Genomic DNA, 113,320 nt, shown 5'->3' on the forward strand with positions numbered 1-113,320 from the left:
TGTTAGCAATGGATTTCAGGTGTACAGCAAATTGTATTATGTCTTTTGTATTTGCCTCACAGGGTTCTGCAGGGTTCTGATTTATTTACAGTATGTAAATGCTGAGAGGATTAAAAACTGTTTCTATCTCGTGGGAATCCCTCCTGCAATCTGGTGTATAGAAGGAGCTGTGACTATCATGGGTAGCTTAAGATGAATAACGCAATGAGTTTAACAAAACAACAAGCCTGACATCTGCTTGAAACATCTCTTGAAGTTACAGAGAATTGAACATAGCTTTTGAAGAAATCTGATTTAATACCTGACTGCTAACTCTGCCTCAAAATCTTCTGTGTAACAGACAGGAGTGCAAGCCAGCTTTACGTCAGTGTTCTGCTTCCTAGTTTGTGGGCAAGTACTACTCATAGTCTACCAAAGTACTGCAAGAAATACTTGGTGGCCATCACTGCATCCAGGACTGCCGTTCTGCCAGTCTTGTCACTCAGCAGCACTGCTCCTTCCACTCTTCATGCCAGCAGCATTATTCTCCTGTGGGAACACCACAAAATTCTGCCCTATCTGCCTCACAGATTGAATATCACAACTGAGAAAGGGCAATAGTTACTCCATCGCTTATTAGGCTGTAATTATGTGCTCTGAAACTGGAATTGCCATTAACCTTAAAATGAGTTTCCACATGAAGCAGAGAGAGAGTCACAAGAGCCCTGAATTACAGTTTATAACTAAAAGGAGATTTTAACATAAAAAGAAGTAATGAACACTAAAAGAAAGAGTTGATCTAGATGATCAGATAGAAGTATAGAGTTCTTGGAGCTACTAAAACTCCACGTATTTCAGGAAAATGATGTCTCCATTATTCCCTTTCCAAAAGAAAAGCTGAAACAGAAATATTACCCTTTATCAGACATCAGAAAATAAACGAGAGCACAAATCCTTACAAGAATGGGCCTCGTTAGCGCTGCTGCTCACAAGTACTCATTTTCTTCATTATTGCTTAACAAAGAGATATGCATAGTTAGTGTATTTTCACATCTCTACTCAATATCAGTCCTTCAGCCTTCTGAAATCCCTAACTCAGTTATGTATTCTAGTTCCCTTGCAAAATTAGACTGAAACACAGCATTGAAAATAGCAATCTGCATCTGGACATTTACATATTTGCTGCATAAATGATGCATCTCAGATCTGATGCCATTTTATATCCTAAATTCTGCTCACTGGCAGTGTCAACAGCCCAAAGGCAGTTTAAAATTCAGGTGCTCCCATAAGCGTCCCTAGCTCTGTGATCCTATTAGTCAGAGTTACAGGAAACCCCGAGCTGGAAGGGACCTGCAACGATCATGGAGTGCAACCCCTGGCTCCACACAGCACCACCCAAGGTCCAGACCCTATGGCTGAAAGCACTGTCCAAACACTTCTTGAACTCTGGTGGCCCTGGGGAGTCTGTTCTAGTGCTTGAGTCTTCCACATTCAATGTGAAACTCATATTACCTAATACTTCATGATAATATTAATTATCTAAGCATATTGTATACATTATTACAGCTCTCAGTATCATTCTTTCACCTGAAAGACCAAGGAGCTAAGGATGTGAAGGCAGGTGGCTTTCCTTTGCTGCTGACAGCCCAGAGGTGGAACAGAATTCAGAACGTTGACATTCCCAGTCCCATATGCAGATACTAGTTTTTCCTTCCAAGAACTGTTAGGGAATTCACCTAAAGCAAGAAAAGATTCCTTTCACTGTGGTACCATCAGTGGAGCTACCAGAGGAGAATTTTGTTCCAGGGACTTCTTTAGAAGGAATTTGTTTTAACGTGGAAACAATATACCCATGAACCTTGCAGGGAACACTGAAACAGCTCATTTATCCAACCATTTCCTCACTTTTTATCTCAAACAAACTTTTTTGCCCTGGTATTCATTAGGAAATTGTTCTCTTTGAAGGGTAGAGCTGCTAAAACAAATACAGGAAACTCAGCTCCACAATCCGCCGATCCCTGCTCGATTCTCGTTCTTCTTCAGCTGTTTGCAGCTGATGGGTTTTGTGACCTGCTCCAGCACCAAGAAACTTCCTCGCCAAGAGTCACTGCATGATCCGTAAGATTGTCTTCCAATGATCTGATCATTAAAAGCCAAACACATGGAGGCTGAAGTGTAGAAAACTCAACCAATCTGAATCAAAAGCAATCTCCAAATGAAAGGTTATATTAAATACAAAGTTATATCAAATCAGAATAACTGAGCTCAGATGTAGGTTCGTGTACTACTCCAGACAGCTCCGAAAGCCTGCCCATAAACTGTAACATGAGTGCCTGCTGCTCAGTGTTTGCAGCCATGTGGGAGCCCTACGTTTATTTTCTAATCGCAAGAGCAGATGTTCAGCTGGTGTGAATCAGCAAACCTCCCCTGCAGCCAGAGGAACTACCTTTAATTTGTACCATCTGGGGATGTTTGCAGGCTCTCTTTCTGAAGGAGAAGAATGCAGTGTGTTATCTTCGAACGAATCTCACAGTAGCTTCAAAAAAAAGAAAAAAGGAAAATATTTAAAACTCTTTAACTAGAAAAAACTCCTCATTATATGGTGTTTTAAATTCAAATAGGCCACGTGGGAGGACATCCCCTGGACGTTTATAATACTTGGGCTCTAAGTCAGCACAGGAAAGAAAGCCTGGTGAAGGACAGTGTTAAACGAGTGAGAGCACTAAAACCAATTTGGCATAGTGACATCAACAGGCCTTTGGATTTATTAGCATCTGATATGGGCCGGCACTGAAACCAAGCTCAAGAACGGCTCTCAGTAATTTCAGTGCATTGTGCAACATGAGTGCAGCGTTATAAATGGAAAGGTGTTGAATCCCACTCAGTTTTGGACAGTTTAGGACATGTTATGATGATTTTCATTTTCAGTTCTGTGCACTTCATTGCTCTGAATATTTGTGTTGCTAGAAAGCAGGTTTCTAAGCACTACTTCAGCTAAAGGGTAGTTTTCATAAGTATAAATACATTCCAGTTTTCCTCTTCGTACAGCAAAGCTAAAACACAATGGAACCAATGATTCTACTTGTAAAATGGACACTGAAAAACAAAGGGGACTCATGAACCGGAACTCTTCAGCTTTTGAATGTGACAGAAGTGTCCCATTGCATGAGAGAATGACTCCACGTGAGAATGAATTTAGCCCAAAGATAGGAGAGCTGTGTGCAGAAAAGTGCCGAGAAGCGATTTCTGTTCGTGCACTACAGCAGCACCTGGCATTGATTAGATGGGCTGTATCAGCTTTCAAAGCAGGGTAAATCATTTCTCTCCTGGTCCTGGCCACGGAGCAGCACTGCCATGTCTTACTGTCTGTTAATTGCAAGGCCTGAAATGAACAAAGACACTTGCCAGGGGTAGGTGCATTTCAAAACGTTACACTACTGTACCTCATATTATGCAGTCAAGAGCTGGTGGTCCACAGATTTTGCTGCTGCCATGCAAAGGACTTCAGCCTGCTTCCAACAAAAAGCAGCTTTGAACAGCAGAGTAACAATTTTAAAAGCACACTGAAAAAAAGTGAGGGGAGAATCAGTATTAATGTATTTCTAGCTCAAAAGGGGTGACATGCATCCACACCAGGTGATTCTTCAACGCACAGTCCATCATACTGCTGTTTCAACATGCCTTTAGACAACAGTAAAAAGTAAGGCCACGACAGCGGAGTCAGCAATGGCAGCAGGAGCTCTAGAGGATTTGCTGTGGGTGCTGCAGATACAGAACGTACAGCCTTCCACTGCAGACTGACTTACAACTGGAGCAAAGCAAATCTGAGCAGCTAACAAAGAACCAGCTGACAAAGCAAGAGGTCAGAGGACTTCAAGTTTGTGTGAATATTTAGCCATCCTAAAAAGAGACATCCGAAACATAGTAGCTGGTGATGGCAGACACAACAGCACAATTCTAACACAGTGATGTCGAGAAGAACTAAACACAAAAGCAGCACTCATGGAGTAGAAACAATTTTTTCTCTTAGATTTAATCTTAAAAGTTGTGCTGTCGTTTGCAGAAGCACAACTACGAATTAGTTCCCCTAAAGCAGCTGGTGGCTGTTTGGTGGGGGGAGGCCAGAAATACGAGCATAGCATTTGCTGCTCACATCCTGGTGCTTCATGGTGTAGGGTCTGCACAAGCTCACGCCGAGGGCTCTGTGCTGACTTGTTTCTGGCACCATTATGCCTCCACCTGCCCTCTCATTCAGCAGAAAAAGTCTGTCAGCACCTCCATCTCTCTCTAGAAAAAGCTTTTGATGTTAAGGAGCTACAGCAAAGCACTTCGGAGAGAAAACAAGTGCAAAAGAACCTGAGCTGCTTCACAGAGCCTGAGCAAACCATAGCGTTTTACATGACTGGGTCTTTCTCAGTCTGATGTGGTTATTTTTTGTAATGACATCCCTTTAAGATAAAGTCCCATTTTGTGAAGCCCCAAAAAAAAAAAAATCAACTATTTTTTAATGTCTTTTTCAATGGGTGCAATACCCACAGCTGATTCCAGTTCAAGTTCAGGCATTGCTTGATATGGCTGTTTAACATCCAGCAAGAGCAGTTGGACTCCAGACTTGGAAATGCTGCTTGTAAAATGAAAATATAGCTGTGTGTACATACCAAGTAAAAGCTTATCAGAAAATATCCTACCAGCAGACTAATATCTACTTTTTTGTTAATACTAGCTATTCCATTTTGAGTCTGAAAAGGCAGATAAACCCCAGGATTAATGAAAATTCCTCTATGTTCAAAACAAATCTTCTCAGCTTTACATAATATTTTCTTTCTTAGAAAAAGACTACAGAGATAGGTTTACTGGCTACAAAAAACCATTTGCAGCATCTCGTTTTACTTAAATGAACCAAACTTTCTGCTTTTTGTTAAAAAAAAAAACAAACCAAAAACAGACCAATGTCACAAGATCAAGAATTCAGAACCATTCTTCAAATCTTCCACATGCACAGTAGATTTGAGGTAAAACCAAACCAATACAAAAATAACTTGGTAATTGTTCCTCTGAGAGCTAAACGGATTAATTAGACTACAGTTAAACAAAATGCACTTGATTAATCTCTGATTATGTCTTCACTTAAGACAGATGGTAAATTATTCTTCAGATGACACCAGATCAGAAATACAGATCAAAGACGGCTGAAGGAAAGTCTTCCTCCGAACATACATAATTTAATAGCAGTGAAGCACTCTCTGGAATTTTATATGAAGGTACACAGTGAGAGAACTACACATATCAGCACGGCATGTCAGATCTGTGATTTTAAGACAGGTGTCAGTTTGAAGAAAGATTCTCAGTGGTTCCCAGTTATTTTCAAATGGTTACTCATGAGATGACATGAGTATTGCTCAGTTCCTCACTTCAGTCCATCTTTTTCCAAGAACCAAGAGGTAATGCTACGAGGGAGATGATTTGATGGAAAGGTCATTGTTACTAGTTGGGGCACTGAGTCAGTTTTGGTCGCTAGAGAATGTGCTGGCTTTTCAATTCTACCTTTCCCAAACTACATGCTGTGTAATCAGTCGGTGCTAAGCGTGGCAATGGTGGGAGGAGGCAGAGGTGATAACTCAGTCTGTTTAGGTTAGCAAAGACAAGGAAAGAGTAAGTAGAAAAATAGCAGCAATGGGATAAAACTTGGTCTTCTTTTCATAAACTTCTGGGTTAGCACTTCGACACTGTATATTTCAGCTTCATTGCCTGAGTACTTGTCATCTTAAGGCATGATGAGAAGTTGAAGCACCAGAGTCCAATTTTGTTATTAGTGACCACATACTACAGAAACAGAGCCTCAACCGTGCCTTAATGCACTGATTAGCAAAGAAAACTTTGTGAGGATGCAACATTTTAGAAACCACGCTGCAAAAATATTTCCCTGCAACGTTATTACAGTTGCACCCCTAAGGAAGGGACATCACAACTAACCAGCAAACCCCTGACAGAGCCCTAAAGCACCTTGACACCTCTTGAGACCAATGATTTCATGTCATTCTGTAACTTCTCAGTGTTTTTATTTATACAAAGCTCCAAAGCAGCTTCACTTTTGGAAAGTCCTGTATTTCCTTCTGTGCGCTATTTCCCCAGAAGGAGCTGAACTTCAACTGTACAAAGAGATGAACCAGTGAGAACAAGAGATTCCAAGTGCTTCACCTCAAATTTTCACTTAAAAAAATATTTACTAGTTAAACTTCTGTTGTTTTTAGGTATTCCTTTCTGGATTTACTTAGTGTGTAAAAAAAGCCACGGTTCAGCAAAGACATTAGATCACAGTTGGCAGCATAGCATTATTTCCATCACATTAACTGCGTGATTGCAATAGCTATGCTCAGCTAGGGCAATTTCAAAGATGACAGAGGACGGAGAAAACACAGGATTCTGCATCTCTGTGAAACATACAGTACAACCCTCAGCCACAAGAGGAGGCAGCTTCAAAGCATGCCCGAAAATTAAATCAGAAGTAGAGGAGTTTCATTTCAGCTAATTCAAACCGTTCAGATGTAAAGGCAGAGCTACAAAATAAGCTCAGTGCAGCAAAAGCCAAAGCAAATGTAAGAGATTTCCAACTGGGTAACACAAAATATTTGACCTGCACATCCTTTCCTTAAAATAAAGCATTACTTTTATTTAAAAGATGAATAGTCACATAAAGAAAATATCTATCTTGTATTCTTCTATTTCTCCAGTGTGTAGGAGCTGCTGTTGCTAGCTTCAGTTTACATACTGGGAGCTGACAAAGTATGGCCATATATTTAAGGGAGACTGAAGTAATAGGTGCTACTCTGAGCATGTTTTCATCAGAATTTACAGTTGTATCCAAATGTTGTGTACATTACTGAGTAAGCCTTGAAAAGAAGAGGAAAAAACACTGGGTATTTTGCGAAGAAAACACTTTTTCTTCTTTCTTTTAGTCCTTGTTGTCTGCCTGCCCAGAATTTGTGTGCGTTGTGGTCAGCTGTGTCACAGCAAAGCTACAGAAGTGGAATATTTCTTCTGGATTTCTGCAAGAGTCACTGTCAAGAAGGAATAGTTCATCAGACCTGAGTTTCCAGTAAATAACGGTTTTATACTCAAGGTTTAGCAAAATAAGGACACAGGCTGAGAACCTCAAGCACAGTGCCTCAGCTGTGCTGAAACAAAACGCCTAGCTGTTATTTCCACGCAGTTCCCTTTGCTGGGATGCTCAACACGGCCTCAGGAGGGACTCGGTGCGGCCGTTACGCACACTGCTCGCACACAGGGAACGTTAGCGCTCAACTGTGCCGGAATCGTTGCGTGCAGCAGCGCTGTCAGGAGAGGCAGCGGCCTCAGGTTCTGCCACAGGAGGTTTACGCTGGGAACTGGGAAACACTTCTTCTCCGTGGAGAAGATTGGCGGTGCACTGCATAGCAGCACAGCGGGATGAGCGGGATAAAAACGTTTAATCGGCCTTTTTGGTGCGGTTTTTTTTTTTTCTTTTCTGTTTTTTAAGTCTGGCACTTTCAAGCAACGTCGGCGCTCCCCTCACGGCCACGAGCGCCCGCCCCGCGCTCCTCCCCTCAGCCCCGACCCACCACCCAAAATGGCGGCGGCGAAGCGCCTGGAAGCGCCCCGTCCCTCCCCTCCCCTCCCCCCCCCCCCCCACTCCACCCCGCCCTCCGTCACAGAGCGCGTCACGGCGCCGCGCAGCTCCCTCCCTCTCCCTCCCCTCTCCCATTGGCCGCCGGGCGCGGGCTCCTCGGCCAATCAGCGTGTGCGGCCGGGCGGCCCATAGCGAGGCTGCCCCTCTTTCCCCTCCCCCCCCGCTCCCGCCGTCCCTGGCTCCCGGCACGTTCGGCGTCCGGCAGTGGGGCAGCGCCGCCCCGAGCAGGCCGGCAGCGGCGCGGCGAGAGAGCTCGGCCGCTGCGGAGAGCGGCCCCCGGTGGGTTCGAGCTACAGGGCCACGGGTCCGGGAGGAGAAAAAGGAGGAGGAGGCGGAGGAGCAGCAGCCGCGCTCCCTCCCACCTTCCCCCCCGCCATGGCCGACAACGAGAAACTGGACAACCAGCGGCTGAAGAACTTCAAGAACAAAGGCCGCGACCTGGAGGTAGCGCCCGGCGGGAGGGGCCGCCCGGCCATGGCGGCGGGAGGGGGCCGCCGTGTGGCGTCTTTCCTAATCCGCCGGCGTGGGGCCCGCGGCGGGGCCGAGGCCTGCGCTGCCCGCCCAGCGAGGGAGGGCCGGGAGGAAGGGGAAGGGAGAGGCCGCGCTGCGCGGCCGTAGGGCTCCGCGGTGGGGGCGGAGGCGCTGAGGGACAGCGCGGGGCTCCATCGGCCGCGCGGGGCGGGCCGGGCCCGGGGCCGGGATGTCCCCGCGGGGCGGTGCGCGCTGAGGCGGTTGGGGCCGGGCGGTGTGCGGGGCGACCCCGGAAAGCCTGAGTCAGGGCAGGGCCTGACTGCGTCCCGCCGGGCCGCTCCCGCGGGTGAAGCGGTCTTGGTAACCGCATTAAGCTAAACGTCGTTATAAAGCGTTTCTTGTTGTTTCTTTTCTTTACTGGGGCGTATATCGCTCTTCTAGCGGAGCGTGGAAGGAGCCGTGGTCGCGGCGTGCTGCTGGTGAACTTGTGGAGGATGGGTTGCTCCATCCTTCTCTGGTTGTGCTGCTGCCCCGGCACGCCAGGACTGAATTAATGGAGGGTTTCTGCGGCAGATATTCAGATCCGTACGCTGGGTATCAGCCTTGCCCATCGTACCGGGACCTGGGGAAGGCTCTGCGTTGTGATGGCAGCGTGAGGCTGTGGTCGAGCATTGGGCTTCGCCCTTCATGTTCTGTTTCTATTTGGCCCTCGCTGTGTGTCCCTATGGTTACCGTGACACGAGATCCTGGGCATTCTTATGCATTGCTGAGTACCCTATTCATACATGTGAAAACTAAAGGGGGCGTTTATGTTGCTAACGCTCATGAAACCATCACCCACGTTTCCCACTTTAGGTATTACCGACCCCTGGATTCCCCAATAACTTTGATCAAACCGATTATTATTTAGTTATGATGTCTGGTGGTGCCCAAAGGAGGTGAGAGTGGGAATAATTGCCACAGAGACTGCTGTGTTGGTAAACTGAGAGATGGGTCCTCGGCTTTGTTGGTAACTGCTTGTCTTAGAGGCTGGTTTGTGTATAATTGGTTATTGCTGAATAGAAAACTGTATAAGAAGCCAAAGTTTGGGAGAGTGCACAGGGAAATATGTGCTAATATTAAAAATGAAAGCAACTGGGGAGGGGTGGGGGAAATAAACAGGAATTCATCAGTGTTTTTTGGCCTTTGGTGCCTGCAGACTGAGGGTTAAGGTAAGGCAGCTCAGTGCCCAGAAGGAGCATGTACAATAAAACAGTCTGTGGATCAAGAAGCAGGCAGTCTCTAGTACTTTTCTGAAATTGCTGATGCATTTCAACGGCCTGCACAGTGCAAGAAGCACTCTTAGGCCGTATTAAATTTTAGATACTGACATCTGTCCAACAAATCTTGGAACTTACACTCGCTGCCTAAAATAACCGGTGTGGATGGTTATTTTTCACACAATAGCTCAGGCTCATGGCTGTGATTCTTATTTTTTTTAAACTGCTTACATGTTGCATTTTGCATTAAAGGGTGAGATATGGGTAAGGTCCACTCAGAGCCAAGTATCCTGTGGTAGCAACAGTTGCTAGTGAGTATATTCAGCTAGTTCATAGCACCTGTGTTCCTGAACTGCTTTTAGCAGGAAAATGTCTATTTACTTCACATAGGCAGGCAGTGTTTGATCTTTATCTCTTCTCCTCCTCTTGACTCCTTCATTCCTCCCCTGTTTAACCTCTGCTGCGCTCATGCTTTTACTCATCAGTTTTTTTATTCAGCACTGGTGATCTTCCTTTTCTACCCCCGTTTGCCTCCATTTGCCTTATCAGACAAGCTGTAAATCATCCTACATATTAGTTTTGGGGAATGCAGAGTTACTAGGTAATTCTGGAGGCATGTTGCAAATACAAACTTGAGAAGAGAGGAAAAAAAAAGGATATGTGCTTACAATCAATGGGCTGACTATTGTAAGGTGTTAAATAGGATGCTGCTGCTGTCACTGTGTTACCATGCCTTACAGGTCGCAGGGGTTTTCCAGCTTTTTCAGAGCTGCTGAGGGCTTGTTCAGCTTTTTGGATTCTTAGTACTGGTTTTATTTTCACTTTCCAGCCTTTTTCAGTGGGCTTCTAAAAGTATAAGGGCTGGCCTTGGAAAAAGAAACAGAAGAGCACACGTTTTACATAATATTTAGCATAATTCTGTAATGTATTGGGTAAACATGCGTGCATGGACATGTTGTATTGTAAACAATTGCTGCCACATGTTTTAAGATGACAGATCGGTGACAACAGTAGGAATAGAGGGATTCATTGTGAAGAGAAATACAGAATGTTTGCTTGTTCCTCTTCCTTATTTATAGTGCTGAATAAAGGAATATTAAAGGTCGATTATATTCAGTATCTGAACAGCCTGTGGCAGGAGAAGAGCAACCTGCAGCTGCCACAAAGGCAGGATCACTGCATAGTGTTGGAGATATCCACTTTGCAGGGTGCTGGTCAGCTCATCCAGGACCTTTCTGTCAGGGCTGGAAGGGCAGAATTGCACTCTGATGGCACAGAGGAGCTGCCCCTACAGAACGATGGGAATGGGCGCTTCTTACATCAAAAACCTGAACCGTGCTTGAATGAGTGCTTAGCAAATGTTGCAACTGTTAATTACTTGGAAAGCTAGCTAAAGTAGCTTTTACTTTTTTTCCACAGTTCTTCAGTGAAGAACAAGTTTTGCTTGGCTCTGATTTTATTCTTTTCCCTTGAATAAAAGCGGATGAGTTGGGTTTCTCTCTGTTTATTGTGATACCAAATTTTATTTTCCAATTTGTAGTTGTTGCTGAACAAACCTTGTAATCAAATCTTAGGTCTTTCCTATACAGAGAATAAGTGAAAGCTCTTCGTGGTGTCTGCAGTAGGCATGGATTTGTGAATGAGTTAGTTTGCAGTAATTGCTGGAGGGGCTCTCGAGTACAGCCTTGCTCCTGGAAGGGAGCTCTGGGGTTTGTGCCTTGTTTTATCAGGTAATTAAGTATCTTATTGTCTGTTGATCAACGCGTACTGCAGTGTTTAAGTTTGATTGATGTTTAGGTTTTTCAGAAAAAGATGTACTTTATGCATGTTATCTCTTTGCATGTGCTGGAGGAAGCTGGTGGGTATGTTGACCTTTTCTTCCCTGACTTGCCTGTGTGGTTCAGTGAGATAGCTTTAATAGTGCCAACACAGGAGAAGTGTCAAACGTTTCTATTCTGTAACTGAGAGGAGTGTGGTAAAAAATGATAATGATGTTGTGATGCAGGGTACTTCAAAACAAATGGTGGAGTCGCTGTTGAATCTGAATGTTTCCCATCTGCAGGGTCAGGACTTGTAACGGTTGCAGGTGGAGGTCACTGGGCTTGTAGCACTAACAGTGTGTTTGCAAACACCAAGGAAGCTTCAGAGCACTGAAAGAAACAGTCTGACATGTGCTGTCTCCCCCAGGTAGGGGGGAGTTCTTGGACCTTTTCCGTAACTCACACGAGATAGTTTATGTGAGATTCCAAGGGGGAACTAAAGGAGAGCAGGAATCTCGCTCCCTGGGAGCTAGTTAAAAATAGTTTTTGTTAAGCTGACTTGCAGTTCTGTGAGGAAGCTCAGACCCTTTATTGTTTAACAGAGTCATACTGAGATACTTGTTTGTATAAGACATTTCAGTTGGAGTACACAGCTTCTCCAGGAAAAAGCCGGAACGGCAGCATGAGCAGTGTCATTGGGTTTTATTTTTTTATTGCTTTTAATTTTTTGGACTGAGAGTTCCCATTATAACTCTAAAGTGGAAAGAGACTAGATGTGTTTTTCTGGTGGGACCTCATAGAGATGGTGTGCTTTAAAACCCCGCAGCGTATTTTTTGGTGATCTTGAGAGCAGACCTTACTGCTGCAGTCTTCAGGTGAATCAGGATTAGTGTAGGAGGGAACTAATGGATAAAGGAGGCCTTCAAGGCAAGGCTGGATGTGGCTCTGGGCTGCCAGCTCTAGTGGTTGGCGACCCTGCCCACAGCAAGGGGGGGTTGGAACTAAATGATCTTTGAGGTCCTCTTCAACCCAGGCCATCCTATGAAAGGAGAGCCTAACTCAGTATTCTGGATTTTTTACCAAACCCAGATGTGAGCTTACATACATTTCCGAAGAGTTCATCCTTTCAGCAGTTCAGTGCCTTTTGTATCTGCGAAGCTCCTTTGTCATTGCTGTGCTGTGGGTGTGGAGCAGCCTTAGCTGCTCTGCAGGCTGGCTGCTTCTGAGCAGCAGGGGGCTGCAGGTGACCGGTAGTGTCTCCTTCCCTCCTTTTCCCCCACACATTTGTGCTTTCTATGTTTCAAGTTGCAGAGCAAGCTTGTGGTAGTGGAGAGTAGCAGCTTTCCTGCTGGGCTGATGGCTCTGAGCTGTCCCTGAGTGTGGGGCACAGAACACTTCTGTGTTGGACACGTCTCAGCATCCTGCAGCTCACACAGGAGTGTAATGATAAGCTGAAGGGCTCAGTAGTGATCAGTGGTCAGAAAGTAGCCTGTGTTATACAGATTTGAAGGGCTAAATATACTGGCAAAGGGGGAAAATAGGGAGAGCAGCAATGGGTCGATGACAGTAGGTTTGATTACTTGATTTCTGATGTAGCAAATGAAGAGCAGGATCCATTGAGTGAGAGGTCGGAATGAGTTCATCCTGAAGTGATGTGGAGCAGTGGCTGAGGGCCGTTCTGAAATCTGTTTCTAGAAGCTTGTAAATTGAGACTGCTCGCTAATGGCTGTGATAGTGCAAGGTGAGACTGCTTCAGAGAAGTTCAGCAATCAACTCAAGTCTTCCAGAGCTGAAGGTGACACTGGAGAATGCAGCTTTGTGATGTCATCTACCAAGAAAGCAGTGCACCCTGATCTCTTCTAGACGCTTTCTGAAGAACAGCACACGTCTGTCTCGAGCGCTGCTGTTGTTTTAGTGTTGCAGAGCAGTCTGTTCCGTTTCCAGCTGTGATGGTAATGCTGTGGAGCTCCTTCACTTCATCTCTTCCTTCTCATGCGTTTTTCTTTCCTGGAAGGCAGAACAGTGGCAGGGTTAAGCAGCAGCAGTTCATCAACCAAGTACTGCTCACATGGAAAATGACTTGAGGGAGCCATACTTTGAGGAGTGACTTCAGTGGTGGTTTGGCCTTTGTGCAGAGGCTTCTGTGAGTCCATGGCATTCAGGTGCTCTTCAGAACCAGGGAGGAACTGAAGCCAAGGGCCTGGCAGTGTTCTGTTAGTTTTGTTTGGGGTTTGTTTTTCTGGTAGGTTTTGTTTTCTGGAGGGAGAACCCTTTTGCTTTTCCAGCAGTGCTAATGGGTTCACGGATTTTGAAGCCTGATGAATACGTGTTCTTTTTCCTCCCAGATGAAGTAACTTGGTAAAAGGTGTGATTTCTGTTACATGTGTGCACATGTGCTTGTCCTGAATGAGGATGTACCGCCCGAGTCGTAACACTGTTAGTTGTGACTGCATTGCTTTTTTAAAACCTTTATAGTTTCACTTCCCTTTACAGTTGGTTTCCCAGCAATGCAGTTTTCCACTCCTTGAAACAGTATAGTCAATCTTGTTCTTGGTTAGCAACAGTTTTTCCCCTGCAGGACAGAAACCTCAAACAGGAGGTTTTGGTTGGTTGTTAAGCAGCAGCACTTAGAGGCAGTGGGGCCCTGGGCAGCCTGAGCTGCTGGGACTGCCAGCCCATGACCACCTGTGCAGAGCCCATCGCAGGGAAATGAAGCTTATCTGCAGGCTGGGAGTGCTAACTGCTGACCTTGTGTTGTTGACATGACTTTTTCTAGGTGTAAAGTTGACGAGGCCATGCTTCTAAGCAGCATTAAACTCTATTAGTTGTGATTTTGATTGACCCATTGAACTAACATCCTTCAAAATACACACGTTTCCTGACTGCTGGCTTTGGTGCTTTTTAGTGTGGGACAGTTTGTGCTTGGTAGTGACTCTTCCCTGGCAGGTCTAGGCGCTGCAGCTGCATTAGGTGTGCCCCTTTGATGCAGCAGGAAGCTGATGTCTTGCAGGTGTTCCCCACTTCTGACTTCTGCCTGTTTGTCTCATGACAAAATTCATTTTTGGCGCTCCAGTGATGAAAGGTTCTGCCTGCAAAGCAGTGTAAGGCCATACTTCATTTTCCACTCACATCCCTTCTTGCACTCTTTTCCTTTTAACTCCTTCCTTGGAGAAGGTAAAGTGCCTTACCCGGAGCTGCAAACTTGATTTTGATGTACTGCCCATTCCTTTCAACACAAATACTTGTATTCCTGAAAGCTGTGGTTTTCATCCTTCTGAGCTGTTCCTTATTGCTGTTCTGGAACTGTCCTCACTGCTTTTTCCCTCACGTTCAGTGTTAAAGCAGTCCCTCGTGCTCTGAAATTCCAGACTTTCTCTGGAAATGTTTCAGTCACAGTGAAAGTGCAGTTTTGCTTTAACTCCACTGCACTCATTCAGATTTTGAAGCAAAGGATGGAATTAATGTGGGCTAATTTAACTGCTTTTTCTTTTTGTTTATACCTTGCACAAGTAAGCTGATTTGTGTATTTGCTTTTCTTTTGGATACTGCAGATGGGAGACAAGGAAAATACATTTGTTCTTACATTACCAAGGACTTCATGTAGATTTTGTTGAACCTTATTTTGGTTTTGCACGTGACAGTTCCATTTTGCTTCTTGGGTCTCTTAATTTGAACTTTTTAAGAAATGCAGTACCCAGGGCAGGGAAATAGCTTTTATGGTTGAGACTTTATGGCTTTCATGTCCCTCCTGTGCCTGGAGGGAGGTCAGTGCTGTGTACTGAAGTGGCAACTGCTGTCTCAGAGTTTTGTCCTTGTGTGCTCCAGTGGTGTGGATATGCTTTCAGTGGGGGGAAAGCAACAAGCAATCTCAAATTGAGAAAGCGTTATGAATATCAGGCAAACCCAGCATGCTTTCTGTTGGTTTGCCTTGGCACTGTTCTGTTTGATGTTGCCCTTCAAGGTGCTTGCTTGTTTCCCACTTCGGTGTACTTTTTTCTTTTTTCAAAATGAGAACCTATGAGAGACTGTTCTGTTAAGCAGTAAGACAGACAAAAGTAATTACTTCATCTCCTGTTGCATTTCTGCTTCCATAGGGTAAATGAAATCTGGTGCACATAAGTACTGTTCAAACTGCATGAAGTTGAAAATAGTTGGGCAAAAACTATTTTGCCAGAACATAATATACTTTTGTTCTGATTCTTTTCAGACTATGAGAAGACAAAGGAATGAAGTTGTCGTGGAGTTGAGAAAGGTGAGATGAACTGCCATTATTTTTACTCAGTGGGATATGGTGATGTTGGTTACTTTTAAGTAAATAAAATGGTCGTGTGTTCCTCTGCAGCCTGCAGGGAGCACCATCCTTATGCTGTTAATCTCCACCAATTCTGTGGAGGTATCTTGGGTTTAGAAGGAAGCTCCAAAGTTACCATTCCCAGTACTAGGAATCTTGCGTTTAAAATGCAGTTTTATTTGTAGTCTTAGGAGAAGAATAATTCCTGTTCCTGCAGCAAGGTTTTTAATTTTGAAGGTTTTGAAAGGCTTACCCTTTTTCCTTTCAAAGTCTGTAGGCACAAAGCTCTTTTCTTTCTCAGAGCAGCAGTTTAATGCACAAGTGAAACAGTGCAGGGATGTGTGTGAAGATGCAGCTGTTCAGAGTTGTTGGAAATGTGATTACTTTTCTCTCAGATTATAGCTTCAGAAAACTAGCTTCAGGGAATGGCCTGTTTTGTTACAAACACTAACAGATAAGTTGCAGTGGCAGCACTGGTGGATGTGTACATGTGAAACTTCCAGAAGTGCAGTTACTGCTGTAACTAGAACTGGATGGTATTTTTACTAATAAAAAGTCATTTCCAATGTGTCCTTCCCTCTACAGCAGTTACCAACTTCTTGAATGTTGGAATTTTCAGTACTGTCAGTGAAGATGTGCTGAGGGTGCTGGTTTAAAAAAAGTTTTTCTTCACACTCCACACATGCCCTAAATAAGTTCCTTATTAATGTGTTTTTAAGAACAAAAGAGATGAACATCTTCTGAAGAGGAGAAATGTACCCCATGAGGATATCTGTGAAGATTCTGATATAGACGGCGACTTCAGAGTGGTAAGAATTAACTGTAAACCACATCTTTTCTTTTTTCTTCAGAGACTGCTAATTTCTAACTTCTTTTGTATCCTTTTTTTTTTTTTCCAGCAAAACACTTCTTTGGAAGCAATAGTACAGGTAAAAAAACAACAACAACAACATTGTTTTCACATTATTTATATTGTGTAGGCAAATGTGAAAAATCTGAATGTTCTGTTTTTTTTCAGAATGCTTCAAGTGACAACCAGAATATACAGTTGAGTGCTGTGCAGGCTGCAAGGTAAGAAGACATTGCTCTCAGAGGTACTGCTTTTTTTCTTAGTTTACCATGCACTTGAATCCGGACTGCATATTCTAGCTTAACTAAGAAGACTATGTTATTTACTGATATAAAAAAAACCAAACTAATCCTTAATAAGTGAAATTTAGGAAAAAAACAAAACAACAAAAAGCTGTCAGCTTCAAAGGTCTGGGTATTTCAAAATTGTTATGTTCAAATACTGGGTTTTGTTGTAGCACAGTGCCCTAAGGTGCAGTAAAACATGGCTAGCAGGACTGTAAATACAGAAAGAACTGGCACAGTCCTTGTTGCTGGTTTTGTTGTGGAGATGGCTGCCATGAACACCTCTTGTTTTAAGAGGAATTCTCTGTTGTTGTGCACGTTGAAAATTAATTTAAAGTCATATGAGGACAGTTTTTACGAAGATTTTAAGTCTTTTCAGGGAAGAAAACAAATGCTTTTCAGCCTTTATCTGTACCACCCTTTAGACTGGAATAGGGAGGAGGGAAGAAACAACTCTTCCCAAAACCTGTAGCTTTAATCAGTTCTTGGAATAAAAGTTCTCTTCCAGTTTGAGCAGGTGGCTTGTGAATAATCTGTATTAGGACTGAACAAGAAGAATAAACATGCTTCTGCTGTTCTCTTCAAAGCAGCCAGGATCTCCTTATCTCCCTTGTTGGGTGAGGGGGGAAGAAGCTGCGGGAGAGTGTGACTGAATAATTCAGATTATCTTTATTTTCCTGACTGACTAATTTTGAAGTGTATTACCAAAGAAAATGTGGTCACTAAAGTAGGTAATGAATGTAATAGCTCCAGTTTTCCAGTAGCTCAGTAATTTTGAGGCTTAAGTTATTTGTTGAAAATAGTCCTGTTTTGTGTTTGAGGTAGACACTGGGGAAGACAGTTTCTGCCAGAAGATAGCACAAAGCTGGAACAGTTTGTCCAGAAGAGTTGTTGAATCTCCCTGCTGAGAGGCTTCCAAAACTCAGCTGCACAGAGCCCCAGCTGACCTGATGCACTGTTAGCAGTGATTGTACTTTGAGCAGCATGGTGGACTAAACAACCTTCAGTGATCTTTTCTAGTCCTCATTTCTCATTCTGTGATTGCTGAGTTTTGTATTTTCTCATTTGCTTCAACAGAAAACTGCTTTCCAGTGATCGCAATCCACCAATTGATGATCTAATAAAATCAGGAATATTACCTATTTTAGTGCACTGTCTTGAAAGAGATGACAAGTAAGTATTTCTACCAGTCAAGGTATTTAGTTGTTGTGGGAATTCCTTGTGTTTAGCTAGTGTGCCTGTATGTTCTGATTGCAAACTCATGTTACAATATTTTTTTTATTTCTGTAGTCCTTCTTTACAGTTTGAAGCTGCATGGGCTTTGACAAACATTGCATCTGGAACCTCTGAACAAACACAGGCCGTAGTTCAATCTAGTAAGTCCACTGCTGTTTGATTGTTGATAAAGCATGCACCATAGCTTCCACAAAAACAAGATCTAAATGATAGTGTTAAGAGCATCGCATCCACACTCCTGTTTCTCTGTACCTCAAGCATGTTCACCAGTCCACGTGTGGTAGGGTTGGTCCTTTCATGCGATAGCCAGGTTGGTTGAAATTGAGTTGTCAATCACAGGCCCGTCGCTGAAGGACCTGTCCATGAAGTCTCCTGCCAGAAGTTCTACTTCTTCTCTGGCAAGCAGCATCAGTTGAAGTGCACACCTGCTTTTGTTCTTCATTTTCTCAGATTTTTAAATTCAATTGGGTTTCCTGATGGTGAGTAATCTCTTCTGGGAACTCACACTATTTTAGCAGAGTTGGTATCTGCTGGTTTTCAGTTTTCAAACATAATTAAGGAAGAAAAAAGTCTCCCATGGGGGGATTTCCCATCCATTGCCAAGAGACAAGAAAAGTGTGAACCAAGTCTAGAGAATACTTCTCGTGAAACTTCCTAAACTGAGTTGAAGGAAAACCACTAGCTTTTGTTTTTTGAGGAACCTGAAGTTAGGGAAGGAATTTGTTTTGTACTCAGAATCTGAGTTGCAAAGCAAACTGTCTTCTGTACTTTAAATATGTCTGAAATTCTTTTTTTATAAAGAAAAAGCTAAATAGAAGTGTCTGCAGAGCTTCCTGAGACCCTGAAAGAGTCTAACATACAGTTAACAAGAACTTTGCCTGACATTCAAGGAAGAAATCTGCAGGAATTGCAGTACTTGGAATGCTATTATCTCTAATGGGTAGAAACAGCGTCGTATTGCAGTGCAGGCTGCTGATACCATTAAGTATACTATGTTTCCAAAAGCAAAAAGACAGGGCTATACTTGATTTTGTTTTCCCCAACATTACAATCATATATTGACTTCTCCAGTACTACTTGGAACTTTATTCGTTGTAGTAAGTACGCAGCTTTTCAAATGTGGTTTCAACAATGAAATACCAATGTTTTGTATCTTCCGTGGCTGACTGTTTTACTTCAGTGATTGAAGTAGACTTTTTTCATATTTTTTTTTAGTGCTAAGCGTTTACAGGCTTCTCACAACTTGTATGTTACTTGCTTTATATTTAAAAATTATATGTATACACACTTGTTCCTTAGTTCTTAGCACCATCTTGACTGTTAGGTGTCTGGGTGGATTTCTAGATGAGCAACTGATGCATACATCACTACTATTAGTGATGTGTTGGGAGGACAGCGTGTAAGTCAGTAAGACTGCAGCAGATCAAATCCGTGTCCATCCCCCTTACTACGTTGCTTGTCAATAATCTGTTGATTCAAGCTGCCTAACTTGAATGGGTGAGGTTGGTTGTACAGTCACTACATCTGTAATTGGTTCTGATAGGAAAGGTAGTGCTGGATTTCTATATGTTATGAGTGTAACTCGAAGTTCTGACAAGCTAAGGTAAATTTGAGTCTTAAAGCAAATTTAAGTGTCAAATTATTTTAAGAGTTGCAAGCTCAATGAGAGCAAGCAGTAAAGGATGAATTGTTACAGAGTGTTTTATTTCAGAGTTTGTGAAGCTGGTAGAGCTTTGACCAATACTCAGCCAGGGGAAAAATGTCTCATGACGTGCTGAAACTTTAAGTACTTTTGTCAGATATATATTCCTTAACAATTGCATGGTGTTTGTTTGTATTTTTCAGATGCTGTACCACTTTTCCTGAGACTGCTGCATTCACCTCACCAAAATGTTTGTGAACAAGCTGTGTGGGCTTTAGGCAATATCATAGGTTTGTGTTGCTCCTGCCACTAAAAAATTGTAGAGTTCCTTCTGAAATAAGAGTGAATAAGCTTGGTAGCATTTTGTGTGAGAACTTTGAGATGTTCAGCTGCAAGACAGTACTCAGCTTTTATTGGCAGTCACTCTGTTCTTAACTCTTTCCTGTTTTCTCTGTCGTGCATCCAGGGTGTATGCCCCAAAGTATCTGCGTACGTGCTTTCTTTGCAGGTACAGGAAAAGAAGTTATTGTCAGTCAGGCATGGAAATGGTTAAAATGAAAACCATTCTGCATTGGGTTTTGAAATGTAGCCTGAGCTGTCAAGTTATATTGACTTACCTGTAAGTTGTGATCGTTCAGTCTGCAATTTGACTGTGCGTGTGCAGGCTTCAGCCAGTGCTTCATTTTTAATTGCTTGAGTTTTAAATGTAAAGAAGTTAGACTGACTGCCTCATAAGCGTGGATGATGAGGACTGACTCGATCCAATATTGCTTAGCCATTATGAATCAAATTTAGCTGTTTCTTTTTGGATGTATGCAGAACCAGGTGGCACAGATTTGTCTTCCAAACAACAGGACATAAAACTTGCTCCATAGGCTGTTCTTGACCACTCATAGAGAATCCTGATGTTATCATTATGGATTTGCAATGTGTTTTTGAATTAAGGTGACTGTTTTGTGGTATTATTTTCTGTGAACTGAATGGATGACCTTTGTTTTCCTACTGCTTTGATATTTTTAACAGGTGACGGACCCCAGTGTAGAGATTACGTTATTAGTCTTGGAGTAGTGAAACCACTGCTGTCCTTCATCAGTCCATCTATTCCCATAACTTTCTTAAGAAATGTTACTTGGGTCATGGTCAACTTGTGCCGCCACAAAGATCCTCCTCCGCCCATGGAAACCATTCAGGAGGTGACTGAGTTACTCACTGCTCACTGTAACTAAAGTGAAGCTGAGTATCTGAATGCCTTAAAAATAACGGTGCAATGATTCTTTTTCTCTTCAGATCCTTCCAGCCCTCTGTGTTTTAATTCACCACACAGATGTAAATGTAAGTAGTGCCACTTAGTTTTGTGCTCTGGTATAGATTGTAGTCGAAGCATAAAGCTTGTCATACTTACACAACTTGCTTCTTTTAAATGAATAAATCTACCATGTTGTGGTAAGCTTATTTTCATGTTTGATTTTTAAGCAGCAATTATGATTTTTTACCTGGTATTCTCTGCCTGTCTAAGTATTTACTTGAGCGTATGTCAAGAGCATCAGCTTTTCTCTATTGCATCCTGATATTAAATAAAATTTCATTTGATGTTCTGTAAGCATTCGTTAACACAAATGTAGGGGGTTTTTTGGCTACCACTTAAGCTTGAAACTAGAACAAAACTGTGTAAATGAGAAGAAAATGTGTCAGCTGCATGAGTAAAATATTAGAATCCCTTGTTAGCAAGTATTACTGTTGGATCAGAGGATAGGTACAAACGTGAGTTGTTTCAGTAGTAAAATAAGTGGTGACTTTGCTAAAATTGTCACCTTTTTGCCTAAACAGAAATCAGAGTTGTTTAAGAATGGTTCTTCCCTTTAGTGAAGTTGTAGCTCAGTTGTTAAAGTTAATGGCAACAGAGCTTTGCCAAAATGTTTAAACATATTTGAACTATTTCAGACTTTGGTAGAGTGGGAAAACGTTAAGTTTGTCAAACAAAGTGAGTTATGGACAAGAATCTGCTGTGTGACATCAGTTCTTTATTTTTAATGATGATACCTCTGTGCTAATTACAGATAAATGTTTTTTATATTAGATATTGGTAGATACAGTCTGGGCGCTCTCATATCTAACGGATGCTGGCAATGAACAGATCCAGATGGTGATAGACTCCGGAATAGTCCCTCATTTGGTTCCTCTTCTCAGTCATCAAGAAGTGAAAGTGCAAGTGAGTTCAGATCACTTTCTTAAAGCACTGCTCAAAATGCAGCACTAGAGAAAGCCAATTTCTTATTACAGCCCATGATGAGCTTTAAAGAGTACTTCTTCCTATCTGATACATCATTTACATAACATACTTTGCCTTTTTAACTGTTTGAAGCTGTAACATATGCTCAGTGAGAAAAATATTTGCTCTTTCTGTTGAAAGTTAAATTTTTGCTTGCAAGAACTGAGAGTGCTTTGTTTCAGACTGCGGCGCTGAGAGCTGTAGGAAACATTGTCACTGGCACCGATGAGCAGACACAGGTAGTTCTGAATTGTGAAGCTCTTTCACATTTTCCAGCACTTCTGACACATCCCAAAGAAAAAATTAATAAGGTATGTAATTGTGCAGTTTGCATTTGATTGATAAATCCCTTATATTTGACTTAGCTGTTTTGGAGTCCGCGTTATGTAGTGTGGTAGAGCTTTGAGTAATGACTAATTACAAAATGCCAGCTTACAGCAAGATGGATGATGGCTTTTTCTCCTCTTCAAGTTAACAACGATAGAAAAAATCTCCAAGGAACATTCTTTTAAATGAATTCCTATGAAATGAATGCTTCATCTTGTGATTTTGGCGATTGACATAGAAGTTAGTTATCAATATGTGAAATGTCATCTAAATTATACTGACTCTCTTGGAAGTGATGAAATAGAGATAATTGGATGTCTCTTTGAATGGAGTGTGGGTGAGGAATAGAGTCAAATGGGGTGGGAGGTTGGGGAGTGTGTGTGTGTGTGTGTGCTTGTATAGAAAAGGCTTTAATGGGGGCACTGATAATGAGGTGCTGATTCCGGAGTGCATCTGAGGCATGTTGTTAAATTCTGGGGTCCTGCTTATCAACATTGCCAATGATTAAAGCCCAAGACAAGCTCACCAAGACAAGCCTAGGCATCTTAAATCTCTAACAGGTTCATTAATGAAAATGATCCTGTGATCTGATCCAAGAGATTCGGTTGAATGAATAAGTACGGAAGTCAGGGAATTTTTGAATCTCATTTAAAAAGAAAAATTTGTCCACAAAGTCGTGCTAGATAAGCTGAGAGAAGAGTTGAGAGACTGACAGCAGGTTTCTGGGAAAGAAGAAATGTATCAGCTGTACGGTGACAATGAGGAGATTCTCTAAACATTCTCTGAATGTGCTTGAGAACTGTATTTCTTGATTCAAGCATAGTCTGCCCATTATAATAGAATGGGGATGGAGAGGGACAAGTGAGGGGCTCTTGTTTGGCAAGGGAATGCATATGTAGTCCTTGGCTTAGTTCAGCATTTAAACTGTTGAATGCTGGGAGGGCATACTCCTAAGGGAGGAGAAGCCCTTTGTTTTGGGCACTTTTCTAGGCACCTGTGTTGTACTGCTGAAGGGAGGGTGTCCTGGGCCAAGCCGGATGGGGCTGTGAGCAACCTGGTCTAGAGGGAGGTGACCCTGTCTATAGCAGGGGTTTGGATCTAGATGATCTTAAATCACAGAGTTGTAGGGGTTTGAAGGGACCTCTGGAGATCATTGAGTCCAACCCCCCTGCCAGAGCAGCTCCCTAGACCAGGTTGCACAGGTAGACGTCCAGACGGGGTCCCTTCCAACTCAAACCATTCTATGGTTATGGTTCTGTGAATGTAAAATCTTTTTGATGGAAATAAAATACAGAATACTGTTTGGATTAATTTCTCGAAACCTTTTATTTTGCAGGAAGCAGTGTGGTTTCTATCTAACATCACTGCAGGAAATCAGCAGCAAGTTCAGGCAGTAATAGATGCAAACCTTGTTCCAATGATAATACATCTTCTAGATAAGGTCAGATAACAAGAAGGATTTAACAGTTCATTTCATTAAGTGGGGAAAATGACACTGAGTTCCTTCATCTTTTACATCATACTGTAAACTTGGGGGTGGGGAAGAGAGGGTGATAAACCCTAACTTTAAGCACTTCTAATATATTGCAAGATATATGTTACTGTTTTGGATAGTATTTTGTGGAAAACTGCACAGATGCATGTCAGATGTGTTGGGGGGAAGAAACAGATCCACCCTTCTCAGTTCCTTTTTAGTCTTGTTAATTTTTTACCTCTTTGTGAAGGCTGAGGGCAGAAATCTTTGACTGTCTATAAAATGAATAGGTGTGGATGGAGAACTGAGTTTTACCCCGGAAATGGCAACACACTGTGTGCAGGTGTGCTGCTTTTCAGCAGTAGAAGCCAGAAATACCAGCCTTGTTTGTAGTCAAGACAAAGATGGAATATCTTTGAGTAGGGCTTGGGGTTAAGACTGAAGAAATACTTTTTTCATCTAAGTAAAAAATGTCCGTTTACAAATAGTTAGAACTGATCACGTATTGGTCATTGAGAGAAGAGTTTGAGACCTTTGTTGCTTTGCAAACTTAATAAGAAAACTTGCTGACTAACTTCAGAGGCAGCCAGCTATATGTAGCACATAGTGCATGTAGAACATTTATCAATGCAAGCACTCACCAGTTATCTCTCACTGTAACATGGCAGCTATTGATAAAGAATGTGAGAGGAGAGTGCTTCAGTGCAGGCAAGTTTCTAGTGAAAGACCAGGTTGCAGGGCTGGGATGAAAGCGTGGCAAGCAGACTCAAACATCTACAGGATTTGTTAGTTATCCTGTCCTTAGTAACTACAGGTATGATGTTACCATGCAGAATAGAGAGTAGCAAGTTGAAGCTTTGACTAGAAGATAATAATTCCAGTTCTCACCTGATGTAAATTCTGTTTGCTGTTGTATTTTTAGGGTGACTTTGGTACTCAGAAAGAAGCTGCTTGGGCAATAAGCAATTTAACAATCAGCGGAAGAAAAGACCAGGTAAGTCAAACCTTATGAGCAGACATAAATCCTGTGGCAGGATTATAACTGCTTGCATGCTCAGTCATTCAGCATTAGTATCTTTTTAACTTTTTTGGATAAAAATGTTAACTATTTATAATAGTTTCCTGTCAACTCAGAATGTTGAATTGTGTGTCATTATTTGGACTTAAAGTTCCAACTCTTTACTAATTCTGAGAGATTACTGTTGGTTTAAGTAATCTTCCTTTATGAATTAAGTTAAAAATACAGTTCAAAAGTTTACTTTTCTATGCTTTAAATAATAAAGTGCTGTAGTTTGCACTGTAGACTGCTCTTATCCCGTTGGGTAGCTGAATGTTTTGACTTCCTTGCATTTGTGTTTGTGCTTCAGTCCTTTGTCTCTATTGCACTGTTGAGATCACTTTTTTTCTTCCTTAGGTGGCATACTTAATTCAGCAAAGCGTAATTCCTCCCTTTTGCAATTTGCTAACAGTAAAAGATGCACAGGTTGTGCAAGTGGTTCTGGATGGACTAAGTAATATATTAAAAATGGCTGAAGATGAAGCAGAAACCATAGCCAATCTTATTGAAGAGTGTGGAGGTATGAAGTTTGGTTGTTTTTATGCTGTTTTGAAGACATCACTTAGCTTCCTGCCACATGTATATGTCGTGGGCTCTACGTTGGCACAGATGTTTTAAGCAAATCGATTTTTTTTGTAAGAGCTGAGAAATATATGTATGTTTTCCTGCCTAAGTTCATGATCACGTGAAATGTGGAGGAATTGGATCATGGCAGTCAAGTTTACTAGGCATCAGTTTTTCTACTAACACGGTGTACTTGTACAGATGATCTGTGAATGTATGGATCATTTGCTTCCTTTGATCATACATGTGTCCAGGTGTTTTTTTAGAGGGCAAAGAAAATAAGGCACACAAGTTGCAGAAATACAGCTTTAATTTCTTAATGTCTTAATTTTCTTTCTGTATGCTGGCTGCTATTTAAATTGTCTAAAAATCTTCCAAAAGAACAGCGATGCGAAGTTTGGGCATGAGTGAAAACTGAGATTTCATTAACGTGAAGTGAATCTTAAGCCTTCTCCCTCTTTTAAGATTTTGTGTTTTAACTCAGCAGTAATGGCAGGAGGGAGAAGAGATGCATGCCTAAAGCTCTGCCCGTCAGATGTTCAAAACATTGATGCATGCTTTGCTCGTGTCTGCCAAAAATTTGTGTACTGGAGCTGTTTGCTGTATAGTTAAGCTACAGATCAGTAAGCAGTGGCATGTGTGCCACCAAGAGCATACGGATAAGGATTTGGATTTGGAATGACACAGGCCATAGCTACAGCTGTGAATTGAGGGTACAAGCTACTGCTTAGTGCCCCCATTTCCCCCTGCCCTTGCTTCTGAAGATTGGCCTAACCCATCCTAGTGGGAAGAGAAAGGATCACTGTAATTGTTGGAACTGGCCTCCTATTTTTGACCTCTTTTGTTTTTTGCTATTTGTATTCCAAAACCTCTATACTTTTTGTTCAGTCTCTACAACTTCTATTCTTAAGCATGCCAAGTGGGTTTAACAGCATCTGGTTGAGTTTTACTTTATCTGGGTTTGTTTTTAATGATTGTGTCTGATGGGACCTTAAGGAGTGAGGGATGCTGTTTTACTTCAAGTTTTAATTTGACTGCATCTTTTGTGTAGGCCTGGAGAAAATTGAACAGCTACAGAATCATGAAAATGAAGACATCTACAAACTGGCTTATGAGATCATTGATCAGTTCTTCTCTTCAGATGATGTAAGTGTGTGATAGTTCTGACACCTGTTTTTGTAATCATTTTACTTTATTTGTAAATGTGAGTCAAGAAGGAGACAGCAGCTCTGAAGTCAAGGAGACAGCAGTTTTTTTCCAGCAGAATTTTTTTAGCCTGTCCAATTCACTGATGTGCATTTGGAGCACTGTTGCACCATTTGTAAGCCTAATTTGCAGAATTATTTTGGGCTCACTATTCTGTGCTGACAGAATATAAATAATTTTAAACATGATTAATAATATTGCATTACTGAGCTCATGGAATTTTAACTTGGTGCCACAGCCTTTCTAAATAGTTGATGGTAGAGGTTTCCAGCTCTTGAAGCACTTCATCTGTTTAATACTATAGGCCTTGTCCTGATCTGTACTCCTGCGTGGTGCACTTGCGTAGATTGTGGAAATAACCACTGCACTTGAGCTGCTCTGGCCTTAAGCTGGACTGTTGTGTGAAAGGTTGGTTCAGTTGTGTAGATCCTGGGCAGGTTTTTCAGAACTCATGATTGTAAGGCATGTGTGCACTCTTGAGTGAGAGAAGCATGGAGTTGTCCTCTGGCACCTAAAACATCATAGCACTGTATTAGTCATAGTGCCAGTAGCAGGAACTAGTAGATTCTGATTATCAGGAAAAAAAAATGTTTTGAGTATTCTGGTAATTTCAAAGGTAGGTACACGGGCATCAAACGAAAACAAAAACTAGAACTTGCAACCGTCTACACCTGAAGTTCCTTTTCTATGCTGGAGTCTGTTTTTTTTAATGTAAACAATAGGTCCTTTTTAGGAGCTCAGGTTCTGTGTACGTAGCAAGACTCTGAATTGAGTACAGTGCCAACTTAGCGACCTGCATGCTACCTGCTTGAGCTGAAACTGCAATTTCAACTTGCCCTTTAGTTTAAGTAGTACTGGTCTCTTTCTAGGAGCAGTGACACTTCATGAGCTGGCAAATGAGTACAATATGTGACCGATAGAGTACTTCCCAGTATTCTGCAGAGTGGGAACTTTTAAAATGAGAGTACCAGGTGCCCTGTATCTACTGAATGTAAAGCATTTCAGGCTGAATTACTGCATCATAATAGCAGTCCTAGGTTGGGGGAGAAGACTGGAAAGAAAACTTGATGCAGTGAAGTGGATAAAGCTTATCACTTTAGCGAGTCTCTTTCTGTTCCTCCTTATTATGTTCTTGTTCTTTTCCAGATTGATGAAGATCCTAGCCTTGTACCAGAAGCAATACAAGGCGGAACATTTGGTTTCAATTCATCTGCCAATGTACCAGCAGAAGGGTTCCAGTTTTAGAGTGGTATTTTGGAAGTTAGGTACAATGCAGCACTGAATAAAAAAAAAAAAGGTTTGATCCATCAATCTTGGCTCATGGGATCCGCTGCTGCATTAAATCGGGAAAGAAAATGTGAAGATTTCATTTGGAATCACAGAAAAGCCCAAATGAAGTCAAGATGGCGAGTGGGTGCGAGTGAGAATGAGTGGCAAAATGTAATGAAAAACTTCACACTGAATGCTTATTTAGATTGTTCAAAGAAAAAGGGCTACAGGTCAAAGATCTTCAGTGCCTGAGAAGGAACAATGACTTACTAGAGCAATTGGGGGGAAATGCAGTACTACCATCATCAAGCCTTGTAAGCATAAGAGAATAGGATGCCCATATAAGTCCAAGGAGAATGAGCCCAGGCCTTGCTATGAAGCACCGTGTGAATGGACAACATTGAATGAATGTCTGGACTCGATGCTGTGGAGCCAGACTGACGTTTCAAATACGGGGCTCTTCAGTCATGAAGCAGACTCCTAGTCCTGGAGTGGCGTGTGTACGAGAGTATGGTTGTGATGCTGTATGTGAACGCATGCAAGCTTGATTCGCCTTCAGGGGGCTGATAATAAAACCTAGTAAATCATCAAAATGAGTTCATAAGTGTTAACTTACACTGGACACAAAACCAAGACCGGTTTAGCAGCAGACTCTGGTTTACTCCTGCAGCCTGTGTTTCTTTTTTCTTTTTTTTTTTTCCCTCTTATTTTTCTTTCAGTTATTTTTAAGTTCTTTCCTGTATGGCTTATTAGTTGTTTGTAAAGTCAGAATTTCAGGAAGGCTTCCCTGTGCATTTGCACCAGATGAATGTTTGATGTTATGAAAAGCTTTCCATATCATCAAAACTAATTTGTAGATTTTTGCATGAAAAAGATCATACATTTCCCTTCAAATAGACTGTGTTGCAGTACACAAGTTACCATTATAGTAGAAAGCAGTAAAATGTGGTAATAAAATCTCATCCTTTTCATTTTCAAAGATAACATGAAGACCTTTGCATGTGGTAATCTACGGCATAGTTCATTTTTAGATTTTGTTGAGTCCTGTAACCAAATGTTTCCGTTGTGGTAGGATACCGTGCTGTGTTTCAATGTTACTTGTTTTCAAACTTTGTTTTCTATGAAAATGATATGGAAACTTCTAAAAATGGAATTTGGTGCATATGTACTGCCGAATAAAGACCGAAAAAGAGGTGTGAATAGATGTACAAATCAAGTCATGGTTTGAACACCTTTAATATGCCTAATCCAATTGTTTTAGACTCTTTTTATCTTAGATGTAGGCAGCCATGAACAATCTATTTTGAGCCACTTTAGAGAGAACTTTGTATTTTTAAGACTTGCACAAAAGCGATGCAAGTGGTTTTTATAATTGGAGTAATGCCTCAGTTTTGAGGTTCTGCACACTAAATTAAAGGTGACGTTACAAATTTGTACAAAATGAACTCTTTATAAGGTGGCTCATTGTAGGAAATGCTGTGCCTTCCCCTTTGAGCACAAGTGTTGCATGAACAACAGTTTGCTATAATAAAACATACCAGATTAGCCACCATTAGCATCTATATCTACCTTGTGTTTTAAAATCAACTGGTAATTCTGAAACACTGTAGAATGGATAAAGATTATTTTGTGATCATAACTCTTTGTTGGACTAGAGTATTTTTGCAGCATTCCTTGTCATCAGAAACATGGTTAAAGTTTAAAACTAGAAGCAGCGGAAACTAGCTTGTGAAATTTATCCAAGTAGAGTGCAGGCTAGGCTGTCTTGGGGAAATAAACATTAAATCTTGCAACAGTATTGTACTGAGCGTGTCTTTTTGTGTGTACACTCCACTGTTCACCAGAGGGTGCTGATCAGTGCTGTGTTACAGCCTCTACTCCTCCACCTCCTTTACGTGCTGTGTATCAGCACGTGGTGCAGCATGTTGTGTAGGCCTGGTGCTGCTGGTTTTGGTGTGAATTGCTACTTTACCTGATTATGTAGTGTGTGCTCCCTGCAGTGAGCGTGCTTCTGTGTCAAACCAAGCTCCTTTAGAGGAGACAGCATCGTTAGCTCTGTGTGTGTGTTTGTTTGGAGAAGCTGTCAGTGAAGTGGCTCTTCTTACTCACATTACTCTGGAAATGTTTGTGGCAGATGTGCTGGAGGAGGTTGTGGTGGTGTTGGTAGAGGTGAGAAGCAAGTAGATATTTGTAGCATTTTGTATTTCTGAAGCAGGAAGAAAGCAAAACAACACTGTGGTGAGGTCCTACAGCACTGCTGCTGCCTCCTCCCGGTGTTACATATTCGCACAGACATAACCCGGTGCTCTTCTACCTTCAGCCCATGCTGTTTTACACGGAGTTGTTACCATGTTTTGTTTTAAAAGCCCGAAATCTAAACAAAGTGGGACGTTTTCTTCACCTCCTGCTCTGTGCTGTCCCTGCCACTAGAGCACCGAGATATGGGAAGGTTACAAGCCAGCGTCCACTGGGGGGCAGCAGCCAGAGTTCTGTGGGACCAAGGCTGGAGTGGATTTGCTTGGCTAAAGCCCCAAAAGCTTCAGGTTAAGGTAATTGTGTTCTTGGGGAAAGAGGGGATGTGTGGGATATGAGGAAGAAACCTGAAGGTTTACTTCTCAAGCTGTCCAGTAGCAGAGCACTACTCTGTGATATTTAGCTTGTCATGATGCAGTTGGTGGCTCCTTAGTCCCTGCTCAGCTCTAATAAAATAACCAAACATGTAGAGTGGGGTTGAACATAACCCGCTTGTTCAGCATGTCCACGTACAAAACAAGCTGTTAAGCCGTATTTAATATAGTAGAGGTTTAATAAATAAACAAAAGGTCAAAAGTTAATTTCTAGTGCAAGCTGTTCCAGGTAGGGTTTTAATTCCAAGAAGCAGCGTTGTAAGATGGATAGCTGCCCCAGGGTTTCAGGGCTGGTGTTGGCTGACAAGCATGAGGAGCAGTTCTGTGCAGTGAGGAATGTTAGGCTTCACCTGAAGGAATGGCTCAAAAGAAGTTGGCACTATTTCTTCCTCTCCCGTTCCTGGATGTGGAATAGCCCCTGATGGTGCAAAGCCTTTCAGCCTGGGAGAATCACTCGCTGGATGCATGAAGCTTTCATGGGGTTTTTTGTGCAGCTGATGGATCACGAGCAGTCTTGGTAAGTTGTCTGTTTCTGCTGTTTTGGTAGTGGGATGAGTTGGTCTTGCTGCTTCAAAAACAAAAAGTAACTTCTGTTTGGTGTGTTAAACTGCCCAGTGGTTCTCCAGGAGTTCAGACAAAATTAAATCGCAGCTCAGGTAACTCAGTCCTGAGCAGAGAACCTGATCGCTTCTGCTCAGTGAGGGATCCGCTTTTACACTACCTCAAAAGACTCACGGAGAGAACAAAAAACACTGTGGGTGTGCAAGGAAGAAAGAGGAGTGGCATTTCCTAACTGAAAGCGAGGAGATCTGTGTGTAACATCTCCCATCGTCTCGTTCACTGCTTAAATCACTGAATGACTTCTGCTGTTCTAAAATTAAGAACGTCTTCGTGTTAATAGTTGCAGTCTTTGCCACTTTCAACTGTAAATGTTTCCTCAGCTCTGCATGTCACCAAGTTCCTGGCAGGAATGCTGGTCACAGGGCTGGAAGCAATTACAGAAGTCACACATCTGGATCAAATAGACTTTATGAAAGGGGACTTAGTAGCAGAAAATGCGTCGAGTTTACAAACTCTTGGTAATAGCAAGTTCTAGCCACTGCCAGAATGAAACTCAGAAGGTACATGGATTCCTGAAGGGGTTAACATTGCTTTAGTGCCTATAGAAGAGTGACTGGAAACTTAATTTCTGTAAAGAAATTCAGTTATTACTTGTAAATCCCTCAGAACAGGGATTCATTCTGCTGCTTTGGTGTGCTCTTGCTGGGTTAACGCATCCAGGAAGAGAGTGAGGGGACGTGCTGTGCGCATGGTCCCTCACAGTGACATTTTTCACCATCCCAAGCAGCTCCAGGCGCTTCACTAAAGCAGCTCTACCGCCCCTCCCAAAGCGCGCACCTTCGCGCCATTGTCGGCCGCCGCGCGGCCCTGCCCGCCCCGCCCCTCGGCCGTTTACTTTTGAACGGCGCGGCCGTTGGCGCTGCTGCGCATGCGCAGCTCGGCGCGCTGAGGAGAGCGGGAAGGCGGCGGTGAGGGGCGGCCGGAGCGCTGAGGTGAGCGGGGCGGGAGGCGCGGGCTGCCCGCAGCCCATGTTCGCGGAGCGGAGTGGAGCGGTCGGCGGTCGCGAGAGGTGCAGGTGGGGCCGGGCTGCCCGCGGGGCTCTGTCGCTGTGCGCTGCGGGGCCGTCCTGGTCGGCGGCCGCCGGTTCCCCTCCCCCCCCCCCCCCCCCCCCCCCCCCTCCTCCCGCCCGCTTGTCTTGCTGTTTAGGGTGTATTTATGTAGGGTTAAAGCGCGGCCGTTTAGGAACTGCTTCTGAGTAATGTCGTGGAGTGGTTGCTTGTTTACCTGCACAGCTGCGTTCCGGGTGAGCGTCTGTTTAATGGATGAGGAGAGCGGCGGCCGGCTCTCTGCGTCGGGAACACGGCGCTGTCAGGGAATGGACTCTGTTCCTTTTAAATGGAAGCTTGGCTTCCACAGCACTGGAGGGGACCTCCAGAGATCATGGAGTCCAACTCCTGCACAGCAGCTCCCAGCCCAGGTTGCACAGCTCGGCGTCCAGGTGGGTCCGGAAGGTCTCCAGAGGAGGAGATCCACCAGCTCTGTGTGCAGCTCCAGTGCTCCATCACTGCACTGGGAAGAAGTTCCCACGCACATTGGTGCAGAACTTCCTATGCTTCAGTTTGTGGCCATTTTCCCTCGTCCTGTCACCACACACTGCTGAGTCCGGCCTCATCTCTTTGCCTCCTGCTCCTCGGATATTTATAGACGTGGATCAGATCCCCTCTGAGTCTCCTTTCCTCAAGGCTGAACAGCCCCAGCTCTTTCAGCCTTTCCTCACAAGGGAGGTGGTCCACGCCCTTTATCATCCCTGTAGCCCTCCGCTGGACCCTTTCCAAAAACAAATAAAGGAGAGCTTTGACATCTGTCCCAAGAATGTCGGACTAATGAATTTTAAAAGGTAGCTGTGACAGGTGTGCTGTGTGATGTGCTTTTATCTCATCCCCCACGCGGCTAATTACAAGCTGCTCCGTGTGCCTGTGAGCACTCAAGCTGTGTGACACCCAGCATGCCCCCGGCACAGTGGTGCTTGGAGTCCTGAAGTGTCTTCCAGTCCATAATTTACTTACACTGAGTACCACTCCTGCATGAGTACGTGCATACATTTCCTACCAAAGCTCCGGGCAGGAAAACGTTTCCCAGCTTCCACCTGCCTGCTTTTTTTTTTTTGTTTTGTTTTGTTTTCCCCCTGGGAAGCCCTTTTTCTTGTTCCTTGCTGAACTGCTTCTAGGTATGGGTCTCCCTCTCTGTTTCCTGTCTTCATTCAGAATGAACTGTGCTTCATTCTCTGCTGCAGCTCATTTAACTCTCCCAGAGCCGGGGCTGGCTGCGAGCTGTCCCCGTGGCCGAGCTGCAGGCCTGGCTCTCAGGCTTGGGGCTGCAGCTGTGCTGGGCAGCCTTTGTCAGCAGTGCTCTGACAACTTGTTCTCACAGCGTAACAGAGTCTGCCTACGCAACGGATGAGAACTGATGTAAGGGACAGGAAAACATGCCCAAAAGTGACATCACTGCTACTTCTACCTTGTTCCGTTTCGGTGGGCTGGTTTGTTGTTGCTTTCTGTTTCGTAGAAGTAGACGTGCTTCAGCTGAAAATACAGCCGCTGAAATAACTGCTGTTTGTGACCTTACAGTGTGATTTCACAAAGCTAACAGAGAGAAACAAGGCAAGATTGCAAAAGATGATAAGGCAATAAAACAGAAGTCAGGTTTTTTATTTTCGTGCTTAAAGCAACTCTGGAATAACACCACGAGGAGTTCATACACAGCAGTGCTGCACTGAGGACCTTTGGGGTAGACTTCTATTTGTGCCAGAACCAAAGCACAACTGTTACTGGATTCCACTGATCAGTACTGCAATGAGCATTTGTTTGACAAAGGAATATTTGAGAAAAGTTAGGAGAAAAACATTAGTTTCTGTACTTATTGTCCTGATCTTATGGGGAAAGGGTTTGTTACAGTCAGAGTGTTTTCTCTCTTGGGTTATTTGGAAACCAGTTCTTTGATCGCTCCTCTACTGTTTCCTGCTGTAAAGAAATGTGTGTATGTGTGTGTGTATGTACAGATGTTTATATGAAAAACACAATCTCTTCTGTATTTATATGGATATGCAGTATGGATTCTGTATGTATGTATACTTCTGTCTTTTAAGGCAGACGTTGGAAGTATGTGAGCAGTGTTCAGTCCGTTCTGTGCAGATGAGAATTTTATTGTCTGAACCACTGATGGTTCTCCGGTCTTTTTTTCCCTTAGCAATGAAAGCATCAATATAGGTGAGGTTTGTTAGTGAATGTCAGGTTTCACATTGAGGCCTTCAGGTGAATGAGGCAAATTTAAAAAACGGTGAACAGCAAATGAGATTTCCTTCTTCTTTTGCAGGACATGCATCAGTTTGAGGAGGAGTTAACGTGCTTCATTTGCTACAGCCTGTTTGAGGACCCGCGCGTTCTCCCCTGCTCCCATACCTTTTGCAGGAGCTGTCTGGAAGGCGTGATTCAGCTGTCGAGCAACTTTTCCATTTGGAGACCCCTGAGAGTTCCTCTGAAGTGCCCCAACTGCAGGAGCGTGGTGGAGATTCCTGCCTCCGGCACCGAGGTGCTGCCCATCAACTTTGCCCTGAAGGCCATTATTGAGAAGTACCGCCTGGAGGATCGCGCCGACGACGTGGCGACCTGCAGCGAGCACTACAGGCAGCCCCTGAACGTGTACTGCCTGCTGGATAAAAAGCTGGTGTGTGGCCACTGCCTCACAATAGGAAAACACAATGGTCATCCCATAGATGACCTCCACAGTGCCTACCTAAAAGAGAAGGAGTCTTCTGGGAAAATCCTCGAGCAGTTAACTGATAAACACTGGTCGAATGTCTGCTTGCTGATTGAAAAGCTGAAAGAGCAGAAGTCCCAGTGCGAAAGCGTTGTTCAAGATGATAAAAAGGTCGTGGTACAGTACTTCAAGAAACTCAGTGAGACGCTGGAGCACAAAAAGCAAGTTCTGCTGGCTGCACTGGATGAAATCAACAGACAGATTTTGGAAGAATATGAACCTCACATTGAGAAGCTGAAAAAAATAAGGGAGGAGCAGCTTGAATTAATGTCGCTGAATACATCCATTCAGAAGGAAGAGTCTCCACTTGTTTTTCTGGAGAAGGTGGACAACGTGCACCAACGTATAAAGGCTCTGAAGGAGAAGGAGCTGCCGGATGTTAAAGCTGTTGAGATTTACCCCAGGATTGGGCACCTGCTCAAGGACGTGTGGTCCAAAACTGAAATTGGCCAGATCAACAAGATCCCGACTCCGAAAATAAAGCTGATTCCAAAAAGGAAACTGCACAGCAAGAGCAGTGAAAAAGAAAGAGGAAAATCTAAGGAACTTCTCCAGGCTGCGAGTTCTGTAGCGCTCACCCTTATTTTTATAGTAATAGCAGTGATAGCCATGCTTTCATTTCACAAACCAATATTATTGGCTGCTGTTGAATCCGTTCCCAATTACATTTCAGATTTCCTGCTCTTGGTTTATCAAGATTTCTGCACCTGTTGGCAGAGCACAGTGGATGCAGTGTGCCATCAGTTTCATGTCCTGGCAGAGCTTTTAGGGGGAATTGTTCCTTTCTGACCGTGTCAGTGATAGATTTGAAGTTAACCTCAGAAACCCAACGATGTCTTTAAAGCTTCGATTTAAAAGCTGAGTAGTTGGAACGATGCTTGCTCTTTCTTTTCCAATATCCTTCCTGGGCTGGAGAGCTGCTTTGCAGGGGGTTTGGAGTTGATCTTTAGAGGTCCCTTCCAACCCCTACAGTTCTGCAGTTCCTGTTTCAGTGCGGATTTCCTCTTGGTTAAGTTGGGCAGATGAGAACGTTGACAGCAGAAAGGTGTTCCCATCTGCTGACGCCGCCAGCTCGGTGAGTAGGGGCTTGAACTGGAAGCTGCACAGAAACTGTGTCAGAAACACACAGTTACAAACTGATGTGGAAAAGAGAAAAGAGCAATCTCTGGTGTGTAAAAACTTCTTCAGTATCTACTTAAAAAAAAAAAAGGTAACATAAATTGAAATATATTTCTTACTAAAAGCACTACAACGTTCAAGGTTTAAAAGTGCAGCTGAGTGCTCAGTGGCTGCCCCTGGCCAGTCAGCCACTCGGGTTGTGCATTTTATTGCTCTTTTTAATTGGTGTAGCTGTAGTCTTTAAGTCTTAATGCATTGAACGGACCCGGTTTCCATTTTGTGTGCTCTTGGTAGTGACGTGGTCCTGTTTACAGGGCTGCACCTGTGGTAAAACACCACACTCAGGTTTCGTGCCAGCTGTGCTCGCTGCAGTGTTGGTTCTAGCAGGGAGTTCTCACCACTCTGAACGAACCTCAGCTCTTCTGAAAGGCGTTGTACGTAGCAAAGACAGATACGTACAGCAGTGAGTAGCAGAACTCCCTCCAGAATCAGCAGCGTGAGGATTTCTGATGTTAAAGAGCCCTTAAACAACTTGAAAATGAGTGCGGATTAATTTCCAGCCTTATCAGCACAGCGATGGAGCTCTTTAGCTTTGTGTAGAATTAAAACCGTAGCATTATGTTCTGCAAATGACCAGCAACGTGCTTTGCTTCCCGTGACGGGGCACCGAGCTGCACGTGGTAGAAGAGCTCCCCATGAAAGCAGGCTTTGAGCTTCAGTTGGAGCACATTGATTACAGGCTGGGAAAGCTGTTAACTGTCTCAGTCAGAGCAGCAGAACGTGGGTTTACCAAAACGAATACGTGTCTAATTTTGACTTACTCCAAATAATAGTATATTCTGGGATAGCAGCATTCCTTGGGTGCTTCTCGGATGGTGTGAGGTGTTGGGGCAGCTGGGGTGGGCTGTCACCGGGCACGTCACAGCCTGCTGCTCAGCCGTGTCCACTGCCACACACATCTGCTTTTTCTGATCTTTTTTATTTCCAGGACTTTTAACAAATATTATGGAGAGTTTATAATGCGATTTTATTTTTCCAGATGCCGTGAATTTATAAGATGTCTTTATCATTACTGCCAAACTTTTAGTACTTGTACTTCTCAGTGTACTATATATTTTAATAAATTTGGTTATTTGTTCTTTAGAGCTGCCTGACACCTTGACTTCCTTACTCATCAGTCTCCCTCCGATCCCAAACAGCTGGAGGTGCCTGGGGCTGACAGAGCAGCAGGGCTCGCTGGAGCAAGGATGTGCCAGAGGATGCAAGAGGAAGCGGGGACAAAATGCTACAGAGAAGGTCATGGGTCAGGGCAGGGGCAGGGAGAGCACTCAGCAGTTCTCGTGGCCAAAACGGTTCACCTCGAGGGAGGGTAAAGTTGCTGCTTAATAACGAAGTAGGGTCGAGAGAACTGAGCGCTGAAGTAGGGTCGAGAGAACTGAGCGCTGTAGCTGCCGTCTTTGCCCTCGCACTGTGTCAGGGCTTTTGAGCTCCGTCATGCGGTGGTGTTGGTGACGTTAGGGTGGGGCAGAGGGGGGCTTTGCATTCTGTCTCTCGACTGTTGGTTTTCACTGCTGCTGTTTTCTGCAGACGATCTGAATGTGAGTGGGATTGCTTTCTGGGCCTGTTACAGAGATTTCACTCTGTTCACTCTGACGTTAAACTCGGGACTTCCTTCCTCCCTCTGCAGCCAGTTCAGTATGTCCCCAGCAGTTTTCCAGAGCAGCACTGTGCCCGTGCTGCCTCGCACTGCTCCTGGGGCTCAGGCGTGCTCACATGGGAGGCACCACCTGCGGTTGCAGGGAGGCTGTGCTGGGTCAGCGTGCTCTGCCACGCAGGACTGTGACAACAGAAAGTGTAATAAACTGCTCCGGGCTTTAGGATTGCTTAATAGGAGAGCAGGGAGAGATGGGAATGCAGACAAGGACAAACAGCGCCGTTGTGGAACTGTGTGCAGGAAGCTTTGCTGCTCGTAGCCGCCTTCCAGGGGAAGCACAGCACTATTTCTGTCTAAGGAAATAGATGCACAGCTGCTGCTGACAGCTAGCAGAAGCTGGTGTAACTCAGACCCATACAGACTGTATGCTGAAGAATGGAATTTATTTGGATTCCTTTTTTATTAACAGAATAAAGACAAGCTAAAGAGCTTCAAAACTAAAGAGAAAGATCTCAAAATACAAAAGTACAAAGCAGCAACGAGAGGTTGATTGACAGGAAGTTTTTGTTTCATTCATTCTGGTTCTGAGCTGCACTGTGCGCAGCAACGCCGAGCTCGGACAGTCCTTTCATGGCAATAACTTTGGGGTTTATTGTCACGCTTTTTGTGGTGTTGTGAGTCTTGTATATCCCAATCAGTCTGTCTGCGATCTCAAACATGTTGTTCCGCAGGGAGATGATGATGAACTGCGCGTTTTTGGTTTGCTCCTGAAACAGAAGGCGTTCGTGTTAGCTCTCCGCATTTCAGGACGCGCTGTGTGAGCTCTGCCTGCAGCGCACACTGCTGCTGCATCACCGTCACCACTCAGTGCACCGCATAACCCAGCAGCTCTGCAGGTGCTGAGCTCAGAACCGGTGTGGTTTGGCTGAGTCCTGCCCTGCCGTTCAGCACTAAGCATTCCTGCTGACACAGGTGTGAGCTTTCCCTTTCTTTTCCCCTTTACGTGACCCGTTTGAGTGAATGCAACTAAATAAAAGAATACATAATTTTTTGCAGGATTTCAGTTTGCCAAGGTGTGAATGTGAATTCCACTAGGGTTACTGAAGGTGTCCTGCCGCACCTGGGTTGCTCTGACAAGGACTCCTTCAGGAGTGAAAAGAAACCCATTTCCATGCACTGAGAACAAACCCTTTGCTGAAGGTAACAAACTATCTCCATTGGGTGGGGCTTCCAAAACGAAACCACCCTCTCTCCCTAAACTCAGGAGTAACACTGTAAGGTCACAGGTGTGAAAGTGCAAGTGTTGTGGAGGAGAACATTCAAGTCACATTTGCGGACAAATATCTTTTGAGTGCTTCCCCGGCTATAAGCAGATCAATCTTTGGCTCTTCCAGGCTGTTCCCAAAAGGGGTGGTCATACCTGGAATAATTCTGACAACTTCAAGTTTAAATTACCAGCGAGAACTGCAACGATGTAAATGTTTGCTTGGCGTGAAGATGGTGGAAGAAAAAGCACTGAGAATTCTGTCATCGTGCTCCCAGAAAAGACATACAAAAACAAAGCCACCCAGTGAAGCTCGAGAGAGCGAAAGGCCAGTGAAAGCCCAGGGAGCCTGGCTGCACCTCAGCGTGAAGGCATGAGCCTGCACATGTGAACGCCCAACCAAGAGCACCTCAGCTGCCTGGGGCTGATAACCTGAGTGAAAGTACTGGAGAGAGCAGCAGCACGGCTGTGCTGAGCTACAGCACTGCTGCCCAAGCCCTCGCTCCTTGAGAAAATCTCACTTCTGGCAGAGGAGAAAAAGTCCCACCACAACAGGCACCCGTACTCACGTATATGTAAGACGCTACGATAGAAACGTTTTTGAAGTCAAGTGCTGCATCAATCTCATCCATGAAGTAAAGAGGTGTTGGTTTGTAATGATGGAGTGCAAAAACCAGAGCCAGCGAACTAAGAGTCTTCTCTCCTCCTGATAAGTTAAATATCTTCTTCCAGCTTTTCTTTGGAGGCCGAACACTGAAACAAAGCGAAGAGTTTGTAAATTACTTCCGTTTGTGAATAAAAAGAAGTAGGTCGTGGTGAGAAGCAGGTCACGGGACAGGAGGGTTGGCAGAGCAGCAGTGTGCTCAGCTGATGTTTGCCTGAACTGGCGCTACTGTAACACCCATCTGTTCTCTGGGAACAGCAGCACTGCAGAACGACTGTTACATTGCATTGCAAGAGGGTTACTCTGTTCTTAAAGTCACGAACATACTTCTAGGACGCTTTATGACAGAACCATGTCCACTTTCCACTGTGACTTGACACAGCTCCTTGGGCAGAGTGCACTGGTGTGGGAAACAAGAAACCTGACAAATCACTTCCGAATGAAAGCTTCCTAACTGCTGCCTGTTAGTTATGTGTTTCTGGAGCTGAAATGAAACCCTTCATTCCTCAGTGCTAAAAAGTTGTGGCTTCTGAATCTTGCTGGTGACTGCCAAGCAGTGGGAGTACCTTGGTGAGCTGACATCTCTGACAGGTTATTGTAAAAGAGGATTTAAAATGAAACCAAACCAAAACAGCAGTGAGCGATGAGGCACTGCAGCAGCAGCACCGAGTGCTCCCACGTACCTAAACATGATTCCCTCAGAGAAGGGATCCAGGCTGTCTACGAGTTCTAATTCAGCATCTCCTCCCAGAGTAAGCATCTGGTAGTTCTCCTTCAGTTTGTTTGTTATCACGTTAAATCCTGCCATAAATTCATTTAGCCTTTGCTTCCTGAGGTCTTCAAAAGCTTGTCTAAATCTGTCTCTCCCGTTGGTAATGTCATCCAATTCAGCCACGTGTTTTAAGTAGAGCTCTTCCTGTAACGAACAGTGAAACACAACAAAAGCAAAGTGCAGTTGAAGAAGCTGTCTCTGTTTTAAATCGGATGCCACTTCTCTTTACTATTTGAAAGCTTTTTCCCTGAATGACCAATGGTTTCAACAGCCTTGAAATGAAAGGATCAAGAACAAAATTCCCTTTTTCGGATTCTCACTTCTAACATGCACTCCCACAGTCATTTAATTAACTTGAAATTGTTGTTAAACAATTAACACATTTCAGTAGCTCTGTGCTTCAGGTGATCTTACAGCTGTGTGTGTTGGTGCAGAGCATCGCTCAAAGGTCCCTGAGGAGCACTGCAGCACTGGCTCTGCTCTTCAGGCAGCCCCTGTGTATCTCATCAACCCCACAACAGCTACAGCTGATGGTGCTCGGTACTATTTAACAGCACAGATAGAGCTGTCTGTGTTCACAGGTCAGCCATCTGTGTGCGTAGTTTTCCTTCCTCCTTCCCCTGGGATGAGGCGGTACTCAGCACAAGAACATGAATAAAGTGATGCTTGAAGAGCTGAATGCTCTGGACGGGGCAGAGCCCTGCTGTGCTGGCACACAGTGCACCACCAGAGCAGTGCACTCACTGCCACGCGGCAGCAGCCAGGCTTTACCTTCCTCCTGTACTCTGCAATAGCACCAAAGTTGGGTTTCATTTCGTGGCACTGCGCTTCTAAGAGTGCTATCTGATTCGTGATAACGTCCGGGTCCTTGATAGCCTCCAGCTCTTCTTGACTGAGCACTGGCAGCTCTTCGGGTGGCTTATCTTCTATGGGATTCAATGATAGTTTTGATATCTAGAAATCAAAATCGGTTACTAGAAACCTAAAGGTGATGTTATAACATAACATGATTTCAAAATAAACATCCTGTATTAGTAGGTCCTCAACCTTTCAAACATTCAGAGCTTCACGCTCAATTAACCTTCCTTTAAAGATGCACACAAGACAATAAAGGTACCGTGTCCTGTTATTTTAGAACGGGACGTTTCTCTGGATGTGGAGCAGCAGCAGGTAACATGGGTATCATCTCTACTTTCCTTAAAGTTCCTTTTACAGCATCAATAATTATGTACGTAATACCTCACGTTTGCAAGATTGAAAACCTTCTGAATACCTTCAGCTGCTCGAGCTGTCCTCAGAGAACAGGGGCGCAAGGGGCACAGCGTGACATCTGCATCGTGCCCGGCCTTTTGTCTCCCTGTGCACAGCAGGACTTAGCTCTTTCCATAGACCATGGAAAACAAAGCACAGCCAGCTCCTGCTGCTGCCTCGTGCTGGCTGTGCCTCAGCGAGCCCACGGGCCGAAGCAGCCGGGGTTCTGTGCAGAATCGCTTCCAGAAGAACTAAACACCTCTGCCAGGAGCTGATCCACAACACTGCTGGTGGAATTCACTTTGCTTTACAGAACACCTTAGTGGATACGGCACTTTATGAACTGACAAGAATTCCTCACCTCCTTTTGCCAGTATTTGATCTTGGACTGATGCGTAGAAATATGGCTATCAATCTGCTCAATTTTAAACTTAATGTTGAGAGCTTCCTTGCGCAGCTCGTGTTTGTCGTCCTGGACAGCCCTCATGTCCTGCAGCACGCTGCGGTGCTCCTCCTGCACGGCCGGCAGCGCCTCCTGCACAGGTACACACACACGGCACTGCTCAGTTGCCTGGGAAAGGTTCTCCATTCCCCACCTCATATCAGACTGCTTTCTCTGTAGTCACAAGCATGGATGGAAGCAAGCCCCACGCAAATGTTGTCAGTGATTTTTTGTATCAGTGCTGTGAAGTCAGAGGGTCAGACTGCAAGGCAGCTTTCTGAACCAAGCTATTGCTAATGAACCCACCTCTGTATTTCTAGGCCTGAGAAAGGTAACACAGCACTGCTGGTACAGCCAGTCCCACGTGCCATTCATTTCAGGCCACGTCCTCTATGAAGAGCACCAAACTAACATCACACTTACTTCAGCTTGCCTGCAGTCGTTCAGAACCTCGGTAGCTTTGTCTTCTAGCACGGTCAGCTCTTCTGTTAAGTCTTTAATCTCCTTCTCGTTGTCTCCAATTTCCTTCTCAGTGCGCACAACAGAATCTTCAGACTTTTTCAGGTTTCTGAATGGATACCAAGACATGCACATACTTCACAAGTGAAATACAACACGACAGAATCCAGCAGCACAACCTTACTTACAAAGATAGTCCCACAGATCCCGACAGCAAACAGGAAGTGCCTGTGCATGCACGAGCCCTCCCACACCCGGGAAGCGCCAGTAAGACAAAGCTGTCTTCCAGAAACACCAACGTCAAGTTCATTGTTCTGCAGTTGTGACACTGGCTCCAAGCACTCACTACGTATCGCTGAGTGAAGATAAAAACACAGCCCGTTTTCCCTCCTGACTTTCAGCTGTGGCACCCACTTAAAACACACAGAAGTGTGATAGATTCTGATGGCTACAGACACAGCTCTTTGAACACTGACATGACTCTCCTTGATCCAGGGCTACTAAGCTTTCTATGTCTCTGATGCTCTGCCTGTAAAACTCACTAATTAACGAAGACTGCTTAATTAATTAACCAAATCTTAATTAAGAGCCGATTTCAGTTTGAGGTGTCTGTTTAGAGCAAATGGCCGTGATCTTCTCCCTTTCGTTTTCCTCTAGCCATAAGGAAATGAGAGCACATCTCCAGCCTGACACATCCCCCTGCACACACAGCCCTGCAGGGGCAGCCTGAGCCCCAGCAGCTCACACACCCATGTGTGCTGTACCTGTGGGAAATCTTGATTGCCACTTGGGCTTTAGTAATAGCTGAGGCACATTCATCAATTTTGTGGTTGATCTTATCGACTTTGTCTTGCTGTGTTTTAAGTTTACGATTATTGAAATCAATTATGAGGTTGTGTAACCTTTTAACTTCACTTTCCATTTTGCCAGCTTGCTCGGAAACACGTTCATAATCTGTTGAGAGACAGAACAGCGTTAAGGACATCGTGTGGTCCCGAGGAACACTCAACTGCTGCAATGCACCGTCACCTAAGTCATTAAGGCAAAGTAATAACACACTGAGAAATGTTCGTATCTCAGCGTACCATTTTTTTGAGGTGGCAGAATGAAACATGCCACCCCTGGCACCTGTGTATTTTAAGGCCAAAACTTAATTAAGAACAATTAAATCCCCACACTAGGTCTGCAAGAGAATTTCCCCTGAGGAAAAGAAGGGGAAAGTGGAGACTCGAGAGGTGGGAGGCAGTCACAGTTTTGTCTCTCCACTGTATGGCAGAAACATTCAAGGAGATTTTTATAACCTCAGACTTTGGTGTGAGTGAAAAAGCAAAGCACCCTATGCTGCCGATGCTGTATTGCTCAGAAGAGGAATGCAGGGCACACGAAGCAGTCTGAATGCTTTCTCAAAATGCTACAGAAACGATATGGTGAGTACAGCACTGGTGAGATGGAAGAACAAAGCCTCAGCGCTCCCTCCTGCGTTAGTCAATGAACAGGGTACAGTTTCTACCTGCAATCCCTCTCTCCACAAGAAGTACCTTTTTTATAACCACTGAGGACTTTCTCCAATTCGTTCTGTTTGGCTTTGTCTGGAGCAGCAGCGGTCACGTTTGCTTCAAGTTCCTTAACTTGGCCTCTTAGATGAATTTCTTGGTCAGAAAAACTCTACAGAAAACAGAACAGTGTCAGAATGCCATAAACTGACAAAGATGACATGAACTTGAGGCTTTAGAAGTCAGATGTTGCCCCAGTGACAAACCTGCTCACCTGGATGCTCGCTGTGTATTTCTCTAAAGTGTTTCTCATTTCCCGAACTCTTTTCTGCGTTTCTGTTATGTCGTCTTCAAGTTGTGATTTTTCCTCTTCATATTGTACCACTCTTTGGGAATCCTTCTGCAGTTCAGATTCCAGTCTGTTGACCTATGAAAATGAAACCCAACGCTCACGTAGTGTCACTGCTACAAAACACAGCGAGTGCTCACTCACACCAGACAGTGTAGTCTCTTAAAGCACAAAAAGCGGTGCAACAACTCGATGCTTCTCCACAGCTGGGCAGAGCACAGAGACTGCTGCACATCAATGCCTAGTGACCAACAAGAGGAGCAAGCACAAGGAAAATTAGGACCCAGAATCCCTGTCAGAATACCTAGCAATGGAGAGCTGCTTCAAGGAAGTACAGGGAGATGAAGCTTGGAAGTCTAAAAAAGTTAAGCAGGGGCTAGATGCGATTTCTGTGTCACTGATAAGATGCTGTGCTTGTTGGATTTTGTGGTCATCTGATGGTAGGAAGGCAGGCTTCTGCATGTAGTAACTGATTAAGGGACCAAGTCTTAAAATTCACCTTCCAGAGCAGGAGTAAAGACACACCTCAGACCTCAGCCAGTTTTCTGTTTCTACAAATAGAAAACTATCTGATAGGCACAGCCACAAACAGACCTGTCAGGTAGGAGCTGCCCACAGTTGCACAGCAGAACTGACAGCAGAGAAATCAAGTGATAGCTACAGATGTTCATTGAGTGCCACTTATGTCTCATGGACCAAACAGAGAACTACTGAGATAAGCATGTATATCTTAGAGAGGACTAACCATGGATTAATGTAAGGTCTGAAGACAAGAAATAGCAATGTTCCCTATTACTAAGACAGAACATGAGCTGGCTTATGTATTCAGTGATCCTTTTCAAGACTGGGACAATACCAGTTTGTCTATGAGTTCACTGATCAGTTCAGCACACACTCAACACTATATGTGCAGCCCCAACAAAAGCTGCCACATCAAACTCTCTGGTGTTCACAGAATTATAACTTCTCTCAGCTAATGGAATCCTATTTTCCAAGCTAAATGGAGGGGAAAATAAATAGATACCTTTTTTAACCTCCCAGTGATAAAACCAAAATAGTGCTGAAACATGAGCGAGGACAGCAAGAGTGGTGACAGGATTATCTCCTCCAGCAGAGAAACCTTCACGTTGAGCTGGAACTCGGAGCTCTCCAATGTGAAACAGCGTTCACACAGAAATACTAACCACTGCTTCTGTGTTGTCAGGGGTAAGCGGGTGTTCAGCCCTCCTGTTGGCTGCCAGCTCTCATTCCTAAAGATCAGGAAGTTCGTTCTCTGTCTGCTGGGGAGGACTGAGCTCAGGAGCCACTGTCTGATAGTTGCCTGGGGCAGCTTGCCTTCCTGCAGAGCTAGTAATGCTGTGGTTTGATCTTAGGTTGTGAGCGGACACTGTGCAATAAGGACACAGTCCACAAATAAAAGTACAGAGTCAAACCAAAATAATTCAGATGGGAAGGAAGTGTCTGGATTCTTCTCAATATCACTGACAAAAAGGTTGAAGGAAGACATTGCCAGGCCCTGAGAAATCCTACAGTGACACAGATCAATGGACAAAATCTTTCTGTTCCTGCTGCTGAGTTTGCACACACTGCTCTGCAGCAGTGGTTCCTAAGAGTCAATCTCGTCCACATTCTCATACCTTCAAATTGGCTTCCAAGCTATGAAAGGCAGCACGAAGGGACCACAGCTCAGAAGCAGGCACGTGTTGGCATGAAGTATCTCACATCTCATTAACTACTCACACGTATTTAAAAAGGACATCGTACCAGTGGGTAGGAACTGTGAACCTATAACGAGCTTTAAAGAAATTCCACTTTTAACCGAGATTGTGCACTCACCTCTTCCAGTGAAACATCACTGACAACTGAGGAGCCCATTCTGCCCTTCATTACTTTACTCCCACCACCGGTCATTGTTCCTGAAGGAGAAGCAGAGGAAGAGCAGTCAGCGTGCTTCACTGTGCTTAGACAGCATCTGTGACATGCTGAACATACAAAGCAGGTTTGCACTTAAATACCTGACTGCTCAATGACTTCTCCTTTCAGCGTTACAACCCTCCACCTCTTATCACTTTGGAATGCTATCCTGGTGGCATCTTCCAGGTCCTTAACCACCAGGGTATCACGTAACGCAAAGTAGAAGGCCGTGCTGAAGTTCTTGTCCTTCACTTTCACCAGGTCAATCAACCGGGGCACGTTCTCTGGGGTTGGGATCTTCCCAAGGTTTTTCTCCCATACGGCCATCTGCATTCAAGAGGCAGAAGTGAGCGAATGAACGCTGATCAGCAGCGTGAGATCAACAATGTGATTTCTTTTGCCACAGCACCACTGCTTACTTTGTCCAGGGCTATGAACGTGGCAGCTCCGATTCCTGTTCTCTTTAAGAATTCCACACATTCCTGCGCCGTATCGATTGTGTCAACCACGATGTAGTCCAAGGCAGCACAGGAGGATGAAATAGCAACATCGTACTCCTCGTCGATGGCCCCCAAGTCTCCCTAAGATTTGAGGGCGGAGCAGAGGGGGGGAAGGCAGAAAAACCCTCTTTAGCAAAGCACCAGCACTGTGTCTCGGTGCTGAGATACGACAAGAACTTTCCATGGAATGAAATGAGATGAAGACAAATTACAAAACCTTTTTTTTTTGCCAAATAAGTTAAACCTCAGTTAAATTTTGTGGCTGAATATCACTCCTGATTTCTGCTCACTGCTATTTATGCATTTCTCCTCGCTCAGTTCTGTAACAGAACATGAATTCATACACTCAGAATATCAAAAGCAGTAATTGTGACACAGCAACGTGGTTGCTGTGAACTTCCCAGAAACTCCCAGCAAGAACAAAGGAGCCAACAACTCGACTGCAGCAGCACGATGTCAGCCGTGCACCTCTTCTCCCTTTCCGCCATTCACAGAAAACCCACTCGAATCCCATGAGGTTTGGGACAAAACCTGTGGGGCCTTTGAAATTTACCAGTCTTCCGTAAATCCCAGCAATACCTCCCGACCTCTTCTGCTCAAGCAGAGCCTCGAGCACTTTTCCTCGATTGCGGTGCTGCGCTAAAGAGCTTTTGGCTTCCTCCATTTTTTGACGCAGATTTCGAACTCCATCCCGAGCACTCACTTCTTCCTCCTTCAGCTTCTCAAGCTTGTTCTCTTTCTAACGGGTACAAGACAGATGTCAGCCACCAGAAACCTTCAGTATTCTGGCACACACATTCCTGGTAGTGTAAGCAATGAAACCACCACTGAAAAGCTGAGGTAGCAGAACATTCACCAGAACAGTGGCTGTTAGTTGTACACTTGGAAACAGATACAACAGCTTGTGCACGTGTGAATCAGGCTCACACCAAGGCAGCAGGATCCTTTTTCTACAGGGACTGAGAGGGGAGCATGAAGCGAAACTCAAACAGCTCAGGAATATAGCTGTTTATTTATTTTACCATGCCTAACTGTTAAATTCAAACTGATCTCCCTGTCGAGATGCATGGGATTTAATTCCCTGTGCTCGACGTTCCTATTTTCGTAAACCAAAATAAGTCTGAGATCAGATACTTAGCTTCAGTGGTTAATTAAGTATCTGAATGTAGTTGTTAAATCCCGTGTAGGAAAGCTAGGTCTCACCTCCTTTAATTCCAGTTCAGCTTTAGGTAACTGTGTCTGTAAATCTTTAATAGCAGCCTTCCTTTTGCTAAGAGTTTCAGAAGTAGTCATCAGAGCCTCCTTTGCCTCATTTAGCTGTGACACAGCACTGTTGTAGCGGGTGAGGTAGATGTCCAGTTCTACCTGGGCCACATCCATCTTCGAACGCGTGTCATTCACCGTCTTAGAGAACTCCATCAGCTCTTTCTCTTTGCCCTGCAGAAATGGGTGGTACAGAGCAAAACACAGCTGTGGCATTTACTGCATCGATCACGCAGTGTGAAAGGCAACAAGGAAATGAGCATGCTCTTCTACTGGCAGACAGCAGATGGAAACTGCTGCACAGAAGAACGAGAATATCTGACGCCGTTAACGTATTCTTTATGGAAGGTTTTTTTTCATAGCTATAACACTGTGGAATTACCTTCCATACAAGTGTTGTATCAACTTCGTATCGTGAAGTTGCAGAGAACACTCCCAGTTAAATTAACACTAAATCTGCACTGAATTGCAGATCAGAATGCGTTCAGTACAGGAAACAGATCCCAGCCTTTACAGAACGCATTTTCAGTCTCCTCATTTTTGATGATGGGGCAGCTAATATCAGCAACACTAAGAGCTGCAGCAGTTGTACACGCATTCAAAGACAGCAGAGCTGTGGGGAAGGCTCAGAACACAGCGTTTGTAAATCGGATTACGTTCATTACTGAAAGTAACGACACGTTGAACATTTTGATGGGAGAAAATTCAAGCACATCCCAGGAATGGAAGCGTAGATTTATTTAACATATATGTATCAACGATATGCTTAATAACTTATCACTACAAAAAAGCAAAGAACATCGTGAGAATGATTTGGCTCCTTGTAAATTCTCAAAATGAACTTCCCACTTAGCCTCCATCAAACTGACACAGGGCACCCTAACACACAGATCCCACTCTCCAGCCACCCCATGATCCTTTCGTTCCTAACCCCAAAAGCTGCAGAGCGTGCAAGACAACAAACCTCTTTTTCTTTCTGCATTTCCCGTGTTTCTTCTTTAAGACTGCTTATGACCTCCTTGAGTTTCTCCTCTTCTTCATCTTTTGCCTTCTCAAGAAGCTCTTTCTTGGATGTTGCATCGCTGATGATTTTCTCACTATTGCAGGATGTGTTCTTCAGTTCTTCTACCTACAGAAGGAAAAGATTAACTCCCTCTCCAACTGAAACAGAACCATTTGGCTGCAGCTTTAAACCACATCTTTCAAATTTGAAGTCATTAGCAAACAAAAACTCAGCTGACAAACGACAAAATATCCGAGTGAAAAAAAATTAAAACATTTTTAAACCTTCTTTGTTGCACAAAGTAGAACTGGTGCCCTTTGTTCCTCTTCCCCAGCTGCACGGAAGTGTCCATATCTAGAGCAACCAAGCACCTTCCTTTATGTAAAGCAAGCTGCACTTCACTCTACCTTTTCTTTGTCCTTTTGAAGTTGCTTCTCCAGTTTTTTAGCCTTGCTTTTAGCATGCTTCAGTTTCTCCCTTACTTTAATGTCCTGCAAATCCAACTGAGTAAATTTCTTTTTGTTTTCTTCTATTGACACTGTAATTTTATCAATTTTCCTAGAAGGAAATGAAGAAAGAATTATCCATTCCATATCATAAAAAAGAATAATGCCAATAGAACTCTGCTGACTGAGTGAGCATGCAGATTTCAGACAGCACTGCCACGTTTTGTGAGAAGCAGCATCTCACGCTCTGTGTTCATAGGATTTTCCCCAGGGCACTGCTGTCTCATCAGAAAAGATAAACCAGTGACAATGCAGTTAAACCCATTTCCAGAACCTATTTTTTTTTTGCTTTGATAACGTTTGTAATTGATAACTCTCACAAGTCATTAGGATCTCAGAGCATGAGAAGGGCTCTGAAGCCATACAGATCAGGCATTAACGGTGGCTGCTACACAGATTTCTCCAAGGGATTCACTCGCAGAACACCAAATAAATCCAATGAAAACATTTTTAAATTTATTTACTTGAAAATATCATGTGATTTGTGCCAGGAATTGTTCACATGTCCTATAAGAGACTCTGCTCATCAGATAATTGAAGCTGTTGGTGGAAGGACTACTGAAAAACCCAGCTGTGCTCCCTCTGTTTGACCACCAACCCATGCATCCATTTCAGACTTCTGCTATCTCAGATTGTTTCCCTTCTGTTCCTTTGTTTCTCATGAAATTCAGCTACTACAGCCTTTTCATAACGTCCAACTGCTGGGAAAATCTGAGGTTTCTTTCTGAAAATCCATGCCATCTCAACAATCAATATGCAGAGCACATCAAACACAGCACTCTCAGCTGATGGGTCTACTCCTACAGCACTTACTGCTCAAGTTCTTTTAAAGCTTTACTCTTGCTTTTCATTTCATCTGCAAGTTTACTACTCTTCTCATTAATATCATTTGTTTCTTTCTGTATTTTTTCTTTCTGTGCTTCCAAATCATTTATTCGCTTCTGTAGGTCGTAGCTAAAAAAAATCAACAAAACAGTATTAAAAAAAGCGTTTTTTTCCATAAGATAAACATTTTAAATGAGTATTCCCAGCAATCTGAAGGATAAGAAAACAATAATGCTGAGTACTATATCCCAACACTCACTACTGAGTGACCCTGCCACTTTTGTACAGAACAGCAAGGAAATCCAATGCTTTTTGGCACTTGAGATAAACAACCAAACAAGTAGATCGCTTGAAGCTTCTAAGCATGAAGCTGTAAGAGGTGCTATTCGTAGAGGAAGATGAATATGATCTATTATTATAGGAATAACATGTTTAACTTAATAACTTGAACAAATCACCATCACTGGCCACATGCCATGCGACTGATTTTGAATGTCCAGAAAAATAAGACAATTCTAATTACATATATGGAAACACCACCACCACGTGAAAGCCACATCAAAAGTTCAGGGAGTCACTTACATATAGTACTGACAGATATGATTTTTCTCTTTAAACATTTTGTTTTCCAAGCAAAGAAATTCAATGGCTTTGTTCTTGTCCGCTTCCAAGGCATCCTTTTCTTTTTCCACCATTTTAACTCTGTTTAACTAGACAAGACAGACAGCCTTTAGTGCTAGCAGCATAGAAGAACAAACTGTGAGCACAGAGAGCCCCGGAACCTTCACAGGTGCTAAAGAAGGGCAACTGATGTCAACTCCCCATTTCTTCTATAAGTGAGGGAAACAGCAGATGCCAGAAAGGTAACACTAAAGTTCTCTGTACTTCTACTTGCATAGAGCACTAAATGTCCAAAGAATAAATCCTTATGTTAACCCCTTTTCTAAGAGCTCGAGTGAGACGCTGCAAGTTTATCGAGTCAATGCATCATTCAACCCAAACTTTCCAGCACTTACCTTTTCTGCCCTCTGTTCATTTAAAGTCTCTACTCTGCGACAAAGAGTTTGAATAGGATCTCTCAGTCGTGCAGACCCTATCAAATCTTCCAAGTATTCCAGCATGCCTTCGTCATGTTCAGTTTGGCCTTTGGGTTTCATCATTGCAATCTGTTCAACTTCCCCCTTAGAAAGAAAAGGTTTAATGTTTTCTTCTTTATTTTTTTTTCCTGAGGGACAAGTGATAGCATTTTGAAAGTGTACAAAAGGGATGCAGGTGTACGAATATCATCTAGCATCATGCAAGAACAAAACAGTACAGCAGTCAAAACTGACTCATCACAGCAGCAACGTATCTGGGGAAACAGATCAAAATTAACAGGAATTTCCTCCACGGAGTACACAGTGCTGATGCACATGGGAAACAGTGACTGACTCCTCTGAAGCTCACAGTCAGGTCTAAAATTTGGTCTGTTTCTGTAAAGATTCAAAATGTTTTCCCCCGACCTAACAAAAGAAGGAAAGAAGGAAGCACGGCCTCTAGGTTGCGTAGCTCCCAAGAGCCTGAAGTTACGTGAATCAGGATTTAAGTCCTCGAAGATTCCCTTTAGAGAACAGAAGGTCCATAAATCTTGTCTGATGGTGAACTGGGCCTGTAACTCACACAACCAAGATTGCTTGTTGGGAGAGAAACAAAGTGTTAGATTCAGTTTGTCTTCCTGTATACACAGCATCAGCTTTCAATTATTAAGCTTGGCAATAATTTGATTTCTTACAAAGTAAGAATTAAAGATTAAACCGAGACAGTGACAAGGACATCTGTTTCACTGATTCTATCGTTACTCAATTAAAAGATATAATTGCTATCAATATCCTGTGCTTAGGACAGAGCAGCATTAAGTCTTTCAATAAGGACTGTAATTCGAATACGCTATATATCAGAAGGTGAAGACAAGAACTCAAATCTACATGTAATTAAAATGAGTAAATAAAGACGTGGATGCCAGAATTAAACAGGGGGAACACTGAGTACACTCTTCACCTCTCACAAACCCAGATGCTCATTAGGCGCACAAGAGACATCAGTAAAACACAGAAACACTACTGCAGAGCACTGGCACTGCACAGGTTTTTGGGCAGGATTTCAAACCTATGAAATAACAAGCTCTATTACAACTGAAATTTCATGTTAGGACGGATAAAATGTAAAAACAAGTCTGTAAAAAATCACCTGAAGTCTATGTAAGGGGACCAAAACGTACTCCAGAACTGCCCCTGTTTGCTTCCTGCTGAGCTGAAGACAAGCCTGTGCTAAAGGATGGCCAAGGAACCAATTCTTAAGATATAAAGAGATGGAGGGATGAATGAGCCCATGGGAAAACCAAAAGGGACCGTCACTGAAGGCAGCAACATGGAGCATTCCCACTCTGCAACCCTTCATTCCACTTCCTCAGCACACAATGACACCTAGTGGCACTGTGCTTCTCTTCCAATTAATAAATATCATTTGGTTGAGTAGAAGGGAAAATGGGAAGTACTATTTAAGTTATGGAGTCTCTCTGAAACATAAGAAATCCCCACACTAGGGTAAAACAGAAACACTGTGGGGTTTTTTTGGTTGGTTGGTTTGGCTTTGTTGTTTTGTCATGTAAAAATTGCTATTATTTTTTGACAATTACTGTTCAGTCTCACCAGGTTTGAAAAAATAATCTCTCTCTTTACTTCTTATGGATATCAAAAAGCAATTTGTTTTTTAATGGAAGAATGCACAATTCCAGTTACAGATTTGCTCCTTTGCAACAGAAGCATTTCTCTACCACCACCCCTGCAGCGACGCGCTGCTCGTGGGTACACCATCTTCATGACCTCAGAATTTTCTGTGCAATTATCATTAATCTCCATTTTGTTTCTTCTTGTGTTAAAGCACATCCTGCTTTACACCCAAGGAAAAGCCATCACTGAAAAGATCTTTGTTACGCACCGTGAAGGTGGGTGCTTCCCCCTCATTCCCTCTGCCTTCCCACCACCCCCTCCCTGTTGCTTTCCTACAGCCAGGTTCAACCCACACAACCACGCTGCATTTAACATGAGCACAGACACTGCCATTCACCCTGAGTGGACGAGGAAGGGATGCAAGTCAGCACTTTGTCACGACCCAGCTCAGTACAGTTAGCCCTCTGTAAATCATGACCATTTCAGTATTTGTGAGCTCACCAACATCAAGAATATAACTGCAATATTGTAAATGATGTAGCACGTTCCTATGAAGCTTGGTTCTTTAACTCTACCATTGGTTGTCTATGTGGTAAAATAATATATCACCACAGAACCAGGAACACAATCTTACCAGTGAGGAAGGTTTATGCAACACACACAACATTTCTGAAGAGCTGAGGTGGATCAGGTGGCTGGAAGGATAATGAACACAAGTGGAACTTGGCCGGCTGAGCACGCCTATCTCATGTGCAACTCCTCTGCTTTGCAAGAAGCAACGATTTTATAGCCATGTTTTCTTCAGCTTACAGGAAAATATTTAAGTGGTACTAGGTACTGTAACTTTGGATTCCTTTCTTCTCAAGGGCCAAAGTGAAGACACTTAGAACATATAAATAATAACCAAATCGTTATAGTATTAAGTTTTATTTAATGTTTAAATTATTTACCAAGTTTTATGTTAAGAAATCAGTCCTGTCCATCCCTATAGCTAGCACAGCACGAGAATGAAAGCTTTCCAGCTGTTGTCACAGAGCCTGAAGGTGACTGCTTCCAGAACGAGCAGGTACACGACTCCAGTGAACAGGAAGGAGCATTTCCCAGCTCTGCTTTGTTGAAGCTCGATAGTGTTGATTTAACTGCTTCCTAACTTCTCAAACCATGCATCTCACTCAATCCATTCCTATTCAGTGTATCAAAAATACACCCTTGCTCTTACCCAGTAAAAGACCTTTCAGAATACGGCCAGCACTTGTGAAAGTGAAACCAAGAAGACAGGAGGCGGACACTTGCTGAGAAGCAGCCATGCCCTAACATGTTTTCTTAATGTAATTGTTGAACCTCCACTGAAGAAGCCTCAAAACTGACCACCAGGAAATCTCTTAACCAGACCCCTCAGCTAGCTTCCCCTAGCTCCCAGGCATGCATTCACGAGGAGAGGGAGCAACATGGAAAAAAAAACTAACATGAATCCTCTTAGCTGGAAAGACAATTGAATGTTAAGACAATGGTGACACTGGCAGGCAGCTAACAAAGGAGAAATGCACACAGAGAATGTGCAGGAGCATCACACACCCCACAGATACTTTGGGAAGGCTGCACATTTTGTGCAAGAATTCTAATGTAAGTACTAACCCCATTTCTATCTCTGCACTGCGCACGCAGCACTCTACTTCAGACTGACATTAGGGATGCTGATACAGCTCTGGGAACAGAGGCAGTCAGCTCAGACAGTGTTACACACATACAAACAAGTTCCACAAAACATCTTGGATTAGTAATCAGAAAACAATTCCCAATGCATTTTGATACAGCCATTTAATCTTGAAAGCCACTTCCTCTCATCACAGTCGTGAGGAACAGTGTCAAGGAACTCAGAAACAGGTGATCCCCCTTCATCTGCACAGCTGAACTGTCAGGAGATGAACTATTTAGCTGTCACGATGGTTAAAATACTTTCTAAATGTAAATCTTGATCGTAACATAAGCAGAGCAAGAAAGCCTTCAAAGACCAGTGTAAGAGCTGCTGCTAACAGATTTAACCTGCAATCCACGCTTGGTGGACAAGTGAAGTCTGCTCTGGCTTGCGTGCATTTCAGAAGTTGAACTTGGCCTCCTTTGAGTATCTGGGGAATGCTGTAACTTCAGTGAGAGATATCTACTATAGACTGAAGCCACTGAATTTCACTCAGTGAGACACCACAGCTCTCAATCACTTCGTGTCATAGAATTACTACCCGTTTTCTCTGAAATCATACATTCCCTCCTAAAAACAGAGAACCTACAGAGGAGAGCTGGCTCAACAATGACACCTCCACTTCTCCCCTGTGAAAATCAGGGAAAAATATGAGGCAGCGTCAGGCAACAAAGATAACAAAGATAATTCAACTGTTAATGCTGCACTCACAGATCGACTTCATTAAGAGCTCCACTGAAGAATTATGGCAGCAGATACATAAAAATATTTTCCAGGCTGTGGCATTGTCAGTTGCTGATATCTTACTCCGAAGTTAGAGTGTTGAAAACCTTTAAATGAGTGTGATCCCAAATAACATAATGAATAAACCCCACACACCTGAGAAGCACAGTAAAGCACAGACACATGAAAATGTATTTCAAAACAAGGAAACATCAAAGCTTTGACTCCAGCAAATGACTGAAAATGAGCTGAATTTGGGGGAGGACATGTGCCTTTTTTTTTTTTTTTAATAAAGGAGCACTTTCTGATCATAAAAACCCCTCAGCAGTCACATTCAGAAATAGAATGATGTAAGATCCAACAGGACTGAAATTTACACTCAGTTGTGATCACGAAGAATAGGTTAAGAGAAAATACTGCCTAAGAGATGGACTCCCATGCACTGCAGAAAACCCTTTGTGTGCTGGTACATCACTGAGACATGTTGCATGAAGCACTACTGCAGAGGGCAGACAGTTCCTGTGTCACACAGCTGTCCTGGGAACAACACAAACAATTGGAATCTGCTGTGGAACCCCAATGTGTTTTATCATCTGAATCCAGGCTTTAAACTCAAATCAGTGATCACACAGCAGCAATGCTGGTAGGTGAGGTAAATCCTTCATAGAGCTTTTATTCACATTCTCCCCCACCTCTGAGGTGCAGAGCATAGCAAAGCCTTCTCCAAACCGTGCAAAGGAAGAGTACTGCACATGGGGAGCATCTCTTTATTACAAGAACCTTGTAACTTTTTCCCTACTTCTACCAATACATATGTATTACAGTTTGCAACTTTAGTGTTACCTAATTCTGCTTCATTTATCCCACTGACTTAAGCAATATGCAAATACAGACATTCATTGTTTCATTTGTCTTTGTCAAGTAATACAATAATGGTTTGATGTTTGTGAGTGTATTAGGTACCCACGTACCAAAAACATCTAATGTAAGCATGCTGGAATTTAACAGATAACAGTTTAAGAATGAAAATTTCTTCCTTCCAAGGGCTATCCAACTTAGTAGGGAAGTCCATACCACACTAAGCTTAGAAACAAAAGGGCTTTCTTCTTATCCCACAGGTGAGCAACAGAACTCATCCTTTAAGCACTGATCTGAGGCAAACAGTGGAGCTGGAGCCAGTACACCCACACCACCAAGGAAACAGCGCTTGCAGCTGCAGCAGCCAGCTCTAACTCAAAGTTCTGCAGTGAATTATAGTTAGTGGTACTTATTACACTACTGTTCTCCAACTGAAGAAAAGCACCTACCCACCAAGAAGAATGGAAACTGAGTTACAACGTGGAATGCCAGCCAGAACTGATATAGCACAAAGCAGAGTTCACTTAACATAATAGTGAAGTCTAGAATTTCACATCTTGCTTCAGAGAACAAAAATGTATTTCAGTATTTCAGCTTAAGCTCAAAGCATCTCTTCCAGGCAAGGGGAATGTGGACAAGAGCTTTTCCAGGTATTTCACCAGTGTGCTACAGGAGCTGAAAACACACTGCACAGAGCTTTGTAGCACGAGAGAAGCACATGGCACAAAGCTGGTAACGTTATGGGTTTGAAGGAGAAACTGCTGTAGAACGCTTAGAACATTTGCTATACCAGCTGTATTTCTAAAGAGTCTGCTTCCAGGATACTCCTGTCAGTGTTTTCCCATCTTTGGTCTTTTATTCTTGAAATTGGCCTCAGAACTAGCACTAGTACTGAACTACTGCTACTAAGGTTCAGGCTCTTCTGTTGTGCAGCCCCACGGTTAGCTGACAGACAGACAGGAGAAGAGAAAGCACCAAATTCTCACCTTCACTCTCTGCCTTCCAAGAGAAGTGACATAAGAAAGTGGAAAAATCAAGGTGACAAGTAAGCAATAAACACAGATACACAAGTCTACAGTACCACTGCCATCCAGAGATGAAGAAAACCTTCCAGTCATCCTGTGACACAAGAATTCACAAGCAGCCTTTGTCAAGCTGCTCATACATCTGATTTTAGAAGCTTTCTTAACGACATTCTCATGTTTAATACAAGAATACAAATTGAGTGTGAGTCTAGAGTCAGCTACCAAAGTCAGTTATTGCAAACCCAACCAACAACGTTGGCTGTTTTAAGACCCTTGGAATGTTCCAATTAAAATCTAATCAACCACTCCTGACCATACTGGAAAGGTGCACTTTGCATCTCCTCTTCCCACAATTTCCTATTTTTATGGAAAGAAATGAATAAACATTGGTTATGACTGGAATTTGTGTAATAAAAAATAACAGACAAGAAATTTTGATAGCATCAGGGAATTCACTTTGAAATCACATGCACAGAAGCGTGAGCGTGTCTTATACAGCTCCAGATTCACTTCAGCATACAGCTAATATCTTAACAGGGAAAGTGATCCTGTACTTTTTGACTCCAATTCAAATAATACTTTTCTTTGATTACACTGTTACATTGGTTTTAATTCTTCCCACCACTTCAGCTCAGCTGTCCTTGAAATTTCTAGAACAGACCTCTCTTCACCAGTGTTGGCAGCACTGATCTCCATTTGCAATCCCAGAAGAGCTCTGTAGCTTGTGCTCTCCTCAGAAGCTGCAGCTCAGATGTTGGTGTGCCTCATTAGGAAAGCAGCCCCCAACAATTGGGAGCTTCTGGCTTATCTCAAAGTGAGAAGAAAACCTGCACCCCCTCATTTCCTCTCCAATACACTGGAAGAGTGACTCTTACATTACTGCCACAACGCAGCAAGTGAAAAACTTGACTAAATTTCCCCTCTGGCAGCACAACCTTGCCATAGGACAAGACTTATCTGTACATTTAAAAAGAATGTTGTTCCAATCAGTTAAAAGCACTGTAGCTCTCCCCATGTCTTTAATAATCCCTTACAGACAACCAGCCACGAAGGAAAGGCCAGGATTTCTTTCTGGCCTCAAGGCTGACCTCTTCAGAGAACTCACTACTGAGCAACAGCAAACACACTTACCTTCTGAGCTCTGCCCAATCTTCCTGGGCAAACCTACCCAAGTTTTCTGTGCATACAGACATTGATGTTCCAAGTATTAAAAAAAAAAGCTAAATTAAGAATAACTTTATTTGTTGTTCTTTACAGATGCACAAGTTACTGAAGCTTGGGCATGATGTGTGGAAGACAGGAGCCAATAGCAGGAAGATGACAGATATTAGCACACTGCTCAGCATACTTTAAAGAAAGAAAAAGTGACAAGATGCATTTTTTTCCTGTTGCAGTTTCAGGCTGTGGCAAGCTCATTAAGCGTGCACCGAATAGTTGTCTGTTCCCTAAGTGCTAAAAAGCATATAGCAATTTATTAAAAACAAAATACACAGCACTGGAACCAAAGCATCGCAAAAGTGACAAACTCCTCCTGTTAATTGTTGGCAACCACACACAGTAACCAAACCCATTCTTATAAAAGAAGATTTTTTCCCAATTAACTAATTCAGGCACAGGATTTCTAACAGTTCTAGAACTGTCAGTACCACGTTGTTTTGTCACAGACACTCCTGGAAACATTACTCAGCAAAGTTATGAGTTTGATTTCAGTATTTGCAGTATGGCATCAGAAGTACCTGCACCATTCTCCACTCAACTTGGAAAAAAAAAAAAAAATGAGTTCTGGCCTAAGCTTCCAGAGTGCCACCCAAGTGTGCAGTGTCAGAGGGAGACTGAGGAATGGGGAGAGAGGTGGACAGAAGAAATAAAAAGAGAAGAAAAATAAAGAAGGCAGTCTTCTCAAAGGCAAGTATCTGCTATCGAGTAAAAATCGAGTGCTAAACGTGCTACCAGGATACTTAGCAAGTATCTAAAAGGACTTCTTGCAGGACATGTTCTCTTACAACACTTCCCTTAGTGTCAGGGAATGCTTTGTCACAGATTGACAACCGCATTTGATAACAACTAATATTTTTGTCCAAAATCTCTTAAAAAGAGACAGACGTTGATTACACCCAAACAAAAGTCAAAAACCAAAGAGGGGTAATTTATTTGCAAGATGAAATTCTTCTAACTCAATATTGAGCCGAAAGAGGCCACTCTACATTTAGCTATAACACGAGGGAAGCAAAATTGAAGTAGAACTGTCACTCCTCAAACTTTAAATAATATGATTAGAAAAATATAGGGAGAAGGGGCAATCCCTGTGATGGCAGTAGGCAGCACTGGCTTTCTGACACGGCCTCGGTTACTTTTAGCAGTACTTTTTACTACCTGGGTTTTGATGTTTCTGTTATTATGCAGAAACAGTCAATTTCCCAGAAGGGAAAAGTACTCAGCTTTGCATCACCTTACCAAAGGAACTCAATTTTTATTTTTTAAAGTAAATAATGATAATAAAAATCACACAAAGTATGTTCAAGGAGAAAGGGGCTCTGCCTCAGTCACGAGAAGAAACAAAATCTCTGTGGAGTTTCCTCTGCAGTTCATTGTAACACATTATCCACAAAGTTGAGTGCAATGAAAAAAAAACGGTGGGAACCATCACTTTATGCCTTAACATTGCTCATACTGCCCCTGGTTTCCCATTATACAGATGAACAGTGTGAAACTCGAGCTTTTAGGAACAAAGTGTGTTCTCTCCCCATGGGAAACAATTAATGGAAGAAGAAAATAAATCTCATTTGAGGAAAAAAAGTAAAAAATAAACCAACTTAGCAGAAATCCCTGCAAAATGCTTCCACCCCCTCCCTGAGCAGGACAGGCACACACTCCAGCACTAAGCTTTGGGCACTTCTGCACCATAATTTCTACCACATTTGACTGCAGTTTCTCCCTTTTAACAATTTTCCTAGAATTATACTTCTGAAGAACAACTTCATTTTAAAAAGTACATATTAGCAATCGTTTTATTGGAGATATTTTTCACTTGAAAACCAAAAAAAATACAAGAAGGCACAGAATGGAATAATTAATTGGCATGAATACTTCAAAACAGATATATCCTCTTTTTGTGGGTGTAACAGTAAAAAGCAGACATGAGGAAGTGAAGCAAACACAGCCACCTATCTAAAATATTTGTCTTTTTTTGTTGTTAGAGGGGAACTGGAAGCTCCTCTGAAAAAAACAGACTTAAAATCATCTCAGTTGAAAACTGGCAGATCTAACTTAGGGGAAAGTGGATCTGCTCACTAATTTTCTAGGCCACGATCCTTCAGAATAGATTTGTGACACATCTGTAACAGCAGTGAAATAATTATAGGTAATTGCAGATGTATGCACTCAGTGGAATATTTAAATATTTCCATCGAGTACTTTAACTCAGCTCACACACTCAGTGACCAGCCAGCACCAGCAGAACCCTCTGTTATTATTTAAACACTACAGAAATTAGTGTGGTTGCCTTCAGTCTGCCTGCCTTCTGCACAGCCAACATGTGCCAGCAAGCTTTATAACTTTAAACCTCAACGTGAGAATTATACCATATTCACAAACTCTATTATTTTTTTACAGCATAAGTTGTAAAGCACAGCTTTTTAAAATGCACCTTGAATTGGCAACAAACCTGCTGTTCTTTGACTCCCCTGCAGTTGTTAAATGAGTGTAAATGAGAAGTAAATGGGTTTTTTCTTGCCCTCCATTTTATGCAGCTATGTTTAATATACATACTTCTGCAGTAAAACCATGGCTATAGATGAGAACTGTAGATAACTTAATAGTATCATTAAGTTAATATTGATGCACTTTTATCTAAAGCATAAACAAGTTGCTGAATCTCTGCCACGCTTAAGCAGCACAATAATATTGGGGTTTAAGGTTTATTTTACTACACCAATATTTACGTGCTGCTAGGGCGGAACAAGTATGACAACTCTTCTATTCATCCACATGTCAGGAGCACAAATGCATTCATAGAAAGACTTACATCAGTATCTTCAACTGTTAATCTTCCTTAAATTTCTAAAGCAGCAAATAATGATTCGCATCTTTGCTACAGCATGCAAACCATGATGTGCTGCTAGAGTACTTTAAGGCCTCAGACACATGACTCACACCTAAACAGTATTCTGGTAACTACTCCTGGAAATATGGCTATAAAAAAAACTGGTTTTACCCATACACCAACCTGTAAAATCAAGAATCTGTTATGGTCCAGATCAATTCCGTGACTTCGAAGAAGAATACCAACATCTTTGAATGTTGACTTCTTTCCATTGATGTGATACACAGAAGAATTATCTCTATAGGCAGTTCTAGACACACAAAAATCGCTATTAGGAATGACTTCATAATCATCTCCTTCCTGTTTTGAGGAAAAACAAAGCCAGAAATACCATTAGTATATCATAGGTTCACCTCACCTTTCATCACATTATCACGTTAAGGTTTTAAGTCAGCTGCACCCTGGGGTCCAGTATAGGTGTAATGATGTACACCACAAAAAAATAGAATTAAAACAATTGAACACTAGATAAAAATAAAAAGCCCAAATCTGCACGGTGCTCATGTGATGCCTTTCTCATCTCTAATAAAAGCTATTGCTTTAAAAATACCTAACTTCTTTTCTTTACCATGGCTTCACATCACAAAAGGCCTACTTCAGCTTTAAAGTGGCTGTTGTACCCTGCCCTTTCAGTTTTAGAGTAGGAAGCCTTGAATGACTTGCTACTGTCTGCAATTAAGCTCCTCTTTCATAGTGCTAGAAAGCCACTTTTTGCTGAGTAGTTTTAACAAGAAACTGTAGAAGATAAAAAAGCAAAATGTTAAAGATGTGACAAACATGATGTCATCAGCTTCAAAAGCTTAACTCAGACTTTGCTAAAAATCAGCAACAGAAGTAAAGCTGGGGCTGATTTCAAGCACTTAAAGCTGGGGCATGCTCCTTGCAAAGACTTCAGCTCGCCTTCTGCTTCTCCAGGATAACCCCCAGAGCACAGTCTGACCAGGTACACTCACAGGTTTCCTACATCACCAATGCAGGTTCTGGATGTTCATGCAGAGTCAAGAAAAAAACAACAACTAAATAATCACTGAATGTGCCCAACACAGACAGAAGCAAAAAGCATGGCTCTGCATAGATCAAGTTAAAGAAAATTTATTTAAAACAGTTCTTTTAACTAGCCCCTTATTAGCACAAGTTTTGAAGCTTCAGTCTACATTTCCCACTGTACTGACTAACCTGGAATTCAACAAGGGACTTCAGCCAGACAAAGTGCTCACAAAAATTCCATTTAAATAAAGTAAAATAAATTGCCAGCAATGTAATTGCAATAAGCCAACATAACCCAGAAGTTTTTAGCAATATGCAAAATGACAAGCAATAGAATTTTATTTTATTTTATTAACACTGTCAACAGCTTCTACTTCATTCAAACAAAATATCAGCCACAGGGTGTGGAAACCAGAAATTTTATGAAAAATCTCTTTTAAAATTGCAGGCAGATTTATCACACATTCAGTGTTTCAGATTGGTTTTATATTTTATGCATTTTCTAAAATAGCTTCTAATTGGTTTGAAAGCTTTTGCTATTTATATATTGAAGGTCTTATGCTTTAATCTATATGCTCCTGTTAGAAATGTAAGAATATATAACACATCCAAATGTAAACTTGGAAATTATTGGAGGTCCTGTTCACCTCAGAAATAAGCTTTATTTCCTTGAGGTAAAAGGAACAATAAATCTATGGCCATTTCTGAAAATGATGGTTACACAGCAGCCCCAAAATGACTACGTACCAGATATCCATCTCACAGAAAAGCAGAAGAGTCCCTGTTCATATGTTAAGAGCTGCACAACTTGATAACAGAATTTTTTTAGTTAATTAACTTTAAATTGCTGCTTTACATCCCAAGGGTAAACTATGCCACCACGCCTTCCCCAGCTCAACTGATCGAATATTTAAGTTGCCAGATGTTTAAATAAAACAAGTCCCACTCTGAGCAGCAGGATACATACCTTGTCAATGATCTTTTGGAAGTGGACTTCCACAGAACAACTCAGGATGTCCGTATGTTCCTCAGAATTATGGATCAGCACAGAGACTTTTTTGGATCTGATTTTCTGTGCTCGATACCCAAACACAAAAAGCATCGCATCGATGACATTGGATTTCCCACTGCCATTTGGCCCAATAATACATGAAAAACGCTGTAGAACAGAAGGAAAAATGTGACTGTCTGAGGGAAGCAGATCCTGGGCAGCACACATCGCCCACTTCATTTGTAAATAGTGTAAAACTATTATTTCTAGCGCAGGAAATTGCAGCTTACTTGATACCTTCATCATCACAACCAAAGGCAGAGCAGTACAACTTAAATAAGAGAACACCACCTCTGCTCAGCTCAGCCTTCTAAATCGTAACTTGTTAACTCAAAGTGATACTGCACTTAGCGAGCAAATTCACAGGGAAAGTTTCATGATCAGCCACGTAAATCTCTTGTGGGCACTAAAAACATTCCCCTTCTTCAAAACACACTCCTAAAAATTCCCCAGCAAACGAAATAAAGGCAGAAGCGTGGTTTTCTGCTGTCTTCCTCACAAATTACAATTGTACAGAATCAAGAATTTGCACTTCACTGTTTTCCCTACTGCTCGGTAACTAAAATAAAGAATATCACCACAAAGCAATTCTAAAACCTCTGCATTCTTTAGTTTCACTGAGGCGGGGTTGTGTGAAACTCCAGGAAGGACCACGAGCTCTCAGCAAAACCTTGCCTTCGTTAAGAACACGCTGAAGGCAAAAGAAAATTACCTTATGAAAAGGTCCCAACGTTTGCACCCCTGCATAGGATTTGAAGTTCTCGTTTACAATGTGAGTTATCATGAGCCGAGGAGCACCAGCTTCATTGGTCATTGCTGGAGGAGGGGGAGGAGAGATGCTACCCAAAATCTCTTCTAAACTCCGATTATCAAGCTCCTCATTTGGGACCGCTAAAAACCAGCCAAAATAAGCAGAAAGAAAATTAAGGCCATAAGCACTCAATGACCAAACACCTTTAAAAATGCTCAGTTTGAAAAGCAAATGTCACTGCTATTATTCACCAAACCTATACTTCTGCAATTACTAAAAGGAGCTAAGTGGAATTACAATCCTTCCTTCCATGAACTGAATCATTAAAAAAAAAAAAGACACTTCAGACGTCCCATCGATTCACCAGTGGGTTTGTTCTTTCATTATGCAATTCTTATTCTAACACACTTTAATAGGCACTGTGCAATTACAATAGCTACAGCCGTCACAATGAGGCTACAAATCTGAAACAGGCAAAGCCTTCCTAATTAATAAGTGCAAAGCCACATTTCAAGCATGCTCCCAAGTCACTCTGCAAGATTTGGGGATCGCTGCACAATGCTCTGAAAGCTGTAATGACAGCACAACTGCTCAGCAAAGACAGGAAGTTTGTTACGAAAACAAACTGGCCCCCTGGATATCTGCTTGTTGTAAGCAAAGCAGCTTTTCAACAGTTACCAGCAACTTTTCCTTCAGAGACAGGAGGCTTTGCCACCAATTTCTATATATCAATCCCTTTGTCAAATATCTTTGCTTTAATCATTTCCTGTCTCGCTACCCTAAAAGACACACACTGCTCTTTTTCCAGATACTCCCAGCAAAAACTCAGCTCAAGAAGCACAAGGCAATGCACCAGCTCACGAAAAAGAAAGTCAGATCGTCTGAAGAGTTACACAAATAAACGTGACATTTATTCCATTCCAAGAAATCTCAGAGCATTGCCTGCACAAATGTGTGAAAAATCCTGCTCTTGTGCCACAGAGCTACAGATCGGGAACATGAAATAGTGCAAGTGCAAAAAGTGACTCGTGAGTTTCCTCCTAATGAAGCTGAAGTCTGAACACTAACTCTACAAACCATCGATACCACTTTAAAAGCAATCGCAACACGTCAGGAGTCAAGGCTTTCAATCGTCCTTTCTAGACAAGAAAAGAGCGAGTCCAATCTGGAATAGTCGGCAAGTTGAGCTGAGTGCTGCTGCTAAGCCCGCACTGCCGTCAGGTTTACATGGCATCAGAGGCACAGTGTTCCCACCTACCTTCTGCTGCTCCTTCCCCACGCTGCCTGCCTTCTTGTTTTTCCTCCTGCGTGTCACCGGCAGGCTCCTCTCCGGGCTGTCTGCTGTTCAGCTGGGCTGCTGTCGAGGTTTTGGTGCTCTTGCTCACCATGATCTCAGCTGGCTGCTCACCGTGAGCTCCAAGCAATCAAACTACCGAAGGGATCTCTCTAACACAAACAAGAAAACCCCACGATCTCGACGTTAAGCTACAATCCCCCAAGGAATACACGTACAAGTTCCACTAATGTGGAAACCAAAGACCAGGCGGCGCATTTCAAAGACAAAAACCCAAATCTGAAACAAAAACCACGACTGAAACGAATAAACGGATCGACCCCCCAAAAAAACAACGGACCCGCCCTAATCCGCGGGGACAGCAGCCGCGCACCTCCTGAAGCGGTCAGCTCGCTCCGGGGGAAGCAGCTGTGACAGCGGGGGCACAAGAGTTAAAGACGATCGCAGGAACAAACCCACGTCCGCGCTGCTTCCACGCAGCGCTCAGTCCCGACACACGCTTCACTTTCAGCGCTCCACAAAGAGCGTCCGTGGGTACGCACAAACAAAAAAAACCCTGCGCAGCTGGAGCACGGGCTTCACCCTCCGACAGCTGCAACCAGCACGATGTACGGCGCAGCATCCAACAGCACGAGCAGGCAGAAATACCTTCATCCCGATGCGATGTTACAGCGATCCGAGCGGGGCAGGAAACACGAGTCCCACCGAGCTCCAGAGAGCAGCGAGCGGGAGGGAAAGCCGCACACGGGTTTAAATCGCAGCAAGCGGCCGAGAGGGACGGACACGAGAAAGTTTACTTCTCCCCAGATAAAAAAAAACTGACGTGGTTAGAAAGTCATCTCACCATTGGTGCCAATCATTTGACGTTTGCGGACCTACCCCCAAGGCGCACTCTCATGAGAGCCCTTCATTTGGGACAATGGGGGGAGAGAAGAGGGGGTGGGAAATGACACAGAGAAAAGTCGTTTTCACAGAATCCCAGAATCGTAGGGGTTGGAAGGGACCTCTAGAGATCATCGAGTCCAACCCCCTGCCAAAGCAGTTCCCTACACCAGGTCGCACAGGCGGCCAGGCGGGTCTTGAATATCTCCAGAGAAGGAGACCCCATAACCCCCCTGTGCAGCCTGTGCCAGTGCTCCGTCACCCTCATCGTAAAGAAGTTCTTGCGCACATTCGTGCTGTAGTTTCTGTCCGTTCCCCCATGTCCTGTCTCCACACACTGCTGAAAAAGAGTCTGGCCTCTCCACTATGTCCCCCACACCTCAGTTATTTATCAACCTGGATCAGGTCCCCTCTCTGTCTTCTTTTCCCAAGGCTAAACAGATCCAGTTCACTCAGGGGAGATCCTCCAGGCCCTTCACCATCTTCGTGGCCCTGCGCTGGACTTCATGCGGTCGCGTTCCCGTTACGGAGCGGCTGTCCCAGGCGGCCACAGCCCCTCAGAGCACCGGGCCGCGTTTCTCCGCCAGCCCTCGGGCAGCGATGTCAGCGAGAAAAACCTTTCCGCTTTTTTCCATTCTCCCCCCTCCCCCCAGTATTAACCCGCTCAACGTTTCACCCTCCGAGAGTCAAAAAAAAAACCAAAAAACCCGCGGGCGGAGCTCCCGCCGCCGGCTCCGCGCCTCAGAGCGGGAGGAACGAGGCGGGAACGGAGCGCCTCAGCGCGCGGATCGAAGTAGGAACAACGCGGCTCCGCGCGGCGCCCCCCGCCCCCGCAGCTCACCGTCCGGAGCGCGCCCGAAGCGCTCCGCTCTGCGCCGCTCCGTCCCGGCGGGGGAAGCCCCGGCTGCGACCGCCCCGCACACACGGGCGGCTCCGAACCCCCGAGGGCGGCGGCGGCGGTTCGGGGCGGCCGCGGCGCGGCGGCTTCCACACTCGAAAATGGCGCCCAAACGGCGAACTCGAACCGAAATTCGTTAAAAAGGCGCGGGGCAGGCTGGGACGGCAGGGGGCGGGGCGGCCCGGGGTTTGAAAGGAGGAAAAAGCCGCGCTACGCCCCGCGCCATCTTTGCGGCCGTTAGCGGGGCTGCTGCTGTGGGTCCCGTTTCTTTTATTTCCCCCCCCACCTCTCTGTTACCCCCTCCCGCCGTGTGCCGGTGGGGCGGGCGAAGCGGTGCCGGCGTGGAAGGGATCAAATTCCCCCGCTGTAAAAGTAGGTCAGCGGGCGGAGCGCTCCGCCGAGATAACAGCAAAAAAATAATAATAAAATTTTAAAAAAGAACGTTACACCGGTACGGATGTACATAAAGCGAAAACGGGGCTCGTTTTCAAATCAGTGAACGCCGTCGCCCGGCCCGGCCCTGCGGGCGGGGGGGAGCGGGGCGGGCGCTGCTCTCGCGGGATGTGGCCATAGAGACAGCGCCGGGACGAGCAGCCCGCCGCCGCAGGTAAAGGCAGCGCCGGGCGGGAGGGGTGGGGCGGCGGGCACGGCCGTGCAGGGCGGGTGGGTTATGGGGCTGAGGGGCGAAACGGGGCGGTCCTGGCTCGAGCCCCGCCGGGCTCTCTGCCGCCCCCCCCCCCCCCCCACCCGCCCTGCGCGGCGGCGGAAGGCTCGGAGGGGATCTTGAGTGTCTGTGTATGTGTGAGGTGCGGGAGGCAAAGGGACGGACTCCGCACAGCAGTGCGTGGCGATTGGACCCAGTGCAGTGATGGAGCACTGGAGCTGCGCGCAGAGCTGGTGGGATATCCTTCTCTGGAGACTTCCCAGAGCCGCCTGGACGCCGAGCTGTGCAGCCTGGGCTGGGAGCTGCTGTGTAAGAGTTGGACTCCATGATCTCTGGAGGTCCTTTCCAAGCCCTGCAGTTCTGCGATGCTGAGCTCCGTGACGTGTCACCTCTTGGCAGCAGGTGGAACTCACAGAGTGCCCGTGAGAGGTTTCCTTCGGAGGGCCGATATTGAGAATGTTTTGGGTGTGCCGGTGTAGCGGGATAGGAAGGGATGCCAGCATGCCTGCTGGAGCCCTAAACGAGACAGAAACAAGCCGTTACCGTGTGCCGAACAGTAGCGGATGGGTTTAGGGGCACTGCAGCATGTGTGGAAAACTGAGGCAGGTGAGATCCGTGCACCCAGGTGGGACGGTTCAGCCGAACAAGAAATCCAACAGCGTTTTGCTCCGTGTTATTTCCTTGTTGTGTTCAAAGCTTCAGGTTTACATCTGGCGCTTTGATTTCGTAATGCACGACGTGGAGTCTGAGCTGAGCAGCACATGGTGGGCAGGGCAGGTACCTGGTACTGCCCACCAAGGGCATCACTGCTATGAGGGAGTCAGCAACGTGGCTGAAAGGCCCCTTTGGTCTGCAGAGTGAGGATCACAGCACAGCCTTTGGTTCAGGGAACGAGAAAGACATTCAAATATGAGAAAATTACTTTAATTAACACGTGCAGTGGTTATATTTATGTAACACGGGGATAAAATGAACTTTTATCCCTTGAGCATCCTTTTTAGGCTTCTTAAATTCTGCGTTTGTGATTCAAATAATTCAACTAATTCAATTGTTTGACCCATCGCTTTTATGGTGGAAAAAATCCCGCAGGTTCATAGGGTCTCATGGTGCATCACGGCGCTCTCCTCGCTGCCCCATTTGCTGCCACCCTGTGTGCTCCTCCGTTTCCACCCTGGGGGCCAGGAGTGCTCACCTGGCACAGTGTCCCTGTCTGCCAGGCTTTGGTTTTTGGAGGAGGGATGAGGACTGGGCTGTGGGACCTCACTGACCCCCCTGTGGAATTACGTGTTGCAGTGAAGTATTGTGGACGTTACAAGTAGCGGTGGGTGGCAGTAAGACATTGTATCATGTGGTCGGGCAGGATTGTCTTCCCTGCATGGCTTTTCATTCTGTGTTTCCACCCAGTGCTGTCACTAAGTGTGAAGGTTCTTTGCTGCAGATATCAGGGTCCAAGTGGATTGCTCTCGGGCGGGGAGCACGACAGGACTCAAATACATGAATGATCAGGCTTCAGTTTATTACCTGGACAGCCTTATTCTTATAGTGTTTAAGACAGGGGCGTACAGAGAATAGCACACAATCATTGGCTGAGAGCCTCAGAGAAAGACAACTTTAAGCAGTTCCCAATAATTAACAGCAGTGAGAAACCATCCTGAGGGAGGTAACTCTTGATATCATCCTAATCCTAAAAAACCCAAACAGGAATGCGTCGGCGGCGGGTGTGAAAGGCAGTGCTGGCAGGGCGTCCCCTGTTCAAAGTGCACTTTTCCTCTCCCACTCGCCACAGACCATCTCCTGCTTTTACTTTTCTCAAGGTTCAAACAGTGTAGTTTCCTTTGAGCACCGTATCAGTGTGCATAACACAGAGCCCAAAGGGAACACCTGCTAGCTAAACGGAATAGACTACCAAGGACAGCTTACTCTAAAAATACCTATAGTTACAATTATCAACAGTCCTGTGAAGCCTTCTTCACTGAAAGCAGGGTGAACAACATGATCACAGAAGTTTCCCATAGACATCTTGGCAACTTGAGTTGCTGAGCTGAAGCAGTTCGTGTCTGCTTTGAGTTGTTTGTCACTTGGCCCAGGAGCATCATGACCTCCTATCAACATCTCAGTCCTCGTGATCAACTGCTTTGTAATCGGCACAGCCGGAGCTGCAGCGGCTGATTGAGGTACGGGGCGGGTTGTCGGGAGGTTCCTGTCTCTCGGGAACCGAGTGAGAGCGGCCAGTCCCGACAGACCCCGGCAGCTCTCTCTCGCGAGAGGCTGACGTGGCGTAGGCGTTGCCAGGGCAACGGCGGGGGATTTTAAACGGTCAGAACCCGGAAGTACCACTCAGTCCTCGTGATCAGCTGCTTTGTAATCGGCACTGCCGGAGCTGCAGCGGCTGATTGAGGTACAGGGTGGGTTTTCGGGAGGTTCCGGTCTCTCGGGAACCGAGTGAGAGCGGCCAGTCCCTACGGCTGTTCTCGAGAGGTTAACGAGGCGTAGGCGTTGCCAGGGTTTCAGCGCCCTCGCCCTCACCCCTCAGCTGAATAGGGCTCAGGGAGGGCAGCAAAGTGTCACTACCCACTGTTTGTTTGTGTTTTATATATATATATATATATATATATATATATATATATATATATATATATATATATATATAAAATTTTATTATTATTATTATTATTTATTTATAAGTTATTACATTTCATATCTATATATATTATTATAAACTATTTTTTATAGTTTAGGGTCAGTTTTGGGGCCCATCTTGTTTAATATCTTTATTGATGACCTAGATGAGGGAATTGAGTGTACCCTCAGTAAGTCTGCAGATGACACCAAGTTGGGAGGATGTGTCAAACTGCCTGAGGGTAGGGAGGCCCTTCAGAGGGATTTGGATAGGCTGAACAGCTGGGCTGAGCTAAATGGGATGAGGTTCAATAAGACCAAGTGCCGGGTCCTGCACTTTGGCCACAATAACCCCATGCAATGCTATAGGCTTGGGGCAGAATGGCTTGAAGAATGTAGAGAGGAAAAGGACCTGGGGGTGTTGATTGATGCTCGGCTTAACATGAGCCGGCAGTGTGCCCAGGTGGCCAAGAAGGCCAACGGCATCCTGGCCTGTATTAGAAATAGTGTAGCCAGCAGGAGCAGGGAGGTGATCATCCCCCTGTACTCAGCTCTGGTGCGGCCGCACCTTGAGTACTGTGTCCAGTTTTGGGCCTCTCACTACAAGAAGGACATTGAGGCCCTGGAGCGTGTTCAGAGAAGGGCAACAAAACTGGTGAGGGGTCTGGAGCACAAGTCTTATGAGGAGCGGCTGAGGGAGCTGGGATTGTTCAGTCTGGAGAAGAGGAGGCTCAGAGGAGACCTTATTGCACTCTCCCACTTCCTGAAGGGGGGTTGTGGTGAGGAGGGGGTGGGCCTCTTCTCCCTGATAAGTAATGACAGGACGAGAGGTAATGGCCACAAGTTGCGGCAGGGAAGATTTAGATTAGACCTGAGGAAGCATTTTTTCTCTGAAAGAGTGGTCAGGCACTGGAATGGCCTGCCTAGGGAGGTGGTTGAGGCACCATCCCTAGCGCTGTTCAAGAAGTGTTTAGGTGAGGTACTAAGGGATTTGATTTAGTAGTTGGGTAGGGATAGTGATAGGAGGATGGTTGGACTAGATGATCTTGTAGGTCCTTTCCAACCTTATGAACCTATGAACTTATCTAATACTTTTCCATGAGTATATAGTCTGTGCTGCAGTGCAAACTGTGCTCGTACATATCACCATGACTTCCCTGCTCCTGCAGCCATTTCCCAACAGTTCTTGACAAGTTTGTGATTCCTGGTTTTCCCTTGCTACCATGTCTGCACGACGGAGCTTCAGTGTTTCCTTCTACAGTGCCAGCAAAGCACACCTGGCACCACTTGTTCTTGCCCAGTGTGCAAGGCTGCCACTGAGTCCTGTATGGAGTTCTCTTAAAACTTTTTGGTGCTTATTTTGGCACAGTACTAATGAAATATTATTTATTTGAAAATATTTTGTTTTAGTGTTGGTATCTTCCTTTTGAGTTTTGGCTGCTTATATATGTCCTTGCTCTGTTTTATTACAGTTATATTATTCCTACGTGCCTCGTTTAAATGTTCCATCTGAACAACCAAAATGAGACTGAAGACTTCACTGTTAAAGGAACCAAAACATATCCTTTATCTTAGAATAAACCACTGAAATCCATGTTATATTATCATGTAGTTTATTTTCTAGAAAGGTTCATATTTACCACAAATGTTGCAGTAAAATATTTGTAAATCGTAGGGTTTTTTCTGTTTTTTGGCTTTTTTTCTGTTATGGGTTTTTTTTCCTCTTTTTGCTTTTATGTTTCAACCTGAGTAGTGCAGCCTTTAGGGGCAATAGTTTGAGAGGTGGAACAATCTGAGTATTACCTTCCCTTCAGAAGCTCTCAATATGTTGCTACAAAGTTTTGAGCTTTTCTTTCCTTCCTTTTTGCGGCAGTAAGTTAAAGCTTTCCCAGGCAGTAAATAGCAGCAGATATACCTCCTTGCTTACAGCAAAACGCACACAGAACAGATGTAAACAGAACTGCCATTCCTCATTTTTAATGAATACATCAATAATTTGCGTATGATGTGGTGTCAATTGAACAATAACAGAGTGATTTGTGCTTGCACTAAGATTCTGTACGAGTGTATCTCAACAGTTTGTCAATGCCTCGACAAATATCGTCATCAGAATTCTATTTTCACATGGTGTGGTTCATCTGCCTTATTTCTCATGGAATTTCTACCAGCTTTTCTTGAACCAAACGAATAGGGAAAGAATGAAGAATTGCATTTCCTGTATGTAAAGTATTCTGTCTAATGGTATCAGTGTTCCTGTTTTATAAGTGCTTGTAATGATTGAGACTTTCAGACTTCCTTAATTCGATTTAACATAAGGAATTAGTTAGCTGTGTGGGATGGACCACAGCTGACGAGCTATATTCCTGCAGTGATGATCACCAAATTATGAAGTGGAACCTTCTAACGAGTGAGACAACTCGGGTAGTGAAACTTGCAGATGATACATACCCCATAGACCTTCATTGGCTTCCCAGGAGCATTGGTGGGAAGAAGCAGTCCCAAGCTGAGAGCTTCGTTCTTACGAGTTCTGATGGTATGTCAATTTAAAACATTTCTATTTTTATACCAATTTGTGCTTATGTCAGCTAAGAAAAGTGGTCTCGATGCAGGCTCTGACTGCTGCTGGGGTTGGGATGTTGGTTTGTGATGGATTTCTGATAATTTAATGAGGTACATCCAAGAACTTGGCACATGAGTGACTTGGAAAAGCTCTGTGGTTTGTTCACAGAAGTTGGACAGTCCTTACGTAGATACTAACATTTTATACATTCCTTTTTCTTCATTGAAAACACTGTGGAAAGTTTCAGAGCAAGTCAGTTAAACTATCTTGCCAATAGTGGTAATTATGTGCACAAAGAAACAGATCCCATCAATATACTCAACTGAGACTATATTCTTTTGTCAGCAGTCAAAAGTCTTGCTGGTGAAGCTGTGTTTCTACACGAATGGTAGCGGTGGGAGTTGCTCAACAACAAACTCAAAGCAATATGCTGCCCTAAATCTGCCAGCTCTTTCAGGCAGAACAGCTTTTGGCCAATTGTAGAGTTTCCATCAGGATATGGCCATCTGCCCATGACCTTATTGATAGTTTTAATGGGACTCTTGGATGATTTCCAGTTAACTTCTGCCCAAGTTTATCCAGAACCTTGAATTTCTGGATTTAGCATGCTCTCTTTGGTGAGTGCAGCTTACATGGCCAGCTTCCCAGTGAGCCTGACTGGAAGAGGCAATAGCAGTCTGGTGCTGATGTGTCAGTGTGGTTTTTAGTACGGGTGGAGAGAGCCATGTATCTGAAGAGGGCAGGAAAGCTCATTCTGTGCCTGAAGCTTTGGTGATTTCTCTGGCTGCTGACAACAGTTGCACTTAAGTTAGGAAGGCTAAGAGTTCAGATCACAGAGCAAAGGCCAAGATTTCTGTAAGATTTTCTGTACTTCCTATGGATTAAGTGCACTAAACTTATGGAGCAATAGCAGGACATTGTTTGGCCTGAGCCTGAAGGTCAGCTCACTACGGCATCCTACATCCCCTATATATGGAAAGGGAAAATGGGGAGAGAAGTTTGGCCAAGCAGAAGTATAATTTTTGCAGTACTTGGTGCTGAATTTTGCTGTGGCTATTAGGCAGCTGGGCCTGATGAGGTATTTGTAGAACCATGGGCTGCTTTGCGTTGCAAGGTACCTTAAATCCCACCAGCCCCGCCCCTGCCATGGGCAGGGACACCCCAGCACTGCAGCAATGGAGCACCCACAGCTCTGGGCAGCAGTGCCAGGGCCTCAGCACCTCTGAGTGAAGCATTTCCTCACATCTAATCTGAATCTCTCCTCTTCTAGTTTAGAGCCATTACCCCTTGTGTTGTCATTACTCTCCCTGACGAAGTGTCCCTCCCAGCTTTCCTGTAGATACCAGAAGGCTGCTGCAAGGTCTCCCCAGAGCCTTCTCTTCTCCGCTCTGAACAACCCAGTGTTCATTTAAGCTACAAGAATTTTCGAGAAGAGGGCCAGGGAGAAGAAAAGGGATTTTTTTTTCTTCTTAATAAAACATATAAATGATTATGTCACTCTATCTCAGTTAGAATCCATATGCATTTGAAAGTCTGTGAACTGTCATTGTCCAGCTCCTGGAGATCAGCTTGCTTAACTTTCACTTTCTTTTAATGCAGATGCTTCTTGCTTGTATGCGCTATAAAGTGATGTGACTCTCTCTGCCAACCTTGGTGCAGTGGGAATTTTTTTGTTTTTCATTTCTTCTTGCAGCTGCGTTGGCCCTTTGTATTGCCCAGTTCTGAGCACACCCCTAAGGCTTATCACCTTAACAGTGTTGTAGCTGCAGTCGGTATCATCTGCTCAAACAGTGCAGTCTCAAAGCCTGTCCTGCTTCTTGCTGTGACACTGGGCTGTGCAGGACAGCAGATACCCAGAGGATAACGGGATATTACACAAGGAAGATAGGATGTGATTTTTATTCAATTTATTTCGCTGAGTAATCTCCAATTTGCATATATCCTTCAGGTCTAAATTTAAGCAAAAGTGAAAGAATAAAACAGATCAAATCAAAACAGTTGATGAGATGTATTTGTGAACAGTCATAGTTCTGTTTGTTAGCTTTTCCTCTGTGGAACTGAAATAGAAAACAGTGCTAAACTGTTTGTGAAATAATGAATAGAGATAAAGCTTAATGCAGAAGACTGGAGTTTTTTTCCTGGTGTAATCTGGCACTTTCAATAAATCTTTCTCTCTCTTTCTCTCTCTCTCTCTCTCTTTCTCTCTCTCTCTATATATATAACTTGCAAAGATTTTTCTGTGCATGTGCAAGCAAATTGTTCATACACTTAAAGTGCAATAGCTGGATTTCTGAGTTACTCTATTTTTAAAATAGTAATAGTAAAATATAAAATTCTGTTTAGCCACTAATGACATAGCACACGTGGCAAGCCTGCAATTTTCCTGCAGCAGCTCATTCATCTCTGTGATAAGGACTCCTGGAAATGTGCTGAATCTGGTGGAACTGAGTAGCATGTCTTACAGAGTTGCCTCAATTCCTGGTTGAGCTCCAGATATTTGTGAAATTAGAGCAAATGTGAATTTAATCCTCTTGGACTTTTGTCTGCGTTGCATCTCTTGTGGAGTACTGTCTTTTGCTTCCTCCTTGCACTGGTCACGTTACTGCTTTCTTTATAAACCTAAAGAAAATAGCATTAAACTGTGTATTAAGCACAAATCATAGGGAAATTGACCTATTTTTTCGGTTTGTTGATTATTGATCATTTTTTATTAGGTCAGCATTTAAGAGTCTAGCAAATGTAATGAACAAAACATACATGTTTTATGGTCTGTATTTGAGTAGGCTGCTGATCTCCCACTTGACATTCCTCCAGAACTGGAGAGTCACTTCAAACTTGAGGACAGCTTCTGGCTTCAGTGCTTAATGAAGATAAGGGAACAGTATTTTACAGAAATGATACTTAAAGAAAGATTAAGTTCTTCTATTGAATCACTTCTGTCTACTCCAAGTGTATAGCTAAAATTTTCCCTTTCTTGATTGCATATAAGAAGGCAATAATTTCTAATTTGAAAGCCACTACTACCTGAATGTTAAATTGATGACAGAAGAAGGCAGAGAAATCCATTGAAACTTGGATTTGGAACAACTTCTGTGTAAGAATGCAATGAAAAAGCTCAATATCTAATGGGTCACATTCATTTGATTCTCAAAAGTTGTAGGTTCACACTTTGGAAAAGCAGAGAAATTACAGAAATAGAGATGATAGCCATGATAACTTGATTTGTTGTGCATTATATATATATACACTTCTTAAATACATGATTTTTTTTCCAGATGCTTCTCTCTTAGTGCCTAAAATGGGCCTGATTTTATTTGAAAGTATATTCTTTCTTGCTAGGCTACAGTTTGCTATGCTTTGTTATTGGGAAGATGCCTTGTGACTGAAGTAGGAGCTGGTAGAGTGGGAAGGGATGCAGAAGGTTGGTCAATAAGTTGGATGCTTCCCAGTGGAAGAGGATTCTGCTCATTGCCAACAACATGGCCCATTGTTCTGATGTGACTTGCACAAAAATATCTCGTTGCTGTGTTTGTTTGCTTGATTTTCCTGGGATGTTTCAGGTTGGAGGGGGTTTCTTATGGATGTACAGAGACCTCAGATCCACTCTGGGTCAACAGAAGCTGATCCAATCTATAAAACACTGCTGGATTCTATGTGTTCTTTGGAAAGCGACTCTGAAGGCTTCAGGTTGGATAGTGAAAGTTGATGGATTCCTTTGTGTTCTCTGTGTATGCGAGCTTCCTGTTGCAAGGCTGATCATTGCTTTTTCTTCCACTAGTAATATCAGTGGAATATCTTCATGATGACTATGAAGAGCTTAGCCACTTAGTGGTGTGAAGAGTGTGGGTGATGCCATGAGAATGTAGTTCAGTGATTAGAAGGTGTTCTGCAGTGGAAAAAAGTCCCAGCTGTGAACTGAACAAGAATATTACATCAAATGAGAGTGGGGATCACAGCAAAAAGTGCTTTTATAAAAACTGGAAGGCTGTTTGGTTGGGAAAGATAGCATTAGCCATAGTATCCCTGTGAAGCCAGCTACTACTTGTATACAAGAAATGAGAATCTTGCACCTGTGAGACATTCTGTACAATAACTGAAACTAGAACATTGCAATGAGTACAGAAGGACTGGTATTGATCGTTTTAGGAAGCTCACAACTAAGTGAACGAGGAAGAAGTTGTCTTAGAAACAATACTAGTTTTGTGAAGGAAAAAGGGGTGGGATTGACCAGCTGGCCAGAGGGCTCTTCTAGGTATGAATATGCGTGGAGAGGAAAAGTAGAATATCTAGTGTGATGTTTAAAATGTTCGGTTCAAATAAGCTGATTTATACGAACCATTCTTCTTCAGTGTTAACTCTTCTGCCTGGAAGTCTTGCAGTGGCAGAGATTTGGCTGAGGATTGTGCCTTTTTGTTCGTATACTTTAAAAGAGGACAGAGTCTAATTGTATTCATTTGGGTAATACCACGGAGAGCAGTGGTGTGTGTTTGATGTTTATTTCCGGCCAGATCCAGCAGAATGCTTTTTGTTTGTTTTCAGTCGGGTTTTGTTTTCAGCTTTTGTTTCTGTTTTGTCTTTTTTTTTTTTAAACTGAAGTGCAAAATACAACATGGGAAACCAGAACACAATGAAAGTGGATTCAGGCTTCTGAAGCACACCCATCCTGGCTGCTGGGGTTTTCATGTGCATTTAGTGCAACGGTGTCTTAGGTTTTACCTTCTGCCAACCTTGATAACGTGTTTCTTTACTGAAAGAGCCAGGTATTTAGCTCCTGTGGATGAGTTGTGTTGTCACCTCCCAGCTCTCTCCAGCTCACAGTGCCTTCCCTGAGTGCCCAGCGAGCTGAACCCAGCTGTGTTCTGGAAGGTTCTACATGTTGATATCGCAGTTCCAACTGAGGTGTCTAGCTCTGCGTAGGAGAAACTGGATCTCAACAGGTTAAGCTACCTTCTTTTTACTCACTTGGGACAAACTTATTGTCAGTGCTCTGACCAAAGAAAATACCTTCAGATATGGACTCCAGACACTTGAATGTCTTCAGTAACTGAAAATATAGTCCCCATTCTCTGTGTGTTTTTTCAATACGTGCTGGGATCCCGCTGTTTAACCAGAACAGGTATGGCCTGCCTTATAATTCATATTCCCATGCAGGAGGGTCATATGCATATGTTATTAGTGGAAAAATGATCTCGTCTTAAGTGATGGAGCATTTGCACACACTTGGTGTGAGGTATCCGTGCATTGTTCATCTCAAGGAGTTCTCATGCTGGGAATAGCTTCTCGTGGTTCTCTGCCTGGTAGATTAGATTAATTAATCTTTAAAAAAGTTTTGGTTTTAAAGTGGTTAATTTGAATGTGAGCTATTCTAAGCCACACTTTTGTTCTGCCACATGTTTCCAAGCCCTCCTTTGTCTGCTCTTTGGTCCAGTTTAAATTTGATCTTCCTGGATTTAAGCAACATCCCTCATTTGGAAAGAAAGACTTCCTCATGCTTCTGTTGAAATCATTAATAGCTTTGTTTTTGGCCTCTGTGAATTTCCATAACAGCTCCATAATGCAGGCAGTAAGACTTCCTCAGAGAAACGCGCTCGCTGCTGGTCAGATTGTACTCACTTTTCCATTATCCTTTTGGTGTTGAGTGATTTTTCAGATCTTAAAAAAAGAAAACACAAGGGCTCTCCTGGGCTGCAGAGCGCGTACCTCTGTTTGTTAGCTCTCAGACAATGAAATAGCAGCAGGCAGCTGCGTCCCCAGAGGGACACGCAAACCTTAGAGGGGCATGAGCAAAATGAGTCGTCAAAACAAAGACCGTACATAGCACAAGAGCACAACCAATTCATGCAAACATTTTAGCTAGTTTACAAGTGTTTCTTTTGCAAGAGCCCATTTGTTTGGGCTAGTCATCGTTGTGAATAATGTCACTGCACGTCTGATCCTGCTTTTGTTGGTTCATTCCTCTTGTTTTGTGTATGCGTTTACAACAGAAGACCAAAACCAAAAAATGAATACCGTTCCACAAAATTAGACACTATTTCTATATTGATTTTCTGCTTAGGGAAATTCCACTTGATATCAAAAGCAGGAAGAGTAGAGAAAAGTGTGGAAGCCCACAGTGGAGCCGTGCTTGCAGGGAGGTGGAATTCCGAGGGAACGGCATTGGCTACAGGTAAGGAAATGGCGGGGGTTGAAAACGAAAATAACAGAAGGGCTCCCTCAAAATGAAGCCTTTGGGGGCTTTAATGTACAGAGATGATATGCAGTGAAGAAATTGAAGGGTACAAAAATGTAGTGTTAAATTTATGAAAAGTAAGTGCTTTCAATAAAGTGCATACAACGTAAGGACAGTACATTATGGGATAAGAGCAACACAGGGTTTTAGAAACAAAATTTAATCCCTGACCCACATTGAAAAGATGTGGTCCCAGATTTCCTAGCATGTATTGTTGTTAATTAAAGCCTATTAAATTGCTCACATACAGGTCTAACTTTAAATTCCTTTGCAAGAACGGAGGTGAAATGGAAATGCAAAATCAGCAACAAATAACATTAGCTACAGTTAAGGGTTTTTTAATTTCTTCGCAGTTACTTGGGGTATCACCACCTTGTTCAATAGAAATTGTTTTGGTGCTATTTGATGAATGATGTTTTAGAATTATGAGCACTACTTTAATACAAAAGAGAGTAAAAACATGTTTATGTCATCCTGTGGTGATCCTGTTTATCACGTATTATCCTACGTACTTGACAGCAAATGCTTTTAGTATCAAAATGCTCAGAGGCTTCTATAGACACTCTGTTTTTCATACATGAAGGAGAATATTTCATTTTTTTCTTGTCTGTTACGATAAAAGGTTTCTACATTGGCACATGACATTGGAGTCTTTTGGCCAGTGAAGCTTACTGAGGCCTCATGAGCATTTTGAGCATTCCTGTGCTGATCTTTCTTGATTATTAGGAGCAGTGCAGTCTAGCTGCTGTCTCCCCCTTCTCTCTGCTGGGGCTGGGAGGGCCATCTCCAACATCTGCATCCCTGTGTGTCTTTTTCTCCTAAATCTTTTGGTAATTAGTTGCTTTTGGCATTTTTGTCACAAAAAAAAAAACAAAACAGCAACAACAAAGCTATCTTGATGTTGGGGGGAAGCTAATTACATTTCCTGTGATGAATTTCTTGATTTCTGTTGGTGGCAGAATTTTCTGCAGCCTCCTGTTGATAGCACAGCTGATTGTTTTGGACAAATTCCAGCTCAGTCCAAAAGTACTAAAGATAATTTTGGATCTGCTTGTTTCCAGACTCAGTCTGACTCTAAAATACTGCTTTGAGGAGCTCTATCTGTCATGTTCCTCTTAAATCCCAGAGGAACAGAAATATTGTTCTTTTAAGAGACAGATTTGCCTCAGGGACTTCTCCAAAGAAGAAGTTGGAACTCTCTCTTTGATTTTGAGTTGCTTTTTTTTTGTTTTGTTTTGTTCTATGAAGACCAGAATTATATGCTCAACCACTCTTGTAACAGCTGCTGTGCCTTGAGAAGTATTGGCTCATCAATGGTACTGTATCAGTTAAAATATTCCTTATGGCTCTATTTGAACAGTGTCAAATGGGCACAAGAAAGATTAACAGTTGGTTTTGGTTTTACACTTTTTAAACAATTTATGTGCTAAATCTGCCATGAATCAGAATTTGAAATCTAGTTAAAAAAAAATTACCTTTAAAAGGAAGAATGGCATCATGGTGCACCTTTTTCCTGATTAACTGAATTTGGAGTGTTTAAATAGAGGCACAGATGTTTGCATTTCAAGTAAGAAAACACATGAAAGCATCTCTGGATTTTATGCAGACATGTCTATATTTGCTGTACAGCATGAGCTTATAAACAAGTAAACTTATTTTCTTGGTGTCATGCAGTTATTTCATAAGAACCAAGCTGTCCAAATTGGGCCCTCAGTTATCTTCAGTCTCACCATTTATCAACTGTGGAGCCTCCAGTTTAATACTTGAAATCTGTCTTTGGGTTCCTAAGAGACTCATTTAATCAGCCTTTGGGACGTAAATAGATGTTGGGGCTACAAAGCAGAGAACTTGGGATATTTAAATAGAGATGGACTTTGTGTTGCCAGGAGCAGCTTTGGATAAGAGCAGCATAGCCTGCATTGAAAAATATTGTTTTGTTGCTGAAAATTTGCTCTGTCAGAAATCATTACTGTGCTCATTGTATCTGTTGTGGTTTGAGTGGAAATAAAAGGGAGGCAGTACTCTCAGAGCAATCTATGTGTATGTGTCCCAAGACAATTCCTCTTCACCTGATGTAACCCAGGCAAGCCAAAAGGTTGGACACCATGCCATAAGGACTTTCAGTAGAGGAAGAAATTCATTGATAACAGTGGTAAAAAGCTTAAATATTGTTTCTTTGAAGTACTGTTGGCGTGTTAGGAAGACAACATAAATGATATTCACCTGTGAAAAGACACAAACTTGTTTTAACTTTAATATTTCCCAGTAAATACAATAACTGTGCAACTGTTGTGACTGTTAGACTTTTAAGTTACAGTTTCTGTGATAATTTTACAGTTGGTGAAGATGGCCAAGTGAAAATCTGGTCTAAAAGTGGAATGCTGAGATCTACTTTAGCTCAGCAAGGTAAGTTAATTTTCTTAAAGTTCAGTTAGAATTTTGAGTTTGGGTTATGTAAGGTACATGTAAATAACATACTCTGAGCCTGCTTGTAATGGCTTAAGTAGGGATTGTTAGACTTAGATAAACTTCACAAATACAGATCTTTGACTTTATATTGGGAAGTACAAATTCTGACTGTCAGCTTCATTGTCCTAACTTTCTGCATCAAAGTGTTCAATTAACTGATAGGCAATTTATTATTAGGTAGTCAAATCAGAAGAAGAATAGAGTTAGGTGTGTTCCAGCGCAGTTAGTGCTCCTGTTGTATTCCCATGGACTGTTTGTCATTGTGGTGTATCATATACAATAGAAATGTCATTATATGCCACGTGTCATGTAGGTTGGAAACAGTATCGTACTCATCTAACTGTTGTCATTATTGATCTAATTGGCCTTACAATTATTCAACAGCAGCAGACGTGTTAAAATACAGTGCTTTGAAACTCGCTATGTATCACATCTCCTTTTGCTTGCTTATGAAGGCATTTGTAGTAAATATTTACAAAACAGGAGATCATCTGTAACAAAGAAGAGCATATATTGCCTGCTTTGTCTTTTTCTGAATATTACATCCTTGATGAATTTTTTTTCAAGTGATCTTTTTTCAAGATAAAGTACAACCTTCTTTCATCTTTTTCTACTGACACGCTAACTACAACCTAGGTGGGTTTCTCTTTTGTTTTGGCTTGGGCTGGATCAATTGTCAAAATGAAGGGAAATGGGCAAAAAAAAAGTATTTCATTTTTATTACTGAATTACGATTAGCAGTTGTGATATGGGTATGAAGTACTTTCTGGTATAGATTCCAATTCCCTTGTTTTAGGTTTTGTAACATTTGCTGTTCAGCTGAAATGGTTTATACTCCATCCCTCCTCCCTCTGCATAATTCTTTTTGTGTGACAGATGAGAAAGAAAAGCCATGTCATTTAGTTTTTCACTTGTTTTCAAGGAATAAAAGAAAAAAAAACCCTGTCAAATTAGAAGTATTAATGCGACATTTTTAGACAACGGTTTCAGCTCTACACTAAGGATTCTGGAGGGAAAAAAACCAGTTTTAATATTAAGCCATGGACTTCTCAGGTGAAACTAAAAAGAAAAAAAAGATTGCTAAGAGCATTGCAAGAATGCTTGAAAGATGCAGAGTGTCTACAGGTTGGTTCCTCTGCCCAGTTTACTCCAGTAACTAATGAAACATATGCAAATAGCCCTAGTGAACAGAAACGATTCCTGTGCTGAAGCTCTTTGTTGAGCTGGGGCCCTGGAGGCCTAACCTTATCTTGGCTCTGCAACTACAGTTTGATGCATGCTGGAGCGTTTCAGATGTTTTTATTTAAATCAATTTAAAATCACCTTATTGTAAAGTGCGACGCTGGAGGCTGCGAATGCATGTTTATACAAACAATGTTTGGTATTTATAAAGAAAAGTAGCATTCTAGAATTACAATTTTGGATATTTCTGTACTATTTCAGTGAAGATACTGAGTTAGATTTTGTTTTTCAGCCTTCATACATTGAGATCATGTGACCTTTTGACATTTTTTAAGAAACCACATGCACCTGGGGTTGCGTTAAATGTCAGACCCTTATCTCTTTCTAAAACAAATTATCTAAATTCTTTCAACCTGTTGAAGGCATTTTTACCACAGGAGTGAATGTAAAGTCTATTTCAATTCTGTTGAGGAGGTTCATATTGAGATGTGATGTGTTTTCATGTTTACCACGTACAAAGACAAGCTAACCAAGCTGTAAGTTTGGAGGGAAAAAACAACTTGAAGCACACACTGCTTTATGTCTCACTTGCTATGTACCAAGTTTTATGTGTTTCATGAAGCTTATAAGAGACATTCCAGTTGGCAGTAAGCAAGTAGAATTTCCATTAATTGGTTGGAGTTTCTGGTGCAGTGAGTTGGTTCTGCATGAAATAATTATCTTTTTGTATTTGTGTTTTAAGATAAGAACCTGTGAGGCTCCAAAGCCCTTTAAACTTGATAGGATCAGATTCCTGGAGACTGTTCTGTAAGCTGCAGGCATACCTGGGATCAGGATAGGATTCTGCAGAAAAATGAATGTTTTTTAAGAGAGATATGTCATATTTGAGCTAATTTTTCACTTCTGTATCAATAATCTTGAGAAATGAAGGGATTACTGTTGCTAGCATTCTACTCATTCCACTCTTTGTATTAGAAATAAATTTTCAGGCTCTTATCTTTGCTTGATGGTCTACATGCCTGCTCTATCTTTGGATTTTTATTCACTAGAAAAACACGAACATATATTTTTCCCTTTTTAGCTTTTTCAGTACTTATATGGAGCTCTGTGGCCACATGTCCTGTGTCGTGCCAACACATGGAATAAAGTTCGTGTGACCCTGTGGCCTCTCCTGCCATTGGCCCTAATGTATGGCAGTTATGGCTGCGTTGTTCTTGAAGTCTGACTTTAACTTTTCCATCCTTAATTTTCATCCTTTGCCTTTTTGCTTACTGGTAGCAAATGGACAACAGTTGCAGTGCAGGCAGTCTAATGACAAGGCATTTGTCGGGAAGCAGAACTCATCTGTAAGGGGCAAATTCAAAATTCAGAATGAAACTCCTTTTATTGTGCAGCCACAGAGCAACACAAAATTGTATGGATTGGATGATCTTTCTACTGCTGCATGAGAAAATGCCTCACACACACTTGCACCTACCCAGGTGGCAGCTGTAGTTGCTTTGGCACTCAACCTGAGCTCTTTCTGTGCTCCATGCATCAACACTGGGAATTAACATCTGCTGGTAGAGCACTGGGATGTGAAGAAGTGTGCTTAGTGCCAGTGTCCGTTCTTCATCTCTTCCCTCCGTCCAACTCTTCTGCTTTTGTCACATCTTTTGTCACACAATATTTTTCCTCGAGCTGTTTATCACCAGTGCAACTCGCTGTAGTTTCTGTCCTGAAGAATTTTTCTTTCCACAGCAATGCAGTGTGCTGGCAGTCTTTTCCCAACCAAGTTCTTGTTAAGTGCAGAAGGAAATGAGTTAACTTAGCTCCTGCTGTTAAGCCCTGGAAATTGTGGTTAAGTAGTCAGCCATCATAAAAAAAGGAAACATTTGGTTTAAATCTAGAAGTCTTCTGATTGTTGAACCAGCATTAGAGCAGGACAAAAATGAGTTTATTTAGAATTTCAGTACTGCTGGTGACAGAATTTATGTCATTTTCAACATAGATTGCTGCCAGTAGGAAAACAGCTAGTGCCAGATTTGCGTCATCTATGTTGTGTGCTTCTGTGAGTTGCATCATGTCGTGGGTGACCAAAAGAAATTGCATCATCCTCTATTTCTAAACTACATAGAATAAATGCCTTCATAAGTGAAAATGTACAAGTTACAAAAATCTTCAGGAGCAATGACACCGCTTCTGTGTTGGGAATTCAAAGTTGTGGAAGCTCAGGTTAAATTCAGTGGTGTGTAAAGGAATCTTAATGTGCCAGAAATGTGTTTCAAAGTTTTACCTTGACAGAGGACTTCTTAAACCTCTGGGTTTTTTGTTTTTTTTAATATTATCATCATTCATGGTAGCTGTAAGAACCGTGGTTTATTTGCTCAGTATTCATTAATTTGATAATTAGTTATCAGCTAAAATATGCACGAATCCCTAAGAAGTGCAGATCTCAGAGGATTTCGGATAGTTGCTTCCTGTTTTCCTCCTCTAAAATGATGAAGTTGTCAAATACAAATGTTTAGCTGTGTAACTATTGCCGCTCCTGTCCTGGTTTCTGAGGTAGGCCTTCTGGGTGCAGTTGTGGTTGGAGCTGTATGAGGGTGCTGCTGGGCTATTGTGCCCAACTCCAAACTCCTTCCACGTGGGGATGGACCTCCTTTCTGTGTCACAGAATCACAGAACCATTCAGGTTGGAAAAGACCTCTGAGATCCCCAGCCCACCCCACCGTGCCACTGCCCATGTCCCTCAGTGTCACATCCCTGTGGTTCTGGAGCTTCTCCAGGGACGGTGACCCCAGCACTCCCTGGGCAGCTGTACAGTGCTCTTTCAGAGAAGAAATTATTCCTAATATCCAATCTGACCCTCTGCTGGCACAACTTGAGTCCAAAAACTCCCCCTGGGCACGTCTCATTGCTGTAGGTGCTTATGCTTAGACAGTTCAGTTGTGCCTTCAAAGGCCTCATTTCTGCAGTGAGAACATTATGTATGTTGGTGAAAACCAATTCAGAAGATATGAGAGCAAGCTTTACAAAATGCATAGTGGAATGATCTGCCCAGGACTTTATTGCACAACCTCTCTTGCATTTTAATTTCTATGTCCTCTGCTGCTGAGGCAGTGCTATAACTCACTGCCTATTGCTACAGGGCTTTTGTGTGATAGGAACAAATGTTTGGACATGATCTCTATTTAATTTATTTTTTACATACATTTGCAAGGAATGAAGTAGTGTAATACTTTGGTTCTTCTTCTTGAGGGGAGACTAATCCTGTCAAGTACTATCGAAATTGTTTGCATTTGTTTTCCTGAATGCTTTTTCTGATCAATTTCCTTCCTTTTTTTTTTTTTTTTTCTGTTTTTTCAAAGAAAAGATCACTTAAAAACTGCAACTCAAGTTGTTTGTCAAACAGAACAGTCAGCTTTATTCCAGGTGCATCATTCTGGAGCTTTTAATCTACAAAAAAAAAAAGGATTTGATTTAGTAGTTGGGTAGAGATAGTGATAGGAGGATGGTTGGACTAGATGATCTTATAGGTCCTTTCCAACCTTATGAACTTATGAAAAAGTTTTTTTTTTTTTTGGTGGTGTTTTTTTTTTGTTTGTTTGTTTTTGTTTTTTCAATTTACTGGGAAAAATCAGTTAGTTCTGCAGGCGACTCTTCCTAGTTTTATGAAGTAGTTTATGAAACCCAGCCCAAAGATGAGGAGAATAATCTCATCCTGTTTTGCTCAGCTGTACCTTGGGAGAAATTAATCAGGTGTTTGTTTTGTATTTTAGAGGAAAACAAAATCAATTGGGAATATAGATGTGAGGTTCAGTGAGACTGCAGAAGCAAAATAGTTTTGATTCTGACTGAAGAAGAAACCTTTTAACTTAAAAATTCCATAGGTTGGCTTTCTCCTGCTTCTGTATCTTTGATGTATGTTTGAAGTGAGCAGTTTGAAGCGACTGTAGCAGTTTCTGCATAATTTGATCAGTTAAGACATAAGAAATGTTTTCTTTGTATCTTACAGGCACGCCAGTGTACTCAGTAGCCTGGGGACCTGATTCTGAAAAGGTTCTCTATACTTCAGGAAAGCAGCTGATAATTAAACCTCTCCAACCAAACGTTAAAGTTTTGCAGGTATCATTAGTACATTAAGGTCTCACTTCTCAGGTGAAAGCTTTTTTCAGGTGTCTGTAGTTGTCCCAAACGTTGAAAGTTTGTACTGAAGCTTTCCAGGGAGTGTGCATGCCTCTTATTTCAACTAAATCTCCAGGTTTTTTGAGAATAGGGAGATTGTCAAATAATTTTGTTTGCAGAAAGGAATAATTTCTGCGGTGCAAGAATTTCCCTTTCTGCAAACAGAGAGGAAGCACAAAGATATAGAAGCCTTTCCCTTTTCAGCTGTTACTAAAAACCACAGAAAGAAACAGAAACAGTCATTCAGAATGGTCTCCTTATGCAGATTGTAATGCTTTCATGTTCCAGGCTGTCTTTAGTTTGTTCCTCCACAGAGTAGAATGAGTCCGTGCATGTGTGCTATTGGAAAACCTGATCTGCACTGGGCTAAGAGAATGATACTAAATGGTGAATGATAAATTGCAGTGTCTCGGGCACGGACTCAGATGTGAACGATCCAAAACGTTTATTACAGGTTTTAACATCCCTTATATACTTTCACAAGTTCTCTCTTGTAACTTTCCCACCCGCCTTTACATATCAGCAATGTAACTTCCCAAAACAGTCCTTAACGGTGCATACAGGCGATGATCCAATCAGGGCTGTGAATCTTCCCAAGCCATGCACTCTTCCTCCAATTAGGGCCTGCCATCACGCAGCTTACTTGAACTTGTTTTCCTCTTCTTCTGGAAGTGTCCTTGGTTTTCAGCCTTCCTTTCTCATGCTGTTTATCCTGTTCCACAGCTGCAACTCTAAATATACTTTTTGTATTTCCACAATAAATATAAAAATAGGAGTTCTCAGACTTCTTACACCTATGTTTAACTTATTTTTTTCCATTTCAGTGGAAGGCCCATGATGGGCTTATTTTAAAAACCGACTGGAACTCAGTCAATGAACTTATCCTTTCTGCAGGTGAAGACTGTAAATATAAGGTGTGTACTGGTTAACTTTATAAGGGAAACTAAATGACCAGAAAAAGATATTGAAATCAGATAACATCAGATTGTTTATACATAAGACTTTGAAGCTCAAAATGAAGTGCCAAGCCTTTCAGTCTTCAAGAAAAACTTGTTATCTGAATTTACATTACATTGCTTCATCTAATGGCATAAAATTAGAAAGATGTCACTCTACAAATTATTAAAATGCAATTGAAACAAACTCCTAATGGAAAATACGTAGAGATACATGAATGAATACTCAAAATAATATAAGCTGTGACATATACTGAAAAAGGTAATGACACTTAAAGTTACAGGAGATAAAGCCACTGCTTTCCAAGGAAATCCCTTAGGAAATTGTGTAGCTAGAATATTTTATATCAAAAATGTAAAGCACGTATTGTATTTCTTCCCTTAAGTAGGAACTTACTTTTAATGATATGATATACTGTTTCTGTCATTCTCCAATGGCTGTGGTAAAAACATACACAAATATGAAATGAGAAAAATATCCATCAGAGTGTTAAAGTCAAATGGCCTTGCTCTGTTAATTGGCTTCCTGGTCTCCTATTGGTTACAATCAGAGAGAAAGTCTCTTTGGTTTAGAAATTTGAAGAGGTGCCTTGCATTTTTTGGAAACAAATACAAATAAAACAAATCTTGTGGTTATGTGTCCAGCTTTCAGTAAAGTGCAGGAAATACTCTCATTATCTCAAGATATTTTATACGGAGCAATGTCATATTTGCCATAGCAGTGAAGCAGTGTCTGTTGCATTAAGCTTACCAATATCGATTGAGAACAACCTGTAATGAAAATTGGACATTAACGTGTGATTTTTTTCCTGTTACACAAAGGAAAGCTGCACTCAGGCAGCTCAGAGAGCATATTTTTGTAACTTTTGTTGTTGTGAGGGGAAGTGATAGCTTGAAATATATATGGTTTTATAGATAGAATTATTTCTTTTTTAAGGTTTGGGACAGTTATGGGCATCTACTGTACAGCTCACAGCCCCATGAATATCCAATAACGTCTGTTGCCTGGTCTGGGGATGGAGAATTATTTGCTGTGGGATCTTTCCATACTTTACGTCTGTGTGATAAAACTGGGGTAAGTAACAACTCTGAGAAACTGCAGATGTGGAACTCTACAAATTTTTTGATAATACAGTAGATGTTCCTGAGGACATACGTGTACAAGCAAGTATTTTTATTAGCAGAAACCAGCTTTGACTTCCAACACCTTTCAACTGGCTGTATCTATATCTCTCTCTTCTTGATCTGCCCAGATGCACTTCTAAATATGTTCTGTGTAGATAAAATTTCTTCCAATAATACTGTCCTTCAGGTCATTACGTTTTTTTCTGTGCTTTTTATTTTTTGTAATTTTTTCTTTAAAAAAAAAAAACACAGTAAGCATTTACGAGCATAAAATGCAGCTATTAGCCATAACAAACAAGGGCTGTGTGACTATAACCTGTCTTAAAAAAAGCAGGTAGAAGAACAGTGTCCATGGAGAAAAAAGTACAGGAAAAAAAATTCCCCTGCTTTTTTTTTCCTTGAAAAATAATAAGAGTTGACAGGCACGTCTTACAAAGAAATCACAAAATGCAGTAGTCAGAACTTAAAAATTATAAGGCAAAAACAGTATTAAATGCAGAGCTGAGTTATTCTAGCTGAAAACGTACTTCTGTCTCTTCATCAGAACTTCTCTATCACTTCCTAGCTGCAAAGTAACTCTGATAGAAGGAAGGCAGCTAATGGAAATTCTTCTGTTTCTCTCTTAAATAATAATAATAATAATTTTTTATTTTTCTCCCAGCTCACAGCTTTGCTCCACGTTTGCTATTGCTGGCCAAATATTTTATTTTCTTCATCTTTTTCTCCAATTAAAATTAGTGAGGTTTCATCTGCCTTCACTGGTATTCTAAGTAAGTTAGCCCAGAGCACAGATTGACCTGATTGTCTCTGTGGATTTCCTGTGGTTCTGAAGCTTTTTGCTCAGACTCGGATTGCATCAAACTTTGCCTCTTTGGGACTTTCATTGACCCATTCGCTACCTCTTCTGCTGTTGCATTTGTTGCTCTTTTGCTCAGCTTGGGAAAACCATGTTTGCTGTGATATTTCATGATGTCTTTGTGCCTCAGGTTTTTCCTTACCATAAACAGGGCTGAAACATCTCTGATAGCTTTAGGCTCTTGAAGAAAAGCCCTTGTATGAGAAGAGTCATGCAGGATAAGGTCTGAGCCTTCATCATTCACTTTCTGTGCTGAATCTGGATGCAGCAATATTCCTTGATGTGGACCATGTACATTTATGTGCTGTTGTAGGAGTGTTTATATATGTATAGCATATTTTGCTTGATGCAGCCAAGCACGATATATTTATATGAGTGTAATTACATTTGTGTGGGACTACACTGTGTAACAGTGCTTCAAACATCCAGGCTAGCCCCTGCTATTGGTATTCTTCCTAGAATGGCACTTGAAACCATGCTCTCTTCTTCCACAACCACTTCCCACCTCCCTTCTGAGTACTGGGATTACTGAGCTACATCAGCAAGTGGTAAACTGAAATAAATACGCTCTTGTGGGGGTGATGCCAACAATTTAAATTGCATTTTGCACTCAATACAGATTTAAGTTTAAATGTGGCAAAGACTGATGTAGTGGAAAAGGAAGAAAAATGCTCAAGTTTTTTCTTCTGTCATGTGTGCTGTTTTGTAGCACATAGCTTTTGTTTCTGATCCCCAGGGCATTACTGTTTCTCTTGCTAGTCATTATGTAATCTAATTTATTATAAGTACAGTTGAAACTCCCGCTAACTGAAAACCAGTGATTTTTTAATCAGTATTTAATATTAAATAGACTTGTGGACTTGATTTAAAATGTTACTATGGATAGGTTTACTTTTTCATATAGTTAAGGGTTCTTTTACCTGCTTTACTACTCAACTCTTAAAGAAACAAAGACATGTACAGTAGCTAGTGCCAGATGCTTTTCTGTGTTTAGCAGCTAGCCACGATCATTTGTTATCTTCAGAAGTCGTGATTTTTAATGAAAGCTTCTTTCCTGACATTAAATATAAATAGTTAGTAAAGAGCTAGCTTTGCTAATATTGAGGGAAATGGAAGAATGATTCACATACCACCAGAGTGATGGAGTTTGAAGAGAACCAGACCTGGCTTTTACTGGTCAACATAGACATTTTTATTATGTCTGATGTAATGGAGCTGTATTGGCAAATTGCTCCTCAGGGAGCCATCAGGCGATATATATATCATTAACTCTTCTCTAGCATATGTGTTCAGTTTGGGGACATAATTAAATTAAATTCTGTTAGCGTATGTTCTTTTTTCCTATTCTTCTCTTTCTTCCTGGATACTTTGTTCTGGCAGCTGTACATTAAGAAAAGAAAACTAAAAATGGAATAGTAACTCCTAGAACCATTTTATTTCTTCTTTTAAAAATCACCTTTGCCTCTCGCTAGCATTACTTGTCTAAAAGAAATTATTCTGGCTACCATACAGAATGCCAAACAAGATTTGCTTGGTGTTTGCTGTTGCATTTTTCTGCCTGTTGTAGTGTCTGTCATCATTAGCCCTGTAGAGAGTACTAAGATTCATTTTAAAAGTACTGACATTCAATGCTGGATGTGTTGACGGATGGACTCGAACCTTCCTGGTGTTCACAGCCTTTCAGTGCCTGATTGCTTGGATGGAGGGCAGAGCTGAAGAAGTTCCTTTACGTAAGCTATTTCCTGTGGCTCTGCATGCTTCCCTTGCCATTACTGATCAGGTCAAAATATTTATGCAGCAAGAGATGGTAAGAGTGACAAATTCACTAGCTTCCTCCTCCTCCATTCCGCTCCCACGTAGTGTCGTAGGAAATGGACCCTATCCATCCACTCCAAAGACAGGTTGCATGCCAAGTGCCTCAGAGAACGTAGAAGGATAATAGATTGAAAAAAAAGAAATGAAATAAACTTCAGGGAGTGTTGCCCAGTATTTCCAGAAAATAAAGGAAAATGTTCTACAAGTGCTACAGCTACTCCTCATCACGCTGAAAACAAAAGTGAGTATGGTGCTGCTGCTGAAAACTCTGAGCTCAGTTTCCTTTCATCTTTTTCCCAATAAGATAGACTTAACTGTAATGAGAGTCCTTGTCCAGGATTGGTCAGATGTTAAATATTAAGCAGTGTTCCTTTCTCCTTGTGTTTTAAACTATTGACAAATGAGGAGAATAAGTATCGAAAGATTTTAAAATTACAGTGTTGCAGATATTCACAAAGAAGCTTTGAAAACAATTTTTCTCATGAAAATTCAGGATTTAAATTCAGGATCGTTTGCAGAATTCACATTATTGTATATCCTTCTATTAACATTAGATATTAGACTAACATAAGAAAAGATGGTGAGATTTTGAAAGTAGCTGTATACCATGCACACGTTTTCATACTGCTTAGAACCAAACTACAGCACTGGAAATCCCAGAAAATCTGTTTTCTATAGAGTCACTATGAGCTTTGATCTCATTACATTTAGTTTTAGCCTTGCTTCACAGAGATATGCATTTGGCAGTGTAACAAAATAAGGGTTTTTTCTGCACTGTCTCTGTTTCATCCACCTTTATTAACAGTCATGACTCTGGATTCTTTGTAGCTCAGTAAAAGAAAAAAATATTGCAGATAGGTTTCCCATGGAGTTATGTTGCTGACCAACTCTTTCCAAGCTGACATATTTTAATTTATTAGAATTGGCTAATGTGACTTCTGGAAGAAAACGAAAACATGTGGATCATCTATGGAAGTAATCATCTATTTAAAGAATTAAATCAATGTTTCATTTTCTAAGGTTAAGAATTTATATGGGACAGTTTGTCATCCTATTTTTAGTTCTTCTGGGCTCTAACAATTATGGGAGTGTGCTTGGATTTCAGGAGAATCTGGGGAAAGCAGCTGAATACCTCCCCTAGAGGCAGTGGTTCAGTCAGTTCTTGATCATTCACGTTGATTACTGGAGTTAAGTCTGCAAAACGTTTGCAAAGGCACCAGGAGCCCTTCTTAGTTCTGTGTTTCAGCAGCACAGGTGCTGTGTATTCACACGTAGCACGGGATTTCCTTACCAGCTGCTATGCATGCTGTGTTTGGTTTGGAGAATCTTTTGTTGGGTTCCTGTGTGGTGGGACTTGAAGGCCTAATAATGGTGGGGTTTGATATAATAAACCTTATGTTTTATACTCAATAAAAAATGTGTGGAGTCACACATAGACAGACATACACATTTTCCACAAGTTCTGTGTATGTATTCATGTTCAGATACTTCTAACACACCTAAATAGAGATTTGCTTTGGACAATTGATTTTCATAATCTTACAAGATTAGATTTGCCTTCCATTACACATGTAATGGAAGAAAGACCCTGAGCAGAGGCTGGCCAGGAGCAGCCAGCCATTCACAGTTGACATAAGTATTATTTTAACCATTCACAGTTGACAGAAATATTATTTTTAATGTTTTAAAATGTATGAGACAGCTCTTTTTTTTTCTTTTTTCATTACATTTCTTTTTGAAGTATTTATTCTGTGGTATTATGTGGATAACCGTTCTCAATTTATTGTGTTCAGTCCAGAAATAATAACCAAGTAGATCCTTTGTATTAGGTCCTGAGCAATCAATATTTGACATCTGAAAGGCTGTCCTTGTTCCTGGGACACGGAGTTCTCTGGAGCTGCTCATTAAAGCTGTTTGACCCACATCTCAGTTTCCATTTCTGGAAGTCAGGCAACATGCAATGGCTGCACTGCTTCATCTTTTTTAGTTCATTGTGTAACCAGAACAGGGGAGCTTAAATTACAGTTCTTAGATATTTGCTTAATATATTTAAAAACAAACAAAAAAAAGCCCAACTTCTGTAACTGCTCTTTTTGTTCTTGAAGTAGTTTATTGAATTCAGCAAGGAATTAATTTTGGCACAGGAAAAGTGTAAACCAAGCAAAGTGTAATATTGCAGCATTTTGACTCATGTTGGAATAGCATTCATACAGCTGTTTGTACAGTCATATCATACCCTGATTTAAAATAAAAAACCAACCTTCAGTATATTGAAGAGATGCCTAACAGCTATTTCAGTTTCTAGATGTTGTTTCTATGTTGTAAGAGGAGGGAGAAATGATGTTTCATTATGGCAGCATTTTGTGTGCACAGTAGATGCATCAGACAACCTCAGGGAGTACGAGTCACTGGGGTGGCCTGAGTTATACCAGGAGCATTCAGAAAGAAGTGGAAAACAAAACTTCCTAGTTGTTTTGTATTTGCAGTATATATTTGTGCGTTAGGTTACCACATGGAGCATTCGGAGCCTTGTGAGTTTGCTCGTTGTGATCACTTGTCCTGCAACTCTGCAGCTTATTCATTCCAATGTAAAGATGTCACACACAAGGTAGTGCTATGCCCTTGATTGCTATGGAGTGTTGCATTCAGAGCTCACCCCATTGAGGCAGAAAAGTGGGTCACAGTCTTTTCTTTAAAAAAAAAAAAGCAGAAACAACACACAATTGCCTTCTCCAATTGCAGTGAATGGTGTATCCGAGCCAAGAGGCATGGAAGCTGAAGCCTTGAAATTGAGTGCTTGCAATTGGAAAGTCAGTCGGTGATGATGCTGTCTTTCACTCACCTTCATGTGTGTAGGCACTGGAGTTGCCCAGACTCAGGAGGTCATCTTATATAGTGCACTGCACACAGTTAGCACAATGGGGAGCTTGAATTTCATCCTGTCGTGCTTCCCTGCTATTGAAAGCTGGAGGCTGACACCTCTATTTTAATATGATTTTTGTGATATCATTTCATATAAATCATATGAAGGCTTTGCCTGAAGGACTTCATATTTCTTTGGTCTGATGTGTACTGCAAAAGAAATCAGAACATGAAACGTGGTAGAAACATTAGGTGAGCATTTTCTTCCAGCTGTCTCCCCTTTGGTATAATATCATGTATCTGAAAGTCATGAGAATCCAATGGCTGCATTTAACTTCAATCACATGTTTTTTCTTAATGATTTGATTCTCCAGGTTTCAAATGCTCGTGAATATCCAGGTAGCATTTCAAAGGCTAAATGCTTTTGAAAATACTGTGCTGAACACTTCTGACAAAGTTCTAGTTGAGGTTTGCATCTCATTTTGAACTCTGATTTGAATTCAAAAAGTCCATAAAAGGTTATTTCATTTTAGTCATCCACTTTCAGAGAAACTCTTGTTCTCAGATTTGGGATGACTCGTCTTTCTGAGATGCAAGAAACAGGAAAAAAAAGGTCCTGCTCTGAAAATTCTTCTAGTCCTTGATAAGAATGTACCGTGGGTAAGGATCCACCTAGAACTTGAGAGGAGCCTTGCACATAAGGCTGGGGGAATTTCTGAATAAGGGTTTTCATTGGAGGAAACATAAATGTGGAAAAGGAATAAAATTACGGTCAGTATTAAATGTAAATGTAAGCTTCTCTGGTTCTCTCCAAGGCTTGGCCAGATGTCACTACTTTGTTTGCAGTCATGTTTCAGTTTCTTGTTGTTGCAAGCATAGCAACTGGAAATTTTAATACATCACTCACCTATAAAATAACAATAAGAACCTAGAGAAAAAAAGAGGGCAAGGCAACCAGCATCTTTTTTGTGTTAGGAGAAGGGTGCATAGCATCACTTTCAGTGCTTTTCTCAATCCACCAGCATATCAGTGCTGGAAGGAGCTCGGCAGCTCTGTGTTCAGGAGGAGCAGCTGCCTCATGCTGCTAGGCACAGCCATTCCTGCACTGCCACTGCAGCAGACGTGGAATGCAGGTGTTTAGGACTGCACCATTTATTCCTGCTGTCCCATTGGAATTGTTTCTAAGTGCATTCACTTCACTGTTATGTGGTAACAGTCCATGTTTATGAAGGACTGCACGCACTTTAATTACATTGTGCCTAGGCAACTGGACACTTTGGCATCCTTGATTTTTGCCCTATCTGAAGGCTTTCCTTCTTGTGCCCCTGCTTTCCAAGCAATCTCATTGAAGAAACCTAATCTCCTTGGTTTGCCTGTTAAAATTATAATAAAATTTTATTTTGCTGATACATTTCTTTAAAAATATTAATAATACTCTGTTCATTACAGTAAGTTATTTCCAAGAAATAAATTTTAAAAAAAATGAAGAATTATTTTCTCTCTCTCTTTCCAAGTGGTCCTACGCTTTAGAGAAGCCAAACACTGGCAGCATATTTAATATTGCTTGGTCTGTGGATGGCACTCAGCTGGCTGGAGCGTGTGGGAACGGACATGTCATTTTTGCCCATGTTGTGGAGCAACGCTGGGAGTGGAAGAACTTTGAAATAACACTGATTAAGAGGAGAACCATGCAGGTAATCTGAATGACACAGTGCGTTCTGAGTAGCAGCTTCTAACCCTTTTTATTTATTTATTTATTTTTTAATAAGAGATTTGATTTTTCAGTCCTTGAGTAACAAGCGTTATTGATTATCCATTATTGATGATCATAAAATTGCCTGGTACAGAGGATCTTACCACCAGGCAAACCAGAAGTACATGGCACAGAAATACTTTATCTTCCAGAATAATGTAGAGCTGTGGGAAGCTGCTCACATGAGAGGCACAACTTCAAGCATCATGAAAATGTTTGTTCAGAAAACAATACATTGGCCAAAATCAATAGAATTAGTCACTGTCAGCAAAGATGAGGCTGCATCACTAAGTATAGGCAATAAAGAGGAGCTTTCTTTGCCTTACCTGGTTCCAGGAGTTGTTGGAGCTGCTCATTTAGTAAGATTTACTGTATCCCTGTTGATAACAAGGCTGTGATAAACGTTACTGTCTCGGTGCATTTGCAGATAAACTCGCTTGCTGACTATGGCTGCAAAGAGTTGTAATGTGCTTTCCTGCACTGCATATTGTATTACAGCCTAAATTCAGGTCTTCCAAACCTACAGAAATGTGTCGTATATCATATAACGTGCATCAGGTACCTACGTGGTGCTTCCAGCCCTTGGGGACTGAGCACTGGGCTCTGGCCTCCACGGGAGCTGCCAAATCCCAGCCCTGCTAGAGTCGCAGCAGGCCCTACATGTGGTTTCTGGAGCTTAGGTTTAGGATCCTTCCTTTGAAAAATCTTGGCCTGAATCCACGTGTAGGTTACCAAATATCTGTGAATTAATACAAAAAAATGAATTTTACCTTCTAATTTGTTCTCTGTGTTCCCAGACACTGACTCACAACATTCACTCTGGACAGTGGGGTAATATAAGATTTCCATCATACAAACTTTCCAAATTGCACATTTGGCATTAGATACCAAGCCAATCTTTTCAATATCAAAATCAGGTTCCTAAATTCCTAATTAGGCCCTTAAATGTTTTCTTGTCCTGATTCTTTAATGTTGACTGTGTAATTGGGAAAAGTTGTAACAACAGGAATGCTGTGTTACAGTTGTGTCCGGTGGGTGGGATAATATGAGTCAGTGTCTGGGAACACAGAAGACAAATTAGCAGGTAAAAATTCATATTTCTTCTTTCATTCCCAGACATCGACTCGTAACAGATGGGCTCTGCTAATAACTCTAGGGAGTTTGAATATGCAAACAACTGAGGAAGGACAGCTAATGCTGATCCAAGATTAACATTTTATTTTATTATTTTTCTTGTGATTTTATTTTATTCCTATGTATTTATGGAGGAAAATATTGCCTACAGAAGCTTCTAGATGTGCTCTTTTCTCCTTATTATTACTACAGCAAAGTTACTTACAGATGTATCACTGCAGTGGACACAGCAATTAATATTTCTTGCAAATTATTCCTAGACTTTCGCAATAATTGAGACCAATCCTTGTTTTGCAATCGGTTACAAAATGGAGAAAATCCAGGCAAAGTCCTTAGATTCGAGATGCCTGAAATCTTTGAGCTCAAAAATCTGAGTTGGTTACAGACAAACTGGTTTTCTTGAACCTCTGTCGTTGGAGCAGACTTTCACATAAGTGGCAAAGACACAGCCTGCTAATGACAGTCAGCACCTAAACCTCTTTCTTTTGAGTGTGGTAGCATTAAAATGTATTAAGTAGAGCTATTTAATATCTCGGCAGCACCTCTTTGTCCAAATCTTGGATATTGCTGAGTTGTTTGAATGGGATTTTGATGGGATCACTGAGGTATCACATTTCAAATCATTTAAGTAATCAGCTGAACACTGAGCCTTAAAATGGGAACATTCAGGCAGCCTCAGTCACCAGAGCTTTGTGTGTAATATTGCTCTTATACCTTCTGTGTTCCAATTAAGCATTGCTTATTCCTTAATTTTAAGGAGGTCCCTCCAACTCCTGGATAGTTTTTATTCCTCAAGCATTAGTGCTGCTGTGCTTTTTGTTTCTGTTTCTAACAACTGACAGCTGAAGTACACTAGGTGGGTTTTAGCTTTTGATTTTAAATCAGAACATCCATTCACAAAAAAGTTCGGTCTTTAATCACCCAAGTAAATTAACAGATGAAATTTCTCTGGAAGGCAAAAAATCTTTCTCACTTTCTTCCCTAAGCCCCAAAAAAGAAAATTGTTTAAAAGCATATTCATTATTTATTCAGAGTTTATTGAACCTAGGAATTTCAGTTCTCAGCAGTGCTATGAAAGCGCATGTTCCTATTGAGATGAGTTCTTCTACATAATGGCATGAAAGTGTCAGCACTGTGTTTGCAATAAATAAGAAAATCATATTTCAGCAGTGTTAATTTCTGCTATTGCCATTTTATTCAACCCCAAATTTCTCTTGGTCAGGTGCACGACGTTATCAACGATGCAGTTGACCTGCTGGAGTTCCGTGACAGGGTTATTAAGGCCTCTTTAAACTATGGGCATTTGGTTGTTTCAACTTCTCTTCAGTGTTATGTATTTTCGTAAGTAACACACATTCACAAATCCTTTATGAGTTTATTTAACCCTTGTAAGAAAGCAGGAGAAGCTTACTTTTGGAAACTAATTGAAATATTCTATCTAGCATCATCAGAAGAAAATGTGAGTATAGTTGCACTCCTCCTGACATCCTCTCTTCCAGCATCTTGTTGGTGCAGTGTCTGTATGTGTTGCTACAAAAAGTTCTGCTCTTTCCAGGTAGAGGCAGCAATAGTGTCAGCTGGATGCAAGCGTGTTTCCCCCCATTGGGTGACTCCATCCACTGCTTCTGGCACTCCCAAGTATTTTGGAATAGAGTAGGAATGATTTAATCCTACATTATGTTTTAACATCATGATATTCTGTTTCGTATGCTGAAACTTAAAGTTTACTCCTGAAGTGACTGACCAGTGAGACAAGTCATGCTAACAGGAACCCAGTGTGTAACAGGGCACGCAGGGGAGGGGCTCCATCCTGGCTCCACAGCACTGTAAGAGAGTTGAGCTGCAATTCAGAAATATTTTTTAAAATATGCTTGTTTCATGTACATGGAATTTTAGACCACTTCTAATGTGAAGGGATGCAGTACTGAAGGCACAACTGGATCACACTGCACAGTTGTCAGTGTTACCTGTCTTCTTGCATGCAGTTTTCCTTTTGAAAGATCTTCCTTTACAGGAATGCTGAATGAATAAAATGTGTGTGCTTTACTTGGTGAATCCAGCTTTGCACTTACAATGATACGTGAAGACAGTGGTTTTAACAAAGGATGAACTTGTTTTCTTGCAGCACAAATAACTGGAATACACCACTTATCTTTGACCTGAAGGAAGGAACAGTTACTTTGATTCTACAAGCAGAAAGGTAGCTAACGTGTTGCAGTATTTCTTACTAGATACTTCTATAAGATGTATTTCCTAAAACCTTTCATTTTGTAACTTAACACACAAAAATCTTAGAAATAGACAAAAAATGTTCAGTACTGGTAAGCAGCTTGTGAAAGCTTAGCTGTTATGTTTGCCATATATCTGTGATAGTGGCAACAAATCTTATATGTTTCATATGTATGATTATCCTCTTGTTTATGGAAGAAAGTAAATCTTCCTATTGTACACTAACATTTGCTTTTTGATGTCTTATATTGCTTTATTTTGAAGCAGAATATACTTTACAGAAATTATCCTTGGCCTCTGTGTTTAATAAGAAACATTACCAGCTATGCAGAACAAGAAATAAATATTCTCATTTTTCTTATGTATTTGTAAATACATTTGCAAGAAATGACTTATTTTTCTCAATTCAGGAATATTCTCCTCTGTATTTCCTGAAAATCATTTGTCACAGAGCTGTATGCATGTACTTCTGTGGGAGTGGTCTAGAGTAGTTTGGTTTCCACCAGCTTTTTGTGCGTGGATATGTCCTGTGTCTATGAACTGCAGATTTTGTTCTTACCAAACAACTACTGTTATGCAGAACTATTTATGTGCTACGTAAAAGATTGGAATGAGATCTGGAAAATCTGTTAATTTTCACTTATGCCCTGAATACTAATAGAGGACAATCAGTCCTGAAGTATCTTCTGTTTTCTTTACATTATAATCCACACTGAAGGAAATGATTCAGGTAATGCTGCTTTAAAGCTGGCCGTAGTTGTTAGGGCTGTTTCTCAAGTGTATGCCCACAGTTCACAAACTGTGGTCAGAGTTCTCTTGTGGGGCAACATGTGGCAGTTCTGTTTGCAGCCAAATGCTGCCTTGGAGGACATAAATCTTAAAATATCTGTAACCAGGAAAATTGCTGTCATTCCAGATAATAAATATTTCTTATGGAAAAAAAGATAACATTCACATTAAAACCCAAGTCATCCACACAGAGCTTCCAGAATATAACTTTGAAACGTGAGGCTTAGAGGTTACATCACATAGCTGAAAACATTTGCTGGATGTTAGCCTGTTGTCTTCAAATGGCTGCAGTGATTATCATTCTTTTCTGCATTATTAAATGATTTGCATTTCTGTGTTGGTTTTGTTTTGTGTGTTTTTTCTTTTTTTTAATTTTGTTTTGTTGTTTGGTGTTTTTTTTTGTAGGCATTTTCTTCTTGTAGATGGTGGAGGGCTTTATTTATATTCCTACGAAGGAAGATTAATTTCCTCTCCAAAATTTCCAGGAATGAGAACAGACATTTTAAATGCCCAGACAGTATCTTTGAGTAATGATACTCTGGCAGTCAAAGACAAAGCTGATGAAAAGGGTGAGTCCTCAGTTCTAATCATTCCATGTTTGCTACTAATTCACTGTGAAGTTTTCAGCATCTTTGTACTTAACTTCGTTCTCCCTGCTCACTCAGCCTAGTTATTGTACAAAGAAGGCATAGAGCATAAAGAATTTATCTGTGATACAAATTAACAATAATATAATAAAAAATGACTTAAAATTATGGCTTTTACTTACATTTGTTTAAACAATCAAAAGAGGATGGCCTGCTTCTGAAATTCCAGCTGTGTGTAATGCATCAGAAAATATGGAATATGTGCAGTAATTAATTGCACTGTGGGCTTTCACTTCTAAATGGGATTTTCTAAAGAAGTCCCTCAGCATCTTTTTTTCTGTGTGACTGCTTCTCATAGAAGCTGCAGGTACCTGAACTGAGATTCACTGCAGCACTCAGCTGTTCTTTCTTTTAGGCTTTTGGGGGCTTGTGTCTTTACAGCAGCTGAGTTCTCTGTGCAGCTGATGTGACCATACTTGTGAGGCTGTGGTGCTGTGTCTCACTGTTCTGTTCTTTATGATCTTTATTTGTGCTTTGGCATCAGTAGCACTGCACTTACAAAGTGTGATGTGACGGAGTGAACTTTATATGTTAGTGAGTGATACAGGAAAATTTTTGTCAGCTTTTTTTTTTCCATTGTTCTCTCTTGATGCAAATGCATCATTTGCCTCTGCAACGATTTAAATTTGTCACTGGAAATCCCACAGCACTGTGACTTCTGACTTCACAGCGGTGTCATTTATAGACCATGCAAATGTTCCAGCCCAGGCTGTGGTGCTCCTGATAGCTGTGTATGGCATGGACAGGGGATAACCCGTCTGCACAGGAGCTGGATTTGTGTTAGAGTGGTGAAACCATCCTGCCTGTGGTTCCAGCTACTTTTATAGAGTTTCAGAATTTTGGAATTCTTTGTCTTGTACCTCCAACTCCCAAACGTTGCTTTTCATGTCCTGAAGATATTGTCAGCCAGCTCTGCATACAGGCTAATCTCTATTAAAACTCATTTACAGAGGCTGGGTTTCTGGCTATGGTTTCCAAATAAACCCTCCAAATGATCCCATTGGTAGGAGCTCCCATTCTGCTAATAAGTAGGGATTTTTCTTTTCCTATCCTAGGTACAAGTCCCACCCGTAGTGGTAAGAAACCTTATAATATGCCAGCACATGGGAAAACAGATTCTTGGCACAGGAAGCTGTGGCTTATCTAAGCCTGTTTCTTCTTCTGCACTCACCCTAGCAGATGCATTTTTTTTTCTCTTTGCCCTATTTTGAGGGCAGGTCTGTTTTTCATAATGCAGTGCATTATAGAAATATCTGAGATGGCTGAGTGTGGTGCAGGAAGCAGTTTGCACGTCGCAGCAAGGAGCTCTCTGACTCTGACATCCAGCCACGCATAACTTCAGAGCAGCTCCATGGGTATTCCTTCTCTTCCAGTAATCCAGAAGAAAATGTGCACAAATGCACTTAGTGTCCTCCCTCATTTTCTAGGGAGGCTGCAGGAGAGAGGAGAGCTTCTCAGAAAGGAGCTGCTGGCCTTAGTTTAAAACAGTTATCCCATGGAAGTGCAGCATGTGTTATTTGAGAGGCACACCATAGCTGTTCTCTTTCTCTGGATGATCAAAGAGAGAAATTAACCTTTGTTTATATGCTTAAACTACAGATAGAAAAACGGACAATTTAGATTCTAAAGTGATTGCAAAGCGGTATTGAGATTGCCCCCAAAAACTTGTTTTCTGAAATAACATATAAGCATTGTGGCTTAAGCTATTTATCAAAAGTTAGTCCATTTTAATTGTCATTTAGGCATGATAGTTTTCTCTTCACTGCCCAAATCTCACTTCCTACTGCTATTACAGTAGCAGTGAAATTGCTTTGTATAGCTAGATCAAAATGAACGTCACGCAGGGGGCCATGCATGAAATTGAGTGAGAAAAATACCCCTTCTCAGGAACACCTCATTTCTTTTATATATTTAACCAGCTGCCAAGAGCAGCGCTTGTGCAAAACCCTCTCCTTTCCTCCTCTGCAAACTCAAGCAATGCTTTCTGAACACCTGCTCTTGCAGTTTCTTTTTTTTCCTGCCTAAATAACCATTAACCTCAAACCAACATCCTGTGTCCTAGTGAAAGGCAGACACAGCAGGATTAACATGTTAACATCGCCATCCTTTGGAGCAAACGTGTATGTTCATTTTATAGCAAGTGCTTGCAGGTAACAAGTTGAAACTCCAGGTGGGATGAGTTATTGAGCATCTGAAATGCTCTCACATCTGTATTTTCCACAAACTAATACTGAATCAAGTGTTTAAGTTACAGCTGGTGTTCATTATGTTGTTACTGATTTCTCTAGATTTGAATACCCACATCTGTCTCTGTGAGAGTATTCACACACTATATGTACACATTTTTGTGTCTGTGTATACACACACACACTGCAGGGGTATGTGTGTATATACTTAATATGTATGAAAAGGTTTTGTGCACACATGGTGCAGCACACACGTGTGCATAGAGAGAGGGAGAGAAGGAAAGAAGGAGGAACTTTATTTTTAGGCATGTTGCAAATCCAAAGTCTTCACTGTATATCCCAGCAACGTGGATGATGTAGGCAGAGCGTCATAGGGAAGGATTGTTGTGGGATTTTCTGCTTATTTTAGAGGTTTACACAGGGAAAGAGTGAATGGCAGTATATTATACTCTGAAAATGAATGGAACTGAGTTTCAAATCTACGGAGAACTGTTGTTTTTAACTAATAAACCATTTTTTCCCCTCCAGTTATTTACATATTTGATGCTATATCTGGCAAGCCACTCGGAGATGGGAAATCTCTAACCCATAAGGTAAGGTAAAGGCTATAGAGTCTTTTATTATGTTTTGAAATTAATAATCAGTAGTAGTTTTGCTAATGTTAGTGAGTTTAAAACCTATTAAGGTTTACAATCTTCATACAAAGCAGCTCAACATCTCTAGTTGACACTTAGAAATTTTAAAAAGGTTAAATTCTCTATGCAGTTTTCATGTACTGAGGGATATTCTCTAGGCTGGTTTCAGTCCGTGGCCTGTTTTCACCTGTTCATGTGAGACTGAAACTAAATGTGAATTGTTTGAGTAAGCAGTAAAACTGAGCTTCCTTTGCATATACTACAAAGCAACTTTGATTAGAGCCAACCTATAATTCATACTGAAGGCGAGACCAGTGGGAAGTCTGTCCTCCATCAGAGCTTTTACTCTTTTCCTGACAATGGTTGATTGAACTGTATTTTGCTTTTCTTTATTCTTTGGCTGTGACCAAACACAACATCAGGCAGCCTCTCTAGAGAGGGGGAGGTAAACATTCATTTTTTAGGCTGCTTTTGGACTGCCACTTCCTTTTCTTCTTTTTTTTTTTTTTTTATTTTCTTGTAGTAAATTCCTAAACCCTTCTCTGCTGTAGTGTAGTCTGCATGAAATTGAATTGATATAATGCTTAATTCAACAGAGAAGATACATTAAAAGTACCTTCACAATCCGGTTGATTTTAGTTAAGCATTCATTTGTTTGAACATTGCATAATCCATGATAGGCATTTCCAAAATAAAAAATAAAATATTTCCTTTCTCTTTTTCAGACAGATATTGTGGAGATCGCTTTGGACCAGAAAGGACTTACAAGTGAAAGGAAAATAGCTTTCACTGATAAGAACAGAGACCTTTACATTACTTCAGTTAAAAGGTTTGGAAAAGAACAGAAGATTGTCAAAATAGGTAAGAAAAAATCTAAATCATACAACATTTTTAGTTAAAAATAAATTCTGTAGACAGATTTGTGATCCTGTAAGAATGAGGCCTGACTATTAAATACCTACAGGAAAGTCTCCAGAAGTAAACATTTATTTTGGAGCTTCTTGTAGAACTTCATCTTACTCTGTTATCTTTCCATTAAGGAACAATGGTTCAAACGTTGGCTTGGAATGACACATGTAACTTACTCTGTGGGATTCAGGATACCCATTTCACAGTCTGGTACTACCCCAACACAGTCTATGTAGATAAGGACCTTTTGACAAAAACTGTGTATGAAAAAGATGCAAGGTAATGTATTCTTTTTTATGTAAATAATATTACTATATATTTTAACCAGTTTACTCATTCCTGAAAGAAGACTGGAGTTCAAATAATGATGCACAGTTTAGAAGTAGTGTAACACCTTGATGCAGAAGCAAATTTTAAACAGACATCTCAAAATAATGGCTTAGTTATTTTAAAACAATAAAGTCAGTCTGTTTAATGTATATGCTGGAAATGAACAGTATCAAAGTATCTGGTCGCAGTTAATTTATTTCTGTCTCATCGTGTTTACTTACTTCAACACATATATGTGATAGGAAGTTCTTCATAGAGAGTAACTACATTCATAGTTTCCTTCAAAGAGTTATGGGAGCCCAAACATTTTTTCTGAATATGCTTAAATTTGTTTTTGAACAGATATCCCGTTTGCATTTGCCTTTCAGCCAGCATAGCTGTCATTTTATGTTTAGGGAACAATACAGCTACCAAATGTTGAGTAATAGATACATAGATTTCTATATACTTTTAAAATGAAGCAGAATCAGGCTGTTATTTTAATAATAAAAATTTCTTTATTTTTTATGTTCTTTTCAGTATGAAAGAAGTAAATGTTAACTGACTCTTCCTTTTCTATGCAGTGATTTTAGCAAAAACCCCCAGATCATACATTTTGTTGGAAATCAAATAACAATTAGAAGAGCAGACGGTTCACTTATTCACCTTAATATTTCACCTTACCCTGTGATTCTTCATGAGTATGTTAGTAGCTCTAAGTGGGAGGATGCTGTCAGGTTGTGTCGCTTCGTCAAGGTAAGTTTTAATGATCAGATGCAAGCAAAGTGACAGAGAAATTGTTTTTGAATATTACTTTAACAGTGGTGGTTGCATATCAGATGTTGGGTCTTATTTCTATTCTACTTCGTCGATTTTGGGGCTGGTGGTGAAAAATTACACGGTTCTTGTTTTTATTCACACCAAAGTCCAGATGGATTAAACACAAGAATTCAGAGAAGCTAGTAATAAGTTTAAGTTTTAGGCCTTAATGTATCTGATTCAAGCTATTCTGAATCTCCACATACCTTTGTCTTGTGTTTTTTCATATTCTATTTCACTCTTTTTTTCCCCTTCGCTTTCTTTTGTTTGTATTTAGGCAACAGCAACAGATGAGGTGAGTTTGGCAGTGCTGAAGAAAAATCCCCCTAAACCTTGCTTCCTTTCCCTCGTGCCATAGAATCATAGACTGGTTTTGGTTGACAGAGACCCACCAGACCAGGCTACCCAAAAGCCCCATCCAGCGTCCTTGAGCACTTTCAGGGATGGGCAGCTGCAGCTTTTCTAGGCAGCAGTGCCAGGGTCTCACTCCCCCTATGGTGAAGAATTTCTTTCTTACAGCTAATCTGAACTTACCCGTTTTTTGTTTTAGAACTGTTACTCCTTGTCCTGTCACTTTACTCCCTGATAGATTTCCTCTCCTTGTTTCTTGTAGGCCTCTTTTAGATCCCTTCTCTACACTAAATAACACCAGTTCTGTCACCAGTTTGACTGTTGCCTCTTTAATAGCTGGCTTCCAGTCAGTAGTGGGAGTTGGAATTTCAAATTTCAAATATAGTATAATGTTAACTTTTTGGAGTAATCTTTAAAAATAGAAGACCTATATCAGCAGTAATATTCATAATGTTCTTTCTTTCTGATTACTATGAGGGGTTCCTAAGTGGGGGTCTTGTCAAACTTCTCAAGCATTAACTTCGTTCTTATGGCTGGCTTCATCCAATGAGTTCAATCATCCTTAAAATTAGTGGGGTTTCCTGAAGTGCACAAAAAGACAAACAGCATGAAAACAGAGCACGGAGCATAATATTATTGCAAATATTATTACACTTAGCTTTTCTGATTCTTAATTCTAAACATAAAATGAAATTTTTGAAGTAGTTATTTACTCTTCAGAGGGTTCTAGTGTAAAGTAATTTTTCCTTTGCCTTTCATCTGTAGTACACTTACCATAAATGATTGGTAATTGTCAGGATGACAATTGCAGTAGTTATTTGTGAAACGAAGTTGGCATGAATCAGGTTAAAATACTTTAACCTTGCTCAGTGCTTCGTTTTCCAGTGTAGTTCCACAATTATGATAGGTACACTGATGATGAGGTCATAAAATGATTCTGTTGCAAGAGTTCATTACTGGCTAAGACGCTGAAAACTGACGATTCCTTCAGCCACGCTGTCAGCCTCAGCTGATCACAACCTCAAAATTTTTATAATGAGGGGTTTCTGAGGAATAATTTAACAGTAGCTTTCTATTAAGAGACTCAGACTATGGTGCAGTGACTGGCATACTGGGAAATATTGCACTTGTATGCATCATTTTCAGGACTTGTGTATTTCCTTTGAGAAGTCGTTCTTATTTCATTATATATTTAAAGTTTTAGGAATTGTGTATTTTTCCATTTCAGGATCAAACCATGTGGGCATGTTTAGCTGCTATGGCAGTTGCCAACAAAGACATGGCTACTGCAGAAATTGCCTATGCATCAATTGGTGAGGTGAGGAAGTGGACTTGACAGTTTTGAAGTTAAATTGTGGCAAAGCTGATTTAATTAATTGATTTCTCCTAATTAAACTTACTGGGCATCTTGTTAACAGATTGACAAAGTTCAGTACATCAATTCCATCAAAGATCTTCCATCAAAAGAGTCAAGGATGGCTCATACACTGTTGTTCAGTGGAAACACACAAGAAGCTGAAACCCTACTCCTTCAAACAGGCCTGATTTATCAAGCTATTCAAGTCAACATTGATCTCTACAATTGGGATAGGTACTGTTTATTTAAACGCAGTGTGTTTATAAGCAGTCTTACTAAGAGAACCTGTACATTTCTTTGGTCAATTGTTTTATTACTGATATTTTCCTCAGTAGTTTTCTATCTGTAATTGTCCAGAGCTGAAGTACAACACCATTTTTTTTTCTATCAGATTTAGAAGATAAAAGTATTCTGTGATAAAACTCTGAAGCATGCTTAAAGTCATGTTTAAATAACATTTTCCTTTCTGATATTGTTAACATAGAAAGGTCCTTTAGCAGTATGTCAAACTGCTTGTGACCCCCGAAGAACTAAAGCTGTTTTGAAATGTCTTGTTGCTAAAAATAGGGATGTGGCTGTTCGGACTCCCAGCACTGTGTAGGTGGATGAAATATGAATTAGGAATGAGAAAACAGAGTAGGAGTTTCTCCTTTAAACAAGAACACACGTTTTCTGCAAGAATCTTCTGGGGCCATTTGCTGCTAATTGCCCTCCTGTTATTCCCACATCACTGGGGGCAGAAAGTTTTCTTTCCCCACGTATCTCTATTTTGGATTGTGTTGCCTAATATGTATGACATAAAAAAACATATTTTTCCAACATTATTTCTTGTGCAGTTCATATGATAGCAGATGTGAAGGTGATCAAGGATACTAATCCAATGGCTAATCTTCCCCACCTATACAATACATAGCATACGTTACACAGCACTTCAGTGCATAGGATGACAGTGTCCAAGTAGTTTGTGACTATAATAACGTTCTTAAAAATGATTAATTTTGCCTGTTTTACTGAGAGTGCTGAGCTCTAAGCATTCTTTTCTATTTTCTTGCAATAAAGACTCCTATTGTTGAGATCCAGCGATGTGATGAGGTTGTCAACAGAAATAAATTGTTGGCTATTTTTCGTGGCATGCTTCATAAAGAAGACAGTCACATCCATTGGCTTCTTTTAACCTCCTGTGATTGTTACTGATGTGGAACTACTTGGCACTGTAGATGAGGAATCCTTGCCTGCAGCCTCAGTGCTGCTCAGTGTATCGTATTGTAAAACCCTGCTGACTGTAGTTGTGCCAGAGCATTATATAGCCTGACAAGCCCCTTTCTGTTTTATTCCAGGGCACTAGAGCTAGCAGTAAAGCACAAGACACATGTTGACACCGTCCTGGCTTATCGACAGAAGTTCCTAGAGGACTTTGGTAAAAAAGAAACAAACAAAAGGTTCTTGCAATATGCAGAAGGTGTAAGTATTCCTTGGAGTTACTCCTACAGCCTTAAGTCAGATGGTTCTTTGCAGCCATTTTTTGCTTTACATTTTTCCTACTTTGGTTCAAATGTGGATGCAAAACTTAAGATTTTACATCTGACAGTGCAGATTCGTAGCTCAGTGTGTGGCTACTTGGCTAGTAACCATTGTGCATGTTTTTTATTTGAAGGCACAGATATGGAATGTATATATTTAGTATCTGGCAAGGATTATGCAAATGAAGGCACAGTTGTTTTCTATAAACAGGGAGCTATATCTTAGAGTGGTTGAATGCAAACCTCTTAAATGTCTTCAACAGTTTTACATACTTCTATGGATAGCAACAATAACAAACGTTGAAGGCAACCAGATATGTATTAAACGTGAACTATGAACTGTTCTGTCCAACAGGATAAATAGCTATATATATTATCTTCCAAACCTTTGGAAAGCCTCTCTGCAATTGTTAGGTTATTTCAATGCACTAACATCTCACAGATCTGAAAGACATTGAGATATTGTATTGTTCCTAAGCTAAATGCATCTTTGATTCCATGGGGGTATCCTTCTGTGCTTTACCCTTATCAGAAGTACTACATATGTACCTTAGACAGCAATTTCATTCAGCAGCCTTTATGCTCTTCCACTTGCTTTCTGAGGGTGCAACTGTGAAAAAGAGAAGTGTATTTCAGTACTTCCTTACATCCACTGTAGCTGATGGATCAGGAAATGCATCTTAGCTGTTAACTCGGATCCTTTAATTGGACAGTGCCCATTACACTTCCAGCAAAGCTTGATTTCTAATGTAAGTCATTAGCTTTTAGCACTTCTGAGGATGTTTCATATCGTAAACAAGAATAAAAGTCTGCAGTTATCTATCCACTTACTGAACAGTACAATTCTTCAGTACTTTACCTAGGAAATGTAGGAAAACAACAGTGGGTTTCAAGCATTGTCATCTGCTGAGCTTAAAGTATTTCTTCTACCACACTGAGATCCATCACTGAGCAAAAAAAAAATCATGTCAATCCCCTGATAATACTGTCCTATCTTTAAATCATCAAGAAAGCTGGAAGGGTTCCCGAGCAGTAACATTTTGTCAGGGCCAAGGGGTGAGCAGAGCCTGTGTAGGGGGTTCACCTGACACTCAGTCTTGAAAACTGAGTGTTGAGTGCACATTGTGGTGGTTTTGTCTGCTGGATCTGAAGCTAGGAGGGGACCTACCTAATGAAGTCAGTTTGATGCTGTTGGGTACCGTGATATCTAGATTCTTAATGCAGCCTGTCAGACTCAAACTGCAATTGAGAAGAGCGAGATCAGGACATCAAAGAGAAAAAAAAAATCATGTTGCTGTTCTCTCCTGGGGAAAAAAAAGCTCTCACTTTCCATCTCACCACCAAAGTCTGCGTCAGCCTTAAATAGGGAGCTCGTACTGTTCTGTACTGCAGCTGAGACCACTGATCTGCAATCAGACGTGGAATCTAAACAATGTGCTTAGTTGTTATATCTCACATCTTTTTATATAAGGTACTCTGAACCTAATATGTATGCTGAGAATCCATATCTTGGCAGTTTCTAGGTGTTACTGGCAAGAGTTGTTGGCTTCACAGGCAAGTAGCTCTCTGAGCTAGATGGTAGAATTAGCCCTTTCTGTGGTATGTTTAGCATCTGCGTGACATCTGTTAAAGCAAACACATTCTTTCTTAGAGCCCCATAAAGATTTCAGTCATCAGATCCAAAGCACCTGGACCCAGCAAGCGCATCCTGAATTGGGGGATTATCCTTTACACTTGAGAATATGGGTGTTGCAGTTACATCTTCCCCAGCAGAGAATCTTTCTTCTTATTTCACAACTTGGTTAACAGGATAACAGCTACTCTGAAAACTGCCTGGGCAGCAGTTGAAATATTTTACCCCATCCCATCCTTGACAGCCTTCGTTTTCTGGCAGTGAGACTGAACTTTGTAACTACATTTTTGTCCAGCTTTTGTACATGGTACTGTAGTCATCAAGTGCACCATGATCCATGTTTCCATGTCGAGCATTTTTGGAAACAAGGACAGCCATTGCACCCATCTCCACAGTGCTGTATCTGTTGTCTGAAGTTTCACTGCAGGAGATGACAATTCTCTGCAGCTGGAGAAAAATATAAATAAAGCTAAAACACTTAGAGATGTAGGAGACCAGTTTCAAGCAGAAATCTGATTTCTGTTATATCAAATAACAACTGCAATGTGCCATCAATTTACTTAGTGAAGTTCAACTTCAGTCAAAAACATTACTGCATATATTATTGATAAAGGACTATGTTCTGAGCTATCGTAATACTTGTTAGAGATTAGCTGATCTAAGTTGTTTTCCTTTTCTAACATGGTGGGATTTTTTGTCAGATGCAATGAAATGATGTTTGTTTGGTTTTTTTTAATATTACACTTTCATTTTTAATTTAAAGGTGGAAAGACCTATTTGCTTGAATTCAACTGTGCTTTTGATTCATGCTGTTAGAATGAGTAGTCATACCTGAAAAATAATGATGAGCAAAGTCTTCGGAGTCTACTGCTAGTGCATGGCTACCTGACCTCCCTGTACAGTGTTAGCTGACCTCTGTGTATTCATTTTCTATTCTTGCAGCTGGAAGTTGACTGGAATAAAATCAAAGCCAAAATAGAGATGGAAATTGCTAAAGAAAGAGAACGAGCAGCAGCCAGTGCCACAGTAAGAGCTAGTGTAACTGTACAGCAATAACAGACCTGCTAGCCATATTAGTAAGTGCTTCTGGAGCATTTTGTGCAGGCATATTTTGTCAAACAGAAGTAAAAATCAGCAAATGTTTTATAGGGAGCAGGAGCTAGAGTTGATGCAATTCCTGTTAGCTCTCTTTTACATAGGAAAGTGACTGCATTTGTTAGATGTTCTCTACAAAAGCCCTTTGCAGTGCAAAGATGTGAGCAGGTTGTTCATAACTGACATTTCATATTATAAATCCTTTAAATGTTACCATCCACATGTTAAGTATCTTTACACCTGCTGAATTTCTCATGTTCTGTAAAGGATTAAATGACACTTTTTTTGCATAGTTTATCAATTTCATAATTAAAGCAATCAAATAAAGCGTTTTGTTTGGGGTTTGGCTGTTTTGTTGTTGTTGTTTTTTTCCTAATGTAGCTGATAGGTGATGCATTAGATGATCTCCTAATTGATTTACCTGGTTGTTAAATAAAACAACAATTTTGATGTAGCTCCTTTGAAGCTCCCCTGTGTTTCAGTGTACTGACATGAGACACAGTGAGCACCTTCCATTGACTTGCAGAAAGCACTTACTGCCTCCAGAACAGAGCCCAAAATATCACTAATGGCAAGTGTTTAATGTTGAATTTATGAACCCTGGCTCAAACTTGCAATGCAGTGTAAGCAACTTTTTAAGACCAACCTAGTGGCAATACAGAGTTCAGAATCTCAACTCAATCTTACTCTTCTTGGGGCCAGCTGAAAGCACAGCAGGCAGATTCACTCAGCTTAACAGTTCTATCATTCTGTGATTCTAAGAGTTATCCACATAATAAGTACACAAGGAGAAAGTTAAGAAGAATCACAAATGACTGTTAAATACCCACTGCCCGTGCCCTGGCAAAGGCTTGTGCGTGTGCTGTCCTTGGTGTTCTGGGGTTGGTTACATCATGTTGTCCAGCTGGACTCACAGAGGTTATTCATTGTGCACAGGAGGCTGAACCTGTTTCCCTGCTCTTTTTCTGGTGGACTGGAAGCTCGGTGCGTGGTGGATTTTGAGATTTCATGTTGGGTACCAACCTGGTGGCTGATTGCACTGGTGGCACGTGTGCACACTGCGAGCACAACTTTGGGACCAGGCTTGGAAAAGGTAAAGCTGAGGGTGTAGGAGAGTGGAGTGAGAATCACTACAGCTTTTTAAAATAGAATTCTTGATAAATATTGATGATACCACCTAGAAATAGAAAGAAAATAGGGGGAAAAGCAGAGCAAGCTCTGAAGGAGCCAGCCTTACCTCCAATCCTGCTGCTCAGGATGGGGAAATGGGACAGCAGCATGAGTTCCCTGGGTTCGCCTGTTCATTGAGAAGACAGGCATGCTCTCAGCCATCCTCACACAAGCACTGGGTTAACATCACCCAAAAAGCTCCATGTGAGAAAGTGATGC

At 41.9% G+C, this 113,320-nt stretch overlaps 4 protein-coding genes and 1 non-coding gene across 5 annotated transcripts; 4 read left to right on the forward strand and 1 right to left on the reverse strand.

Annotated features, from left to right (window-relative positions):
- The first annotated feature begins 7,924 nt into the window (after positions 1-7,924).
- KPNA4 (karyopherin subunit alpha 4) lies at positions 7,925-29,397 on the forward strand. Its single transcript, XM_065748225.1, has 17 exons — positions 7,925-8,089; positions 15,343-15,387; positions 16,146-16,235; positions 16,326-16,355; positions 16,445-16,497; positions 17,638-17,733; positions 17,851-17,936; positions 19,642-19,728; positions 20,462-20,631; positions 20,726-20,770; positions 21,516-21,647; positions 21,890-22,018; positions 23,371-23,475; positions 24,431-24,502; positions 24,923-25,085; positions 26,181-26,275; positions 27,482-29,397. Exons 1-17 carry the CDS (start codon positions 8,021-8,023, stop codon positions 27,578-27,580), a joined length of 1,566 nt encoding a protein of 521 aa, XP_065604297.1. The 5' UTR covers positions 7,925-8,020; the 3' UTR covers positions 27,581-29,397.
- Positions 22,322-22,630, forward strand: LOC136056420 (small Cajal body-specific RNA 7). The gene has a single exon (XR_010622942.1). It is a non-coding gene; the product is annotated as a small Cajal body-specific RNA 7 (non-coding RNA).
- Positions 29,398-31,708: 2,311 nt separating the features above from the next.
- Positions 31,709-35,462, forward strand: TRIM59 (tripartite motif containing 59). The gene is made up of 2 exons (XM_065747812.1): positions 31,709-31,784; positions 34,165-35,462. The coding sequence occupies exon 2, from the start codon at positions 34,168-34,170 to the stop codon at positions 35,395-35,397; it is 1,230 nt and encodes a 409-aa protein (XP_065603884.1). The 5' UTR covers positions 31,709-31,784; positions 34,165-34,167; the 3' UTR covers positions 35,398-35,462.
- Positions 35,463-37,950: 2,488 nt separating this feature from the next.
- On the reverse strand, positions 37,951-65,608 carry SMC4 (structural maintenance of chromosomes 4). The gene is made up of 23 exons (XM_065748348.1): positions 65,246-65,608; positions 63,949-64,127; positions 63,153-63,344; positions 61,322-61,498; positions 51,103-51,267; positions 50,669-50,796; positions 50,075-50,215; positions 49,163-49,313; positions 48,717-48,881; positions 47,693-47,926; positions 47,043-47,228; positions 46,409-46,570; positions 46,091-46,316; positions 45,912-45,991; positions 44,001-44,153; positions 43,772-43,898; positions 42,998-43,187; positions 42,198-42,342; positions 41,694-41,867; positions 40,853-41,035; positions 39,993-40,225; positions 39,215-39,398; positions 37,951-38,148 (listed from the first exon to the last, which is right to left on the reverse strand). The coding sequence occupies exons 1-23, from the start codon at positions 65,373-65,375 to the stop codon at positions 37,951-37,953; spliced, it is 3,903 nt and encodes a 1,300-aa protein (XP_065604420.1). The 5' UTR covers positions 65,376-65,608.
- A 7,050-nt stretch (positions 65,609-72,658) lies between these two features.
- IFT80 (intraflagellar transport 80) lies at positions 72,659-112,267 on the forward strand. The gene is made up of 18 exons (XM_065747859.1): positions 72,659-72,877; positions 78,960-79,070; positions 81,471-81,539; positions 86,782-86,891; positions 87,776-87,865; positions 88,845-88,982; positions 96,080-96,259; positions 98,675-98,793; positions 99,578-99,652; positions 100,876-101,039; positions 103,832-103,896; positions 104,664-104,799; positions 104,979-105,126; positions 105,741-105,912; positions 107,555-107,644; positions 107,745-107,917; positions 109,021-109,144; positions 111,779-112,267. Exons 1-18 carry the CDS (start codon positions 72,730-72,732, stop codon positions 111,890-111,892), a joined length of 2,226 nt encoding a protein of 741 aa, XP_065603931.1. The 5' UTR covers positions 72,659-72,729; the 3' UTR covers positions 111,893-112,267.
- Positions 112,268-113,320: the final 1,053 nt, after the last annotated feature.

This window comes from Cyrtonyx montezumae, unplaced genomic scaffold (genome assembly GCF_038088225.1).
Source record: "Cyrtonyx montezumae isolate F1298 unplaced genomic scaffold, pur_monq_1.0 scaffold_5, whole genome shotgun sequence".
NCBI lineage: Eukaryota > Metazoa > Chordata > Aves > Galliformes > Odontophoridae > Cyrtonyx > Cyrtonyx montezumae.

Excerpts from the sequence above, each read along its gene's own strand:
- KPNA4 (XM_065748225.1), top strand. The coding sequence starts at position 8,021 with ATGGCCGACAACGAGAAACTGGACAACCAGCGGCTGAAGAACTTCAAG. Across the intron at positions 8,090-15,342 it reads ACAAAGGCCGCGACCTGGAG|ACTATGAGAAGACAAAGGAA; the intron begins GTAGCGCCCGGC and ends GATTCTTTTCAG. Across the intron at positions 15,388-16,145 it reads TTGTCGTGGAGTTGAGAAAG|AACAAAAGAGATGAACATCT; the intron begins GTGAGATGAACT and ends TGTGTTTTTAAG.
- TRIM59 (XM_065747812.1), top strand. The coding sequence starts at position 34,168 with ATGCATCAGTTTGAGGAGGAGTTAACGTGCTTCATTTGCTACAGCCTG.
- SMC4 (XM_065748348.1), bottom strand. The coding sequence starts at position 65,375 with ATGGTGAGCAAGAGCACCAAAACCTCGACAGCAGCCCAGCTGAACAGC. Across the intron at positions 61,499-63,152 it reads TCCAAAAGATCATTGACAAG|GAAGGAGATGATTATGAAGT; the intron begins GTATGTATCCTG and ends TCCTCAAAACAG. Across the intron at positions 46,571-47,042 it reads CTGGGATTTACGGAAGACTG|GGAGACTTGGGGGCCATCGA; the intron begins GTAAATTTCAAA and ends CTCAAATCTTAG.
- IFT80 (XM_065747859.1), top strand. The coding sequence starts at position 72,730 with ATGAAGTGGAACCTTCTAACGAGTGAGACAACTCGGGTAGTGAAACTT. Across the intron at positions 98,794-99,577 it reads CTTCAGTGTTATGTATTTTC|CACAAATAACTGGAATACAC; the intron begins GTAAGTAACACA and ends GTTTTCTTGCAG. Across the intron at positions 109,145-111,778 it reads TCTTGCAATATGCAGAAGGT|CTGGAAGTTGACTGGAATAA; the intron begins GTAAGTATTCCT and ends CTATTCTTGCAG.